At 39.9% G+C, this 136,325-nt stretch overlaps 5 protein-coding genes across 9 annotated transcripts in view; 3 read left to right on the top strand and 2 right to left on the bottom strand.

The window, feature by feature from the left end:
• The window catches only part of mamdc2a (MAM domain containing 2a), a 39,973-nt gene extending 33,530 nt beyond the window's left edge, over window positions 1-6,443 (top strand). Inside the window, exons 9-14 of the mRNA XM_073466901.1 lie at window positions 1,990-2,255; window positions 2,448-2,544; window positions 4,301-4,447; window positions 4,811-5,070; window positions 5,650-5,734; window positions 5,981-6,443. Of these exons, the coding sequence (XP_073323002.1) occupies window positions 1,990-2,255; window positions 2,448-2,544; window positions 4,301-4,447; window positions 4,811-5,070; window positions 5,650-5,734; window positions 5,981-6,042 (917 nt within the window). The 3' untranslated portion in view covers window positions 6,043-6,443. The remainder of the gene's footprint in view (window positions 1-1,989; window positions 2,256-2,447; window positions 2,545-4,300; window positions 4,448-4,810; window positions 5,071-5,649; window positions 5,735-5,980) is intronic.
• Window positions 6,444-14,642: 8,199 nt separating this feature from the next.
• ydjc (YdjC chitooligosaccharide deacetylase homolog) lies at window positions 14,643-54,958 on the bottom strand. Of its 2 annotated transcripts, none has more exons than XM_073466611.1 (6): window positions 54,874-54,958; window positions 51,678-51,853; window positions 42,807-42,966; window positions 37,533-37,632; window positions 31,032-31,209; window positions 14,643-18,682 (listed from the first exon to the last, which is right to left on the bottom strand). In XM_073466611.1, exons 2-6 carry the CDS (start codon window positions 51,839-51,841, stop codon window positions 18,352-18,354), a joined length of 933 nt encoding a protein of 310 aa, XP_073322712.1. In that variant the 5' UTR covers window positions 51,842-51,853; window positions 54,874-54,958; the 3' UTR covers window positions 14,643-18,351. The 2 variants fall into 2 exon arrangements, with proteins under 2 accessions (XP_073322712.1, XP_073322713.1); XM_073466612.1 differs by lacking the exon at window positions 54,874-54,958 and adding an exon at window positions 53,386-53,565.
• A 2,661-nt stretch (window positions 54,959-57,619) lies between these two features.
• ak6 (adenylate kinase 6) lies at window positions 57,620-65,876 on the bottom strand. Of its 3 annotated transcripts, none has more exons than XM_073467308.1 (6): window positions 65,802-65,876; window positions 64,441-64,516; window positions 62,249-62,341; window positions 61,809-61,867; window positions 58,485-58,630; window positions 57,620-57,900 (listed from the first exon to the last, which is right to left on the bottom strand). In XM_073467308.1, the coding sequence occupies exons 2-6, from the start codon at window positions 64,475-64,477 to the stop codon at window positions 57,711-57,713; spliced, it is 525 nt and encodes a 174-aa protein (XP_073323409.1). In that variant the 5' UTR covers window positions 64,478-64,516; window positions 65,802-65,876; the 3' UTR covers window positions 57,620-57,710. The 3 variants fall into 3 exon arrangements, with proteins under 3 accessions (XP_073323409.1, XP_073323408.1, XP_073323410.1); XM_073467307.1 differs by lacking the exon at window positions 65,802-65,876 and adding an exon at window positions 64,625-64,731; XM_073467309.1 differs by lacking the exon at window positions 65,802-65,876 and adding an exon at window positions 64,644-64,715.
• Window positions 65,877-65,969: 93 nt separating this feature from the next.
• On the top strand, window positions 65,970-115,446 carry rad17 (RAD17 checkpoint clamp loader component). 2 transcript variants are annotated; one of them, XM_073466888.1, is made up of 17 exons: window positions 65,970-66,121; window positions 66,400-66,478; window positions 68,047-68,277; window positions 69,113-69,187; window positions 69,506-69,644; window positions 103,240-103,376; window positions 105,047-105,099; window positions 106,850-106,975; window positions 108,338-108,407; window positions 108,495-108,606; window positions 108,733-108,927; window positions 110,355-110,458; window positions 110,558-110,704; window positions 111,132-111,260; window positions 113,163-113,283; window positions 113,784-113,841; window positions 114,640-115,446. In XM_073466888.1, the coding sequence occupies exons 2-17, from the start codon at window positions 66,437-66,439 to the stop codon at window positions 114,836-114,838; spliced, it is 1,938 nt and encodes a 645-aa protein (XP_073322989.1). In that variant the 5' UTR covers window positions 65,970-66,121; window positions 66,400-66,436; the 3' UTR covers window positions 114,839-115,446. The 2 variants fall into 2 exon arrangements, with proteins under 2 accessions (XP_073322989.1, XP_073322988.1); XM_073466887.1 differs by having other exon boundaries at window positions 66,032-66,121; window positions 108,492-108,606; window positions 114,640-114,936.
• A 622-nt stretch (window positions 115,447-116,068) lies between these two features.
• On the top strand, window positions 116,069-130,968 carry ccdc125 (coiled-coil domain containing 125). Its single transcript, XM_073465440.1, has 13 exons — window positions 116,069-116,098; window positions 117,449-117,698; window positions 120,229-120,378; window positions 121,000-121,061; window positions 121,156-121,242; window positions 121,346-121,423; window positions 126,004-126,089; window positions 126,174-126,256; window positions 126,484-126,596; window positions 127,970-128,074; window positions 128,648-128,798; window positions 129,918-130,036; window positions 130,247-130,968. Exons 2-13 carry the CDS (start codon window positions 117,449-117,451, stop codon window positions 130,595-130,597), a joined length of 1,635 nt encoding a protein of 544 aa, XP_073321541.1. The 5' UTR covers window positions 116,069-116,098; the 3' UTR covers window positions 130,598-130,968.
• Window positions 130,969-136,325: the final 5,357 nt, after the last annotated feature.

Genomic DNA, 136,325 nt, shown 5'->3' with positions numbered 1-136,325 from the left:
ACGCAGTATAAATACACAGTACACAGTATAAATACACAGGTCACAGTATAAATACACAGTACACAGAATAAATACACAGTACACAGTATAAATACACAGGTCGCAGTATAAATACACAGTACGCAGTATAAATACACAGTACACAGTATAAATACACAGGTCACAGTATAAATACACAGTACACAGAATAAATACACAGTACACAGTATAAATACACAGGTCGCAGTATAAATACACAGTACGCAGAATAAATACACAGTACACAGTATAAATACACAGGTCGCAGTATAAATACACAGTACGCAGAATAAATACACAGTACACAGTATAAATTCACAGGTCGCAGTATAAATACACAGTACACAGTATAAATACACATGTCGCAGTATAAATACACAGTACGCAGTATAAATACACAGTACACAGTATAAATACACAGGTCACAGTATAAATACACAGTACACAGAATAAATACACAGTACACAGTATAAATACACAGGTCGCAGTATAAATACACAGTACGCAGTATAAATACACAGTACACAGTATAAATACACAGCACGCAGTATAAATACACAGCACGCCGTATAAATACACAGTACGCAGTATAAATACACAGCACACAGTATAAATACACAGTACACAGTATAAATACACAATACGCAGTATAAATACACAGCACGCAGTATAAATACACAGTACACAGTATAAATTCACAGCACACAGTATAAATACACAGCAAGCAGTATAAATACACAGGTCGCAGTATAAATACACAGTACACAGTATAAATACATAATACGCAGTATAAATACACAGTACACAGTATAAATACACAGGTCGCAGTATAAATACACAGTATGCAGAATAAATACACAGTACACAGTATAAATACACAGGTCGCAGTATAAATACACAGTACACAGTATAAATACACAGTACACAGTATAAATACACAGTACGCAGTATAAATACACAGTACGCAGTATAAATACACAGGCCGCAGTATAAATACACAGTACACAGTATAAATACACAGTTCGCAGTATAAATACACAGTACGCAGTATAAATACACAGTACACAGTATAAATACACAGTTCGCAGTATAAATACACAGTTTGCAGTATAAATACACAGTACACAGTATAAATACACAGTTTTCAGTATAAATACATAAATACAGCTTACAAAGATTAACATTGTGATTAATATCAGATGTGTAGCTGCTGGGAGAAATAACACATCTCATTAATGAGGAAAACATGACATTACCTGCACCAGCAGCTGAGACAATCCATTAAGAGAGCTGGGCCCAATTATGCACCTCAGTGTAACTTAATTGATTATTTAAATCTCTCGACAATTATTACTTCTGTGCTATTATTAAAAAAAATATATAGATAATGTTTACATCTCTACATGCATTTTGGTAAGAGGCTTGTGCATTGGCTTTTAAAGTCAACTGTTAAAGCCGATTAGCAGCTGATCCTGCCATCATCAGAAACGGACGCAGCTTCACGTGACACTTCAGAGGAAAGGATGTCTCATTTCTTTTAAAACATATTTCCTTGTTTCCTCTCTCCTTCCACGGTTTTCTTGTGCCTCTCCATGAATTCTCCGTGGGAGGGACTAAGACGCAAGGAAAAGACGTGTGAGGGAAACGTGGATGCATTTCAGGGAATTGGGTTATTCCCCTGGTTGCTACGTTTTTATACAGTCAGACCACATGCTGTTATTAGCTGGTAGCTTCACAGCCACTGTTCAAAGGTTGACCCTCAGAAATGTCCTGAACACAGTAGTAACAGAGTTCAGGGTCTCTGCAGATACAGATACATGTAGTGGGTGATAAGTGATGATTGAGAAGGATTCATTTATACCCTGTTTTTTTTGTTTTGTTTGTGTTTAAGGAAAAGTCTGCATGTAATGTCTTGTTGAACTTACATTACCACTCTTGTTCTTAATTTGTTCTTTGTCGTATCATTCCTAGGTGGTTTCCTCCTGGCAAACACTCCTTTTACTTCAAAGCCTGGTTATATGGGTAGGCTTCATGGTCCTTTATTACCGGGGAACTACAAATACTGTGTGAGGTTCTACTACCTGCTTCATGGATTTAGGAAAGTAGACAACGCTCTGGTTCTTTACATCTATGACGAGAACAATGTGGCCCAGGAGAAGGTGTGGAGCCTGGCTGACACTTCCAGGGCTGTGTGGACTGAGGTGGAGATCACCTACATGAAGCCAATGCTTTCCAAGGTATAATGCACTACATGGATGACCCATGGGGAGGTTGATGTTTTTGAATGACCTGAATGGAAGAATGGAAAGACAGGCCAATGGATGGATGGATGGATGAGAGATGAGTAAAGGGAATGATGACTGGACTGTAATGATGACTGGAATAATAGTTGAGTAGCAGTATTCAGTCTTTTTTTCTCTGTTTCACAGTTAGTGTTTGTCAGCATATGTAGGAACTTCTGGGATTGTGGCCTAGTAGCTATCGATGACATCACTGTGAGGCTGGGCGACTGTCAAATCACAGCAGGTAAAACACTCACAAAGAAATGTGCCCACAATTATTGTGGATGTCACCTTGAACTTCTATATTACTAGATTGTTTTCTTAGATCAGGTCACTATAACACAAGAAAATCTACTACCAGAATGGACATATGAATAACTGAACCACAGGCCACCAAGGGCTCTGAATGATCTAAGAAACTAAGTAATTCTCTAAATGCAGTATCCCTGCCAGCCTGGAGCCTCACCAGTATGCTTTCAGGACCAACAGATCCACAGAGGGTGTCATATCTACTGCCCTTCACTCTTCACACACTAGGAGAATAAGAAGAGCTACATCAGGATGCTGTTTGTTTACTTCAGCTCAGCATTCAACACAATCTCACTATGAAGCTGATAGGAAGACTAAACTCTCTAGAGTACCACACTCTGCAACTGGATATTGGACTTTCTCACAAGCAGACCCCAGAGAGTTTGGATTGCTAGTCGCACCTCCTCCGCGTTAGTGCTCTGCACGATGCTCCCGAGGGGCGGTTCACACTGTACACCCGTGACTGCTTCCAGGCATCACGACAACTCTATTGTGAAGTATGCGGATGACACCACCATCATTGGCCACATTATAAACATGATGAGGGTTCATATTGGGAGCAGAGTGGTGCACAGAGATCAACCTACTACTCAAAGTCAGCAAAACCAAGCAGCTGATTGTTGATTTTAGAAAGAAGGGGACAAATACACACCTCTGTCTACATCAGTGAAGCTGAGGTGGAGCAGTTGAGCAGTTATAGGTTCCTTGGAATTACCGTCACTGAAAACCTTCCTCAGTCATCACACATCACCACCCTGGTAAAAAGAAAAAGATTTACAAGAAAAGGCTCTGCTTTCTATGGAAATTTAGGAATGCTACAGTCCTGAGCAAGAATCTGGTTTTACAGAGGAGCAATAGAAAGCATCCTGATTCAATCTCACAAACTGGCATGGTTCATCACAGCCCAGGACAGGAAGGCTCTACAGCGGGTGATTAAAACCACCCAGAACATCACTGGTACCATCTATAGAGCATCAGTGACATCAGTGAAGTGAGATGTCTTCACAGAGCCCAAAGGACACTGAAAGACAACACCCACCCAGCCACAGTCTGTTCACCCTGCTGCCATCTGACAACAGATACAGTATCTGCTGCTGTACCACCAGACTACAGAGCAGCTTCACTCCCCAGGCCGTGGGGCCGTTGATTCATCATAAACACTCCATTTTCTGAAGTAGATGGAGCACAAAGGACTCAAACATAGTTTTGTTTTTTAAACCCTTTTGATTTAAAAAAAAATACAATACATTTTTCTCGTAACCTTGTATAATCTGGCTACATTCTTTCAATTCATCCCATCCCAGTGTAGTGGCATCTCCACATCAACCTTCTGCACTCTGAGCTGCTGGACCAGCTGCTCTGTCCTCGTCACTCTCTCTGGACTTACCCATCTCTTTATCATTTCATATACATTTCTGTAATTCAACCTAACGACTGTAATATTATAACCAAATAATCAATAGACAGTTTATAAGGATGAGCTGTGGCCAAGTACATGTTTTAGATCAAGATCACTGTGTTATTGCCTCTTCTTTGAATATGGTGATCCCATAGAAATCCCACCCCTGACCTGTGCCGGCTAGGCTCTCCTCTCCAAGAAGGATGCTTCAGTTTGAATGAAATCTGCTCTAAATCTAATTCCCAGAGTGACCTTGTCCACCTTAAGCATCGACTGCGTGTTTTCACCACAGGCTCCCTCCCAGGCCAGTGCAACTTTGAAAGTGGAGTGTGTGGCTACATCCAGGACAGGAAAGAAGACAAAGCAGACTGGCTGCGAGTCCAGGGACACACTCCCACCTCCTATACAGGACCCAGAGGAGACCACACTACTGGGGTGGGTGAGTAATTTCTCATTCATTGCTTTATTCATTCATTCAGAGTTTCTACAGCCACACCATGGCTGACTGTGTGTGTGTGTGTGTGTGTGTGTGTGTGTGTGTTTAAATTGTGACCCACTTTGACAATCATTTATTTACATATGTTGATGAAGGTCATGGTAATTACATTTTTTTAAATTAATTTCTATTAATTAATGAATGTATTTATATAATGCTGTTGAGGATGCTCTGTTCACTTTGTTCTCCTTTACAAAGTGTTCTTTTTGTGTTGTCTTTTGTACAACTGCAGTAACAAGTCTCCACTGGGATCAATAGTTCTGCACTGTGTTCTTCATTGTTTTGTCGACTGTGTACCCAATCCAGGTTACTTCATGTACATTGAAGCGTCGCTCATGCGTCCGGGCCACAAAGCTCGGCTGCTGACCTCTGACCTGCGGGGCTCCTCGTCCCCTCAGTGTCTGATCTTCTACTACCACATGTATGGATCTGGCACCGGGATACTGAGCGTGCTCCTGCGTCACGGCAGCAGAGAGCGCAACACGATGCTGTGGAGACGGCGAGGTGAGCAGAGCATCAGCTGGATGAGAGCGATGGTGGACTACAAGTGTGATGTCCGACACCAGGTATGTCAGTGTGTAGATTATAGTCTACACATTATAGTGTTTTAAGTAAACACCATAAAACACTAAACAACTGCTGGTGGCTTCGCTTTTCTCCACTCATCATTACATTTACATTTACACGTGCATCATTAAAAGCGCACACCTACAGCAGTAAGAAGTAAGTGTTGCACCGGCTAGCCTTATGGGACTGAGGTATGTTTGTGATGGCTAATTTGCTTGTGTTTATATGACTAGAATTCAAAAGAGTTGTTTATTTATGTATTAGACTAAACAAAGCTTGTAAAACTAGCTGCTCATCCATTTCCCTGTTGGCCAGCGAGTCGCCGTCTGTGCAGTCAGGCATTGCACATTTGTATTTTGGAGGGAGGCCTGAAGGGAGAGCGTGGCATTGTTTTGGTTGGATTCTCGTCCATTTAGCTATAAAATCCCTAAAAGGGCACCCTTTGTTTCTTCCACATTAAAAAAAATCAAGAATATATGAATATGCAATTGTTTTTCATTTCACAAGTTTAACTGCTGGACAAAGTGTATATGCCACAGAGTTTTGCTTAACATGGTCTCATACGTTGTTTCCTGCAGATTATATTTGAGGCCATCCGAGGCCCATCACTACGAAGTGATATCGCTATTGATGACATCAGTTTTAAAAGGGGACCATGTGAAGGTTAGTATAATACACAATCTAATAAGCCTTCCCATTTTACTCCAAAATGCTGGTGTGTCTCTATTGTTACTCACTGTCACCTCTCCCTCAAACATACACATTATTACTGTTAACAAGCACAAAATCTTAATTATTTTTCTCTGTAATGATTTAGATATTTGTATAATGTCAGTGTTTAAGCAATTCTATATACATTGTTTTATGAGTGGAATTATAATCTCTGCGTTGTCTTGTCCTCCTCTTCAGATCCTGGTGACATCACTCCATACTCTGGTTTCTCAGAGTATTTCAATGAGATTGTGAACTGAGGCTGGCGGAGAATCTTTCTGTATAAATGCTTGGTAGTTTTTCAGAGTTGGGCTGGGTGGCTTTCAGAAGTATGAATGTGAATAATCGACCAAGACAATTTACAAAGTTGTATTGCAAAGCTAATGTTGCTGGCAGGACCTCCACCATACTGTACTGCTGTCTTTCTTCACTTCCCAGTCCAGCAATTTTAATGTTTGTGCTTTAATCCTTCTCTGATCATAGTGCAAAATAATGGAGTTGTATTACGGAAATTATGTATGGAAATTATTATCCAGTTACATCTCACAACAGTCACACCTCATTCTCATGACACTCAGTGACACTGTTTGTGTTAAGCCCTGTTGACACTATGCACAAAAAGTTGTACACATATTCACAAATATGACATTAATGTCAAGGAAAATAGCTTTTTCAGTCATTTTCATTCACAGCTCAGGTATGGTGAGCTACAGTAATATAGGAATGCACACAAATAGAAATGCCTCTCTGGGAAGATTGACTCCTGAAAGGAAACACCATCTATAAGATTATTCCTCTAAAGCCTGATAATCACTTACATCTTAAGAGTGTTAGTATAAGACAAGTTTATAAGTGCACATTCTAGGGAGAAAATAAAAAAAAGGATGTTCTCATAGTGACGGTCTCAAATAAAGGCCTGTTTCTCTTTGCGGTCCTGTTAAATAAAGGCACCAGCAACTGTACTACTACACAATACTAAATCTGCAGTGTTGTACAAAATTACAAAAAACAAGGGAATAATAGCTCAGGATCTGATGGCATCCAAGGACAGGCATTTGAATTAATGGGCAAATCCCATGAAAAGACCAAAGCCAACAGTGTGTTAGTCTGTCTCTCTATACCTTCTGATTTCTTTTAAAAACACTGTGGCTCATTGATGTATTTTTCATAGTTTTGGACAACAGTGGAGTTCTATGGCAGAGAGAAAGGATGTATCAGGTTTTGGATACACACACATTACTTGTTTTTAAGGAGATCTTTTGACATGAAGAGAAATATAGAACATTGCAGAGCTGGACCTATATGGCACACATGATTTTCAGTCAGAAACTCATGAATTGGATGTTTGATGAGTTGATTCCATCCCAAAGAGGGACACATAAAAGCAACTTAAAAGACAGATAGACAACTTCTTAGCTCAGGGAGGTCATGGCTCATCCTCATCGGGCTTTAAGAGTGACAACTGGAAAACTGTTATGGAATAAAAAAAAAAGGGAACAAATATTTGTGCACTTTGGTGCACAGTGGCACTGGGCCTTGACTAGTAGTTTGTTGGGAGGAAACAAAATACACAAAGCACACATGGACACAACACCATGAAAACATTAAGAATCTGCAATATGGGTGAGCGATCTCGCCAAAAGACTAATGTCCCTATCTATTTAATCATAATCACAATTAAACATTTAAACTGCAATCTTTTTTTCACAATTTTGAATTTCCCTATAGACTTCAGCCATCTGCACCATTCAAACACAATATTGTATTAAAAGGGTTTTTTTCCCCCGTGTTGCAATACGTCACTCAAGAAAGAGCCGCATGAAGTCATTTGTCCAACCAGCCATCTAGTCGGCTGAATCACTCACTATTATTATTAGATTATTCATATAGCACAGATGAGCTTGTCAATAAAATTATGTGAAGTTTGGAAACAGAAGTGTACATTAAATATCAAGATCTCTCAGAGTCGTCTGAAAAGTAGATTGTGAAAACTTTCAATGACACGACTGCAAAATAATCCTTTGGGGCAATTCCGTCTGTCATAGTCATGTTCGCTAAAAGTGCTTGTTTTTGCCACCGACAGGCTGAGGTTGTTATTGTAAATGTCTGAGAATGTGACGGAAATGGTTTGAAAGTCTCACCCTGTAATCTCAAAGTGAGTGATTACAGTTGTTGCCTCATTTAGATCAAAATCAGTTAAATAGTCAGCCATGTCCGTGGAAATGATTCCTGCTGGCAGTTGCTCTGGGTAAATTTCAAACTCCTCTCTCCAACTCTGACTCACATTTCCGCCGTCTCGGCTCACCGGTGCCAGCAACAATGATAGTGTGCCTGTACACACCACAAATATCCCACGAGTAGTACGACCAAACTCAAGCGGCAAACATAGTCGTTGTTATAGTCATCTTCCTGCAACATCTCACATGTCGTGAGACTTGTGTTTCTGGTTACAAACGGGAGCTTTATATTGAACTAAAAGGTCTCTGTAGGAATCGTTTCCTTAATGTTGACACTCTGAACAGAATCAGCCTGTCAGTGGCAAAAACATGCATTTTAGTGAATGGAGCTGCCCCTCACGATTACATTGCAGCCGCATCGTGGTCGCCAGCTTTGGCGATCTACTGGACTGATTACAAAACTTTTGGTCAGCATGTCAATATAGGGTTTAAAAATACCAGAATTTCCCTTTAAGAAATAAGCTCTTAAAGGTCTTGAAACCCTGTGTTTGTAATAATTCTGTAACTTAGGCTTTCACTGTTGCACTGTTTGTTCATTAGTTCTGTTCTGTATATATTTGTTTCTTGTATGAGATATTTGAATTAGAAATGCTTTAAGAGATGGCGATGCTTCACTATGGACAGGTTTCAAGTTTGAATGCCAATACATACGCTTCTGCTGATGTTTCTTACACATCTCATCTCAGAATATAACCAAGGTTGTTTTAGTTATTTTTGATCAGATCTCACTTAATAATTTCACCACCCCTGATCAAAGCTCATGTAGATTTTGGTCACTTTTTTTGAGGAATCCTGTGTCATTTGTAAATTGGTGTCTTTTCAAGGCTTGGATTCAGTAAGGTGCTGGAAACCTTCCCTCAAAGGTTGGATCCATGCAGACACATTAGCATCATATAGTTCTAGCAGTTTCTTTTAGCTACACATGTTAAAAATATGAGTGCTCAGCTGTGCATATACTTTAGATGTACACCATTGTTGAGCTTTCATTCTACCCTGGTCTTCCTGTTTAGCCTGATAACAAACTGAATTACCATTTTGATTCAATTCCTGAGAAAATCAGATATTAGGGCAAGGATTCAGAGGCAGCTTCTCTCCTGGCCTCTTGATTCAGATTTTCTTGTTTATGTCACTATTCTGTTAACTCTGGACACTATAGTGCATGAACCTGTTGTGACTGTTTCTGGAGCCTCCATGTTAGACAATAAACATAAATCACCGTTGCCATTTAAAGAATCATTTCCAGTTACTACAGCTTGTCATAAGTCATTATTTGTATGATAACCATGATCATGTTCACCTAAATGGGAACACAGTAACTTGGCCATAAACAGTTTTGGTAATAATATTAACATTCACCCTCATTTTCTCTTACATTTTGTTGTTGTTGTTATTGTTTTGTTTTTGTTTCATAGTAAGTAGGTCGTCATTAAATAGCTACAAATAGTGTACAGTTTTTTTTAATTACCCTCAAATGAACACAATAATTATTCCAAAATGTTTTGAAAATTACCCCAATATTATTACATAATAATATTCTGTACCTCAATTTACTGATCTGAAGAAGTTGGACAGAAACTACTTGGAAATTAAGCTGCAACAACTCACTTCAGTTTAGTGGCCCGCCGGGGGGAAGTTAGACAGAAACTAGTGAAAAATGACAATTGTATGATCAGCAGAAGGTAAGTAGAAACCAGTTGGAAGTTTCCTGGACATCTATTAGACAGAATATTATTATGAATTAAAGTTGGGGTAATTTTCAGTACATTTTGATGTAATTATTGTGCTATTTTTGGAGTAATTTCACAGAAATTTTAAAAGTACATTGCATGGTAATTACCACCTCACCATGAAATTTGCAGACCTGTAACATGTAGTGTGCAAGATGCAGCATATTAAGTGCTTTTCAAATCATTTAACAGCCCTCCCCACATAAGTCGAACATTTTCACTGTACTCGAGGCATATTAGAGAGTTTTAAAAAACAAACACATCTGGGATCATGGAAGGATTAGGGTTAGGACTTTGGCTTGACTAAATTCCTTAAAAGTCGTTGGCGGAAGTATACACGTATGAGGTGGAAGCATTACCGACTGTATCACTATAAATCTGTTAAAGGGGCCCTGTGGAACGTCTGTGTTGTGGTATACACAGGAGCTTGACAATAAAGGGCTCTGTATGTAAAAACAAGAACCTTAAAATGAATCCTAAGCTTAACAGGAAGCCAACGTAAAGAATATAAAATTGGTGTGATGTAAGTCATCCTGCTGGACCTGGTCAACAGCCTTGCCACAGCATGCTGGACTAATTGTAGACAATCAATGGACAATTTGCAGAGGCAGGTGAAAAGGGAATTACAATAGTCTAGCCGGGATGAAATAAAAGCATAAACTATCATTTCTAGGTCAGGCTGTGAAACAATAGACCTGAGTTTGGCGTGTTAATGATGTGATATGTTTATCAAAATACATGGCTTTATCAAATATAACACCACGGTTTCTAAGACTAGACTGTACAGTGAAGACAAGGAACCAATACACTGAGCCACCTTAGAGACTAGGCAGTCTGAACCAATGATAAGGACCTCAGTCTTATCTGAGTTTAGTTGTAGGAAGTTATTTGCCATCCAGTCCTTCAAAGCCATCAGACAATTATTCAAAATGATGAGTCTCATTAGGTTTGAAAGAGACATACAGTACTGTATATCCTCAGCATAGCAGTGGTAGGAAATGTCTTTAAATCTGCCAATAACATCACATAAGGGGATAATCAATAAATCATTAGTTACTCTGAGTAGAGCTGTTTCAAGATCCTTTGTTCAGTTGAGACATTGGTAAGCTGTTTGGCAACTACTTGTTCAAGAATCTTTGATAAAAATGGCAGGTTAGATATTGGCCTGTGGTTATTGAGAAGTGATGAATCAAAAGGATTCTTTAAAGGCGGATGAACAGCGGCCTGTTCAAAATGAGCAGGGACACAACCAGATTTCAGGGACATAATAATAATGGAAACCAGGCTTGGACCAATGGCCCAAAGTACTATCTACAAGGCTTGAGGAGGGCTTCATACTGCCCACCAGATTAATGAGGTCTTGCAATGAGACTAGGGTCTGATGGCTGAGATGGACAAGGTAACACCGGAAACAAGGTATGGTGTAATTTAACTAGGGGGATGAGTTGCTGGAGGAAACAAGTCTCATTTATTTAGGAGCTATTTTATAAAAAAATTGTGGAGCAATGTGTAATGAAGGAGTGGACCAAATGATCAACATCAGTTTATGATGAAAGCATGCTTGAGGCAAAATCTGCTGAAAACTTCTCAGCTGAGAGGTGATTAAGGATGTAAGAGGAATGTACACGTTTCCTCGGCAGAGAATCTAAATTAAAAGACAAGTTGAACAAAACCTATTCATGGTGGATGACATGGAGCTCTTCAGAGCTATTGGAGTCATTATTTAAACCCAGCGTAAAAACAAGGTCCAAAGTATGTCCCCTGTTGTGTGTGGGACCAGATACATGTTGAATAAAACTGAAAGACTGAAAAACAATCTGCAGCAAAAGGTGTAGGAATCATCATCAACATGAATATTAGAATCACCAATTATGATGGCTCTATCCAATTTTATAATTGAGTATACATGCACTAAAATCAGACCTAGTAGAACTATTAAAACCAGGGGGTTGATAAATTAATATACATTGAAATTGATTTAAACGACCAACTTTGGTTATTTGCAGTTCGAATGAGAAAGTCACTCTTTCACGTACACAACTGTATCGTGCAAAATGAAAGACTTATTCGCGATGGACCGAGCATTTAACAGCGCCATCCTAAGAGGCACGGACCCCCCACTAATAACAGCTGTGGTCCATGCCAAGGAGCGCCGGTAACGGGATCTTCTCCAGGATGGATGAGGCCATGGTGCCAGGGAAACAGTGTGTGACTGCATTGCAGAAACGCACATTCCTGATTATGGAATCACCAACAATCACTGTTGTGGGGAAGAAAAGCAGCCAAGGGGACGACACACTATCAGCTTCAGTGAGGTGGCAGCTTCCTTCCTAGCAGAGGGGTTCCCTGCTGTCTCTGGACAAATGGGACATCCAGAGCTTCTCCTCATCATGGCCTCCCTCAGCAACCTGTGCCGCGAGGAGGAGGAGGAGGACCTTGCCGCTTGAAGATGGGAGCGTCCCTCCAATGGAGGAAACTCTAGAGCAGGTGGAGATGGGCGCTTTGCACCCTTGCAGGCAACAGACCACTGCTCTGGTTGACATGGAGTTGAACTCACCAGAACCTTCCATCTGCCTCCGCTGATGAGGGACCATGTGACATGGAGAGGGTTGCTCCCATGGTGATCCACTACTCTTCAGGCTAAAACACTGTCAGGCTCTGCAACTCCTGAGATGGTGGAACCAGGCCACGGAAGAGTGGTGTCATTGTCCACGCCTGGAAATAGGCAGTCCAGGGAGTGAGATAAGCCGGTAGTACCCAGGTAGCCACAACCAGAGAAATGCAGGACTGTAGTGGGTTTTGCCTGGGTCGTGGCGGCAGTGGAAAACTCCAGGATGAGCTTGTCTTTCTCCCTGGGCTTGGCTTTTAAGCCAGCGATGCTTTCCTTCAGCTTTGAAACAATAAGGTGGCAAGATTCACACTGTAAACCACACACAGCCATCACAGTTGCTTTTAGTTCATAAAAGTAAAGCTTAAAATCAGTAAGTAAAAGCCTGCCTAAGACTTAAAATCAGTCCCGAAAGCCTCATCAGTTGGCCATATCAAGATGGTGGCCAACTTATAACATAAAAACTAAAGATCTACTAAAGAGGTCTGATTGCAAAAAACCTTTATCTGATTAAAACATATAGGTAAAACAACCAGGGTCTAAATGTGAGGCAAAAAATTATGGCTTAAAAACTGATAAAAATGTCAGTTCAAGACAGTTTAAGACAGAGCTTCTAGCAGACAGGCAAGATGCCAATGCATGCGCCAGTTAAGGGACAGACTGTCTGAAAGTGTGCGCTGTTATCCCCTTTTCTACAATTCATCATGTCTTTCTCCTCTCTATGATGGCTGGCTTTTCAACCTCCCTCTGAGTGTGGCTGTTTGAGACAGCTATAAACACTGTTGCCGGTTCATTTGAAGCTTAAACATAAGTATGTCATTTCTGTACCTAGTTGGTGTTTTGTGGGGATGGAGCCCTGCTCAGAGCCAGCTAGAGAGTCGGGGCAAGGCCTGAGGAGGAATAAACACATTGAATCACATCTGATTCTGTCCGGATCCAAAGCCGTTGAGATTAAGTTTTAACTTTTGGTATTAAAAGGAGTTTTCATCTTAACTCCTGTCTACCAACCACAAGCTACGATCTGTGGAGGAGACCTCCTTAGTTTGGTGTTTAATTTCTGTCATGTTGACTGCTGACTGAAGCCGGAGGGGTTACTTAACTTCATGAAGACACTTGAGTATTTGCATTTTCTGAAGAAACTGCGTGAGATTGCAGGTGATCTGCTCTGATCTGTTGCCATCGCTTGTGTTGAGAAATGCAGGCAATAACTGACATCCTGTAGATGAATGTGTCACAAAATTCTGCACTCAGACAGATTTGCTACCAAAGTCAACCAAATTTGATTTGTACTGTAGCATCATCTAGAGCTGAATGACATCATCTTTCACAGCAGTGTTGGTGATAGATGTCGGGGGGTACCACCTGAATTTGGTTCTAATTCAATCATGTGTAAAAAAAAAAAAAAAACCCACACGGTGGTGCTGTGTTATGCACATGCTCAGGGAGAACTTGTATACCAAGTTTCATCTTCTCAAAGGCAACAGAACTGCAGGAATATCATGTTATGTTGTTACTGTAGTGTTCCCTGAGGGTAGGATTATAAGGAATAGAACAGACTGATGCAGTGTGGCTCTGTGAGCAACATTCACCGATCTGCTCTTAATCAGATTAAGCATTGAAGAGTTACAGCCTGTCAAGTGCAACATGCTGTGCCTTCAACCATTTGATAACTCAATATGGACAAACGGTGATATTAAAAAACAGGTGCAAATTTTGTTTCAGCTTATGTATATATGATATGAACCAACTTAGGTGAAGATTGAATAAAATATGTGCCAAAAAAATTTAAATGCTGAGAAATTTCCCATGTCCAAATGGGTGTGGCCTATATCAATGGTTTATCCAGGGAACCTAATGTGCAATAATGTTTCTTTTACGTCAAATGGTTCATGACAAATCAGCCAAAACATAACATGCCTAATAACTGACCACCTGTCCACTGAGGACATCCTTTAATATGTTAAGCATATTTCCATAGAGTACCTGTGTACCAAGCACTGTTGGTTAACGTTACTTTTAAAAGTAACTCATTATGTTACAAGATTACTGCCATTAAAAAGTAACTTGTTACGTTACTGTTATCTACTGAGAAAAGTTATGCGTTAGAGTACTTTAGAGTTACCAAAAATGACAGTGTGAAAAATGTGTAGCCAACTGTACATGTACCTCTGAATGTATTGACTCAGCCAACATTATGTAGCCTTCTTTACGTAACACATAACTGTAGGTTTACCTTCTGCTGGCAGGCAGCCACCTGCTGAGCAGCAGGACAGAGACAGAGACAGAGACAATGCTTCAGGGAGTTTATTTTATTTTTGTGGCAACCAAAGGAAAGGACAAGACAGAAATTTTCTTCCAGTAACGGATTACTTTTATGAAAAACTAACTAAATAACGGATTACTTATATTGCAGAAAGAATCCATTACATTACTCATTACAACAAAAATGTAATCCAAGTACTCTATTACTAAAACTGATTCCAAGTATGATGACTTGAGCACATAGAGTATAGGTACTTTGAGATATTTATGACTTTACGCCACTCCCACAGAAATCCATCCAAAAAGTCCATATCTAAATGACTGTAACAAAGATTGCCATGTGAAGTTATGGCCACTATGAGACAAATTTTACTACATACTGTGAAATAAGTTGCCTGAAATATCATTAAACTAAAATGCATGGAGCCACACAGCTGAAAAATCTAAAAGTCAAAAGTCAAACTACATTAGCTCATACCTGAATTAGCTGGAAGGTAAGAGATGAACAAGCATTGCTAGAAAAGCTTGGAGGTAACTGTTAAACTGTTAAAACTGGAAGTTATTCAATATTGTAATGAAGAAAGAAGAACAAGTTAAGCTTCATATTCTAAAGAACATAAAAGGTAGAACAAGGTGTAGAAGCTAGGTGCCCTTAAGAGCATGTTTAATATTTGAATGTTTTCTTTAGAATAATTTCTATGTGGAGCAGGTTTATAGTTTTAACAGTACAAAACCATGAATGTTCTTAAAGAGCTGAACGTGAATGTGTTTCTAATCTCAAAATACAAAAAATAGACAGCAAGTTTAAATCTGTATCTAATGTGATTCAGAACTTTTGTGTTCCCTCAACGCGTTACTATGGATCAGACACATCGACTACAACCTCTCGGACTCACTCATCCTCTGGAGCTGCTTTTCACTGACCCGGTCTGCTATACCCGGGTTCAGCAGGTCAGGTAGAGCAAACTGGGGTGGCAGAGCAGTGGGAGGAGCCAAAGTGCCGGTGTGTTCTAGTCTGCCTCTGGACCTGAGGGACTCCACCTCTGTGGAGATTTCTAAACGACATCTAAAGACATATCTTTTTAGCCTGGCTTTTACTTTAGTTGTTTTTTTTTATGTAATTTATTTTATGTTACTCAGTTCTTATGTCCTGACTCTTAGCTTTATATATATTTATTTCTTACTCCATGCTTGTACTTACTTAATTTTTTATTTATCCACTAGCCTTTTTTATCACTTTTATAGTTAGTTATTTCTATGCATTTGTATTTATTTATCTGTCTGCTTTTTTCGACACACCCCATTGACTCATTGAATTATTGTTGTCTATCTGTTTTATTTTATTGTTTTTAATTTTGCTCTGTGAAGCACTTTGGGCTGCATTCATGTATGAAAGGTGCTATATAAATGAATAAAGGTGAAGTTGAAGTTGTTCACCGCCTGGGCAACGGCTCACGGCCCTGCATCAGCTCAGGCTGGTTTTTACAAACCAACCGCAGGAAAACCACAAGCGCAACCCACTAACACCAGACAAGGACGTAGCTGGAAATAGCACGCTTGTCTCTTTTATGGTGTGTTTGAACAGTAAATCCATCATGGCTCTCCTCTCTCTCCATCTGGTTGCACAGCGGGACTATGAGGTAACGCAAAAGTATTTCTAAAAAAATAATTCTCGCTGTGACCCATAAGGGGCTCAGATATATTGTTGCTCTCTGAGCCTCAGCCCTTCTCCTTTCACTCAGGCTGCTTCTCTGGGCTCGTGAAACTTCTGCTGTCATATATGAGAAGCCATCTAGGCTAAAAATACATACTTCACTTGCACATCCATATATACTGCTACTAAGCACTTGCACATACATGCATACTCTCAGTAGTGTATATGTGTAGGAGAATGCATATATGTGCGAGTTGAGTATTGATATATATTTGAGTGAGAATGTATGTATTTTCGAATTGATTAGGCTCCAAGTCCATCTCTTAATGCCAACAGAGACACTGTTATTCCGTTTGATGGTGTTCAGAACGGCAGACGCAGCCAGCACGTAGCTATCTTTTAAATCCACCAGCTGAGGCCGACCTAAAAGGATCTTTATGTTCCAAGTCATCGTGATGCCAATACAAGATGATGTGACTATAGAAGGAAGGAGAGGGGGTTTAACCTCAGCTAGTTGGACTGTGTGTGGCTTGAGTTATCCGATACAGAGAGGGAAAGTTTTTGCTCATCATAATCTTAATCACTGGATATAATATTTTTTACAAGAAACTTATTGAAAACTGACTCTCATATCAGACTGAGATGGAAATTGACAGGAAATATTTATCATTCATCCTCCCAATCCTACATAACTTTAGGACAGCTGTCTTTGTGTATACTTTATTTGTATACCCCTATTGTCAGCAACTTTATTATTATGCTTTATTATTGATCTTGTTATTATTTCCACAATATTTAATATTACTTTTACTTTCCACGACCATGAAATGCATGTCGGTTTTATGAGCTATGGGTTGTGGTTAGTAGGGAGGGGGGAGTGTTGTTGATGACATGTATGTTTGTATGTTCTAATGTGTGTTCCTGAATTAGAAAACAAAAAAATAACAAATTTGAAAATAACCTTGCTTTTATTCCTACAATTGTCACTCTACACACATAAGTTATAAATCAAAATGCAGTATAATTTGTGCTGGTCGCAGACATGCAACTACAGAAGGAAACAGACTCACACTTTAGGCTCCTTGAACTTCCAACCTCCAACTGCCACCATCCCGCCTTCCATTTAACTGAGAGGACACATTTCAGGAGGGAATGAACTCTAATCACTGTTTGTATTCAGGCTGATGATGTTTGTTTCGTCTGCATACTACACTATGGAGTTCTCTCCATGTCTGGGACTGCAGTCATGGGTATGGAAGCATTACATGGAGGGGGCTGCAGCCACAAAGAGAGCATTGTGTAGGCCTTGTAATGTAATATAAGGTCCTTAGAAAACAAATAGCACAATTATTGAGGTAAGTAAATGGAGGTCAATTGTGTATTGTAAAAGATATTCTGAAAATGTATTCAAAACATCAGTAATCACATCAAAACAATAAAAAAGTCAATTGCTCGAACACTATATCTGAGTCCTTAAGGGGAATTATAACTGGCTAATAATTTAATAATAAATGTTTATTATAATAATATTCATACTTAAATAGTCTTAGTAATGTTAATAAGCATCTTATGAGGACTCATCAGGGTCTTATTACCAATTAACTACGCTTATTACAAGGACCTTAAAATAAAGTCTTACTGAATGGGTTATGTTAGCTGAGCATGATTTAGTTTATTGTTGCTTTCCCATGAAATGAAATACAGCACAGTCCACCACAAAGTCATTGTTTTTGCTGATATTGAGCTTCTTGTGATTGTCGTTGCACCATGTGATGAAGCACTTCACTCAGTTCTATCAGATTAGTGTTCACAGAGACCATACATGTCAATATAGTGATAACTTCCATTTTGCCAAAAAGTACACTTCATACTTTGAATTACATTTCTTGAAAGTCTTTCCTACATTTATGACTCTGCACAGAAATGGATGTACGTAAACTGCTACTTGACTGGTTAGCATAGGTATCCTTGAGGTCGTAGCTTCACTTACGGAACAAAACGAGAAATTGGACTTCACTGTGGTTCCCTGCAGTATGGCGTACATACATACATGTTTGTCTTTTTTAGACGTCAGTAGTCAGTCAGAGGTCTTTGAAGGCACAGAGCTGCACACTTTTCTGGCTGTAGAGTGCCAGCAGGGATGGGTCTCTGAGCATGCTCAGCTCATGCTGTCTGTCAGCTGACTGGGAGAAGTCGTCTGGGCCCTCTCCACAGCCTCCCACCTGGGGATGACTGGGGTAACCTGGGTGGACCATGAGCTCTCCTGTAATCACAGGCTGATTACAGCTTGATGCACTGCTGGAGGTAGTGCCTGACGGCCATGAAGCCAAGGCATGACTGAGGGCTCTCTGCAAGTTGGGGACGGACATGTTCTGGCCCATGGTGGTAAGTCCCAGGTACACATCAGGCCACCTGTGGAAATGGTTAAGACCTTGATTAGTGTTTGTCAGCCATTCATTATAGCAGCTGACTGACAAGCAATAACATAGTAGATGAACATTTGATAAAACACATACTAAACCACTGACGCACTATCACACTAAATCACAGTCAGAATCCTGTTTCATTTATTTTTCATTTTTACAGCAAACACACTTCCTAAAACAGCACTACAAAAACACATAAACGTCCATAAATGTGAATATTACACATTATAAAACAACACAATACATAGAAGTCCACCACTATAAAAGAGGAGAATCAGTATAATAGACAATATAGGCAAGACAATCATTGGTAATTTTTGTTGCTATGGCATCAAAATAAGGGGGCACATGAAGATTATGCTACAATTTTGTTTTTTTAACTGTGATTTTTTTCAGCTTTGTTGCTGAAACACGTTCTGCCCATGGCAGAAATGCTGCCATCATCACTGGAGAAGAAAGCAGGTGTTTTGGACCAAGATCAGTGGACTTTGAGACCATCAAGTTGCTTTTGACCATCCAATCTGACAGACTGGACCACCCCAGAGGAAGAGAGTCAGAATAAGAGCCAGGCTAATCCATCTTGGTTTACGGCTGCTCCTGGCTAATGTCTGGTCACAGGAAAAGGAAATGGACATAATAGGACTTAGGCTGTAATCAGAGACTGTTGTGCCTGTAGAGACCTGTCTCCACCACAACAGCTCTGATCAAGCTGTTGCAGTCGACGGGCGGACCGTGTCCTGAGCCGAGAGAGCACAGGACTACAGCTGGACGAGGAGATGTGGACTTGTACACACCTTGAGGCACATTCAAAAGATGCACTATCTGTTTATGTATTGCTGTATTAATAACTGTATATATGTTCTGTAATTTGTGTAGCATGAAAGTGTTTACAAACTTTCACTTTGTTATACAACCCTGTGTTGTATGATGACGAATAATTTACTTGTAGCTTTTGTGTTGATTTCAGCAGTTAGTTTTAAAACTTGAGCCTGGTTTTAAATGCTACAGAAGTCCCAAGTCTCTGATGTTTGTAGGTATGGAGATCCAATTCCGCACCACTGTATTTGAAAAAGCAGATTGACCAGATGCTGTCCTTCTGAACTGCTTTACCCTGACAACCTAGTAGATGCTCTAGTCCTACTAACTCTGCTGCAGCTTATTTAAGTAGGATTCACACCAGGTCAAGGAATTGACGGATAAATTAAAGATTTTTTAAAAGTAAAAATGATGGTTCACAACAGTGGCAGCTGATCAATAGAAGATAATGGTGCACTGACAACCCTTTCTTCAAATGAAGAAGGATCACTTAGATCTTCATTGAATAAGACCTTAAAAAATTGGTATATGTGAATTAAAAAATGTTCTACGTTAACTAAAGTTAGTGATATACCACATCGTTCCGGCCCTCGGAGCATATACCTTTGCCCATTGACTCTTGTTGTAAGTTGTACTTGTACCAGACAATACAATACACTCTGTCTTTTTCAAACAGGTAGTTTAACAAGTCTTAGCTGCATGCATCAACTGCATGCAGTGATGCCACTGTTTTATTTTGCTTTCCCTGCCTCCTTTTTCAACATCCGGATCACTAAAGGTATGACTTAAAGCATTTTTCATAAAAAGTATCACACTAAAGGTTGTTTTCAGTCCTGGGCCAGTACTCAACTTACACAGCAATCCAAACACCAGAATACATGTTGGCTAATGTCTCTGCAAACCATGGATATGTTGAAACTTGACTACCACTTGGTTAGGGGTAGGAAACCATGATGTTTTGACTTAAAATACCTGTTTTTGGTCGAAACAAACATGGCTGAAGGTTTCCCAATGACTTGCTGAAAACACCTTGTTTTGTCGCCACAAACACGCAAGAGATGTTCCCAACCTCCCTTACAAAATAGACATTTGTCTTCGCAACCTCAGCTGGAATTATGGGTTTTAAGGGTCAAAACTAAACATATAAAAATATATGTAAACAGTGTTGTTACAAAAACAAAAAAAAAATCCATCAGATTACTTTTTTGTTGTAATGAGTAATGTAACACTTTAGTTCTGCAATTCAAGTAATCCGTTATTTAGTTAGTTTTTCATAAAAGTAATCCGTTACTGGAAGAAAATTTCTGTCTTGTCCTTTCCTTTGGTCACCACAAAAATAAAATAAACTCCCTGAAGCATTGTCTCTGTCTCTGTCTCTGTCCTGCTGCTCAGCAGGTGGCTGCCTGCCAGCAGAAGGTAAACCTACAGTTATGTCTGTGTGCATGTGTAGCTCGCGAATTCAATGTAGTGAGATGGAAGAGAGGACAGCTTTAACTTTGTAGATATATTCCCAAGAACAACATCATGGTTTCATCATTTGTATGTAGGTATGTGTTTTGAAAAGAAAATGCCCACGCACTTTCATCGCATTTGTGCTTTGATCGTTTCTATGTAAGCTCTCGCAGTTTACAGGTTCACTAGTTGCATTTTTAAACATCATATACTCGGCTATAAGAGCCTCTGTTGCATTGTTTTCATGTAAACAGATGTGCCTAACACTGAATGCCTCTGCTCAGTTCACAGTCAGATTGTTAGCAAAGTACAGAGCTGTAAATGTTATATTGTGTCTTTCATTCCTATTATTAGGTTACTGATTGTGGGCCGTAAAGAAGGCTACATAATGTTGGCTGAGTCAATACATTCAGAGGTACATGTACAGTTGGCTACACACAATCTGGACAATATATCCGACATACACAACGAGTCACAAAGGGGTTTAACTGTCATTTTTGGTAACTCTAAAGTACTCTAACGCATAACTTTTCGCAGTAGATATCACAGTAACGTAACAAGTTTATTTATTTATTTTTTCCTGGCAGCTGGGCTGTACACAGGTGTGATGAAGAAACCTGAAGAAGCTGAGAAGACTGACTGCTGGAAAAGATGTTATAACACAAGGGTTTACAAAAACCAAACTATGTTTGAGTTCTTTTGTGTTACACCTTATCTCAGAAAATGGAGTGTTGATGATGAACTGAGGAGTCTCAGCCTTGGGAGTGAAGCTGCTCTGTAGTCTGGTGGTATGGCAGCAGATATTCCGGTATCTTTTTCCAGATGGCAGCAGGGTGAACAGACTGTGGCTGGGTGGGTGTTGTCTTTCAGTGTCCTTTGGGCTCTGTGAAGACATCTCACTTTACTGATGTCACTGATGCTCTGTAGATGGTACCAGTGATGTTCTGGGCAGTTTTAATCACCTGCTGTAGAGCCTTCCTGTCGATGGCCATGATGAACCATGCCAGTTTGTGAGATTAACAGTCAGGATGCTTTCTATTGCTCCTCTGTAAAAGTTGTCCAGAATCTTGCTCAGGAATTTAGCTTCGATCCCGACCTGTGGCCTCTTGCTGCATGTCATCACCCTGCCTCCCGTCATCTCCCAAGCCACTCCAAGAGAATTGAAACATTCTCCCCTCACGGACTTGTTTTGCAGTTTCATCAGAGTTTCTTTTAGCCCCCGTTTTCATAGTACATAAACGAAGTGGCAGGGACTTCCGGTTCACAGGCTCTCTCTATTTCAGCTAAGTTGTACAAAAGATAATCAAACTCCCCCACAGCAATGGTGTCTGTGGGGGAGCCAGTAGTTCACAAGAACAAACAATCAGAATCAAACAAAATTCTCTGGTTGATTCAACAGCCCTGCAGCCACCAGATGAGTGTTGGGGCTGGGAGACCTGTTGGGGTGTCCACTGAATAAGAACAAAGAGATGCACTGTAATTCTATTGATGTTGATGAAGGTTCTCAGTCATCCAGGTCATGGTAAATCTAGGTGCTGTATCCTAGGCATTTTTTTTTTGGCAATTCACTTTTTTATTGCCTTTTGAATTTAACATTTACAACAACAACACAAACATCCACAAAGACACAAAAAAGAAAAAAAACAAACAAGCTAAGATAAGACAATACAAAACAAATAAAATAAAAGTAAACACAGGTAAGCATTTTTAATGTCCATCCATCTCAATCACTCATACAGTATTATGACAGTGTCTCCTTCATCCTAGTTAGCCACTCATCACTGTGTTCATGTAGGGCCCCCAAATTTTCCAAAACACATTTTGTTTGTTGTTCACTTTAAAAATCAACTGTTCATAATTGGCTATCTTGGTCATCTCTGTTAACCATTCATTAAATGGGATAATGTTTTTTGTTTTCCAGTGTCTTAGTACAATCCTGCAACCTGTGGAAAGGGCCAGTCTGCACCATAGAGTCTGTTGAGCTGATAGATCCACCCCCTCTGTTAATATACCTAATATGCAGAGTGCAGGGCTCTGTAGTAACTCTGTCCTGAGTACATTATTTAGAAATATTATTATATTTTCCCATAAATTCCATGTCATCTGGCATTCATATAGCATATGTATGAGTGTGCCTCTGCTCCTATCACATCTCCAGCATATATCTGAGTCCCGTATTTTCAATCGTGCCATCTTACAGGGAGTCCAATAGCTCCTATTAATAACCTTATATGTAATTAACCCTGTCTGGACTTCCCTTGATGTCTGAGACAAGGACCCAACAATTTCCTCCCATGTCTCCACAGCTATTCCGCCTCTCATATCCTCCTCCCAAGCTCTCCTGGCTACCTTGAAATAGTTCCTGTATGGCTGTTCGAGACACAAGTGGAAGTTTCCTCTTTGTAGACATTATACAGTTTCTTATTTTAAGATATTTCCAAAAGTCCTTTTGTGGAACTTTGTATTTGGCCAATATCTGTTCAAAAGACATAAAAACATCGCCCTCAAAAACATCCTCAATAAAGACAATTCCCACCTCCACACGTCTTCCAATAGATAATTTTTTTACTCACTTTCAATAGCTTATTATGCCAAAAAATAATGCTTCAGCCCTGCAACCTGGTGTGATACTCTCTCCAAGTTTCCCTCGCAAACTCAGACCTCCATCCTCCTTAGCAGCATATGCCTTTGTTCTGTTAAAAAGAGATCTTTTGCCTGCCCATAGAAAAGTATCTACAGCCTTATTGAACCTTTTTAGTAATAGGGAAGGGAAACTTAGAGGTAACATGTATGTAATATAGTTGATCTGTGGAATGGTTATCATTTTAAGGATGTTAATTTTACCCAACAGAGATAACCCTAATTTAGACCAGTTTTGTAACGTGCTCTCAAGTTTCTGTATAAGGGCGAGGAGGTTTTCTGTCATCATGTTTTTACGGCCTGGGGTAAGCTTGATGCCCAAATACACTAAACCTGAAGGAAGCCAATTAAACTGCCAGTTTTTTCTAATATCTGGTGGACACATCCTAGACAAGGGCATTGCCTCTGATTTTCCCTAATTTACTTCATACCCTGAGATAACAGAGAATGCGTCAATCAATGCCAGAATATGAGGTACAGCTCTTTCCGGATTTGTGGTCAGTATACCTCATCCGCATATAACAATAGTTTATGTTCTGTTTTTCCTGCTTGAATGCCCTTGATGTTTGCATTATTTCTAATAGCAGCTGCTAAAGGCTCCAGGGCCAATGCAAAAATTAGTGGACTCAGGGGACATCCCTGCTTTGTGCCCCTATAAAGAGAAAAACACGAGGATAACCTGCCATTTGTTAACACTGAGGCCCTGGGGTTACAATACAACAATTTGACCAAATTAATAAATGGGGAGCCTAATCCAAACCTGTGTAGCGTCCTGAACAAATACCCCCATTCTACTCTATCAAACACTTTCTCAGCGTCGCAAGAGAAAGCGATCGTGGGTTCAGTGCTATTTCTAGTCTGCCAGATCAAATGTAATAACCTACGTACATTATCTGCCGAGGACCTTCCTTTAATAAAACCCACTTGGTCCGGATGAATAAGACTGGGTAAATGTGCCTCCAGCCTTGTAGCCAAAACCTTGGCCAATATTTTGGCATCCACGTATATTAAAGACACCGGGTGATAACTTCCACAAGTAACAAGTGTTATTACAGCAGATTGCATGCTTTCTGGCATCCTACCCCTCTCCAGTGCATCCCAAAAGACTATAAGTAATCTTGGTGCTATTATATCAAAGAACTCTTTATAAAAATCTGTAGGGAAACCATCATCTCCTGGTGACTTCCCAGAGCTCAATCTTTTTATAGCTTGTTGGACCTCCTCTAATGTGATATCACCCCCAATCTCCTTTTGTTTTTCCTCGGACAGGGTGGGCAAATGTACCCAGGACAAAAAATTATCTGTCATCCTGGTCTGTAGTGAGGTATACAGTTTTTGATAAAATCCCCTAAATACATCATTAATCTCCACAGTGTCTGTTGCTAAACTCCCTTTCTCGTCCTCTACAGAGGTTATCAATGTACGATTGTATTGTTGTTTTACTCTTTGGGCCAAAAACCTTCCTGCTGCTTCCCCTTGCTCATAGTACCTCTGCCTACACAGGAATAGTGCAAATTCTGCTTTTTTCTGCCGTATTGAGTTCAACTCAAACCTGAGTTTGTTTAATTGTGAAAGAACCACAGGGTTTGGTTAGGATGCATGCATTTTCTCAAGGTCTTTAATTTCTGTCTCCAATTCAAGCAGACGTTTGATCGCTTGTTTTTTCAAATAAGAAGAATGTTGTATCAAGTGGCCCCGCAAACAGGCTTTAAATGCATCCCACTCCAGACCTGGATTAGAAATTGACCCTTCATTAAATTGCCAATATTCCAGGATTTCTTTCTTTATAAAATTACAAGATCTTTCATTGTGGAGCAGAGAGGTGTTAAGTCTCCAATGGTTTCTAGGTCTAGGAGCTTCTGATGATCCAAAACGTAACACTTTTTCCACTGGGGCATGATCCGACAGTGCAATATTACCAATTGATGCATTAACCCACTTATTGTTTAGATATTAAAAAATAGTCGATTCTAGAATATGAGGTATGTGGGTTTGAGTAAAAAGTGTACTCCCTGTCTTGGGGATGTAAGTGCCTCCAAATGTCAACTAATCCTAGTTCCTCCTCTAGAACATCAATTGCCAATTGTGATTTCCGTGTTGCTGTTCTTATATTTGTGGTGTTTGACTTGTCTACTTCTGGGTTTCTCACCTGATTAAAATCCCCTCCAATTATTACATACGAGTTCCCCATTTTTTTCACTGTGTTACAGATATCAATACAGAAGTCAGGAGAATCTGAATTTGGAGCATAAATATTAATAATAGAGCGCCTGATACCAAAAAGATCTGCGTCTACAGCCAACCATCTGCCCTCCCTGTCCGGGAGCTGATTGTGAATATTAATATTATGATTTTTACGAATTAGAATACCAATGCCCTGTTGATTAGATGAATAGGCACTGTAAAATATTTTACCAACCCAGTCTCTTTGTAATTTAGTTGATTCTTCTTTATCTAGGTGAGTCTCTTGCAGAAAGCAGAGATCTACTTTCTTTTGTTTCAAATATAGAAAAAGCTTCTTTCACTTAATAGCAAGATTTGCCCCCTTAATATTCCAAGATAGCACTTTAAGCATTTCAGTCATAGTGTTCAATTACTTACATCTGATCTTAAGTTGTTAAATGTATGAGTGAGTGTATAATGTGAGCTAGGCCCTGATGTAGCTGCTTCCCTGTGATACACGCATACATAGTAGGGATGTAACGGTTACCGGTGTCACGGTAAACCACGGTAAAATTCCCGACGGTGAAGGTTACCGTTTAAGTTTTAATTACCATGGTAACCGACGCGGTCGATAACCACGGTGTGGAAAGCTCGCGAGATACTTTATCCAAGTCTCCCTACGCAGGCGCAGCGTGCAACGTGCGCTTGTTATGTAGTGAAGAAGACATGGCGGAGGGAGGACGTGATAGTAGCGGCCCTCAAGGCATTTTTCCGCCTTCAAAGAGAACCAAATCTGAAGTCTGGGCGTATTTTGGTTATTATGAGAATGCTCAGGGACAGCTGGTCGAGGATGGCAGCCCTATCTGCAGGAGCTGCAAGAAGAAAGTTGTTGCGAGGGGCGGCAACACATCCAATTTACTTACTCATTTGCGCGACCATCACCCTCAACTGTTCAGCGAATGCAAGGTAAATTAACCTTAAGCTCAGGTGAATGATGTGTGTATGTCGAGTTTTCTCTGTCTAATTAGCTGTTGTCACTAATGCAAACTGACCAGATAGTGGTATAACTGAACGAAGTTGATCCGTGATTTGGCACGTTATCTGAACCGCTTATTACTTGTAGATTTTACTTTTTAAAGTCGACCTAATAATTCCCCAAATATTGATGCAGAGCTGCTGTGAGGAGGATTTGAGACAAACACGTACTGGGTGGACTGAGTTAGTGAATGCAAACTGACTGAGATGACTGACTTTCATCTCAGCTCCGTTCACCGGAGCAGCGTCTACCTGTGGCTCAGCAGCCATTAGACCAATCAGATTGACCGAGTCCACTGACGACAGACGAGCAAGCAGACAGAGACAGACAGCCAATATATATAAGTAATATCAGAAATATATAATACTTGTGGATTATTTGTAGAATAGACTATATATAAAGAATAATATAAAATGGTGAATATAACAAGTGTCTATAGAGATAAGAGCCAAAATAGAGTATTCATAATTAATTGAACAATAATCCTTTTTGTTTTGATCTAAAAGATTATCCAACCTGTTTCTCACAAAAGTGATATGATCTAGATTGTGAGTTTTGTGATCTGTTGGTTGCACCCTTAGTATTAAGTAACAATGACAGTAATAATTAATAATGACATTTTCTATTCATTTTTTTCACAGAGAGGGTCTGCTGGCCAATCGAGTGCTACTGCCAATACATCTCATTCTACCTCTGTAACGCAGACATTACAGGACACGTTTCAAAAACAGGCTGCTTATACCTTAACCCTTTTAATATATAATAAATCTATTTAAATATAAATCTTGGTGAAATTATTTCAATTTATCAGTGTATCAGTGTTTTTTCAACATTTTGAAGACATTTTAAAAATACCGCGGTATACCGATAACCGTGATAATTTTGGTCACTATTACCGTGGTGTGAAATTTTCATACCGTTACATCCCTAATACATAGACAAAACATTAACAAAAACGTACAAAAATGTAATAAGAATACAAACATATGGTGACCATTGAAGAACAAGACGGTCCACCTCAACCTTAATTCCTGAACCAAACAGCAGAATAATGCGTCCGTGAAACTCAAAGTCCCTAACTGGCTGAACACCCTAATGTAATTTGCTTTACTTACATCCTAACTCAAAGCAGATCCCTCAAATGGTCTGTCATATTATGTATCAGGCTCCTCATCTCCCGACACATTAATGGGGAAAAAAACATGAAATAAGATGGTCGGAGTCACACAGTGGGTCCAAAAATCGGAGCCTACAACGGCTCACCCCTGTCCGTCACTTGTCTATAACATCCTGCTTGTTTCAGTTTGTTGAAGACGTTTCACCTCTCATCCAAGAGGCTTCTTCAGTTCTAACTAACTGGAGGGGAGTTGCAGGCTTTTTAACTCTGTGTGGAAGTGTCCTTACAGAGTCGTTAAGGACACGTGTGAGCTCTGAGTTTCAGAGTCGTTAGGGCCACTTATTGGTCAAACCGCCCTCATTTGGGTTTCTAAGGCTGGGTGAGCCTAATGATGTGTTTGGCCTCTGTCAGTTAAGCAGAGGATGTTTGTGAACACACTTTTATAAACTGATTGCATCTCCTTTATCATCCACCACTGTGTGAGGAATTTCTGATAAAAATATCAGAAAAGTTATGTATTACTTCAATTATTATACAGACAATGACAATCTTTTCTGCTGAAAATGTGTCACCTGAGCGTAATAGTTCATGCGTCTTGTAACCACCCACACCCAGTGACATATTCAAACCAGATACTTAAAATACAAACATGATCACGGACAGAGCATATTTAAATATTATCTACCATATCATGAGGTCATCAATATTATGCTGCAGCTTTTTGTTTTTCAACATTACTGCATGGAAGTGAAAGTAATATGGCCGGGGAATTAATTATTTAACAACAGCGGGACAAACTATTATAGTATAAGAACCTTTTTCTTGTTTGTTATTGTAGTTATATAAACATAATTTCTCATGCTGTTAGATTACTGTTAGACCACGCTGTCAGGGGCGTGCGTAAATCCGAGAGCAAACACTGTTTTGCCACAGTGAAAATATTGTTTTTGTGATTAAACACATATTGAAGCAGAATATTTTGTTAGGTAAAAACATGTTGTAGAGTTTGGAAATGATTACATTGATATTTTTTCCAGTCTGCAGATATGTAGTAGCCTGCCTAAATCTGTCTGTGGAAAATATTATTCTTCAGCAGGTATTTTAGTTATAACAACCTCGAGCTAGCTAAGCATCTCTGTGTTTATATGTGCAGTATGTATTTAGTTTGGGAAATCCCACGATCTCTGGAGCATTCAAGGCGGACTCAACAGGGACTAGATATCATCATCACTTCACCAATAATTGCTCTCATGTGCCTTTCACATTTGCGGAAATCTCACGGCGTGGTCTAACAGTAATCTAACAGCATGAGAAATTACATTTATAAAACTACAATAACAAACAAGAAAACGGCTCTTAAACTATAATAGTTTGTCCCAGTACCACTGCAGGTGCAGTTTTTTCCTTCCTGTTAAATCACTAATTCCCCCTATTACTTTCACTTTCATGCAGTACTGTTGAAAAACAAAAAGCTGGAGCATAATATTGATGACCTCATCATATGGTAGCCTAATAATCATTACATATGCTCTGTGTGGGAATCAAACACTCTCACACACGTCAAATACTGTAGCCCATGATACAGTAAGAACAGCTGATTTTAACTTAAGTAATGCTTCAGCTTCCATCATCACTGCTCCTCCTGGTGGATAGATAAACCACTGCAACTGGTTTCCATACATGGCAGGGGCGTTACGATTTGGCCCTGCGTTCACTACGTCATCGCAGGGATCTCATTAAGGTCCCTCTCAAGTCTCTGCTTCTCTTTGCCTCCTTGATTGCCAAGGAGCGCATACATGCATCCTTGTCACCTGATCAAGAGGCAGCTTTTTGGCTCTGGACAGAGTCCTCACCTGGCATTCTGGCTGGGGAATGATCTTACTGTGATCGCCACGTCATCAACACATTTGCTGATACATGATGTCACTGAAGATGTATCTTCCTCAAGACTGATGTTGTTATCCTGAGCAGAGCATCTCTTAACATTTGCCAGTCTGTGCACTCAAAACAGTCCTGTAGGGCTGCTGTACCTACATCTTTCTACACTTTAACAGTTTAAACTGATGGTTTGACCCTCTTTATCAGATGGGAGTAAGTAGGCAGAAGAAGCAGAGAAATATGATCTGATAGGCCAAAGTGAGGACGTGGGAGGGTTTTGTAGCTGCCAGGAATATTTGTATGTACCTTCCTCCGGTGGGGATCTGAACATGCTGGTGAAATTCAGGTCAAACAGTTCTGAGGTGTGATTAAAATCACCAGCTACAATGAAAATTCCATCTGGTTGTTTGTTTGTCATCTGGTGAACACTGGCCATCCACTTTAACTGCGTTTGAGCACCAAGCATTATTGATGTAGACCCAAAGCCGTTCTTTTGGCCTCCTACTGGAGTTCTGTGTCCTGTTGGCTCTGAACAAGGCCCGCCCATCAAGTGCAATAGCTCGATCCAGGTTGTTGGGGGGTAAAGGAGCTATTTGTAATTTCCAGCCACCTGCCTCAAACAAAGAGGGTGCAGTATTGTGCAATGTTAGTGATTATCTTCTCCTCCATTGTTGTTCATGTTCAATGTCTGGACATCAGTGGCGCGAACCTCATGACTTCAGTGTGAACGTTCATGGCGATAGGTTTTGCGACACAGCTTCACATGAAAATTTCGCCTGTGTTCAATATTTTCAACTCCCGCGATGGCATGCTTGAAGCGATTTTCGCATCACCGCTTCAACTGCGTGGCATCATTCGGGCAGCCCAGAGCAATTGGACGTGAATTTGTTTAAATCTATATCACAATCGGCTCCAGTGGATATTTTACATTTGCTAAAGTTAGCTGTGGTTGCTCACAGATAGTTAACGTCAAACCTTGTTCCAGCAGACCATCTGACAGACCAGAGTAATACTTATAATGGCCACAATGTTAATAAAAAAACAATGATGAATCTAAACATTAACGAAGAGACCATCCTCTTAACTTTATTTCTGACAAGGGAAACCTATTGTGGAAAAATGTAAATGTAAAAAAAACATGTCATTATTTTACTGTTTATTATAAACACACACACACACACACACACACACACACACACACACACACACACACACACACACACACACACAGACCTGATTCCATAGCGTGTGAAGACAGGGATGGAGTCTGTAGCATCCTTCTCCACCTGTGTGTAGAACCTTTGAAGGTGTGCTGGCAGCCATGGGCAGCTGTGTAAACCTGCTTCCATTGGAACACGAGTATATGGAATCCTGAGATCTGACATGACTTGTGCAAACACCTCACGCACTTCTGCAACACACAGTAAAACAATGTCAATTCTCCCACCTCACCGCAAGTCATGATTTTGATGTTAAATATAGATGTAAAATGTGAAATCAGTCAACCAGTGGAAAATGATATTATACACAGTCACGGTCAAAAGTCTACATACACTTGTAAAGAACATGTTCATCATGTCAGTCTTCAGCTCCAATGATTTCTACAGCTCTATTCTACTCTACTACTTTGTCACAAAAACATTCATGAAGTTTGGTTCAATAATGAATTTATTATAGGTCTTCTGAAAATGAGACCAGATCTGCTGGGTCAAAAATATACATACAGTAATTCTAATATTTGGTTAAATGTCCCTTGGCCATTTTCACTTCAATTAGGTGCTTTTGATAGCCACCCACAAGCTTCTGGTAGTCCTCTGGCCGAACTTCCTGGTATGGATTATTTTCTTCAGCACCGTCCACATGTGGTCAATGTTGTTCAAGTCAGGACTATGGGAGGGCCATTTCAAAACCTCAATTGTAGCCTGATTTAGCCATTCCTTGGATGTCAGAAAACTTCCTGAGCCTGAATTCAGATAAAACTGAGATGCTGGTCATTGCCCCCGCTCGACAGAGACACCACTTTGATCAGGTGACGGTAACTCTTGACAACTGTGATATTTCTCAAAGTTCAACTGTCAAGATTCTTGGTGTTACATTTGATTCTACCCTCTCTTTTCATCAGCACATCAAAACAATTACCAAGATCGCTTTTTACCACCTGCGCAACATAGTTAAAATTAGGTCCTTCCTGTACACGGCTGACACAGAGATCCTGATTCATGCCTCTGTTTCGTCTAGGCTGGATTATTGCAATGCATTATTTATATATATTTATAATTTTTCCCCATGAGAGCACTGAAAGTCTTCAGATGGTTCAGAATGCTGCAGCTAGAGTCTTAACACGTACAAGAAAAGATTTTAAGATCAGACTTTAAGGTGCTGCTGATGACATACAAACTGTACACGGCCTCGCCCCGTCGTACATGTCAGATCTTATTATACCATATATTCCACCTTGTGCATTACGCTCTCAGACTTCAGGGCTCCTGACGGTTCCCAGAAGATATCAGAAAATCAGACAATCTGGCTCTACTGACGCCTTTAAATCTAAACTCAAAACTCACTTCTTTGACTTGACCTTTAATTAGTCCTCGACTTGGATTGCTAGCTTCTTCAGTGGGTCGGTCTCAGTCTCAATGAGTTACTTATAGTATTAGAATTGACATCATGTCCTGCCGATGAGAAACAATCTGTTTATTCTGATTAACATCACATTTCTATAACTTTTCTTTTTGTTTTCTTTCCCCACAAGCTGCAAGCTGTGTCGCTCTCTCACTCTCCATAACTTCCTCCTCCTCTTTCTCCTCCTCCTCCTCCTCTCTTTTCATTCAGGCTCCCTTCTGATGGACCACGGGCCCCTGGGACCATCTACCTCTCCTGGCTCCTGCTGCCTCACATATTGACAGATCTGGATAGTCACACCCTGGGCTCTGCTGGATCATTACTCTTCTTTGTTTTACTATCTCCTTATATCTGTATTTCTATAAAATGTGATGCCTCTTCACTCTGATCTTTTCTGTTTTACTGTTAATTATCTTGTGTGTCCTGCCCTCTTCCAGGTCATCATGGTGGAGAGGAGGTCATGTGGCTCGGGCACCACTTGGTGATGCCTCGTCCTGCATTGATTTGATATACATACAAGTGAATGTAAAGTTTTGACCGTGACTGTGTAAAAACTTAACCATATTATAGGATTAGCAGCCACATGCAAATTTGGATTTGACTGGGAAACCTCAGCCCTGTGTCTTCAGGACACTCAGGGAGAGTCTTAAAATGACTACAAGTACACCAGGACATCGTCATCAAAGAAGTTTATCTGATAAACTGTCACCAATTCCACCTCTTCAGACATGGCCCAGATTTTACAAAGAAGTGTGAACTGTTCTCTCAGGACCACAGGACCCTGGACCCAGGGTGCCTTGGCCTGTGGAGATGCTTAATGACATGCCTCTAATGCCTGTTAACTCACACTACAGCCTTTCTCATCCAAGAGAAGAAGGAACAATCACTGGTCAACAGTAGCCCTTTTCACACAGAGAGTCCGTATTATCTCCGCAGTGAAGGCTCACCACTTCTCTGCCTTTGTTTGTTCACACTGAACTGAGCAGCTCCGGCGTAAAGCCGCATCAGTGTGTCAGTTCATACAGCACGCCAGCGCTGCCGATCCAAAAGAGGCGTGACGGGACAGGTCATGATGTTGACAGGTGTGGGTTTTTTTCAACGTGTTTCCCCCGGTGTCCACCTGTTAATCTGAATATGTACCCGCTGACTGTTTATAATCATATGGATGCTGTTATAATGTGTTGTGATTGAGATCCTGACTCACCAAACATCCTGGAAAGTGACAAATGTATGTTTTTCGCTCTAAATTACATAATTGCCTTCAGTAAACAGGACACTGTCTGACTCTCTCACTCGCGGCGAGGGATGCTGTTTTCTGGGGGAAAGTTCACTGAAGTCTCGATCGGGAGGACTGACTGTCACAGTGATTTTTTTTTCCAATACAAGTTTCCAGATACAGTTACTACAACAACACAACAGTGGAAGGTGACAAAGACATGTGAGTTAAAGTTTTTTGCTCTGAATCACGTCACATAATCACAGCCATTCAACTGTGGGAGCCCTCCTGGCTCTGTTGCCGGGGACAGATGCTGTTTTTTGGGCAGAAATGTGACAAAGAGTCGATAGGACAGACAGGATGACAGACAGGATGACAGAGGCTTTTCCACATATAACTGTGGTATTTTTTCCCTCATAAGATGCCAAAGACACTACCAGTTACCACATTTGGTCCTGTAACGTTGCTTTGTGGGACATTTCTCTTTTATTTGATGAGTGAAGGATCTGTTTATCTGTCAGACTGTGAACACCAACTGATCGACAAGCCCCTGATCCACACCTCCGGCTTTTTAATTCACACAGACGCCAGCTCGCCTCTTCTGTGGCTCTGATACTACCTCTGGAGGTGCATCAGAGCCGCAGAGAAACTGTCCCCCCTCTCGGCGCATGATTCCCTCACTGAAAGGGCAGTGTGAATGGGGCTAGTGTGTTGATTTTATTTCCCAGTTCATTTCACTGTGCCCGTTTAAAGATGTCAATGTATCAATATACAGCGGGGAAAAAAAGTATTGAACGCGTCAACATTTTTCTCAGTAAATATATTTTTGATGTGGCTACTGACATGAAATTGTCACCAGATGTCAGTAACAACCCAAGTAATCCACACATACAAAGAAATCAAAACATATATGTGCATAATTTAAGTTATGTGTAATAAAGTGAAATGTCACAGGGGAAAAAGTATTGAACACATGAAGAAAACGAGGTACAAAAAGGCATGGAAAGCCAAGAAACCAGCTGAAAATCTGTATTTCACAGTACAGTACAATAAAGTCAGTATTTAGAAAGCCATCCTGCCCCCTATCAGGAAAATTAATATCAGCTGGTTTAGTCCTAACTGATGGCCTATAAAAAGGTTTCTCATTACCAAGGTGTCACACAATGGGCATCTCATGATGGGTAAAAGCAAAGAGCTTTCTCAAGCCCTTGCAACCTTATCGTTGCAAAACATACTGATGACATTGGTTACACGTATTTCTAAACTTCTGAATGTTCCAGTGAGCATTGTTGGGGCCATTATCCAGAAGTGGAAAGAACATAATTTCACCATAAACCGGCCACGACCAGGTGCTCCTTGCAAGATTTCTGACAGAGGAGTCAAAAGAATAATCAGAAGAGTCGTCCAAGAGCCAAGACCTGGAATTAGCAGGTACAGTTGTTTCAAAGAAAACAATAAGTAATGCACTCAACCGCCATGGCCTCTATGCACGCTCACTGTGCAAGACTCCATTGTTCAAGAAAAAGCATGTTGAAGCTCGTTTAAAGTTTGCTGCACAACATTTGGACAAGCCTATGAAATATTGGCAAAAACACTATACCAACAGTGAGGGTTTGGAGGTGGGAACATCATGGTGTGGGGCTGTTTTTCAGCATATGGTACTGGCAGACTTTATATAGTTGAAGGAAGGATGAATGGAAAAATGTACTGAGACATTCTTAATAAGAATCTGCTGCTATCTACCAGGATGCTGAAGATGAAACGAGGGTGGACATTTCAGCAAGACAATGATCCCAAACACACAGCCAGGGAAACTCTCAATTGGTTTCAGAGAAAGAAAATAAAGCTGCTAGAATGGCCCAGTCAATCACCCAATTGAATCCAATTGAAAATCTATGGATAGAACTGAAGATCAGAGTTCATAGAAGAGACCCCCGGAACCTTCAAGATTTGAAGACAGTTTGTGTGGAAGAATGGGCCAAAATCACACCTGAGCAATGCATGCAACTAGTTTCTCATTACCAACAAAGGCTTTTCTACTAAGTATTAAATACATTTCAGTAAACGTTCAATACTTTTTCCCTGTGTCATTCCACTTTATTACACATAACTTAATTTATGGACATATGTGTTTTGATTTCTTTGTATGTGTGGATAACTTGGGTTGTTACCGACATCTGGTGACAATTTCATGTCAATAGCCCCATCAGAAATATATTTACTGAAAAAAATGTTGATGCGTTTAATACTTATTAAGTATGTAATGCTTTTGAGATGATCGCCACCGGCACTGGCCCCCGCCCGGACCTCGGCTGAATGCTGACAACTGAAGAATGCTTGGAAAAAAGACCTTCTTAAGCCAGAGGCCTGCTACACATAAGTCAGGGCTGAAGAAACTGAAGATGGCCAGCGCACTTTCCCAAAAGGTGCATGACATGAGGAGAAAGAGAGATATGCAGGACCCTTCGCCAAACAAAGCCCTATTAGAAGATCGATGCAACGCCTTCCCCTGCAGCCTCGTCAGGTATAACAAACTTTCCATGGGTTGACTAATATGGTCCATGGTTTACAGGTTAAGTAAGAATAGGCTACGATAATAAAACATTATGTTCAAACTTAGATTTCCTGGTTTCTTTCCGATTACTCTAAACACCCTCAGCTTTGAACGATGCAAGCACAGTCTGTTTTAAGGTTCCTCCATTCAGAGTTCTATTGTGTTGCTGAATACAGCTCCATTTACACCTACCTGGTCAAAACTCCTGAACCCCTTTGTTCTCTGTTAAATGTCTCATCACCATAATTTAGTTTGTGTTTTGTTGTTGTCACTTCTTTGTAGATTAGTGAATAAATATTGAGTATGAAGTCCTTGTTAGTAGTTTCTGTACACTAGAAAGTTCAGTCACTGAACACAATTTTGCTAATGCTTTACTTTGAATTACAATGAATTATTTCCCCTAAATTAAATGCATGTTAATAGACCCAGTCTTGCCTAATCAGGAACATGCTTCACTGTGTTACTGTACTGACTATGAAGTCATATCGCTGGTCGAGAGAATAACAGTAGTCTGTATAATAACTTTTATTAACACCATATTATTAAGAGAAATAACTAATTACACATCAAAGGACTAAACACATTGTTAGATAACACAAAAGATGGAAAAATATATGTAAAATTCATAAAATAGATAATAACTTGGTATATTTAAGAGAAAAAACATGGGATCCCTAATCCCTGTTGAGATTTGAAATTATAATGGCATTCTGTAATGACGAGTATCATAGATCAATTAAAATGAAAAACACATTTAACCCTACATACATCATTCTTGGAAAGTCACCCCCAGGGCTAATGCGGGAAACAGACCAGTACCTTTATAAAATACTCAAAATTGCAGCCATGAGGCAAATAACAGTATTTGGCTGAAACCCACCAGTCCATCCATTCAAAGATGGAAAATAATGACACAGGAAATATTAGAAATGGAGAGAATAACCTTATAGAGTTAGAAAGGAGAAGACCGATCACAAAAAACGTTAAGCAGTTGAGATGAGGCCATGAACTAATTTATGATACTACTTATACTCAAACAGTTCTTAGTTTATCTGTACATAGACATGAATGCAAACATGTAACGTAACGTATGGTGTTGTAGAAGTCAGAATGCAGTCTAAGTATTATCAACTGGGCTTGATTTTTGACAGATCCCACACACATTACATGACAACAACATTTAAAAACCTTAAACATTTTAACTTTTCTAGCATTGTCTTTGTCATTGAAAAAAGTGTAGCTAGTTGGGTCATGTACGGGGCATCTGTGGTTGAGTACAATAGCACTTAAAGTTCACTTTTTGTTTGTTTGTTTGTTTGCTTTCATCATGGACTTTTCATACCTGGCAGTACATGGACATGTTGATGTCCGTCCATGTGGTGGGGCAGCTGACCTGTGAGTTCCCTGAACAGCCTGACCTGGGCTCTCAACTCAAACTCCACCTGGTAAGGAAAAACACACCTGGTGATTAGGCAGTAGAGAAAAGTCAGTTCCAAGTTGGGTGTGCATTTATGGACAATACTGCAAGGGACTTTTACTATTATGACTATGATTCTAATCAAGCTACAGATCAAATATACAATCAAGTGAACACGGCTAACATATGTAAAAGAGATCCAACCTCAAACACAGTGCTAATTTCATATGACTGAAGGCTGTTTGTCCACTCAATAATTGAGCAATTACCTGGTCTTTCAGTGGTGAAATACAAACCTGTGTTAGGTGGTTGGTAATGGGATGTGCCCATAGAGTTCCAGTTACATTTTTTGCATTTTTATCCAGCATTTTTTGACAGCACAGATGCACTGGGATCATTTTGTGGCAGCCCAGGCTCAAAGGAAAATACAATGTTTGTTTCTTTGCATTTCACATGTATTTATACGACCGAATAAAACGTTTCTAAATAAATCCAGCTATCACAATAAAAAAATAACAGGATATAACAGGATTCCAAAGAGGAAGCAAAACATTTCCAAATCTTCGGTCCAGCAGGTAAACTGGAACAAGTTGTTATTGGGAATTAATCTGGAACAAGACTGTCTGACTTTCTCAAGCAAAATACAGAACATTATCACACAATTTACCCACAAAATTAAACAAAGGGCTGAAAAGAATAGTCCATCTTGGTTAAATGATAACATCTTGAAATTGATGGAAAAAGCACAAGCTTGCTCTATAAACTGCCATGAAAACAAAACTACAACATGATAAGTATCACTATGCCATGTTAAGGAAAAGGTAGTGAAGGAGATTAGAAAAGCTAAGGCAAACTTTACATTAACATGTATTAACAAACTTGTCTTATAGTGTGTGAACCTGTGTCATTAACCTAACCGTGTACTTACTGGTCTGTTGAGAATGGGGCAAACAACACTTTGGGATCAAAGGTTTCAAGGTTTTCTATCTGTCTGATACCTGTTGAGCCTGTTTTTCATTGGGTTTGAAAATGTGCAAGTGACATCTTGTAATGTTTTGGTTTGTTGCGTACTAGATGATGTCATCTTGTTCTGTGCATCTGGATACATATTAATCTTAACTCCTTACATATACAATACCCACAATACACACATAGTATTTCACAATTTTAAACTCTGAGCTAATTTCTAAATTCAAGTTGCATTGAAACCAATAAAGCAGGTCAGGCATAATCCCACCTCAATCCCACCTGTGTGGGTTACTGCAAAATGGATTGCAATATAGCCAGAATTATTTAGAAAGGACAATCATAATTTATTTCATCATTAAGCAGTTTGATGTTATAGTGAGATCATGGAGCCCTGCTGAACTGGAAAATCCTAGAGGCAGAAGCCAACTGGAGAAGTTGATTTTTTTAAGTTTGGCTGAGTTGTTGATATCAGAAATTAGTTCAAAGAGTTTGAAATTGGTAAATAATATATGTGTATTGAGCTAAGGAACTAAGACAAAGATTTTGTCCAGACATACAGAACAGGATGACATCTGGTATGCAATGAACTGAGCCATTTCCAGCTGTAACGTGAAAATTTCCAGAACCCAATGAAAAACGGGCTCAACACCTATCAGAGACAGATAGAAAACCTTGAAGTCAATACAGTACAGATATCTACTGATGAAATAAAAACACTCGATGTAATATTACAGCCAGTGAAAAGTAAAAAAGAATAGCTCATTTAAAAAAAATAATGAAGGAGTAATATAACATCTTTGAATTTATATATATATGCAATGAACATCAACACTTTAACATACTAACATTAGGATATTAGAATAATCCTTCTTGGGAAAATCTACAATCAAAACTTGACTTCCTGTTATTAATTTGATTACTGTAACCATTCAGCAACAACTATTTAAATTAATGAATGTTGCCAAGTTTCCTCAGGGTCTCTTGGAAGTTCAGATTTCAACTCAATCCAGTGAAAAAAGAGCAATTGGTGAGGTTTACAATAATCATACTAGGAATCACTAAAATGCAGAAATTTAGCTCAGAGGGCCAAACTTCAAAAATTCACAACTTAAAAAGTATTTGGAGTACAGCTATAGACATAGAAGTTTCAAGTTTTTTAAGAAAATCCATGACATGAACTGGGAAAAGTTGTGGATTTTGAGTGAGTTGGCATTATAATGCCCACTCCAAAACACACAAATTAGTTACATTATTATAACTGTAAATAAAACTGCACCTTACTCTCTTGCACCTTATGTTCCACTTTACTCCTCGATACCTCAGCATTTTATTTTATTTACCTCAGAATTTTATTCTATTTATAACTACTTAAACATTTTATTGTATATAGTACTTCATTGTTTTTTTGTATATTGTATATAGAACTTGTGTTTTTATTTTTATTGTATTTGTACTTCAGTGTACCCGCTGCTATGATAACCTAATTTCCCCTCGGGGATTAATAAAGTTATCTATCTATCTATCTATCTATCTATGGAATGACCCATATTGTAGATTATACTAATTTCTGTTTTTTTGTTTATTGTAATATTTCTGTTGCATTTCTTTACAAATAAACATAAGCATAAACATTTTTTTTTCAGAATCTGGATGAATCAAGTGTAGCTCTATGGCCTCATTTAGTACATTCACACGACTAAGACTTTGGATTAGTGTAGGAACACATGTCCATTGCCTCTGCATTACATTGAGGCCCTGTTTGTTCTTGTTAACTCTTTTCATCTGGATGAAGACGATTCACAGGAAGAAGGCGCCTTCCAGTCTGCCACCTTATCTCCTGGCAGAGAGGACAGTGTTTTTCCTTGACCATAAAGTCTTCAGATGAGGACAGTTTTAATTAATTTACAACCTAAACTCCCATTTTGAACTTTCTTTCCCCTCCAAATAAATAAATTCTTTCCTCACAGGTCAGTCTGAGTGAGCATGGAGTCACCTACTCTCATCAGGAGGGACCGAAGCTATCTGGTCATCAGAGACTGTGTTAATACTAATGTCTTTACATTTGCAAATTAAGTAACACGTCTGATGTCTCTCTCTCTCTCACCCTCTCTGTCTCTCTGACTTCTGATTCACAAACAAACTCTCCAGAGTGGACACCAGACACCTTCTGACTTGTTGTTCTATGCTCTTACTCTGTCTTTTGTTATTTACGACACATCTGGTCTCACTATCTGTGGGACATTCCATTCAAATGGCCTCTGTATTCTTCCAGATTTCAGACCATTTCTAATTAACCATTAAGTCAGTATCTCACCCTCTTAATTCTAACAAATTAAGAAACAGTAAAAGAAGTTCATAAAACTGATCTTTTTCCCGTTTCTCTACAATTAAGATTGACTGAGATCAAGTTTTAATGTTTAATCTGTCCTGTGTTCGGTGGAACCACAGCACCTCCTGATGGTGAGTCCTGGTACAGTTGGACGAGCTGTTTAAGAAATGGTTATCACCAGTAAATGTCTCTGATGTTTTTGTTTTAACAAGTATTAAGCTAGAACTAGGAGAAATATGTATAATTGATCAGTTCTACCAGTTCTACCTCCTGTATATTCAAGTGTGTTTTCGTTTATGTTTTAATCAAGTTTCATTCCTTTGGAATGTTAAGTGATCTTAATCATGTCATAATCCTTTTCATGATAGACAAAGTACATCTATTGAGCCATGGTGAGATTCTGTGAAAAGGTGAAGTACGGTTTTGAAACGTTTAAAACTATAAGTTTAGTTTAGTGAGTTCCTGTGAATTCTCACACTTCCACTAGCTCCTTGGAGACAAAAGCTGGCAGTCCTGCCCCCAAGGCACGTCCGCCATTTGGAGACTACAAAACAGAGGGACATAACTCCTCTAGTTTCAGTTTTAGAGTTTTTTTGAGTTTTAGTTTTGAGTTTTGTTTTAGTTTTTGTTAGTGTAACTTAGTTTTTCACTCTTACTCTTGTAATTTACTTTTGAAACTCTCGTCTTCAATTTTTCCGCTCTTTGAGACACGCTCCAAGACAGCGACCTAAGCAGAAGTGCTCACGCGTTGATTTTTCTCACTTTTATATTTTTCGCAGTATTGATTAGCTTCTTTTATTAAGTTTGTACCAGAACGAAGTTCTGTTTTAATTCGTTTTATACAGTTAAGTATCGTAACCTGACTTAGAGAAAGTGAACTTAATTTAGATTATCTTGCATTAACTAACAACGGAAGCTCCGCCTGATCAACGTATCATCCTCAGTTATTTTATTCAAGAAGTTAGATTTAGTTTACAAAGTCAGAGCCTGAGAACCACTCGAAGCAACGAAGAAGAACATCTTCATCAAAATCATCATCACGATACTACAGCAACTTGCTGTGTCTGAGACCGTGCAAGTGGTTTCCAACGAAAGACAGACTCTTTGACAAGCCCCCAGCGCTCGCTAGCAGTACCACCCGCTGGGCATTGAGCCAAGATCTCACCGGATCGGTACGGGACCAGCTGCCCTCTTCCTAAGACATCGGACCGAGGTGTCCAACCGGCTGATACCGGACGAGCTGACCCCGGGCCATTGGACCGGGACGGCCAGCTAGAGCCGCAAATCACCGGAGGGAATCCGCCGCCGCGGATTCAACCATTCTGCTAAGAAAGTAGGCTCTCCATCACTCACAACAGCTGGATTCACACATGATACATGAGATGGTGTATATGGCTCTGATTCTGATCTTTTAGCTTAAGAGAAATTCGGTTAGGGTCTCGTTAATATTAAAATTACTCCCGTAATATTTAAATGCTTCAACCTAACTCGTGATCTCACCATCAGCCCATATTCCACTAGTAACCCATTACTTAGTTATTCCATATTTCCTGTTACCTGTTGTTATTCATTTAAATTGCCATTTCATTTATTTAATCTGAATTATTTAGTCAATAAACGTATTCAACCGTATGTCGTTGTCTGTGCAGGTTTGTTTTTAATGTGGAGAACCGATGGATCTGTGTAGAATTCACTACTTCATTTATGAGATTGAATAAATTGATCTGAAATAGATTAGAATTGATACAAGTTAACCTTGTCCAGTCGAATTTGATTAATTACCTCCGGATTATTCAAATAGACAAAACATCGGAGGTGGTGCCCCATTAACGAGTGTTTTATTAATCGCCAGTGATTAATAAATTACATTTATTATTAGTGTATCTCCTACATTAGCATACCTGTTTCATGCTGAGCTGACCCCTCTCCAGGGCCTGACGGAAGCCCATCTTCCCTTGGAAGACGCCTCGCTGGTTTATCAGTGTAGAAACTTGCTGGAGGCTTTGACATACTGGAACGCCCTCTGACAGGTTGGCATGGAGGCCAATGGGGATGTCGTGCCTGACAGGGGAAAAAAAGTTTCTGTAATATCATGTGATGGTGGCTGAAAATGTCTGTGTTTTTTTTTAGTGAAAAACCCTGGGAAGCCTTTGCAACCACCTCAAACTACTTTTCAACCAAATAATAATGCTTTAACAAACACCTAGAAAAAAATGTAGCAATTGCCAAGCACACATTTTCATTGTTTAATCACAGTCAGAAAATACTTAAATACACAACCAAGGACAGTAATTCCATTATCAGCAAAGTCATACTTGTTCAAGGTATTGCACGTCTTTAGTGACTTGCTACTTACTGTTCCATCATTTCAGTTATTCAAGATATTTTACCAGGTTTTTTTTAACTTTTATACTTCTGATTACTTTATTAAGCATTTCAGGATTTTTCCATAAAAAATATAGATTTCCATTAAGTATAATGCTGTTCTTTGTCACATTTAAGCTGGGGCCAACAGTAGAATTTAATACAAATCATCAAACCCTCCAAGCAGAGCATCCACAACCACTTTATATTCTTTATGTGTAATTCCAAAATTACATTTTATGTAAAGTAACTATCTGCAATCAAAAGCAGCTCAACTGGTGCAATTCCAAATAATGTTTAAGACCAAATTAAAGTTAAGACCAAGGGTTAGAAAATATGGGCCAATGTTAAATCTGTCCCGGGGTAACTTTAGACATCGGAACAGCTGATTTTACCAGAGGCTGACAACTGTGGCATTCAAGTCATATCTATTCTCCCCTTGCCAGACCTCTCTCATCTGACCCATTTTCAGTTTATCAGTCTCAAACTTATAACGCAACACCATCACCTTTTCCAAGATAGGAACAGGACACTGAAGGCAGCCAGGCAGGCAGGCAGGAACAGAAACCATTCTGTTGATGTTACGTTACTTAATACTGTACTTATCAACATGCCGTTCTCTCTTTCAAATAATCCGTCCACGCAACTATCCATCAATTCATGAAATAAAATCGCACACTTCAGGATCCTCCTTACCCCGGGGAAATGCATGAACGTTAATGAGTAAGAGTGGGACTTTTACTATTATGACTATGATTATAATGAAGCTACAGATCAAATATACAATCAAGTGAACACGACTAGCAGAGATCCAACCTCAAACACAGTGCTAATTTCATATGACTGAAGGCTGTTTGTCCACTCAATAACTGAGCAATTACCTGGTCTTTCAGTGGCGAAATACAAACCTGTGTTAGGTGGTTGGTAATGGGATGTGCCCATAGAGTTCCAGTTACATTTTTTGCATTTTTATCCGGCACAATAAAAAAAAAAAAAGGAATTGTTGATAACTCCAGGTTAATTTGGGACCCTATGGCAAAGCCAAAAGGCATATTGTCTGGACATTTAAACATACTGTATGTAGTATTAAGTAAAAAAACAACAAAAAAAACAAATTCAACATCTTCTGACTCTAATCTTAAATTTGTCTTAACTCCAATGTGAAACCTGGCTACATGAATGTTCACCCTCAGCAGCTTCATGGGTACCTGTCTGTCATACTCCATACCCTGCACAGTTTGCATGTTGTCTGCTTGCTTTTGTTCTCCGGGTTGCACACTAAGTTAATCCTCCAGTTAATGGGTGCACTTGGCCAAGGCACTGGGCGCGACTGCTCCAGATGGATTTAATGCAGATTACCAGTTTCACTATGTTATACATTGTATGATATGTGATCAAATAAAGATTCATCATAATAGTTCATTTTAAGGGCTGACAAGAGTAACTCATCAATAAATCATTCAATATGCTAACTGTACTGTTTAATCATAATCTGATCATAGTGGCCTGGGACCTCAATAGTAAGCGATTTAAACCCTTTGCTGCCTATGAATATAACAGGATTACAAAGAGGAAGCAAAACATTTCCAAAACCTCGGCCCAGCAGGTATACTGGAACAAGTTGTTATTGGGAATTAATCTGGAACAAGACTGTCTGACTTTCTCAAGCAAAATACAGAACATTATCACACAATTTACCCACAAAATTAAACAAAGGGCTGAAAAGAATAGTCCATCTTGGTTAAATGATAACATCTTGAAATTGATGGAAAAAGCACAAGCTTGCTCTATAAACTGCCATGAAAACAAAACTACAACATGATAAGTATCACTATGCCATGTTAAGGAAAAGGTAGTGAAGGAGATTAGAAAAGCTATTGCAAACTTTACATTAACATGTATTCATTTATGTATTTGCATTATTCTTTATTGGTAACAACTTGCACTTGGCTTGTATATAGACTTTTATATGTGTTGTTAGTCATTGGCAAGTTGTGATTTTTCCTTATATACTTTTGTACATTACAGTTACATTGTACATTACAGTTCTTTAATCTTTACCACTCTTTACCTTTATTTGTTTAGCTTTGAACCTTTAGCTCCTTGTTCATAGCTGTATGTCTATTCCTGTGTAAGTACACTGAGAGCAGTGAAAAACCAGAGTCAATTTCCCTGCATGTATAAAGATATTTGGTCAATGAAGCTGATTCTGAAGCAATCAGTTAAGTAATGTTGTTACTTTTAATTAGATAACTAACTGCAACAAATTACTATATTTCAGTAAGTAGGCACCACACTGGTCAGGGTTAGGGTGGTCTCCATGCCAACCTGTCAGAGGGCGTTCCAGTATGTCAAATTCCAAGCAGAGCATCCACAACCACTTTATATTCTTTATGTGTAATTCCAAAATCACATTTTATGTAAAGTAACTGTCTGCAATCAAAAGCAGCTCAACTGGTGCAATTCCAAATAATGTTTAAGACCAAATTAAAATTAAGACCAAGGGTTAGAAAATATGGGCCAATGTTAAATCTGTCCCAGGGTAACTTTAGACATTGGAACAGCTGATTTTACCAGAGGCTGACAACTGTGGCATTCAAGTCATATCTATTCTCCCCTTGCCAGACCTCTCTCATCTGACCCATTTTCAGTTTATCAGTCTCAAACTTATAACGCAACACCATCACCTTTTCCAAGATAGGAACAGGACACTGAAGGCAGCCAGGCAGGCAGGCAGGAACAGAAACCATTCTGTTGATGTTACGTTACTTAATACTGTACTTACCAACATGGCGTTCTCTCTTTCAAATAATCCGTCCACGCAACTATCCATCAATTCATGAAATAAAATCGCACACTTCAGGATCCTCCTTACCCCGGGGAAATGCATGAACGTTAATGAGTAAGAGTGGTATTTAACAATGTAACAGGACGTGCAACAGTAATCCTGGTCAGTTCAGCCACAGAACATATACATGTTTTAGGCAGTTGATAACTTATTTTAAGAAGTTGATCAAAATGAAAATAATGAAAAGTGTCTTAACTTAAATACATATCGATTTTGAATAAACACTTACCTTTTCTTAACAATAGAAAATGATTGAGTTAGTGCAACATTTCTATCTACTGAGAGGTACTAACTGTATCAGCACACAGAATTCGTTTTCACAAACTAAAATTGAAGTTGTACCTGTCCTAAGCTAATTCACCGAGTTCGAGAGTTTGCATACTTTTAGCTAGCTAGCGTCTTAAGAGCACCATGCTTCAGAGCAGTCTTTTGTGTCTTTTGTTTGCAGTGGTAGCTGAACAATGTTAATTGGCACTGAACTTCTGTAGCGGTAGTTGTGACACAACGGTAAGAGACGGTTTTGTTCTGTACTCATTTAAAGTTGGCACTACGTTGATGAAGATTTGGTCAGCAAGAGCTGCATGGGTGGGCCGCTTGACATTCACTACTTTACCTGTGACAAATGTTAAGTTACTGCAAATATTTTGTTTTAAAATCCATGGATGTTGATGTTTAAGCACTATGCTTACTTTTGAGTGAGATTTAAGTTGGTTAATTGAGCCACAGCGAAAGAAAATTCTGTCCAAGTGGAATTTGCAAACGTGGACTGTGGAACCAACACCACATATCCTTATATAGAAAAATACTTAGTTAAGTAATAATCTAGTTATTTTAATCACATTACATAACATAAGCACATAAAATATACTCATATTGCCATTGCTTGTGTGCCATTTCTATCTGCTGATACTTAAGTTTTCACAAAATGGGGAAAATGGGTCTGTAGTCACCACAACATTGATCATTATTGATCATAATATCACTGTACTTTGTGCTACTCTTGATTTTAAGTATGATAACTAAAACACTGACATTGATTCTGACCTACTTATGCCAGGATGGTGGGGATATTGTCAATGAAGTGATGAAGATTGTCATATCCAGAGGTGCCACCATGTCTGATCCAACCAGCGCGAGGATCTTGAGTGAGGGAACAGAAGTCCTGCAAGACCTGGACGTACCCAGAGCCTGTGCCTTGCTAATGGGGCTGATATACAGACTTAACCTCAGTTATCCAAAAGAACTGAAAAATACTTTCATTGTATTTCAAAAGATATTCCCTGAGCTGGATGGTCTGACAGCCAGTCCGAAGGCAATGTCTTTAAAATGTAAACTGCTGTGCTAAAAATGTGAAGAATTAGACTGTCCTCAAATTCAACAGGATATGTTGCACTGTTATGTTTGTCAAGTTTTTTTGTGCAACAAACAGCACCTGTACTGTTGACAGTTGGCAGTCGTCTTTAACATGCACAGAGAATGAAGCACTCAATTCAGCGGATTGGTCCTACAAAATTTACATGAATAATTTGCATGTTCCTTTTTTTAAGGGCAACTTCCTTGTAAAAGCCGGTGGCCGCAAAACAAGCTAAAACTTAGTTCTTGTGTGAAGGGTAAGAGAAACGCTTTCCATACTGTTGTCAGGACCTGAGCCTGTCAGAGGGAAAAAAGAGCACTCCTTGTGAACACACTTTGACGGTGCGCATTTGCGCCTAAGAACTATGTTTTAGCTCGTTTTGCGGCCGCTGGCTGATGCGCTCTCCCTCAATAATGGACCAATTAAAGATATTCTTCTCCCCATCAGTCGGGCACACACACGGGGAATTAGGGCCCAGGTTGAAAAATACTGCCGTTCCCATTTAAAACTGATTTGGGTGTGAATTTATTTATTAAGTTTTTGTCTAAGTAGGCATGTTTTTTTTTGTTTAGAAGTTATAAAATAGTAATATAATAATATAGTTAATAAGTTTACTTTGATTTTACCATAAAGGATTTGATCATAAAAAAAGAATTGCTATGTGTAATTCATTCTGGCTAAAGTGAATTAAGTTACTAATACAAAGTAAAAAATATACTGGCTCAACTTAAAAAAATTAAGGTAACAATTTGCATGGACATTTCTGAGTAGAATGGAAGTAAAATAAATAAGTTAAAATAGCTTAAATGAAGTAATTTGACAAGTTAATATTACCTAAACTTTTTCATGAAAATTAAGTAGGTTTACTTTAATTATCATGGGATTTACTCAATAATGGCTGAGTTGGAACTACTTAAAAACTTATCTACTTATCCTAATGGATACAAGTCCAATTTGCACAGAAAATTGGTTGCTAGAATGTATTCATGTCTCCAATCAGCTAGGAGTCACTCCACAGTGCGTGCCTGAATGGGAAAAGGAAGCCAATATAACTCTCGGAGTAGGACTGGCTTAACATTTGTAAGACACATGTGAATACTTCAAGTTCAGGTCAATGGAGAGAATTTGTGTGGAAGAATATAATAAGGTTTCATCATCACAAGGTAAAACCAGAATCAGAATAAGCTTTATTGGCCAAGCATGTGTACACAAACAGGAATTTGACTCTCTTAAGTTTGCTCTCAATGTAAAGGGAATAGTTTTTTAAATGTTAAATCTAAAAAATTAAAAGTAATTAAAAAATTGAGACAAATATGTACAAGATGGTGCAAATGTAAGGAGTGCAGACCTGACCAATTATTTTTCCTGCAGACCTGATTGTCCGTTGAGGTCTGTTCCTGTCCTGTTTGGTTGCAGATCTGAACCAGACCTTGTATGATGATCTAACCTCCATTACACAGGCTTAAGGTGGCATGTAAACATCGACCAGAACAAACAAGGAGAACTCCCTCTGAGAATGAGAAGGTTTACAGTTTATGGAAAGGATCTCTAAGTGAGGGCTACATGACAGTTACAGACTTGTAAAACAGAACATGGTAACTGCTGGAGGAGGTGTGGGAACTGCTTAGCTGATCACTTCCACATCGTTTTGGGACTGTGTTGCAATTCAGCCTTACTGACTGGGAGTAGTAGCAGTGATAAAAATCAATATCTGGCTTAGAGATGAATGACATCAGTGCAATATATTTAGGTCAGATTCAACTAATCTTAGGTCAGCAGAGGATTATTTTGAGGAAAACCTAAAATCAGTCACAAGATTGGGTCTTGGTGCAGTTGGTTGTTCCAACAGGACAATGATCCCAAACACACATCAAACATGGTGAAGGAATGGCTAGTGTAGCTGGCACAAAACCAATTCCAGCAGGTTGTAATGTTTCATTTCAGTAATTGTCAACACAAAAAGCCTTTCATGTTTTTCCATTTATTACAAATTTACAAAAATTACAGTGCAATAGTGAACACTAGAATGCCACTCCTTTTTTAAAGGAAGGAATTTGCCTTGATGTATAGTGCATAAAAACTGAAGGCCAATTACTGCAAGAGTCAAACCATAAATATATAATAGAAAAATTACAATTAAGATACAAGGAAATACTTTCACAAATACTATAGCAAGTATGAATGTTTTAGACTTACAAAGTTATACAGTTTTGTGCAAAGCCCTTCACCATGGGATGTGCAAAAGTTCACAGTGTAGAGAATATATGTCATGGGATGGTGGTCAAAGATGTCAGCTGATGTAATGTACAGAGACAGACATCCACTGGGGGGGCTTGTTGATGAGACCAGCTGCAGGTGAGAATAAAGGGCAGGGGGGTCATTCATCACTGGGGGTGGCTGGACTGGAATTCTGGTCCTAAAAAGAAAAAAGGTGTTACAAGGCAATTAGTTTGGCTCAGATACACTGTTGACTGTTTATTATACAGTGTGAACAGTGACATGATCAGGCTAAGATATATACAGTGTGAACTTTAGACTTTTCGGTCCAAGGCTTGATGCAGCAGGATCCAGCTCTGCAGGCCTTGGTTGTTTCTTCATGGGGTAGAAGTTGGAGCGGCTCCTTGTTCATACCTGCTGCAAGAATTTCATGATTTACTGACTGTACACAGTATCTAACAGTCATTGCTACAGTTAGACATGCGTAATAATCCTGGTAATATCAACTAATGACTGACAGCAGAGCCAAAATCCGCAAAAGTCGACCAAACTGCTGAACCTCCGACAGCCGGTCAAAATAAGACTGCTGTTTTATAATCTTTACGTGTGGTGTTTGTGCACAAGTTTGCATTATAGCTTACTTAGCTCAGTTTTAGCAACTCCACAATAACAAGAAATCAGTCATATTACGCTTACTGTTACAGTTTGTGTTGTCATTAGTTACACTCAAGATATGTTTTCAGTAAACAGCCAACATTAGATATTACTTACCAGTCTAAAGAAGGTTTTCACAGCTGTCTCCAGCAAAATGCCCTTATTTAGCTTCTTTTCTCTGTCGCAGACATGGTTTCTCTCTGGGAGCTGTTGTTTGACATGGTGATGAAAGTCGTTTTTCTGGAGCTTCTGCATGTCTGTGTTTACTGAATAACTACCTGAGGCAGTAGCCATTCCCTCCGGCCAGCGCGACATCCTCTCCTGTGTACACTACACAATCACCTCTCGCAGCAGGTGCTGGTATATTAAGAACGGACGGCCTGTCCTGGCTGCTTTGCAGTGGATATCTCTGCAATAAAATACATAAGCATCTTGGGCAGAACTATTACTTCTTCATAGTCTGTTGATAAGATTAGTTCATTTTTTGAATGTTTTAAATTAAAATTCTGTCCAGAGCTTTCAAAATACACCTTAACTGCTTTTTAGTTTCTCAGTATGTTGGCATATGATCACTCTAAGCCCTACAATTCAGTGGGCGTTTGTGCTGTGAAATGATCAATGAGTTGCACATCTCTGATGCTGTCCACAGAACTAAAATAGATTGGAGGCGATCGATCAGACAGACGGACAGACCATGTCAGTTAGTTTGGTTTCTTAGCCTGCTGCTTTTTTGTCATTGTTAGTAGATCTTTCTGACCTAATTCCATTTCCCCCCATTGTAGTAGTCCATGAACAGAGGGGAGACGAGGCGGTGAAGGGACAGTCAAGAAGAGAGAGAGGAAAAGAGGGGAGAGAGTACCTGCTAAGAGTAGCGTTAAACTGCTGTTATTACACACCTCTCCCTGCGGATTTTTAGTGATTATTGTGAATGCTCTGAACAATAAATGTATTGTGATGACAGTTTTATTTTTTTTATCTTGTTTTCTTTGCTAGCCCTCGAGCGTTGTCTGCTGTGCTCCCGGCACATTTGACTCTGGATTTCTGAAGTGTTCGGTGACTTTTTTGCTCCCCCTGACCTGCTGGAGTAGCACCCTTGCTGTGCTCTGGGACCTCCTGATTTACAAATTAAGCACTGGCTGGAGGTGTCTAAATGTCACATCAAATGAGACATCGTGCTACAGCTGTTTGGCTAGTTATGTTAGGGAGTAAGAAAAATACCAAACAACCAATGCACACAGATTCAGGTATATCACTACTACCTTTTTTAAGGAGATCTGAAGTGTGTCAGGATTTTACATCTGAAGTACAACAGCATTTTATAAGAACCTGCACTACCTTTTAGCCAGATCTGCTGCCTCTTTTGCAGCAGATGCGTTAACCAGGAGTGACACATTGGAAATGCCTCCAGCCTGGAAGCACTCCACAATCCCCTGATTCCTTCTGGGACAGTAGCCGAAATCATCTCCCGTCACCACCAGCATCATTCTGGGCTGTGGCATTCTTGCTGTTCTCTGTGGAGGACACACAGGAGATGGAACACTAATCATAAGGGCAGCTATGGCTCAGCAGGTTGAGTGGGTTATCCATTAATCAATAAATGAATATGTGGTATGATCCCCAGCTCCTCCTGTCCACATGTCGAAGTGTCCTTGCTCAAGTAGCTTGCTGCTATCAGTGTGTTTGTGTGAATGAGAGGCATACTGTAAGGGGCTTTGGATAAAAGCACAGTATAAATCAATTACATTTCATTCATTACTACAGAAAACAAAACACCAACCGACATATGGGGCATACACACATCCAACAACATATTAAAATTTTGGCCACAGCTAATCAACAAAATCAGTACAATTGTATTAAAATCAGCCAAAAACGTGATGAAATAAAGCTGCTGCCTCAGCTCTCATATTGCCTGGTAACACATGCACCATACATTTGAATCACTCCACACTGCACACTGGATTGTTACAAGAATGATACAGAACTATGACAGAAATATGTCATACTGTAGCTGTTTTTCCACTATGTGAATTATGTAAATAATATTATTTTGATACAAGCCATCTTAAATTTGCACCAAAGATTGTCACTTTTCTTCAATGTTTTTTTACCTTGTTTTAAATTATATTCGATATCTGCCTAGACTTTTATTTCTACCTAACATTTCACTGTGGCCTATAGATAGAAGGCGAAACAGTTAATTGTCAAAATAATTCTTAATTAATACACACATTATTTACAAACATCATAACATTATAACAGCAGCAATTTAACTGTGATAATAATCAACAGATTCTCGGTGCCAAGAACAAAGTGGCTGATATGCAGTAGCTTAGTTCATTCTCCATCAATAATAACTAGGGCTGTCAATCCATTAAAACATGTAATCACATTTAATCCCATCATGGTCCATAGTTAACTTGTAATTAATCACAAATTAATGGCACATTTTTTATCTGTTCTAGATGTACCTTAAAGGGATATTTTTAAGTTTGTAATACTCCTAAACATGGGAGTAAACAAATATGCTTTATGCAAATGTATGTTTATTATTGCAACAATCCAAAACACTGACAGATACTGTCCAGAATATTCTCCAGAATAAACTCAGAGGTACTGCATGCTCCAAAAATATGCTGAAAGTATAACATGACAAACTCAAGTCCAACAAGCAACAACAGATGGACATATTGACCTGAACGTAACATTCCTCAGTAATACTAACACAATGTAGTGTGCAACTGTACACTGGTAAAGGTTCACTGAACAATGTTAATCAACCTGCAAGCTGCAGCCACACATTTAGCTATCACTGTTAACAGTTTGTCTCATGCAGAGTTGTTCAGGCGTCTCTGTTGCAAACTTTTAGCGTGGTTGCCACTTGCATTTCATCCTTCCAAAGACTTGCTCAACTAGCACCCTCCCATCAAGGAGTTCTGCAGCTAGTCTGCTTCTGTGAGAACCCCACTGTCACATTTGGGAGTGATGACAAATGAAAAGGCCTGCTCAATGTAGGCACTGTCCCCCAGCATGCTGTACTTGCCTATTTTCTCTTTCCAAGTGGTGTAAAAGATGGAGGCTCACAACATGAACCCTGCCTGGTGGTCCAGCAGAAATGTCGATAAATCCCTCTCACCGACAATCCCCTGAAGAAGGGTGGAGTAGAATGACTTTCTGTTCAGTAGTCTACTTCTCTTATGTGCAGCCTCTGCACCCTGATGTGACACCCATCAACTGCAACGATGACGCCACTGAGGCCACAGAGCCGGTGGAAAGCAGCAGCAGAAGCTGCTTTCTCACAGTGATTAGGCCAGGGGGTGAAGTACGGGTAACTACTGGGGGGACTGTGATCAAAACGAGGCAGGTCTGACCAGATATCGCTGCTGAGGCTGCAGTTACTGCCAACAGGAGCCTTAAACAAACCAAATCAACAACAAACAACATGTCGATACTAAAAAAAAAAGAAGTTGTTAACCTAGAGAACCTGAAGAAGTCTGTTCTTTCATTTTCTGGAGGCATTTCTTCATCAGAAGTCATATGACGTGTATAAGTTTGGTGTCAGTGTGACTGACCCAGCTGTCACCACAGTCAGTCACAAAGCAACTTCCTCTGGTACATTGAACGCACCATCACCGCCTTGATGTGATGAACACAGTAATGAGACATGGTTAGTTGGTTGTTTAGTATTGGGTTACACCCCGCCTTTCCGAAAATAGACCATTCTTCGTAATGGCGTGGTTTCCCATGTTTCTAAAGACCCCGCTATTCCGAAAAGGCTATTGGGGAACCCCTGACCCTGACCCTAACCCTAACCCTATTGGGAAGTAATTGGAACTTGAAAGTCGGATTCGGAACAGCGGTGTTTCGGAGTGGAAGGCCGTCCCCTTACTGTTGGACTGTTTCTATTGTAAAGTTTAAAGACATGGAGGAATGAGTGCGACAGACAGCGAAGTAATAATAATGGAACCACAGCACCAAAGCCGGTAACCACAGTCACCACACTGCCTCCAGGAGGTCCGGTACCGCACTGCCTACCAGAGGTCCGGTACCGCACTGCCTACCAGAGGTCCGGTACCGCACTGCCTCCAGGAGGTCCGGTACCACACTGCCTCCAGGAGGTCCGGTATATGTAAAACACTGGCGAATATTCACGTCCCGTTCACTTCCACATTATGTGAGCGAGGGCGCAAACAGAACCGCCTCTCGGCTGTTTGGAGTTAAACTTGTTGAACCGGTGAAGTCTCAGTCACGACCTTCAGCACCGCACAGCACCGAACACACGCACTACAGACCAGCACACTGACTTCCGTGTCGCTCATCCTGCTCTAACACACTCAGCACTGATGGTCATCCGCTCACGTTCCGGTATGTGACCGAGCCGTTAATCAGAAACTTCTCTGAATCAGGCCGACAGACCGGTTCAGTTCAGCTCGCCTCCTGTTGTTCCGTGCCTGAGTCGGCCGACCCACAGTAACACATCAGACAGCGTCACAGACCCGCACATATCTTTTCAAATAGAATTCAAGCTTACCCATTATATCACACGCGTCCGGCCATGTACGTCAAAAACCTCTTACAAGTAATCCTCCTCCTCCTCCTCCTCCTCCTCTTCCTCCTCCTCGTCTTCTTCTTCTTCTTCGCTTACTGGCAGATCGTAAAACAACTTTAAAAGTGCTTATGCTGCCGCCACCTACTGTCTTGGGTAAATACTGTCTTGTCAGTACATGCTGTCAGTACTGATCGGTCCATAGCAACTTTCAGACCCATCTGCTTTGCAGTCTTTCCTGTGTTCCGTCCAGAACCTCTCAATAACGTTAGTATTCTCACTTAAAGCTTCCTCTCCACATCACTTTGGCAGAGCCAGTGATGGTCCTGATTGTTTCTGGTGTCTGTGATGTAATGACAGCTCATTTACTTCTTCTAGCACAGCATTTATTAGGTCCCGAGCACCAATGGTGCCAGGGCCAACGGTACCGTTTATGTAGAAATGATACTGTTGATGTTGTTGTAGATGAACCTGATCAGGTTGGGTCAGTGCTCTGTGATAGAGCCCGACCGATAAAGGATTTTTAAGGCCGATACCGATACAAATATTTGGTGATTTAAAAATCCGATATATCGGCCGATATATATATATAAAATAAATCCAGTAACTCGTAACAAAACATAAACAGATTTCCGTAATATTAGTTATTTGTAGTTATTTATGAGTCCTCACTGAAATAATATGACAATGCAGTTTAAAAATACACTTGTTTGTTTTATTGTCACAACAGAACAGAGGAACATCAAAATTACTAGCTAAGTCAGTTTCACTCTCGGCTTACACGTAACAGCAGCAAAACTGGACATGGACTGAGAACTGATGGGGATGTTCTTTTAATTGTTAATCAAGCAATGTATTTCTTGTGACAGTTGCCAACTCTCCATGAACATACTTCAACAATGATCTCAGTCGTGGATAACTGGTTCGTTCTGCCCGACCCTGGCTGGATCAGCTGGTTGTAGGGTTTGAGGCGTTCTAAACACTGTTGCCAACAGGGACGTTGTAGAGTGTCCTCTGGTGGACAAACTATGCAACGCCAACACTCATAACATGGTTGAAGGGTGTTTCGTCCGTTTTTATTTAATTTTTAAAATATTCATTTACCGGCCATTATAAATGCAGATACCGATAGTTTGGAAGATGCCTAATATCGGCCGATAATATCGGCCAGCCGATATATCGGTCGGGCACTACTCTGTGAACACCTGAACATTGGAAAGGTTTTTAAACCTTCGAGGCTTTAACATTAAACATTAAACTGCTGGTCAAAATAAGACTGCTGTTTTATAATCTTTACGTGTGGTGTTTGTGCACAAGTTTGCATTATAGCTTACTTAGCTCAGTTTTAGCAACTCCACAATAACAAGAAATCAGTCATATTACGCTTACTGTTACAGTTTGTGTTGTCATTAGTTACACTCAAGATATGTTTTCAGTAAACAGCCAACATTAGATATTACTTACCAGTCTAAAGAAGGTTTTCACAGCTGTCTCCAGCAAAATGTCCTTATTTAGCTTCTTTTTATGTTGCTTCTTTTCTCTGTCGCAGACATGGTTTCTCTCTGGGAGCTGTTGTTTGACATGGTGATAAAAGTTGCTTTTCTGGAGCTTCTGCATCTCTGTGTTTACTAAATAACTACCTGAGGTGGTAGCCTCAGGTAGCTCGACATCCTCTCCTGTGGTACGCTAGAGTTTGTTGTTAAGATTGATAAGTCTGTTGATAAGATTAGTTCATTTTTTGAATGTTTTAAATTTAAATTCTGTCCAGAGCTTTCAAAATACACCTTAACTGCTTTTTAGTTTCTCAATATGTTGGCATATGATCACTCTAAGCCCTACCATTCAGTGGGCGTTTGTGCTGTGAAATGATCAATGAGTTGCACATCTCTGATGCTGTCCACAGAACTAAAATAGATTGGAGGCGATCGATCAGACAGACAGACAGACCATGTCAGTTAGTTTGGTTTCTTAGCCTGCTGCTTTTTTGTCGTTGTTAGTAGATCTTTCTGACCTAATTCCATTTCCCCCCATTGTAGTAGTTCACGAACAGAGGGGAGACGAGTTCACATGGCGGTGAAGGGACAGTCAAGAAGAGAGAGAGGAAAAGAGGGGAGAATGCCTGCTAAGAGTAGCGTTAAACAGCTGTTATTACACACCTCTCCCTGCGGATCATTACTCCACCTGCTTTGGGACTGGTCCAGCAGTTAAAACACTCTGATTAGCAGTAATATCCCTAATGTAATGAACTTTATTTATTGTTAATTTCTCAGTTTGTCCCATTGCAGGCCTGCTGGGTCAAAACCAGATGCTGTGGCCACTGTTGTGGCTGTGGACTTTGGGTTGCTTATCAACTAAAAGATTCATTAAACCAGTAAACCAGCCTGCTTCTCTCGAGACTCTTGGCTTGAGGAATAGTTCGATCTGTTGAACATGGAATGGTCAGCCTGCCTGTTGAAAGACTTTGATAAGAGGTGGTGGTGGCACTGCTCCACCATGTATTATCAGACCTGGATACTGTACCCACAGTCAAACTGTTATGTAATTAACACTAAGACATGGTAGTCATTTATTTATAAAATATAGTACTGCACATGCTTTGACATGACCCAAATGTTGTATTAGTTTACAACAATTTGATGTAAAACTAGAGGCAGGTAAAACAGCTCCATGAAGAAAGTGATTATACTTCAAACATCTTAAAAGAAAAAAAATCTATGAAAATAAATGCAGATTTCAAAAAATAACCACAATTCATTTTTATTTGTACAAAAACCTTTAGTTGACAGTCTTGCCAGTGGAACCCTGCCGGCAGGGTTCAGGTTCTAGTTATGGTCCTTCATCCACTGCTCAGTCCACTGTGCTATCTGCTCCAGGTTTTTCTCAAGGTCCTCAGGAGTGTTGCTGGGCAGCTGGTGGACAATATCCTCACTGTACGCCTCCATGGCCTCCTCATAGATGGTCTGGAAGATTTCACACTGCACGTTGTCCTGCAGCTTCTTCCCTGTGTAACCTCTGTCAGTCACACAGGACAGGAGGGAGACAGACAAACAACAAAACAGCTTAACCATGTAGCCTTCTTAACCACAGTAGAAGCACAACAATCAAGGAAAAATGACAAAATACACACAATCTGAGCAAGTCAACAATAGCAGGTAGGCATGATGCTCTGCTCCTGAAAAGCTCCTGCTTAGGGGTATGAAGCCACGTGGAAGACAGAACAAAACACTTCAGTAACAGAGACTTGCCCAGTGGAATCACGAGGTTAAACATTTACCATGTAAAACCAGCTTAAAATGTAATACTGGAAGATAACCACTTGTTGGGGCAGCACTTCCTGATGAACACTGATAGAGAGGTGAAGTCTTGTGTGCCCCATGGGAAAAAATGGGTACAGCAGTCACTGACGAGACACAATTATTTTTATCCCCTTTGAATTGTGCCATGAATTACAGAACTGACATCAATTGACCATTTAAAAGATACATAAACCAAAATCTGAAATTCACTAGCGCAATGGTCCACAGGCTTAAAGTCAAGTAGCCATAGTCATACATTAATTGAGGTTCAGCATACATGAGAAATGTAGTGTTAATTACCTGCTCTCTAACCGTGTGTACAGCTGGGTGTTGTCTGTGCGGAGGACGAAGACGATGTGAAACCAGCGTTTAGGGAACAGATCACAGCCATGATAGTCAACAATTGCACCACCTTCTGTCATCTTTTCTTCCAGCTCATCCACCACCTGCACAATCACATCAAGTCACAATATTGACATTAAACCAACCTAATACAATCTCTAGTGATGGTTTACTTCATATTGGTTCAACAGTTTCAAATTATAATACTCCTCAGTTTACAGAATGACTAAGATTCCCCTACAATCTGTTCAATGTGGTGATAATTTTCAGCCTATAATTTGTCTTCATATAGTATTATAAAGAGATTTCCTCTGTGCAGTAAGTAAACACATGGCTGGTTGTAGTTTAACCCAATAGGTAGAGGGATTACACTGTCTTTACCAACATTGAAAAGCTTCAACTATATAACTGAAAACTATAATAAACTGGAGTTTATTATGTTTATGTTCATTTAAGGATTTAAGGAGTTTATTTAAAGACTTCCTGGGGTCCCAAACATAAAAATACAATACAGACATGCAATAACAAAGTACAAACTACAGTATTTAAAATTAGAAAACACCCAGCAAACTATGCAGACACACTACCAGAGGAACTAAGCATTAGGGACAGACGGATCATCAGCCCGGCTTCAGTTTTTTCAGATTATTGGTATCTGATTTTCTGTCAGATTGTTGATAAAATAAACAAACTTAAAAATGTGCTACTTTGGCTCTGATGCAACATCCTCTCACACAATGTCCCGCCCACAACACTATCAAATTACAATTAATAGCCTATAAACAATAAAATAATATGTGTCTGCCAAGTAACTAGTTACTGAATTTATCAAATAAATGTAGTGGAAAGTTTGAAGTAAAGTTCCTCAAAATTGTACTTAAGAACAGTACTGAGTAGACTGTACTGTACTGTACTTCATTCTGCACTTTTTTGTTCTAAATTTTGACACCAAGATTTTAATTTTCTTTTTATTACTGGGAATGAATATCGTTACAAATATCAGATATTTGTCTTCTTGATTTCTAATAACCAGTATCGGCCTTTCAAAAGCCATATTGTTCGACCCCTAGCAATACAAGCAATGCAATTATTTATAGGATCAGAAAAAACAAAACTAACAGAAATATAACAGGGTATAATGCAGGAAGTTAAATTTAATACTTTTTGAGACCTTTAAGACCCTTTCATACATTTTAAAAGCTCATTGCCACTTCGAGGTCTAACTGGTTACATCAGCGATACACTTTAACTTACATTTACTATATATATTGATTGTAAGATAGCACAACTAAACAGTCATAGTTTGTGGTAACTCCTCATCATTACAACATCATTTAAATAGACTGCATGGGAACAAAGCACAAGAGAATGAACTGAGTGACTAACCCAATTAGGGCTGGGCGATTAATTGAATTTTGATTTCGATTTTGGCTTCCCTCGATCATGAAAACAAGATAATCGTAATAAAACGATCATTCTGCCGCACGCCGTGTCTTGTGTGGTAAATGCAGCGAACCCTTCCATCTCCACCTGTGCACTCCGCTCCGCCCCGACCCCGCCTGAACAGTTTCGCTTTCAGCCACGCCGGTGTGTGTTGCCAGTGGGTTTTTGGAAAAAACGCGTAGAAGAAGACGGTAGACGATGGCAGAAAGGAGCCTTTGGTCGGGAAGAAAGATAAAGCGAATTCTATGGTGTGGAAACACTTCGGTTTCGAGGAGTCTTACTCGGAACAAACGAAGATATTGTGCAAGATATGTCACGCGACCGTGTCTGCACCTCAAGGGAACACGACCAATTTATTTAACCATTTAAAGTCCACACACAGAGTAATACATGACCAAGCAGTGAAGGAACAAAACAAATGAAAAGCTCCTCGACTCCTGCCACCGCCACACCGTTCTCAATTAAGGACACACTTTACAATGCCACCGCATATCCACCCAGCTCCCGCAGGCATGAAGAAATAACGGATGCCGTCACATACATGATTGCCAAAGACATGTGCCCTATCAACACCGTTAGCGAGCCGGGGTTCAATAAACTGATTAACACATTGGACAAGCGGTAGTAAGTGTTACCATCACGTCACCATTTCAGCAGAATTGCGCTGCCTGCCCTTTATGACGAATGTCGCAGAAAAGTTGCAAGAGAAGTGTCAACAGCATTATATTTTGCCACCACAACGGACCTATGGATTTTTTTTTTTACATATTATTTAATTCATTTTATTAATATATTTTTCTTATTTATTTGCATTTTTCTTGTTTTTCAGTTCAAACTTATCGTGTTCAAAGAAATACCAGAGTTAAAAGTTCAATAAATGCTTGTTCTCAAATCAATGAATAATCGTCTTTAATAATCGTGATTACAATATCAATCAAAATAATCGTGATTATGATTTTTGCCATAATCGAGCAGCCCTAAACCCAATGCAAGGTTTATTAGAAAGAAACCATTAGAAACCAGTATTTGACCAATAAACAAAACAATTGACAAAACTAAAAATTAAATAGAGTATACTTTGGTGAGCTTCAGGAGGGTCAGGCCATGTAGGAACTCCCTCACAAATACCCAGTGCTGGAAGAAGTATTAAAATCCTTTACTCAAGTCAAAGTAGCAATACAACAATGTAAAAATACTCAAAATCCTGCATACTACTTAAATAAAAGTACAGTATTATGAGCTAAAGGAATCAAAAGTAAAACTCGTTCTGTAGAAAACTGGCCCTGTAACTGATATGTTATTAGATAATTTATAATATAAACAAAATTTAGATTATATTGTAATTACTTTATACACTATTAGGTAGTTTCATCCAGTGGTTCCCAACCTAGGGGACAGGCCCCTCCAAAGGTTCACAAGATAAATCTCAGGGGTGCTGAGATAGGGTATAGATAATAGGGTAGAAAATATCATTTACTTGAATGAGGAAAAATGGAAATATTTATAAAAAATAAATATTTTGGTAGTATGAATGATAGGAATGAGAAATGTAGTTGCACAACATTCCAGACTGAGCTGAGTATTTTAAAGTAGTAAACTGCAAAAAAAAGTAGGCTGAAGAATAATAAGAAAGAACATGTCAATTAAAGTTGAGGATATCTTGACCTCTGCTGCTTCCATTTTCAAACTGTGCCCTGATCTGACACAGGGATTCAAAGTGTAACACAGACGAACAATAAGGAAGCAGAGTTTTGCAGTGGTTCCAAATCAGTTGTTTTGTGCAGTATAGACCGGCAGGTCATAACCAGGTTCAAAGCTTGCATGTGGAATTTAGCTTACCCTGTCCTCATCCAAGATGGGGCACTGATACTCCTCATCGTAGCCATCATAAAGTTGTCCTGAGGAAAGAGCATCAGGATAATTAGAACAGCCTCAGGATGACTCTGCCATCATATTGCATTTACTTTTTTATATGTTGTATGTCCACTTCCGTGTTTAAGTACAGCTGCTTTCACACCTGATACGAACTGTACTCAAGACCACCTTTTCAAGCAGACCCGGGCAAGGGTACAGTACACTTGTAATCAAATGACCTGGCCTTTGAGGTCAAGTGTACTTGGATCCGGGCCCGGGTCCCTTATGTCAAACTCTAAGGTAGCACAATGACAATGCAACAAAAGGAGGAAGGATGCTCCATGCTCTAAGAATTTCGTTCAGTGTCAGGTGTTTGTTTCAGTCTTTGGTATCCATTTGTTGTGAAAGTTGGTTAAGGTTCTTACCTTCCTGGGCCAGGTCTCCAATGTTAACATAGGTCAGCCCTGTCCGCTGGGCCAGTTCCTTTCCTAAAGTGGTCTTTCCAACACCAGGGGTTCCTGTCAGAGAGACGATTAACATTTGAGATTTCATTGATCAAACTTGGTGCTGACGCGATTGCCAGCCTCTCCCGTAGCTCGATCTGTGTACTGTGTATTTTTGCTCTTTTTTCCAACTTTGTTACACTTGTTAACTTGTTCTACAGCAGGTATTGTGTTAATCTATCTCCTATGGATATGGCTTTTTTCTTTTCTGCGAGAAGGAGGGTGTTGGGACCTTCACCACATGGTAACGTGTTCTCTCTCTGTCTCTCTCTCTATCAGGTGATGTAACTGAAGGAGACTATATGCAGATGTGACAGTGAGCTGCTAGTGGTGAGTCTCTGATAATATTACATGCCCTGGGAGTTCTCCCACGCCGTTGTTGTTTGTGTGTACATTCCTCCATGTGTGCATGCAGAGACAGCGTCATGAGGCTACAAACACAACACCCTGAAGCCTTCATCATTATTCCTGGAGACTTTAATCAAGTCACAATATGCCCAACCAGGAAGAACAGGACAATAGACCTCCTGTATACTAATATAAGGGATGCATACAGTGACACAGAGACACAGACCCCATTTGCTACCGGTGCATGTTGAGGTGGTCAGCACCTAGTACCTGGGGCTGCAGGTGGAAGACAAACTGGACTGGTCAGCAAACACTGACATTATTCACAGAAGAGGGCAGAGCCAGCTCCATTTCCTGAGGAGGCTGGGCTCATTTAACATCTGTAAGAAACTGCTGCTGATTTTCTACCAGTCGGTTGTTGCCAGCGTTCTCTTCTATGCTGTGGTGTGCTGGGGAAGCAGCATTAAGAAGAGGGCTGCTAAGCAGCTGGACAGGCTGGTGAGGAGAGCTGGCGCTGTGGTTGGGATGGAGCTGGACTCACTTATGTCAGTGGCAGAGAGACGGCTCTCGACAAACTGTTGGTCAATCATGGAGAATGCCCGCCACCCTCTGCACAGCACACTCACCAAACAGAGGAGTATGTTCAGCGGCAGACTGCTGAACATACAGACTGAGGAAGTTGTTTGTCCCCTGGGCCATACAGCTGTTCCACCCTTCCAGGCTATGGCGGGGTGAGACTGGCTGCTAGTGAAGGCTCAACTGCACTCTGTCATTAGACTGCTGGACTGCCAGTTACTGGCTATATTAGCCATGCAAACTGTTCAGTTTGATAATTGCTTTTTTTGTTCCTCTTGATATTTATTGTTCCTGTTATTTCTATAAGCAGCACATGCACAATTGCTTTTTTTCTATTAATATTTATATCCTGATTTGTGTGTTGTTTATTTTTTTGGCACTATTTTTTGTTTTAAACTTTAATCACACTAAATTGGCAATACATGCACTGTTGGACCCCATACAGTTAACTACCTCAGTTTGCACATACTGTAACATACCAGTTAATGGTTCTGGTGAATAGACTATCACTTCACTGCTGTATGTGTTTTCTTCATTATTCTGTTCATTTACTTAAATTCTTGTTTATATTTTCTTTTTAATACTCATATTACATGTTTGTTTTTGTGTTTTGTACCTGTCCTATAAGCTACTGGATGTCTAAATTTCCCTCAGGATCAATACAGTATGTGTGCATCTATCTATCTATCTATCTATCTGAACATGTTAACATTCACTGTTGTGCAGTTTTAAAGGTGAGGTCATTCATACTACATTATCTGGTGAGATGTGATCAGGTTGTTAAAGTGGACCAATGACTTTATTAACTCGTCAATCAATCGACTAATGATTTCACCGAATGTAATAAGTTACTTTAAATACATTGGGCTGGTGGTTACAGTAACGCAGACATACCGTAGAGTATACGTGAAGTTTTAAAGTAAATGGATGTAATGTGCATGTACTGTATATCTAACGATGACATGTAGAGAGGGAGACACATGTACATCCATTGATACATGTTGAATATACCCTCACTGAATAAACTCTCCTGTACAAACTGCTATAGTACACTTCTGTAGTTTAAACATGACAGTCCACAAAAGTCCCAATGACCGAGCGCAACTCTAACATGGTTTTAAGTTTCATTTAATAGACGCATGTTATCTAAACTGAACGTGTCTAGCTAACAGAAACGTTTTATCACCGACCTGTTAACAGAATATTTGGTTGCTTCCTCATCTTCATCGCTTGCTAGAAGCCAACACGTGTTTTGATGACGGTAACCTGAAAGACAGAACAGTCCTGTTATCTCTTCATGCGGAGAGAAATAATTCTCTTCGTGCAATTCTGGACACATGAGTTCATCTCTACGCTAAGTGTCAAGAAAGACACCTGAAAAGACGAGGCAGACCGAGTGGAAGTCGTCGTTAGCTAGCTTGTTGGATCTTTCCTCGCCTGGCAGCCTGGCTGCTTCTTTTTCTTCTTCGGTGTTTGTTGTTGTTCTCCTTCTTCTCTAATTTAATGGCTGATCGCAAACCAATGTGTAAAGGTGCACACCGCCACCTACTGTACCGGAGTGTGTAGCCTCAGGGCTTCATGTATTTCAGGTTACATTCTACAAGTATGCACATGCACATACACATATACATATACATGTTATTATATCTGATGTAGCTGATGTACATATTTCCTACACGAAATCAGGACATGCTCCACTGTTTTTGCTTCCTTACATGGCTCACTATGTCCAGTTGGGTGCTTTCCTATAATAAAAATAGGAATTCTTAAATCATTTCGCTCATAATAAATTGTTCTCGTCAGTTGGCTCCACTGTATCTTGTTGACCCTACTTTGTTCTGTATTTGGTGTAAATGTCTGCCCTTAGTTGCACTATCCCAGTATTGTTGTCATTGTTTAATTACTCCTTGTTTTATTGTGTACTTGTTTTGAAGAAGCAGGCTTTTATCCTCTGATTTTGAAAGTTTAACTCTGATGTCTATATTTTCCTTCTTGATTGCTTCCTTTGCCGGTTGCTCTTGTTCCTGAGTGCGCTGGTATCCACATGAACTTTATGTTTTCCCCTTACTGATAATCCATGGATTGATGAACGATAACTCATACTGTATATCTAGATGGTTATCGCTTGATCCCGTTTTAATTCTGGTTAATGCAGAAACTGAGTCACTGCTGGTTAGTATAGTTTGCTATTATATGTTCTGCCCACTTCAGTGCTAATGCAATAAACTCAGTTGCATATACACTGAGATAGGCTGAGATTCTCAGTGTATATACCACTACGGCCCCTGTCTTCAAAAGACATATGTGGATATGGAAATACTAACAGGCTAGTATTTCCATATCCACATATGTCTTTTGAAGAGTCCAGACTGGTTTCATGGTCCACAACACAGTGGGTCCAAAGTTTATTTTGTCAACTTTGTTCTGCTATGTTCTCTCCTCCCCATCCGAAGCTTTATTTCTGTGCTTTCTTTCCCAACTTTCTTCCAAGACCCTCTTAGCTGGTTGACTTTCTTTATGACCCTTTGTTTAGATGAAGCCAGTAATTTACCATCAGGTGTTTCCTGCGGATCCACAGTGCTGCCTCTCAAAGCTCGGCTCTATCAACAGCCTCAACACACTTCCGTAAACAAACACTGCAGAGAACTGAGGCCTCACGTCAGTTTTACGTCATTGGACAATCAGTTTACGGCACTCCGTACACTCGTTTTGAATCTTGTCTCCATGCGCAGCTCCTTCGCCTTTAACTCCGTCGTAACACAAACGTTAACCCTCTGCGACTCTGAAAGTAGTTCACATCATCTCTGAACAACAGCCTGAGGTGACGGAAGCACCGAAGTCTGCTCAGGACACATGAAATGGTCAAACAAGGTAAGTGTAAGTGCGCAGAGTTATCATATTAGCTTAACATAAACTTACGGCAGTTTACGTTAACCCAAACTTCAAAATGTTGGGGGAACGTTAGCAGGATTCAAGCTAAATAAAATGCAGTGTTAAATGTCCACTGACCCTTTGTTTCTGCAGGATACGATGTTTGTTTTATATACTTGGAGAACTGTGCTCTTGTGTTAGTTACATCCATCACCAGTAACTTTGTGTTAGTTACATCCATCACCAGTAACTTTTCCAACTGCTTTCCGGGTTGCCAGTTCTTCCTTGAATCCATGTGAAGCACCGCGGTGAGGGATGAGCAGGCTCTCTGTGGGAGATAAAGCTGCTTCAAGCAGGGTGAGTTCTTCAAGAGGTCTACATGACAAGTGCATTAGCAGTATGGTTTGTGTGTGTGTGTGTGTGTGTGTGTGTGTCTTTGTGCTTAGATTTGTAGAGGCAATATGTCATCAACTATCTGATGTTTGAAGTGTTTATGAATGCATACAAAGTATATTTGCTAAAATTGGATTGTATTTATGTACAATCTATTCGTACTTACCTCTCAAAGCACATTCATACACTGAGGGCAGAGGCAACCATGCAAGGCACCACCTGCGCCACTTTGAGCAAGGAGGCCACATCCCAGTGTCCAGATGTACAGTAAATGTGCCGTGGTCCCTGTCAGTCCACAAGGATTTAGGGCTGTCTAACTTCCTCCCCTGGAGGAAAGTTTTGCACATTTTAAAGTTAAATGCATCAATCTTGTGCACGTTGAGAGAAAAATTAAGAGGCTGTCTCATAAATAACATGACAATAAATGAGAAATTGTGAACATGTAGAAAATAATCCAATGCAACACTAAGGTATGGCTGTGCTGCCAGATGATTAGTCCAGCCCTCCCATGTTTCCCCCATTTCCATCTGTAAATCTAAAAATGTATCCGCCGGCTGTTTATAATCATATGGATGCTGTTCTGATGTTTGTGATCCTGACCTACCATGTCAGACTATGGACGCCATCAGAACATCATACTCCTGTCCAGCGCTGCCGGCCTACCCTTACACACAGACGTTGTCTCGCCTCTGTTGCGGCTCTGTTACTTCCTCCGCTGGCGGATCAGAGGCGTAACAAAACTGTCCCCCCATTCCATTTCTGACTTTGAATCAGATGGCGAGGCGGAATATTGGTGCGATATTCCCGCCTTGAAAAGGAGGCATTGTGCTTTGGGCTTGTGTTTTAGGGTAAGCCTGCAGGGCAGGACAGGGGTGTGATGTTCTGATGTTGTTCACAGTCTGACAACTAAACACATCCTTCACCCATCAAAGAAAAGAGAAATTTCCCACACTTGAACCCACAAAGCAACGTTACAGGGCCAAACAACAGTAATATGGTAGCAGGTAATGTCTTTGGCAACTTATACGAGGAAAAAAAATTTAGAATTTATATATGGATAAGTCTTTGTCATGCTGTCCTACCAACTATTTGTCACACTTCCGCCTGGAAAACAGCAAATGTCCCTGGCAGGCAGCCAGGCAGCTCCCTCTGTTGACTGGCGATGATTATGTGATGTGATTTCAGGATTCAGATTAGAAGAAGTGCTTGGATTTGTCTCTTTTTTGAGTTTTTTATGCTGGTGTCAACACAGAGTGTTTTATTATGACAATTAACTAACTATTATTGATGCGCCATGCTCCGGAGTAGATACACAATGCAGTGGGACCAGTAGAAGTACACACATTAACTAGAGTGAAACCTAACACCGAACATGGTTCTGGTGGTATTTAGGGGCAACTATTTATAGTTCTGGTTCTGTCTAGTAATTGTTTTTTGGCTGTAATTTATAAACATTGACTTATCGTAGTTAACCTTTTTCAGTTATTCCTTATGAATCTATAATCATTTTTGCTTGACTGTATTTCTAATAGCTGAACCGCTGGGTGGACCCCTCCTTCACTGATTTTCCTGGGGAAAACTTTTCTCTCTCTGGAATGGGTAAGGGCAGCCAGGTTTTGTGCTCCAAGGCTGAGCCCAAGAGGCCTGGTAAGAGAAAAGTAAAGGTTGGCAGTTCAGACCCTCTCACACCCTACCTGCTAAATAAGTCAGCCCAGAGGGACCAGGATGAACCCTGGGTGGACAAATACTTCCCACGTTCACAGGTGAGCTTCATCTTCATCGGTATCTATTAATAGATTTGCATTCAGCCAATGACTGGTCTGACTTGCAGAGTTTGTCTGTCATAAGTTCAAAAGTACTGTGATGTGTCTGCAGTGTTCTCTCATCACATTAAGGCAGTGAGGGCCTAATGTTTAATGCAAAACATTGCATGCATTAACCTAATACATCTAGAAATATTAATGCATTGCTATCTTGGTATAAATGGTATGACAAAATCTCTGATTGTTAATGCATTCCTGTTGTCTTAGCGCATATATATCGTCAATCACCCAACGACATTTCAAATAAATCTAGTTCATTTGTATATTTCACTTTTGTCGTCTGTGTACAATAGTTTGCCACATTTTATTATTACTGGCCGTGAAGTGATACCTTTTTGTAGCACAACTCCAATGTAAGAGATGTGGTCAAAATCCACATCGCTAATTCTAATCTCTAAATTCTGCTGAAGCCAAAGTGGGCCAGCAATCACTTTGTCAAATGAAATGGGTATCCTTCAATGTTTATAGCCTTTTAGTTTGTAGTTTCCTTATTAGAATTGCACTGAGGGACTTACTTCACTGCCAGTGTAGCAAGGAATATTGATAGCCACTGCCACTATCTCAGTGTACATATTAGGCATGCAAGTATTTTTTGAGACGGACTAGGAAAAAATCTGAACCTGTTCTTCAGGGTACCGCATGCATTTATGCGGTGGCCACAGAAATGGGAAGTAATCCCCCACCCACCTCCAGTGACCAGGGGTGTAAGTGTATTTGATTTGAGAACTGAACCTTCTGTTCTCTTGTTTAATGGTTACTGTGTGTGTTTGTGTAGGCTGAGCTAGCTGTCCACAAGAAGAAGATAGAAGAAGTGGAGAACTGGATACGAGTTCACACAAACACACCACAGGTACGTGAACTTTCATTTTTGATTCTGATCATTCATGACTTCAATGACTAAACCTTGGCACCAATCTTTGTACCCTAATATTGTCTATGAGTGACTGTTGCCTCTGTTATGACATTTTCTTTAGTGATGTAACAGGACATCCAATGAGCTTTGCTGTCAGGAGTGGCAGTCATACAAGACGTACTGTTTTGAGACAAAGATATGTGAAGAAGAACTGATCCTGTAGCGTGTTATGATCTTAAACTATTATAATGTTGTCTGTGGAGGTTTTAAGTGAAGCTGGCGGTTCAGGTTTAGCCATTCTTTTGTCATCTTCAGAGTGGCATCTTGCTGCTGACGGGACCATCCGGCTGTGGAAAGACTGCCACAGTCCAGGTTTTGTCTAAGGAGTTGGGCCTCAGGGTCCACGAGTGGACCAACCCCACCAACCATGAGCCATACAGTAGCAGCCAGCATGGTGAGGATAAATCCTTAATGCCCTACCTGCTATCAGTGCTTCTGTCAAACTGAGAATAAGCATAACGTTATTATTAATACAAATGAAAATGACCTTGTTCATGTTCACATGCTTTTGTTTAGACTAGGGATTCACAATATTGGAACACTAAATTATCAGCCTGATACTGGAAAATGTATATTATCGGCTATTTATTGTATCAATGAAATTCTAGCTGACAAAGTCGTGGTCAACATGTTCATCATGTCAGCCTTCAGCTCCAATGATTCTACGGCTCTCATGTTTGTGTGATGAATGAGTGGAACACAAACTACTTTGTCACAAAAACATTCATTCAATGAATTTATTATAGGTCTTTTGAACATGTGACCAAATATGCTGGATCTTTATTTCAAGGTATTCTGTCAACAGTTTGACAGAAGACTCTGTAATGGTGGTCTATGGGAAAATTATTTTTGGGCTGCAGGGAATTGTTTTACTGCAGTACCACAAGAGGCCACAAGGCAGCATTGGAGGCAGTGCTGATTGGCACCACCAGATCCATACCTTTTTTTATTATAGAATGGAATAACATGCATGATAAAATGTAGTAAATGGCACTGGCAAATAGGCTGAGGCGGACAATAAGGACAATCTGGCCTGTGTGGTTGAACTCATGGATATTACAGCAACAGGCTCAAGGGGCTTTCCCTTTATTTTTAGGGCCCGAGCAGTGAAACTGCGAGGACCCTATTGTTTTTGTAATGATTATTATTATTATTATTATTATTTTTCTTTGTCCGTAATGATCGCATTTTTCACTGCCTGAACATACCCCAAAAGTCACCAAACTTGGAATATAGATCAGACCTGGCGAAAAATTTTATAATCTGTTGTCGTTGTGGACTTTCACCACTAGGTGGCGCTATAATCAAGAAAAGTGTGTTTTGGCTAATAACTCCCACATACTTTGTCGCACATTCAAAAACCTTACATCCACGCGTTCAGTGAATTGTGCTGAATCTCCTGATATAGGCCACGCCCATTTCTGCCCACCATTTTTTTTCGCTAGCTCGCCAAATGTCGTAAACCTACTTTTTCGAACTCCTCCCAGGCAATTTCACCAATTAGCACCAAACTTTGCACACAGCATCTGTGGACTCTTCTGACAAAAAGTTATTAAAAGAATTTAGAAATGCCAAAGAATACTCAAGTTATTAAATAACAACTTCCTGCAGATTTCGTTCCAAACAGGAAGTGTTGCATATCTCCACATTGGTTTGTCCAAATGACGTGAAACTCAAGATACTACTTCCCCATGAGCCCCTAAGGCTCTGTGCTAAATCTTGGCCCATCACCACTAGGTGGCGCTATTTAAAATGAAGTATTTTATATCTCCACATCGGTTGGCGGGATTAACACAAAACTTGGTACACTCATTGCCACTGCCCTTCTGACGATAGCTGACAAAGGGGTTACCGATCTGACACTAGGTGGCGCTCTGGTGGCAGTTTCATTTTATATTTGGCACTGTGCCCACACCATAACACTTATGGATATGAAATTCATAGGGGTGGTATAGACTGGCCCCTGTAACTCACACACCAAAAATGACCAGCAGGTGGCGCTATTATCAAGAAAAAACGTTTTTTGCTAATTACTCCCACATAATATGGTGCACATCGTTAAACATTATATCTATATGTTCCCTGAATACAGCCGAACCGTGTGATGTAGGCCACGCCCATGTTCGCACTGAATTTCCATTCGCAAATTCGCCAAATGTCGCAAACCTACTTTTTCGAACTCCTCCCAGGCAATTTCACCGATTTGCACCAAACTTTGCATACAGCATCTGTGGACTCTCCTGACAAAAAGTTATTAAAAGAATTGTGATAGCCTAAAGAACGACCAAAATATAAAACAACAATTTCCTGCACGTTGTGGTAAACCACACAGTCTTGCATATCTTGATGAAATACAGTCCGATTAACACAAAACTTTTTTGATTTGTCTTCCATGCCCACATGAAGGTTTGTGCCAAATTCGGTGCATATCCACCAATAGGTGGCGCTTTTATTGCTAAATGACGAAATGACAGCTTGACTGCCTTCACTTTCATTTCCTCAATGGCAGTTGTTGCAAGTAGAAGCCCCGACAGCAGCATGCCCCGACAGCAGCGCGCCCCGACAGCAGCACGCCCCGACGCGCGTGGACTGCGAGGGCCCGTTCATCGCTGCTTGCAGCTTTAATTTCTATTTCTCTTCTTGTGCACTGATTCACTGAGCTGAACTGCCAATCATAGTAATTTCTTTCACGGAAAGGGGTTGGTGTGCTCACTTGGCCAAAAAGCCGCCGACAAGGCCTGACTAGTGTCAATACACCGCTACAGATGGGCCACAGATGCTCACTGATGGCCAGTTCATTGGCCGAAACCTACCGTCGGCCTACTGTGTCAGGGCCCTTGCAGTTGCAATGTGATAAATTAAAGCTGCAAGCAGCGATGAACGGGCCCTCGCAGTCCACGCGCGTCGGGGCGTGCTGCTGTCGGGGCGCGCTGCTGTCGGGGCATGCTGCTGTCGGGGCTTCTACTTGCAACAACTGCCATTGAGGAAATGAAAGTGAAGGCAGTCAAGCTGTCATTTCGTCATTTAGCAATAAAAGCGCCACCTATTGGTGGATATGCACCGAATTTGGCACAAACCTTCATGTGGGCATGGAAGACAAATCAAAAAAGTTTTGTGTTAATCGGACTGTATTTCATCAAGATATGCAAGACTGTGTGGTTTACCACAACGTGCAGGAAATTGTTGTTTTATATTTTGGTCGTTCTTTAGGCTATCACAATTCTTTTAATAACTTTTTGTCAGGAGAGTCCACAGATGCTGTATGCAAAGTTTGGTGCAAATCGGTGAAATTGCCTGGGAGGAGTTCGAAAAAGTAGGTTTGCGACATTTGGCGAATTTGCGAATGGAAATTCAGTGCGAACATGGGCGTGGCCTACATCACACGGTTCGGCTGTATTCAGGGAACATATAGATATAATGTTTAACGATGTGCACCATATTATGTGGGAGTAATTAGCAAAAAACGTTTTTTCTTGATAATAGCGCCACCTGCTGGTCATTTTTGGTGTGTGAGTTACAGGGGCCAGTCTATACCACCCCTATGAATTTCATATCCATAAGTGTTATGGTGTGGGCACAGTGCCAAATATAAAATGAAACTGCCACCAGAGCGCCACCTAGTGTCAGATCGGTAACCCCTTTGTCAGCTATCGTCAGAAGGGCAGTGGCAATGAGTGTACCAAGTTTTGTGTTAATCCCGCCAACCGATGTGGAGATATAAAATACTTCATTTTAAATAGCGCCACCTAGTGGTGATGGGCCAAGATTTAGCACAGAGCCTTAGGGGCTCATGGGGAAGTAGTATCTTGAGTTTCACGTCATTTGGACAAACCAATGTGGAGATATGCAACACTTCCTGTTTGGAACGAAATCTGCAGGAAGTTGTTATTTAATAACTTGAGTATTCTTTGGCATTTCTAAATTCTTTTAATAACTTTTTGTCAGAAGAGTCCACAGATGCTGTGTGCAAAGTTTGGTGCTAATTGGTGAAATTGCCTGGGAGGAGTTCGAAAAAGTAGGTTTACGACATTTGGCGAGCTAGCGAAAAAAAATGGTGGGCAGAAATGGGCGTGGCCTATATCAGGAGATTCAGCACAATTCACTGAACGCGTGGATGTAAGGTTTTTGAATGTGCGACAAAGTATGTGGGAGTTATTAGCCAAAACACACTTTTCTTGATTATAGCGCCACCTAGTGGTGAAAGTCCACAACGACAACAGATTATAAAATTTTTCGCCAGGTCTGATCTATATTCCAAGTTTGGTGACTTTTGGGGTATGTTCAGGCAGTGAAAAATGCGATCATTACGGACAAAGAAAAATAATAATAATAATTAAAGCTGCAAGCAGCGATGAACGGGCCCTCGCAGTCCACGCGGGTCGGGGCGTGCTGCTCTCGGGCGTGCTGCTGTCGGGGCGTGCTGCTGTCGGGGCATGCTGCTGTCGTGACATGCTGCTGTCGGGGCTTCTACTTGCAACAACTTCCATTGAGGAAATGAAAGTGAAGGCAGTCAAGCTGTCATTTCGTCATTTAGCAATAAAAGCGCCACCTATTGGTGGATATGCACCGAATTTGGCACAAATCCTCATGTGGGCATGGAAGACAAATCAAAAAAGTTTTGTGTTAATCGGACTGTATTTCATCAAGATATGCAGGACTGTGTGGTTTACCACAACGTGCAGGAAATTGTTGTTTTATATTTTGTTCGTTCTTTATACTATCACAATTCTTTTAATAACTTTTTGTCAGGAGAGTCCACAGATGCTGTGTGCAAAGTTTGGTGCAAATTGGAAAAATTGCCTGGGAGGAGTTCGAAAAAGCAGGTTTGCGACATTTGGCGAATTTGCGAATGGAAATTCAGTGCGAACGTGGGCATGGCCTACATCACACGGTTCGGCTGTATTCAGGGAATATATAGATATAATGTTTAACGATGTGCACCATATTATGTGGGAGTAATTAGCAAAAAAAGTTTTTTCTTGATAATAGCGCCACCTGCTGGTGATTTTTGGTGTGTGAGTTACAGGGGCCAGTCTATACCACCCCTATGTATTTCATGTCCATAAGTGTTATGGTGTGGGCACAGTGCCAAATATAAAATGAAACTGCCACCAGAGCGCCACCTAGTGTCAGATCGGTAACACCTTCGTCAGTTGTCCTCAGGAGGCCATTTGCAATCACTGTACCAAGTTTTGTGTTAATCCGACCAACCAATGTGGAGATATAAAATACTTCAATTTAAATAGCGCCACCTAGTGGTCATGGGCCAAGATTTTGCACAGAGCCTTAGGGGCTCATGTGGAAGTAGTATACTGAGTTTCATGTCATTTGGACACACCAATGTGGAGCTGTGCAACACTTCCTGTTTTGACCCAAATCTACAGGAAGTTGTTATTTAATAACTTGAGTATTGTTTGGAATAGCAAAATTCTTTTAATAACTTTTTGTCAGGAGGGTCCACAGATGCTGTGTGCAAAGTTTGGTGCAAATCGGTGAAATTGCCCGGGAGGAGTTCGAAAAAGTAGGTTTGCAACATTTCGCGAGCTAGCGAAAAAAAACGGTAGGCGGAAATGGGCGTGGCCTATATCAGGAGATTCAGCACAATTCACTGAACGCGTGGATGTAAGGTTTTTGAATGTGCGACAAAGTATGTGGGAGTTATTAGCCAAAACGCACTTTCCTTGATTGTAGCGCCACCTAGTGGTGAAAATTCACAACGACAACAGATTATAAAATTTTTCGCCAGGTATGACATATATTCCAAGTTTGATGAGTTTTGGGGTATGTTCAGGCAGTGAAAAATGCGATCATTTCGTCAGAAGAAAAATAACAAATAACAAATAATAATCATTACAATTACAATAGGGTCCTTGCAGTTTCACTGCTCGGGCCCTAATTAAAGCTGCAAGCAGCGATGAACGGGCCCTCGCAGGCCACGCGGGTCGGGGCGTGCTGCCGTCGGGGCGTGCTCCTTATCCGGACCCATTGCCCCGTTATTGTGCGCGCATGTCTTAACTGATAGCCAAAAACGGTATTGTGTTGATAATAGCGCCACCTGCTGGTGATTTTTGGTGTGTGAGTTACAGATGCCAGTCTATACCACCCCAATCAGTTTCATATCCATAAGTGTTATGGTGTGGGCACAGTGCCAATTATAAAATGAAATTGCCACCAGAGCGCCACCTATTGTCAGATCGGTAACACCTTCGTCAGCTGTCCTCAGGAGGCCATTGGCAATCAGTGTACCAAGTTTCGTGTTAATCCGACCAACCAATGTCGAGATATAAAATACTTCAATTTAAATAGCGCCACCTAGTGGTCATGGGCCAAGATTTTGCACAGAGTCTTAGGGGCTCATGGGGAAGTACTGTCCTGAGTTTCACGTCATTTGGACACACCAATGTGGATATATGCAACACTTCCTCTTTTGACTGTAATCTACAGGAAGTTGTTATTTAATAACTTGAGTATTCTTTGGAATATCAAAATTCTTTTAATAACTTTTTGTCAGGAGGGTCCACAGGTGCTGTGTGCAAAGTTTGGTGCAAATTGGTGAAATTGTCTGGGAGGAGTTCGAAAATGTAGGTTTGTGACATTTTGCGCATTTGCGAATGGAAATGTTGCGCAAAAGTGGACGTGGCCTACATCATACAATTCAGGTGAATTCAGGGAACACGTAGATATAAGGTTTAACAATGTCCGACAAATTATGTGGGAGTTATTAGTCAAAAACTGTTTTGTGTTGATAATAGCGACACCTGTTGGTCATTTTTGGTATGTGAGATACAGGGGCCAGTCTATACCACCCCTATGAATTTCATATCCATAAGTCTTATGGTGTGGGCACAGTGCCAAATATAAAATGAAACTGCCACCAGAGCGCCACCTAGTGTCACATCACTAACCCCTTTGTCAGCTGTCATCAGGAGGGCAGAGGCAATGAGTGTACCAAGTTTTCTGTTCATCCGACCAACCGATGTCGAGATATAAAATTCTTCAATTTAAATAGCGCCACCTACTTGTCATCACCCAAAATTTCGCACAGAGCCTTTGGGCCTCATGAGCAAGTAGTATCCTGAGTTTCACGTCATTTGGACAAACCAATGTGAAGATATGCAACACTTCCTGTTTGGAACGAAATCTGCAGGAACTTGTTATTTAATAACTTGAGTATTTCTTGGAATATCACAATTCTTTTAATAACTTTTTGTCAGGAGGGTCAACAGATGCTGTGTGTAAAGTTTGGTGCAAATTGGTGACATTGCCTGGGAGGAGTTCGAAAAAGTAGGTTTGCGACATTTCGCGAGCTACTGAAAAAAACGCAAAGCAGAAATGGGCGTGGCCTATATCAGGAGATTCAGCACAATTCACTGAACGCGTGGATATAAGGTTTTTGAAGGTGCGACAAAGTATGTGGGAGTTATTAGCCAAAACGTACTTACATTGATAATAGCGCCACCTAGTGGTGCACGTTCACAACAACAACAGATTATAAAATTTTTCGCCAAGCCCACTGACTTTGCCAAATAAAATCGACTTTTCATTCACATTCAGGCAGTGAAAAATGCCATCATTTTGGACGAAGGAATAAAATAATAATAATAATTAAAGCTGCAAGCAGCGATGAACGGGCCCTCGCAGTCCACGCGGGTCGGGGCGTGCTGCCGTCGGGGCGTGCTGCTGTCGGGGCATGCTGCTGTCGTGACATGCTGCTGTCCGGGCATGCTGCTGTCGAGGCTTGTTCATGCAACAACTTCTGTAGAGGAAACAAAACTGAAGGCAGTGAAGCTGCTGTTTCGTCATTTAGCAATAAAAGCGCCACCTATTGGTCGATTTTCACGAAATTTAGTAGAAATGCTCATCGTGCCATGGAACACAATTGCCAAAAGTTTTGTGTTCATCCGACTGTATTTCATCAAGATACACAAGAATGTCTGTTTGACCACAATGCGCAGGAAATTGTTGTTGTATATTTTGGCCGTTCTGTGGACTAGCACATTTCTTTTAATAACTTTTTGTCAGGAGGGTCCAGAGATGCTGCGTGCAAAGTTTGGTGCAAATTGGATAAATTGCCTGGGAGGAGTTCGAAAAAGTAGGTTTGCAACATTTGGCGAATTTGCGAATGGAAATTCAGTGCGAACGTGGGCGTGGCCTACATCACACGGTTCGGCTGTATTCAGGGAAGATATAGATATAATGTTTAACAATGTCCACCATATTATGTGGGAGTAATTAGCAAAAAACGTTTTTTCTTGATAATAGCGCCACCTGCTGGTGATTTTTGGTGTGTGAGTTACAGATGCCAGTCTATACCACCCCAATCAGTTTCATATCCATAAGTGTTATGGTGTGGGCACAGTGCCAATTATAAAATGAAACTGCCACCAGAGCGCCACCTAGTGTCAGATCGGTAAGACCTTTGTCATTTGTCCTCAGGAGGCCATTGGCAATGAGTGTACCAAGTTTTGTGTTAATCCGACCAACCAATGTCGAGATATAAAATACTTCAATTTAAAGAGCGCCACCTAGGGGCCATCAGCCGAAATTTTGCACAGAGCCTAAGGGGCTCATGTGGAATTAGTATCCTGAGTTTCATGTCATTTGGACACACCAATGTGGAGATATGCAACACTTCCTGTTTTAACTGTAATCTACAGGAAGTTGTTATTTAATAACTTGAGTATTCTTTGGAATATCAAAATTCTTTTAATAACTTTTTGTCAGAAGGGTTCACAGATGCTGTGTGCAAAGTTTTGTGCAAATTGGTGAAATTGCCTGGGAGGAGTTCGAAAAAGTAGGTTTTCGACATTTCGCGAGCTAGCGAAAAAAAACGGTAGGCGGAAATGGGCGTGGCCTATATCAGGAGATTCAGCAAGATTCACCTAACGCAGGGATATAAGGTTTTTGAATGTGCGACAAAGTATGTGGGAGTTATTAGCCAAAACGCACTTTCCTTGATTGTAGCGCCACCAAGTGGTGAAAAATCACAACGACAACAGATTATAAAATTTTTCGCCAAGCCTAATGTGTTTGCCAAATAAAATTGACTTTTCATTCACATTCAGGCAGTGAAAAATGCGATCATTTTGGACAAAGAAAAAAAACTAAAAATAAAAATAATTAAAGCTGCAAGCAGCAATGAACGGGCCCTCGCAGGCGACACGGGTCGGCGTGTGCTGCTCATGTGGCATGGTGCGGTTGGGGCATGCTGGTGTTGGGGCATGTTACTGTCAAGGCATGTTGCTGTTGTGACATGTTGGTGTTGGGGTGTGCATGTTTTTCCTGGAGAAAATTTAAGACAAATATCATTTAAGTTGTCAACACAGGTTTAGCAAAATGTTTGAGCGGAGCTTAAACGGTCTTTAAAGTAGTATTGTCAAAGTTGTTCACAGTTATTGAACTGTTGGCCTGTTGTCTATACACAGCATGACCTGAACCTGGACGTGTGAAACAGTGAGTTGTTTGCCTTTCAGCAGAAAGGGAGTGTTGCAGAGAGGAGAGAGCAGTGAGAGGTCATTGCAAGTAATTATGAGAACAAATGGCGTGTCTTTCTACCTATAAGCATTTGGGTTGTTTCAGGTGTTTAGTGATTGATTCCAATGAGATACATTAACTGTAGTGTTTGATTTTTTGAGTTTATTGTATTTACTCTAGAGTGACGTGCTGGCTTTAGGCTCATGCATGTCAATCAAGGTAGTAAAGATTTATCAGATGACAGTGTTTCATACTGTCAGCACATTTACCTGCTGTACATTGCTAATACATTTAAAGCTTCTGTGAAAAGGCTTTGACATTTGTTGTTCTGCATGGAAGATGTTATAATGGGTCTGGAGAGAAAATTGAGAGGACTCCAATGTTGTTATTGTTAATGTTAGTTGGGATTTTTTTTAGTGTTTTCATGATTGTGATTGTAAAATGTATTGGTTTAGAAAAATACATTTATTGTGTTATCATAGAATTGTTAAGATTTGTAGTGAATTTTTGTTTTATATAGTGTCTAAGTTAAGATGACACATGATTTGGTTTTTACAGACGTTTACAAATGATCTTGTTTGTAATGAGAAGAAACTGTAAGTAAGTTGTGGTTTTGTTTATTATGAAGTTGTTATTTGTGTCATATGCCTGTTAATAGTGGTGTTTGTTGTTGCATGTTAACATATCTTTTTGCAGTTATATGTAATTTGTATGGAATGTGTTATATAATGAAGTGTGAGTGATGGACAAGAGGCAGGCTTTTTATTTCAAGTGGGTGATGCTATGGAATGGTGTTTAGCTAAATATGATACATGTAACACAGCTGACAACAGTAACATTTGTATTAGAAATGTGATGAGGTACTTACATCAGGCCTGTGATATGTGTGGCAGAAAGTGTGTGTGTGTGTGTGTATTTGTGTTGTGTTTGGGTTTTTGTGTGTGTTGGTTTTGACGCATTGTTTTGAGTGTTAGAAAAACAAGTAGTTGTCAACACTTCATATTACAGTAATGACACTATAGTTCAGTCTAACCCTTTTTAAATTGGGACTCAGTTGAGTTTGCTAATTGTTTGTTATAGTTTGTGTAACACGGCCTCCATCTCCAGCGTAAAAGACAAACCACAGTGTAATACTCACAGGTGTACGGCGTTTTTGTTTTAATAGAGGCGTCACGGCACACGTCATAGCGATGACGTGTATGTTCTTTTAAGGTGATTATTTGGTATTTTCCTGATAATGTGAAGATATAGTTGTGGACTGTTTATTATTATGTAGATGGTGTTATAATGTGTTGTGTTTGACTTCGTCATTCATCAAACGTCATGGAAAGTGAGAAAGGGACGATTTAGGGGTTAAATTACACAATCACATAGTCGTTTTGAGTAAACGTGATGTTGTTTGATTCATTCTTTCGCGGGTAGGGGGCTGTGTTTTTGGGCAAACTTCAGTGAAATGCAGTTAGGGAATGAGGCGCGGACCCGCGATAACGATTTGGTGAGTTAGAGTTATTTGCTAGGGATTAACGTTTGTTTTTCCGCCAGAAGTGTTATTAGGAGTCTGTCGAATTGACATAGCTGAATGACATTTTCGACGTATAAGTGTTATTTGTTTACTGACATAAGTTGCTACAGACAGTACGATTTGCTACGTTATTTTGTTTTGGCTCGGCTCGTTGTTTTGTGTGACATTTGTCTGTATTTTGTCGAGTGAACGACATGTATAATTATGACAATGTTACATTTGCTACGTGTGTCTTCCTGTTGTTGTTACGTGAAGTGCGACGTGATTGTCAGTCAACGATGGCTCCATGGACTTAGAGATTATGATAGGTTGTTTGGAGAATGTCTCCTCCCATACATTAGCGGGCTATAAAGTCCACGGTAACTCTTCTTTCCGGTTGTTTTGTCTGCGGAAGGAAAGGTGAGTATCTCATATGTGGTTGACTTGTTCGACAATAGTTAATATGACGATATTACACGTTAACAACACAACATAAGTGTGAGCACCACAGATGGTTGTGTCGCTATGTCGTTATACCGTTCGGACAGTGTATTGAAAGTGTTTAGTGATGTTTAAAGTTAAGCTGGTAAGCTAGCATTGTGGCTAACGGCAACAATGATGTGCAATGTTAGCGTTGTGTCAACACGCACACTCAAATGTGTGTTTTACAAGTAATATTAATGTTGGTGTTGTTAGTGTGTGATGAAGTGATATGTAATAAGTGTCAACGGGATGTGTGTTTTCATAGAAAATGAGTCTCCCGACTTCACCCATGAAGTTTGCCGAAGTGCAGGACTTCGAGCTTGTCCAGCTGAGGCAGGACTTTCAGCTCCTTTGTGTAAGTAGTTCATGAGCATTTGGTGAGAGTGGTGTCATGTAATGTGTTTGAGTTTTTGTAGTTGTGAGTATTGTGAGGTAACTGGTGTATGTTGTGTATGTGTCAGTATACGTCCATGGATCCAGATGTGACACCTCAGGAGAGATACTCTCAGTGTGTGAGGATGGGACATCAAACAATTTCGTTATGTACGAAATTTTTGAAGAGGAGCAGTGCGGCTGGGCAGCAGGTGGCCTTGCTGCGACGGGTTGTGGAGGAGCAAGAGCAGACCATTTCGCAGTTGAAGGCACAACTTCAGGTTTCAGCGCCAGAGCCTGTGCCTCTTTCAGATGGTAAGTATAGCTGTTGTGTCAGTAATTACTACAAGTATATGGAAATTATGTGTGGCAATAATTGGAAGAGTTTGTGTAACAGAGTGGTAATTGTGGTTATTTGCAGAACTAAGTGATGCAGAACTGGTAGCGGCTGGTGTGAATGGTAAGTTTTAAATGTGGTAGTTGGTGATATTTTGTCTGTGCGTTTATGTGGGAGTGTAATGTAAGTGTAATAACTTAGTTGCCTGTGTGTTTATGTTGTTTGTTGTAGTAGCAGACCCTGAAGAGGCTGAGCCTGACATTGGAGCAAGTACTCCTGGCGCCAGTTAAAAAGTTATTATCATGTGTATTTATTGTTTTGTTTCTGTGTAAATATTTAATAAAGTTTGTGTTTAGTGTGTAACTGTGTGTGTTGTGTTCTTTGTGTAAAATTGTATGGTGTTTAGTGTGTTTGAACTTGACATAAGTTATGAAACAGCAAACAATCATTATCTTACAGTGTTTGAAGTGTTCCACGTGTGTTAGTGTCTGTTAGTAGTTCTCTTTGTGTGTAAAAGGTGAACCAGAATTTTTGTGATGTTTTAGTGCAGCATGTGAGAGGTGGTTTGTTTTGTAATCAAAAAGTAAAAATAATTGAATGGGGAAGTAAGCATTGTTTGAAGTATAAAGTGAAGTTGATATTAGTTCAAGAAAGTGTTTTATGTTGAGATATTTGGTGCAATGTTTTTTAGCACCAGTTAAGTTTAGATTTTTGACTTTTGGTCATGTCATATTAGGGAAATGTACTTGTTACAGTAGCAGGTAGACATACAAAAAGTATAAGACCAAGTTGACAGACGGTCAATACGTACAGGGGTCAACAAACAAGTTTAGTTTAAAGTTAATGAGAAATGTTTTAATGAAGGTACGGGAAATATAAATATAAGGAGAATTAGAAATGGTATTATTGCACATAGTGGTGGAGGTAGGAATGTTAACTAGTGCAATAATGAAAGGTGGTAATGATGCTCTATGACTTTTCTAGTAGTATTTTAATGTAGTCATTGTGGTAATATAATTAATTTAAAGTCAAACATAAAAGTATAATGTCAGTAGGAAAATGTGTGATTTATTATTGTCAACACATTGTGGTTTTCCAGTAATAACAACACGGGGTTGGCATGTTAATTTGCGTGCATTTAGTGGGGATATGTGTCAATGTTAAATTATGTGAAATATGTCATCTGTTATTTGTTCGTCTTTTTTGGCGTGTTTTCAATCGCCAGTGTGTAGCAGCGATACATTGTGTTAACGTAAGTACTGTGATGTTGGCACTGTGTCAAATGTTTAATATTTCAGACTGAAGAATTAGGTGGTAGTTATGGTGATCTATATCCTTGTGACGGTATTATGCTGACATGATAGCCATAGTGTTCCAACAATGTATAATATGTTTAGATTATGGAAAGCGCTGCGGAAAAACAGCGGAGTTGGATTTGAATCATGTTTTGAAATGGTTTGAGCGCATCAACCAATCACGTGTTGAGAGAAATTACTTTACTGCACAATGTCTGAAACACAGTGTACTAGACAGATTGTCGTCCTTTTCATTTAGAGACAGCATTATCGTCGCAGCAGTGTTTGGTTAGTTATTCGCTATTGTTTGTACGCGTTCAGTTAAGCATCTCCGGTGTTAAAAAGCGACCTAGTCGGCGCTTCTGCTGCAAAACAGGCGTTATGGTTCATATCATGATAAAGATGTGTGTGTTTCTTTGGCGTCCTACTCTTAATTTGAACATTTATTTATTGACTTTTTGTCATTCTATGGACGTTGTTATAATGTCATGTGAATAATATCTTTATTGACGTTGGCTTTTGGAATGTGGCAATTGTTAGACAGATATTTAATATTTCTAAATGAAGAATTAAGTGGCATTTAAGGGAATGTGTCTTTTTCGCGGTAATATGTCCAGCTGGCAGCCATAGTCTCCTAACAATGTGTTATATCAGTTGTTTATGGAAAACGACGGGAAAAGTAGCTGAGGTGGTTTTGTTAAACTTTTGAAATGGATTTGGTTGCATTAACCAATTACGTAGTGGGAAAAACGTGACGTCAGAGATGCAACGTTTTAACGTCTTTGTCAGTTATTTTAACATGAATGGATTACTTAAGACACAAATGCGCAAAAGTTTGCACTAAGTAAACGTGAGCACTTTATTATATTTTGTTTGTTATCTTTCATGGTCTCTGTTATTGTAGCGTTTCTCTTTCTGTCCCACTATGTTTCTCTGTGTCTCTCTGTTGCCTTTGTTCACTTACGTCCTCATTCCTCCAGAGTGTTCCTCCTCCCACTTGTTGTCGCTCATTAAGCTCCACCCACAACAATGTATAAAAAAGGGCAGACGTCCTGAGCTGCCCCACCAGGTTCATGACCTCTTGACTCGACTCGTCTGTTATCTTCATCTCGTCCTGTGCAGATTCATCTACTCCGGCTCTAAAGATTTTTCAACACCTACACTAAGAGTTACAGGACCTTTTGGATTAAGACAGCAGCATTGTTCAAGGCATCTCAACTTGGTTAACACGGTGAGTTGATTTAGATTAAGGCCGCTGTTTGTCATCGCGGCACAGAGAAGACTTCTTTGTGCCGCGATACGAGCTAACGTGTATGCTAGTTGCTTCATCGACCTGTAATTTTGAATGTGTATTTCTGAAGTATCTACAGTACTAGTAACTTCAGTAAGGTAAATTACGTGTATGTGGTTTGGAAATGAGTATAATAGTGCTGTTATTCACACTTTTGGCTGGTTTGTTGTAACGAGATAGCTAGTTAACAACGTTGATTAGCATTGCTCGGCAGCGAAAACATTTGGATGTTTTATTCTAAATAACATAAATGTTACCGAGCTTTGTCTTGTGTAGTTACTGGAAACAGCTGTCCTGTAGTTATAGGAGAGGTGGTTGGTTGTAAGCACAGATTATAACCACATGTTTTGTAGCATATGAGTGCTTTGGTTTGTTTGCTTATTTAGCTACGTGCTATTAGCAATGTCGGTCTTTAGACAATGTTCAATTATTTTAATATCAAAGGTTTTTCAAGTGTTACATCTACGCACTTGTGAACAACTCCTTTATTGCGTTGCGATTTGTGCGACTATATTTCAAATTTCGCTGGCGTTGTCGCGCGGTGGTTGTCGGGAGTAAATTTCTACTTCGAGGCGTTTTGTGCCATGATTGGCTGGAGTATAGTTTTGAACTTCGCGGCAGCAACTTACTGATCGGCACTCTAGTCTTCTCCTATTAGCAATATAATCAAAGTGTAGAACGACAGTACAGTAGGTGTAAAAAGCGTCTTAGTAATTATTGTTTACATGAATCTACCTATGTATTTGGGAGAATGATGTTGTAAAATGGGTACATGGACATACATTCTGTGTTTTCCTGGTCAAAAATGAGTATTACAGGGAATGAATAAGTATTAGATTATTTCAGTGTCCTCACTCAGTCATTCAGTCAACTCACTCAGTTACTCACTTAGTGAAGTCATTTAACTGACTCACACACACAAAGATTATTTTTCATATTCATTTTCTGATGTTCTGTGAATGTAATCTCTGTTTTGATGTTTTTTTTCGATTTTCAGTGTTATGTTTCGATGTTCCTTGCAGCTATTAATATTCATTGTTAACTGGATACATTATTTACACCATTAAAAGGTGTTAAATAGAAGTTGGTGCTGATTATGTTTGAATGATGTTTTTTGTAATGTTAATGTAAGAGCAGTTAGACCAGAATAGTCCAATTTTACCAGGAACAACAAACAAAGAGGTAGGGGGAGCAATCAAACATAATACAAGAGTTAAATTAAACTATCAATTTTTTAGTGTAGTTTTTTTCTGTGTGTATGAATATTTAAAGTAACAGTTATAGTTCTTCTTATTCCAGCATTGCTTGCTTGTTACATGTGTGTTGAGATGTATATGTTTACTTATTGTAGGCTAAAGATGAGTTGTAATGCCAATATTAATCAATTGTTTTCATGTTATTAGATGCCACGGGGCAAGTCTTTTCGTCGTTCGGAGGCAGCCAAAAGACGCATGGCAGAACGGCGAACGGTTGACGTGGAACCGCAGCAGTCTGCCAATGTTTCTGACGCTGGTATGTACAATTTGTTGTTGTATGTGAATGGTGTATATATTTGCCTAGTGGCAAGGTCTGTTGCATTTACATGATTTGTGATGATGATTTGTAAGCTTTCATTAACTGTATCTTGGTGTCTTTTTTTTCTCTGTGTATTATTAGAGCACGGCACTGGTTACCGCAATCCTGTGCGAGCATGGCCAACGTCGTCACTGACTGGACGACAGCACAAGTTGGTCATTCCGTGCCAACTCCCTGACGAGAAGGTATAATAATAATAATAATAATAATAATAATAATAATAATAACAAGAATTATTATAATAATAAGAAGAAAAGAGGACTTGTAATGATTAGTGAATTTCAATCAATAACAATCCGATCTTTTTTCCAGTTTGTTCTTCTTGTAGGAGATTCCCATCTGCGTGCTATCGCAGATGGCTTTGTCCCGATGCCACAGGGCTCCCTCTCCTTTGGCATCATGTCCACGCCTGGGGGCTGTGCGAGAGAGCTGAGGACTGAGTTGCTGCATGCTGCTATTCCTCGGTCTCCTGACGCAGTCCTGGTCTTGGCACCCAGCAACAACCTGACATCCAGCAGGACCATCGATGAGGCAGGGGCAGACTTCGCTAAGCTCCTGCACGCTGCCTGCGAGCGATGGTGTAACGTACGTTGTTGTCTATTGTATTTATTGATATATTACCATAGTTAATGTAGTTGTATGAAGGTACAGAATAATGTATGTTTATATTATTAGTTATGGCATTTTCAGTAAAATGTAATAGTTATTAACAACCAGTTTGGTCTACAGGTGTGTGTCGTGGATTTCCCACCTCGTTTGGCCGCTGAAGTCCTTCACCAGGACTTCATGCGTCAAGAGTTCCGCCGTGTGTCAGCACGTATGGGTAAGCTTTAAAACAGTAGTTTGACAACAGTTCCATGTACAATGCATCATTTGTTATTAGGCAGACTGTTTGAATGAATATTATAATTTCCATAATTGTTCCTTTAAATTTAATAGACATTACAATAATGTATTTTGTTTATCTTTATTAGGTGTCAGGTACTTCCCTACTGCTGAGCATTTCCCCATGAAGTGCCGTGAGCTGTGGAGCAGAGATGGTGTAAGTACAACATCTAGTGTCATCTAAAGTTTCTCCGTAGTTGAATGACATATTTATTGTAGATCCATATCATTTAATCTTTTCCTTTTTGTTCTTTTCACAGGTTCATCTCAGCGATAGTGACGGCATGCCCATTCTAGCCGGGCTGCTGTGGACGGCTGCGTTTGAACAACTGCAGCCTCCAACACTGAAGGTACAGGTTGCTCCCAGAACGTCGCCGCCTCGTAGGCAAGTCGTCCCCAAGGTGGTTGTCACGGGACAGGTCACCATACCTCGTCCATCAAACCCCTCAGGGTGGACAACTGTTGGCAAGGGTGGGAAGGTAATTGTTTACACATTATAGTGCTGTGTTTGATGTAATATTTATCAGCTGACCTCTGTAATGGTTGACAGGGTGTTTAATACAAAATATCTTATTTTGTCATTACAGAGGAGAGCACCTGAGGAACTTGAGCAGTCCTTTGGTGCAGAGAGGATGGTTCAGCAGCAGGTATGTTATGATAAATGTGACATAGGCTGTTTTAGACACGATTGTTGTTTAGATGATGGCGTTTTGACAAAGCATTCATTCTGTATATGTATTTTACAGGTTGATGCAAGTGCACTACGTCAGTGCTACATTGAGCCAAACCCTGTTTGGTTCAGCAGTTCTGTGTTGGTTGCGATGGATGCTGCTGTTCCGTCCCATTTTCCTACCCCTGATTCAACTGCTGTTCCACGAAGCTCAAAGGTATATTGCTACAAGTTGTATATGTTGGTTTGTTGAAGTCTTTTTAGTATCTCCTTTTTCCTGATACACTCACAACAACATGCAAAATTGCACAATATGGTCCACAATGGGTTTTGCTCAAATATGGCTTAATAAAGTGTATATTGTTTTTCTTCCATTAGCGTCCAAAAGTGGAACATCGTCGAACTTCTGCGAGCCAGAAGGTTTGTCTTGATTTTGTTAAATATTTGAGTTATTAAGATTGTTTTTTGTGCATGTCTGCAGTATTATGGCAATAATTGGATAATCATTGGAAAAAATGTTCTCTAGGTCCCGGCGAGAGCTTTGCCCGTGGTGAAACCCGTGCCACCGCCTGCAACTGCTCATGTGAAAGTGGACGCCAGGGGGGAGGTTAGTACAGTTTGTGCAAAATGTGTGTCTACTACCTTTTTATAATAGTAGTATAGTTTATTTATCCAGATCATTTCATGGTGTTTTTGTTTTCTTTTAGGTTGCCACCGCTGCTGTTGCCAATGTTGTCGCTGCGCAGGGAGGGGACCTACAGCCTGTCGTCGATCTTGGTGTCTCGCCCACACCAAGATCCAACAAAGGTAATGGTGACGTTAACCCTATTTCTTGCAGGTGTGCAGAGACCTTGCAGTCTGTTGTTCCTGGTAGTAATGTCAGAAGTGCACCTGTCACTTATGACATAAATACGTCCATGGCATGTGGTGTTGCAGCAGTTATGCAACATGTCATTTCTCCAGTGTGTACGTGGAAAGGGACAGATATTGATAGCATAAGTGTAGAAGGTGGCAAACTGGCCAGTTACATTGAAGCTAGGCAAAAGAGCGGCACTGAACAGGAGTTGTGCAAGTTGATTCAACAGCACAATGTGTTTGGCAGGCAGTGGCAGGTAGCGATTCCTCCCCCAGCATGTAGTGATTTTAATTGGCTGGAGGAAGACACTTTGATGTACGAGAAGCTGCAAGAGCATTTGTTAAACCACGGCACGTGTCTGTTGAACCTTGAAGGTGCGGTTAGTGCCATTGTTCTTCATAACGAGTACTTTGTGGTTGTTGATTGTGGCACACGTGATGCATCTGGGATGGCATCAAGTATTGGCACGTCTGTGGTTGTCTTTAACACGTGCCTTAATGACTTGATGCTTCATATCAGTTGTTTGAAGGACTCTTTAGGTGCAAAGTGGTATGCCGTCTATGGCATTTCTGTCATGTTGTGTCCAGTACATGGCGACAGGGAGAGTGTTCCATTGTTTCCAGGCGAGACTGTTGACGTCAGTGTTGCAGCAGAGCTTGAGGACATCATTTCGGTCAAGCCAGAGACTGACGTAAGATCAATCAGGGGAAGTTTTCACCAAGGGGACGCTCGGTTCCAACACGGAGGGCTCCAGTGTATGGCTGTCAGTTTGGTAGCTTTAGCCAAACACAGCATCGATACTGTGTTTTTGTGGCAGTCTGGCGATCTGGATAAGGTTGTAGAGTTAGGGGACGAACTCTACACGTCGTTGCGTGAAAGTAATTCCATCAGCGGGAGTTCTGAATTGCTGTGTGTTCCAGATTTGCCCAAAGAGTCCATTATTGATGGAGAGAAATTTCAGTTTGAGTATGGTGAGTATGTTTCTGGTGACGTTGATGTTGTTCAGGGACAGCTTGTTGATGCAGGTGTGTACACCACTCTCAGGAATGGTTTGGGAAAGATGTTTAGCCAATATGACACATGCTTTCTGACTGTGAGTGGCACCACGTGTGGTATCATTGGTCGAGATGGGCAGTATGCCGTTGTTGATTCTCATGCACGCGATGCAGATGGCATGGTAGATGTTAACGGGTTTAGTGTTGTTGTTTATTTTAGTTGCCTTGATCGTGTGTTTGATCACATATGTAAATTTACCAGTGCAATGAATGCTCCAAAGCTGTTTGAGATTGCTGGTGTTTGTGTCACTCACAAAAGTCAAAGTGCAAATGAGGAAAGAAGAGAGGTTGAGTTTGTTTGTAGGTTACCTGTTCAGCCAGGACTTAGTGTGTCAACTGAACAGGTAGCACTTGACAACAACAGTAAGAGAAGTGTGAAACGCAAGATTTCAGTAGGTAATCATGGATCGAAAAAGTTGAAAAGCAGGGACGTGAATGTGGTTAATTCAGACGTTGTATTTGTCAGTGATGTGATAAGTAAAAGTTTTGAGTTCAATCCGCTGCGTAGTCACGTTGCTCAAGCTTTGTGCAAACAGTTGAACGTAGAGTCGGAGAAACTTGATCTGGCATCAACAGAGGTTGGTGCATTAGGGGCTCCTTGTAAGAACGAGAAAATAGTTGGTGATGGTAATTGTTTCTTTAGAGCGGTTAGTCAAGCTGTGTGTGGCACAGAGAACAATCATAGAAAAATTAGATTAGCTGTGTTTAAGCAATTACGTGCCAGTCCTCTAGCATATACTTTGCGTCCTGAGTATTCCTCAATGTCAGATTATCTGAGTAGATCAAGAATGCACTGTCTTGGTAGTTGGGCCACTGAAGTAGAGATTCAAGCAGCAGCAGATTGTTTAGGAGTGAATATTTTCACATATTGTGGGGATCGCTGGCTTGAATACAGTTGCAAGAATAGGCACTTGTCCAATCAGGCAGTGTATTTAGAGAACTGTAACGGTAACCATTATGAGACTGTTGTTTGTGTCATGCGGCCTCAGATGCAGAGTTGTTATAGGTATTGCAAAGTGAGGATGTCTCGTTTCGGAGGGTACAATTTGAGATTGCAAAGTAGAGAGAGTAGTGTTTGTGCTAAGAGTTTAAGTCCAGTTGTAGCTTTAGGTTGTGTAGCTGAAGAAGTTATCGATATTGAAGATATTGGTATAGAACAGCAGGACATTACTGTGTCTACGCAACAGCAGACTTTGTTCACATTTAAGCCAACTAATGTGAATTCTTCTCAGTATTTGAAAGGTCAAAAGAACTTAAAACGAAAAATAAAGTACCAGGAAAATGATCTGCATAGGGAGAAAGTCAAGGAAATTGTTAAAGGAAAATATAAAACAAATGTGTTTCATAGGCTGAAAGTCATTGAAACTAAGAAAAGGAAATATATGGACAACAAAGTTTATAAGCACAAATTTATTGAAATGATCAAAAGGAAATATAGAGAAAATGTAATATATAAGCATAAACTTAAGGAGATGAGTAAAAGGAAATATAAGGAAAGTGAAGTGCATAAGCATAAACTTAAGGAGATGAGTAAAAAAAAATATAAGGAAAGTGAAGTTCATAAGCATAAACTTAAGGAGATGAGTAAAAGGAAATATAAGGAAAGTGAAGCACATAAGCACAAACTTAAGGAGATGAGTAAAAGGAAATATAAGGAAAGTGAAGCACATAAGCACAAACTTAAGGAGATGAGTAAAAGAAAATATAAGGAAAGTGAAGCTCATAAGCATAAACTTAAGGAGATGAGTAAAAGAAAATATAAGGAAAGTGAAGTTCATAAGCACAAACTTAAGGAGATGAGTAAAAGGAAATATAAGGAAAGTGAAGTTCATAAACATAAAGTGAAGGAGATGAGTAAAAGGAAATATAAGGAAAATGAAGTGCATAAGCATAAAGTTAAGGAGATGAGTAAAAGGAAATATAGTGAAAGTGAAGTGCACAAGCATAAAGTTAAGGAGATGAGTAAAAGGAAATATAGTGAAAGTGAAATGCAAAGACAGCATGTAAAAGCTATGAGTAAAAGGAAATATCATGGAAGTCCTGAGCATAAGAAGCGTGTTATAGCAGGAAACAAATTGAAGAGGGAAAAAATTAAAGAAAAGGCAGAGGAGTTTGATTATGTTAGAGAACAGTTTTGGGACAAAGTTAAAGATGGGCCAGATTATGTGTGCTGTGTATGCCACAGAGGGTTGTTTAAGAATCAGGTTTTGAAATGTAAAACAGATAATTATAGTAAAACGAAAGAAATAAGTTTAATTGCAGATAAATGTATTAGTGAAGAGTATTTACATAAATGTAATGAAGACTGCGTATTGCCGTGTAAATGGTTGGATACAGGTAAAGGAGAGCTGTGGATCTGTTACACGTGTCATTCTAAGATTAGTAAAGGTGTAGTGCCACCTGAATGTGCATTGAATAATTTGGCACTTTGTCCCATTCCACCAGAATTGGCGTGTTTGAATAGTTTAGAGCAACATTTGATCGCGTTGCATATTCCATTTATGAAGATGTTGGCATTGCCTAAAGGTGGGCAAAATGGAGTACATGGACCTGTCACGTGTGTTCCTGCAAATATTGTGCAGACGAGCAATTTGCTGCCACGTACAGAAATGGAAGGATCTTTGTTGCCAGTAAAGTTGAAGCGCAAGCTAACTTATAAAGGACATTATGAGTATCAATTTGTTGATACTGCGCGCGTAAGGCAGGCCTTGCAATATTTAAAACACACAAATGTCCATTATAAAGATGTAGAGTTTAATGAAGCGTGGATAAACCACTTTTGTAGGGAACCTGATAGTGATTGTAATGGTGGTGGTGAAGCATCTGCAGATGTTGGGGAAGATGAGCTTTTGCATGATAGACAACAACATTGCATGTTCCAAGACACTTGTCTTATGCCTGTAGATATTGGTCAGGAAACACTGGATCAATATTTTGATGATATATTGAATTTGGCTCCAGCAGAAGGGAACTCTCCTGTCAGGTTGTTGTCTGATCATACAAATGAAGCAAAATGCTTCCCGGTGTTATTTCCTGGTGGACTTGGTACATATTGTGATAGTAGACAGCATCGTTTAACTTTGTCGCGTTATTTTAATAACAGGATTTTACATGCTGATGGTAGATTTGCACAAAATGTTGAGTACATCTTTTTTGCTCAGTACTTATCTGAGGTAGAACAGGTCGTGTCAAATGTATCAATAGCACTGCGGAAGGGCAGAGGAGGTGCTAGATCTCAAAAAATTAGCAGAAATGTGTTGAATGACGAAGAATCTTTGAAGAAGTTGTTGCAGTTTGATGATGGGTTTCGTTTTCTTAAACCTATTCGAGGTACCCCATCTTTTTGGCAGGCGGCTCAGCGTGATTTGTTGGCCTGTGTTCGTCAGCTGGGTGTCCCCACCTGGTTTTGTTCGTTTTCTTCAGCTGACATGCGGTGGAAAAATCTCCTCAATAGTATTTTGAAACAGGCAGGTAGAATAGAAACAGCTGAACAGTTAGAATGGGCAGATAGGTGTAAACTATTGCGCGGCAATCCAGTCACTGCAGCCACAATGTTTGATTTTCGCTGGCATTGTTTTTTAAGAGAGGTGCTCATGTCTCCGTCTAATCCTATTGGCAAAATAAAGGACTATTTTTATAGGGTGGAATTCCAGCAGCGTGGATCACCACATGTTCACTGCCTGTTTTGGATAGAAAATGCTCCAATAATCGATAAAAACACAGATGAAGAGGTTGTTAAATTTATTGATCACTATGTGACATGTGAATTACCAGCACAGGATGAAACATTATTGGACATTGTGACATCTGTGCAACAACATTCAAAACGACATTCAAAATCTTGTAAAAAGAATAAAACTGTTTGTCGTTTCAATTTTCCTAAGCCGCCGTCCGCAAAAACTTTTATTTCACGTCAAGTTGGTGAACAGGGCAACACAAAATCTTGTAAATGTAAGGTAGATGAAGCACAGAAATTGGACAGCTGCGCATGCACAAATGAGAAGCAGAACGAACCAGAGACCATGAAAAAAGAGATTGCACTCGCCATTATGACAAAAATTAAAACAGCTCTTTCAGATGACAATGCCAATTTTGATAGTGTGGAACAGTTGTTTAGACATTTAGGATTAAATCAAAGTGTTTTTGAAGCTGCGTACAATCGTGTTGGCAGGAAGACGCATGTTGTTTTGAAGAGGCAGGCAAATGAGGTTTGGATAAATCAGTATAGCAAACCACTTTTAAAATGCTGGAATGCTAATATTGACATCCAATATGTTGTTGATGCCTATGCTTGTGTAGTGTACATTATATCGTACATCTCCAAGGCAGAAAAGGAGATGGGGTTGTTGTTAGGAAATGCTCAGAGGGAAGCAGCTAAAGAGGGTAATAGTAATGCTAAAGATGCATTGAAAAATTTAGGAAGTGTGTATTTACACAACAGGGATGTTTGTGCTCAAGAGGCAGTGTACAGATTGACAAACATGCATCTTAAGGAGTGCTCTAGAAAAGTTGTGTTTGTGCCAGTAGGGGAGAACGTAGTTAGAATGAGTTTGCCTTTAAGTGTGTTAAAACAGAAAGCATCATCACATGATCTTAACGATGAAGATATGTGGATGAGGAACACTGTTGACAGGTACAAGAATAGGCCAAAGGACAATACATTTAATGACATGTGTTTGGCAACATTTGCATCAGAGTATCGTGTTCTGAGTAAAAATGAAAGGTGTGTCAATAGGGTTAAATTGAACAATAATTGTGGTTTTGTTGTGAAAAGAACACGTTCGCAGCCTGCTGTTATTCGTTACGTGCGCTTTTCAGAGACTAAAAATCCGGAATTGTTCCATCAAAGCATTTTGCAGTTGTTCCTGCCGTATTGTAAGGACAGCCAGCTCAAACCAGCAGGGTTTGAGACGTTTGAGCAGTTTTATAGTCATGGTCATGTGAGATTAGGTGATAAACTGCTACATTTGGTTAAAGTGATTGTTGATCAGAATAGACGCATTTATGAAAGAGATGCAGACGAGTTGGATGATATTCAAATTTCAATCAATAGTGATGGTGTTGTGGAAGATGCCTGGTGCGAGCTGTGCCCAGAGCAGGAATTGGAGCGCTTAGAGTGTATAGAGGAACGTAGAGAGACTGAGCAGATAGTGGACGAACACGTAGATAGCATTCCAGATTTAGCAGTAAACAATAAAGATGTTGTACATTTAGAAAAGAGGAACAATGTCCTCTGCAGACATGATGGTCTGGCTTTAGTTAGGTCTTTGAATGAGACACAAATGTGTATTTTTTATCAGATTAGGCAGTGGTGCTTAGAGATGGTAAATGGAGCAAAGCCAAATCCAATACATGTGTTTATTACAGGTGGTGCGGGGACAGGTAAGAGCCATTTGATCAGAGCTATACAATACGAAGCAATGAGGTTGTTGTCGAGAGCGTGTCACAATCCAGACGACATTTGCCTTCTACTAACAGCTCCAACGGGGATAGCGGCGCATAATATAAATGCAACTACTGTTCACAGTGCACTTAGCATTGGTAAAGATGTACGCTTACCTTACACTCCATTGGGTGAGGAGAAGCTGAATTCTTTACGTGCTAAATACAGTAGCTTGCAAATTGTGATAATAGATGAAATCTCCATGGTCGATCACAAACTATTAGCCTATGTCCATGGGAGATTAAGACAAATTAAACAATCTGGTGACTATTCCCCGTTTGGAAATGTGAGTGTAATTGCAGTTGGAGATTTTTATCAGCTTCCTCCAGTGAAAGGGAGAGCTCTGTACTTAGACAGCGAAGGCGTTAATTTGTGGTCTCAGTTGTTTAAGGTTGCAGAATTAAAAACTGTTGTTCGTCAAAAAGATCAGGTATTTGCAGACCTGTTGAACAGAGTTAGAATTCGTTCAAAAGGTACCCCGATGTTGGAGAGTGACATAGAAATGTTAAAACGTTGTGAAAGTGGTGAACTCAACTCAAATTTGCACATATTTTCAACAAATAAACAAGTAAATGAGCATAATGTCAAGCAGTTGTTTGAAAGTTGTCCAGATTATGTTAGGATAGAGGCTCTGGATTATGTTAATAGTAAGAAAACAGGCAAGCTGGAGTTGATAAGTGGACATCATACCAGAGCATACGACACATGTCTGGATGAGACACTGCTTTTAGGGAAAGATGCCCGTGTAATGCTGTTTAAAAACTTGGATGTAGCGGACGGTCTAGTTAATGGGGTATGTGGCACTGTGACACACATAGTTTATCCAGAGAATGACGAAAGGCGGTTTCCACAAACGGTGTATGTGAAATTTGATGACAATAGGGTAGGCATACAGAAGAGGAAGCGCTGTGCATTTGCCTCTGCAGTAGATATGGGTTCCACAGGCATTGAACCAGAAGAAGATAGAGTAACTACAAAAGGTGGAATGCGAAGACAATTTCCACTGAAGCTTGCCTGGGCTTGTACTGTTCATAAAGTACAAGGCCTTACAGTAGATCAAGCGGTAGTGTCGCTTGACAAGATTTTTGCAGCTGGACAGGCGTATGTAGCTTTAAGTCGAGTTAGAAATTTGTCAGGGTTAGTGATTAGGGATTTTAAGGAGAAAGCCATCTATTGTCAGGATAAAATTAAAGAAGCAATTGAAAAAATGCCTCCCTTCATGGTCACCAATATTACAAGGCACATATTCAATAAGCAGACGTTTACTGTGTTTTTGATGAATGTGCAGAATTTGACGCAACATGTATCTGATTTAACATTGTGTACACAGCATTTGCAGCTTAACTGCATTGCTGTTACAGAAACATGGCTGCCTGCAATTGCGTCATTTGAAACTGTAAAGATGGACGGTTATATCTTTCATAATCAGTCAAGGAACTTGTCCTACAGTAGCAGCAACCCAATATTGTCAGAAATTCAAGGCCAACAACATGGTGGAGTTGGCCTTTATAGTGCAAACAATTTGGCATGTAATGTTCTTCAGGTACCAAATGTAAATTTAGAATGTTTGGTTTACCACTGCACTACATACAGCATATTGATGGCAGTAATTTACAGACCACAATCTTATCCCATGACTTTGTTTAAACAAAATGTAGGCAAACTAGTTGATTGGCTGAATCCACAAAGTGACACAATTGCTGTCATAGGAGATTTCAATGACAACATTTTGAAATCATCGTCAGTTGCCAAATTTATGACAAACAAAGGGTTTGTTCAATTTGTGAAACAACCAACTACAGAAAACGGCACACTAATTGATCATGTGTATGTGAAAACAACACATTATATTGTTGAATCATCAGTGGTGCCAACTTATTTCAGTGACCATGAGGGGATCATGTGTTGTTTCACATCTAGGACCTAGAAGAATAGTTGGGGACAAGAGCAGAAATAGCACTAGTAATATAAAAAGACCAAAAAATAATTGTTGATAAAGTTTATATTGTAGTTATTTATATATGCATGTTTCATTTTATGAATTGTATGTTGTGTGTTTTAATATGTATAAAAATAAAAACCTTCTTCAGAATGTTTAGTTATTTATCTTTCCTTATGAGTTTTGAGTAAGTCCATATTGTGTGTTCAAGAAAAATACAAAAAACAAAAAAAAAAAATCTTCATAATGTTTAGTTATTTATATATGCATGTTTCCTTAGGAGTTCGCTGAAGTTCTATATTGTGTGTTCAATATAAAATATTGCAAAAAAAAAAATAACCCAAAAACAAATGTTAGGTATAAAATGGGTTTTGTTTCCTGCATTACAACAGCATTTTAAAGTAGAACATTTTATAACAAATAGTAATAATAATTCTAATCACTAATGTCAATGATACACATTTGGAGTTTTATAGGTCAAACATTTTATTGAAAACATTAAAGCAGATATATAGCACTGACTATACTGCAGTAATTGCATAATATCAATTGTTGCTAGTCATATACTTTTGCTAATGCAGGTTTTGCTTTACCTTTCATGTAGCCTCAAAAAGCAAAAGGCACTGGTAATGGTACTCCTGGTTTACTGGGATGGGGTTCAATTCCCTGCGGTGTCGTGCTGATTGTTTTGGCATTTACATGAACGGCCGTACTTTACTGAATAAAATGTATAACCAGTGTGACTAAAGTCCATAACAGAAAATCAACATGAAATTGCCCCTTACATAACTACAAAGAAAAATCATTCAAACACAATTATAATAATAATAAACATCTTTGGACAAGCTATGGTTGCAGTGTCTGTGTTGTGTTCTTGTGCTTGTCTGTTGTGTTTGCTTGCAGAGCTGCACTAGAAGGCAGGGCAGAGTTTACAGTCTCAGGTAGCATCACACTCACGCACTTGCAGCTGCATGATAATCACTGCTTGCTTAAAAGCCCTATTCCTCACTGTAGCTGCTGCCACAGGATTTTGTGAACTACACATGGTATAGGGCTGTGTAAATAGTGTTTTCTAGGCTTACTCTAGTTTACCTGTGTTTTCCAGTACAACGACAAACTGTGACTTGCTTTATGTACAGTCTCCATCTGAGCACTGAACAATGTGTGACTATGCTCCAGCGCATTGATTCCTCAGCACCTCTGCAACACTCAACCTTTCTTGTAGTCGTCTGAGTAGTTAGACACCACACAGCTCTCCAGCACCATTGACCTCAAACCATCAGCTGTGAATTCAGTTTTGTTCAAATAAAGAACCTTTCTGTACTGCTCCACACTTGTGTCCACTTCTCGCTTCAACCAGGTTGTATCAAGTTTGTTCCGTCTAGAATCAACAGAGCTATGTAGGCTTGGATGTCTACCATGTCAAATGCTCCACATGCTAAATGTAAAAGCGAAAATGAAGCTATTCTTACATCATTTAGCAATAAGAGCGCCACCTATTGGCTGATTTCCACAAAATGTTGATGAAACCATCATCAAGCCATGATAGACAATCAGCAAAACTTTTGTAAGAATGGGAGTACATTTGGTAAAGATATGCAAGACTGTATGTTTGACCATAAAGTGCAGGAAATTGTTGTTCTATATTTTGCGCATTCTTTACACTATCACAGTTCTTTCAATAACTTTCTGTCAGGAGGGTCCAGAGGTGCTGCGTGCAAAGTTTGGTGCAAATCAATGAAATAGCCTGAGAGGACTTAGAAAAAGTAGGTCTTCAACATTTCGCGAACTACCGAAAAAAAACAGTAGGCAGAAATGGCCGTGACCTACATCACAAAGTTCGGCTGTATTCAGGGAACATATAGATATAATGTTTAACAATGTGCACCATATCAAGTGGGAGTAATTAGCAAAAAACGTTTTTTCTTGATAATAGCGCCGCCTGCTGATCTTTTTTGGTTTGTGAGTTACAGGGGCCAGTCTATACCACCCCTATGAACTTCATATCCATAAGTGTTAAGGTGAGGGCACAGTGCCAAATATAAAATGAAATTGCCACCAGAGCGCCACCTATTGTCAGATCGGTAACACCTTCGTCAGCTGTCCTCAGGAGGCCATTGGCAATCAGTGTACCAAGTTTTGTGTTAATCCAACCAACCAATGTCGAGATATAAAATACTTCAATTTAAATAGCGCCACCTAGTGGTCATGGGCTAAGATTTTGCACAGAGCCTTAGGGGCTCATGGGGAAGTACTATCCTGAGTTTCACGTCATTTGAACACACCAATGTCGAGATATGCAACACTTCCTGTTTTGAACCGAATCCACAGGAAGTTGTTATTTAATAACTTGAGTATTCTTTGGCATATCAAAATTCTTTTAATAACTTTTTGTCAGAAGGGTCCACAGATGCTGTGTGCAAAGTTTTGTGCAAATTGGTGAAATTGCCTTGGAGGAGTTCAAAAAAGTAGGTTTGCGACATTTGGCGAATTTGCCAATTGAGTTCTGGCAAGAAAGTGGGCGTGGCCTACATCACACAGACCACCTGAATTCAGGGAACACGTAGATATAAGGTTTAACAATGTGCACCATATTATGTGGGAGTTATTAGGCAAAAACGGTTTGTGTTGATGATAGCGCCCCCTGCTGGTCATTTTTGGTGTGTGAGTTACAGGGGCCGGTCTATACCACCCCTGTCAATTTCATATCCATAACTGTTATGGTGTGGGCACAGTGCCAAATATAAAAAGAAACTGCCACCAAAGCGCCACCTAGTGTCAGATCAGTCACCCCTGTGTCAGCTATCCTCAGGAGGCCATTGGCAATGACTGTACCAAGTTTTGTGTTAATCCGACCAACCGATGTCAAGATATAAAATAGTTCAATTTAAAGAGCGCCACCTAGTGGTCATCAACCAAAATTTAGCACAGAGCCTTAGGGCCTCATGAGGAAGTAGGATCCTGAGGTTGACGTCATTTGGACAAACCAATGTAGAGATATGCAACACTTCCTGTTTGGAACAAAATCTGCAAGAACTTGTTATTTAATAACTTGAGTATTTCTTGGAATATCAAAATTCTTTTAATAACTTTTTGTCAGGAGGGTCCACAGATGCTGTGTGCAAAGTTTGGTGCAATTTGGTGAAATTGCCTGGGAGGAGTTCGAAAAAGTAGGTTTGCGACATTTCGCGAGCTAGTGAAAAAAACGCCAACCAGAAATGGGCGTGGCCTATATCCGGAGATTCAGCACAATTCACTGAACGCGTGGATATAAGGTTTTTGAAGGTGCGACAAAGTATGTGGGAGTTATTAGCCAAAACGTACTTTCCTTGATAATAGCGCCACCTACTGGTGCACGTTCACAACAACAACAGATTATAAAATTTTTCGCCAAGCCTAATGACTTTGCCAAATAAAATCGACTTTTCATTCACATTCAGGCAGTGAAAAATGCGATCATTTTGGACGAAGGAATAAAATAATAATAATAATAATAATAATAATAATAATAATCATTCGAAAAACAATAGGGACCTCGCAGGTTCCCTGCTCGGGCCCTAATTAAAGCTGCAAGCAGCGATGAACGGGCCCTCGCAGTCCACGCGGGTCGGGGCGTGCTGCTGTCGGGACGTGCTGCCGTCGGGGCATGCTGCTGTCGTTACATGGTGCTGTCGGGGCATGCTGCTGTCGAGGCTTGTTCATGCAACAACTTCCATAGAGGAATCAAAACTGAAGGCAGTGAAGCTGTCATTTCGTCATTTAGCAATAAAAGCGCCACCTATTGGTCGATTTGCACGAAATTTAGTAGAAATGCTCATCGTGCCATGGAACACAAGTGCCAAAAGTTTTGTGTTCATCGGACTGTATTTCATCAAGATACACAAGAATGTCTGTTTGACCACAATGCGCAGGAAATTGTTGTTTTATATTTTGGCTTTTCTGTGGACTAGCACATTTCTTTTAATAACTTTTTGTCAGGAAGGACCAGGGATGCTGCGTGCAAAGTTTGGTGCAAATTGGAGAAAGTGCCTGGGAGGAGTTCGAAAAAGTAGGTTTGCGACATTTGGCGAATTTGCGAATGGAAATTCAGTACGAACGTGGGCGTGGCCTACATCACACGGTTCGGCTGTATTCAGGGAACATATAGATATAATGTTGAACAATGTCCACCATATTATGTGGGAGTAATTAGCAAAAAACGTTTTTTCTTGATAATAGCGCCACCTGCTGGTCATTTTTGGTGTGTGAGTTACAGGGGCCAGTCTATATCACCCCTATGAATTTCATATCCATAAGTGTTATGGTGTGGGCACAGTGCCAAATATAAAATGAAACTGCCACCAGAGCGCCACCTAGTGTCAGATCGGTAACCCCTTTGTCAGCTGTCCTCAGGAGGCCATTGGCAATGAGTGTACCAAGTTTTGTGTTAATCCAACCAACCAATGTCGAGATATAAAATACTTCAATATAAATAGCGCCACCTAGTGGTCATGGGCCAAGATTTTGCACAGAGCCTTAGGGGCTCATGTGGAAGGAGTATCCTGAGGTTCACATCATTTGGACACACCAATGTTGAGATATGCAACACTTCCTGTTGTGACCCGAATCCACAGGAAGTTGTTATTTAATAACTTGAGTATTCTTTGGCGTATTAAAATTCTTTTAATAACTTTTTGTCAGGAGGGACCACAGATGCGGTGTGCAAAGTTTCGTGCAAATCGGTGAAATTGCCTGGGAGGAGTTCGAAAAAGTAGGTTTTCGACATTTTGCGAGCTAGCGAAAAAAAACGGTAGGCGGAAATGGGCGTGGCCTACATCAGGAGATTCAGCAAGATTCAATGAACGCGTGGATATAAGGTTTTTGAATGTGCGATAAAGTATGTGGGAGTTATTAGCCAAAACACACTTTCCTTGATTATAGCGCCGCCTAGTGGTGAAAGTTCACAACGACAACAGATTATAAAATTTTTCGCCAGGTCTGATCTATATTCCAAGTTTGGTGAGTTTTGGGGTATGTTCAGGCAGTGAAAAATGCGATCATTTTGGCAGGAAAAAAAAAAAAAAAACAAATAATAATAATCACTACAAAAACAATAGGGTCCTCGCAGTTTCACTGCTCGGGCCCTAATAATAATTAAAGCTGCAAGCAGCGATGAACGGGCCCTCGCAGTCCACGCGCGTCGGGGCGTGCTGCTGTCGGGGCGCGCTGCTGTCGGGGCATGCTGCTGTCGGGGCTTCTACTTGCAACAACTGCCATTGAGGAAATGAAAGTGAAGGCAGTCAAGCTGTCATTTCGTCATTTAGCAATAAAAGCGCCACCTATTGGTGGATATGCACCGAATTTGGCACAAACCTTCATGTGGGCATGGAAGACAAATCAAAAAAGTTTTGTGTTAATCGGACTGTATTTCATCAAGATATGCAAGACTGTGTGGTTTACCACAACGTGCAGGAAATTGTTGTTTTATATTTTGGTCGTTCTTTAGGCTATCACAATTCTTTTAATAACTTTTTGTCAGGAGAGTCCACAGATGCTGTATGCAAAGTTTGGTGCAAATCGGTGAAATTGCCTGGGAGGAGTTCGAAAAAGTAGGTTTGCGACATTTGGCGAATTTGCGAATGGAAATTCAGTGCGAACATGGGCGTGGCCTACATCACACGGTTCGGCTGTATTCAGGGAACATATAGATATAATGTTTAACGATGTGCACCATATTATGTGGGAGTAATTAGCAAAAAACGTTTTTTCTTGATAATAGCGCCACCTGCTGGTCATTTTTGGTGTGTGAGTTACAGGGGCCAGTCTATACCACCCCTATGAATTTCATATCCATAAGTGTTATGGTGTGGGCACAGTGCCAAATATAAAATGAAACTGCCACCAGAGCGCCACCTAGTGTCAGATCGGTAACCCCTTTGTCAGCTATCGTCAGAAGGGCAGTGGCAATGAGTGTACCAAGTTTTGTGTTAATCCCGCCAACCGATGTGGAGATATAAAATACTTCATTTTAAATAGCGCCACCTAGTGGTGATGGGCCAAGATTTAGCACAGAGCCTTAGGGGCTCATGGGGAAGTAGTATCTTGAGTTTCACGTCATTTGGACAAACCAATGTGGAGATATGCAACACTTCCTGTTTGGAACGAAATCTGCAGGAAGTTGTTATTTAATAACTTGAGTATTCTTTGGCATTTCTAAATTCTTTTAATAACTTTTTGTCAGAAGAGTCCACAGATGCTGTGTGCAAAGTTTGGTGCTAATTGGTGAAATTGCCTGGGAGGAGTTCGAAAAAGTAGGTTTACGACATTTGGCGAGCTAGCGAAAAAAAATGGTGGGCAGAAATGGGCGTGGCCTATATCAGGAGATTCAGCACAATTCACTGAACGCGTGGATGTAAGGTTTTTGAATGTGCGACAAAGTATGTGGGAGTTATTAGCCAAAACACACTTTTCTTGATTATAGCGCCACCTAGTGGTGAAAGTCCACAACGACAACAGATTATAAAATTTTTCGCCAGGTCTGATCTATATTCCAAGTTTGGTGACTTTTGGGGTATGTTCAGGCAGTGAAAAATGCGATCATTACGGACAAAGAAAAATAATAATAATAATAATAATAATCATTACAAAAACAATAGGGTCCTCGCAGTTTCACTGCTCGGGCCCTAATAATCATTACAAAAACAATAGGGTCCTCGCAGTTTCACTGCTCGGGCCCTAATAATCACTGATACCTACACTACTTTCATGTGTCAGTACACAGGCTTCTCAATGCTGTTTCTGTCATTGCATGTGTTATTCTCTGTCTTTTGTTAGAGTGGAGGATAAACGGCTTGTCCTGCAGCTCCCAGTTAGCCCAGTTTCAGGACTTCCTGCTTAGAGCCAATAAGTACAACTGTCTGAAAATGGTGGGTGATGGAGGAGCAACAGAGAGGAAGCTCATACTGGTGGAGGTATGTACTACACCTTCAGCTGAAACCGTAGTCCCAGTTATGACTCCATTATATGACTAATAATTTCAGTAGCCCAGTACAATGGTAAAGAAGATTGTCATGATATAAACTGCGCAGCTGTGTTGTTCTTTTTTGTACTGTTTGGCTTATGAATAGGCAATAACAACTCTGTAATTATTTAATGAATCCATATTTAATTTGATCTCAGTAACATATAGTAACATTTATTCAACAGATTGGTGTAGTGCCCGTGACTGTACGATTGCTTGGCCTCTGGTATTGCTTTCTTGAGAACTGCTTATCCAAAATACTTCACACTCCATGCTTAATATAGGATTATCAAAACAAACCTAAACCACCTAACAATAATTTTTTTCTATCAGTTAGTCTCGTTATTTTTTTTCCGACTAGTTGATTAATCTATCAGCTAAGTTATCGATTATTGTAAAGATAATTTTTTAATTGCTGACCTTTAGTTTACCCACAATAAATATCACAAACGTTCCTCATTAATATTTCAATATTTTATTTAATCACCTGTTCATCATCTCCTAATTTCCACATCACTGCTGTGTTATGATATTAATAATAACCATAGACTCTCTGTGCCAGATGCCCAATCAGAAAAATACTGGACATCATATTAAAAAGATTGCACATACACATAAATTAATTGAATCACTGAATGTCATAGAAACCCTTTCCCTGAACTAGAGAACTATTTTTTTTGCTTAAGTACTTGACTTAAGCTTGAAATGGTTATGACATGAATCTATTTCAACACAGGAGATTAGATGGAGCAAGGTGTGACATTAACCTTGCATTACCAACAGCAGCGATGCAGAAATTAATTTAACATGAGGGTAGTGGCAGTGGTTTCGGGTTTAACAATTGGGACACAAAAATGTTGCAAATGTTAAATGACATCCCGTCATGAGGAAACGGCATGCCCCAGCATTGTTTGGGCTGTTTTGAGTAGTTATTATAGTAGCCAGCAGGTGCAGGAAGGTTTTGTTGTTTTGCAACACAAGAAAAATATAATCACAAAAGAAACCAAAATATTCTGTGATCAATTATCTGTTCCAATGATTAACATGATTGCATGTTACCTCTCCAGAGCCAGAGCTCTGAACAGTAATCGGTAGACCTCTGGTTTTACACTGTTGTAACCTGGCTCAGAGCTGCAAACTCGGTTTCACTTTCAGCTGTTTTGGGGACTTCTTCTGCCATCTGTTCTCTATGGCTAAAGTGTGGTCACCACATGGTTGATTGATTACACCTTTAGCAGTGTCTGATTGGTTTTAACATGTGTTAAGCTATTAGAACTTATCTTCTTTATAACTGCTAATGCTTATATTTTGCAGGGTGAGTGGTAGTTGCGTCTTTAGAGTACAGGTTGTGACACTTACTAAACTTGTGGCTGTGTGGTTCGAAAATATAACCCATCAACTTTGTTTGGACGGCAAGTTCTCCAGTTCCAATCCTCATGATCAACCGTGAAATGCATTAAGGCATTCAGGCAATTCATTTCACCATGATTGATTTCACCTGTGTGATTATAAACACGTTTTCATTAGTAACAATGATTTAATCCCTGCTGTGCTGCTTTGTTTAGATACATTTGGATACAAACTTAAGTTAACGCTTGATCATCACTTGTCCCTTCTCAGGATTTCCCAAACCAATTCTACAGGCAGCCTGGCAGCCTGCATGATATTCTGAGGTGAGATTACATTGGCCTTCACACTACATTTCCTATCATACTTTCACTTAGGAAAACAGGATAAGTTGCTATCATGACAAATGGCTCTGAAACCACCATGTAAAACTGACCAGTACAGCACTGCTGGTTTCATTTTGTAACTTTCAGTCTCTCTTTTTTAAGCCCAGCATCAGTAATTGATGATAGTCATTCTACAATTTATTGATGAGATTCATTACTATATGTAAAGTGGCTATAAAAAGTATTCACCCCCTTGGATGTTTTCCCATTTTATTGCTTTTATAAATGGAATCATGGTCAATATAATTTGGCTTTTTTGAGAACAAATTTACAAAAGAAAACTCTTTAATGTCAAAGTGAAAATAGATTTCTACAAAGTAATGTCGATTAATTAAAAATACATAATGTAAAAAAAAGTGATATTCACCCCCTTTAAAGTGACTGACCTAATTCAACAGAGGTCCAGCCAACTGGTGCTAGTAGCCTTACAGTTAGTGAAATTGAGATCACCTGAGTTCAGTGAATGTGTCTCAAGTGATTGTAGTGTAAAGACACCTGTGTCTGAAGGTCCAGTCACTGGTTGATCAGTACTCCTAGAGACAATTACACCATGAAGACAAAAAAAACACTCTGTCAAAAGGTTATTGAAAAGTATAAGTCAGGGGATGGATAAAAAAACATTTCCAAGTCACTGAACATCCCCTGGAGTTCATTTAAATCCATCATTAAGAAATGGAAGGAATATGGCACATCTGTAAATCTGCCGGCAGGCCGTCCTCACAAACTGAGTGACCGTGGGAGAAGGAGACCAGTGAGGGAGGCCACCAAGATACCTATGACTACTCTGAAGGAGTTAAATGCTTCAGCAGCTGAGAGTGGCAAAGAGAAAAAAGAGACTGTTGAAGACAGCTCATTAAATCTGGACTAGAGTTCACCCAAAGGCATGTGGGAGACTCCAGGGTCAACTGGAAGAAGGTTCTTTGGTCTGATGAGGCCAAAATGGAGCTTTTTGGCCATCAGACAAACACTGTACATCACTACAAAACACACTATCCCCACTATGAAGCATGGTGGTGACAGCATCATGCTGCGGGGATGCTTCTCAGCAGCAGGCCCTGGAAGGCTTGTAAAAGTAGAGGGTAAAATGAATGCAGCAATATATAGGGAAATTCTGGAGGACAACCTGATTCAGTCTGCAAGAGAACTACAACTTGGGAGAAGATTTATTTTCCAGCAAGACAATGGCACTAAGCATACAGCGAAAGCTACACACAAATGTTAAAAGACAACAAGATGAATGTTCTGGATTGGCCCAGTCAAAGCCCAGACCCCAATCCAATAGAGAATTTGTGTCTGGACTTGAAAAGGGCTGTTCACGTCTGATCCCTGTGCAACCTGACAGAGCTGGAGCAGTTTTACAAAGAAGAATGGAGTAAAATTGCAGTGTCCAGATGTGCAGGCCTGATTGAGATCTATCCACACAGACTCAGTGATTGCAGCCAAAGGTGCATCTACTAAATATTGACTTGAAGAGGGTGAATACTTATGCAGTCACTTATTTTACATTGCAATTTTTTTATTAATTGACATTACTTTGTAAAAAAAATCAGATTTCACTTTGATATTAAAGAGGGTTTTTTTTGTACATTTTAAGGGGGGGTGAATACCTTTTTATAGGCACTGCATCTAATCTGTACCACCTGTGTATTTTCCTCCTCCGTGAGATTGTGTCCTGCTGTGTTTCTTCCAGGCGCTTTGTGAAAACCAGTCGATGTCCTCTGGTGTTCATAGTGTCAGACAGTCTGCGTGGAGACAGCGGCTCGGGTTTTCTTTTCCCCAAAGACATCCAGGATGAGCTGGACATCAACAGCATCAGGTTACAAGAGATGCACACTCCTGACTATGACAGGGATGTTAGACCTTCATGATAACCCCAATCAGACCCCACAGACCTATGTTCAATACAGTTCAGTCCCCACTGTGGACTGATGAGAGAAAATCGTTCCCAGACATTCCTGGCCATATTTACTTTGGTTGGACAGTAATATGGTATTTAGAAATGGCAACCGTGTCCCTTTTCATTACCGTTATTAAAAAATTCACACAATGTGTGAGTGTATATAATGCACGTAAAGAGTGTGCTTCCAGCAGCACCACTGTCTGTTTGAAGATGCTATAAAAGTGATGAAAGAACTTTTTGCTAATAATGTAATTTGTTAAATAAGGCAGCCTAAGCACATGCCCTCATTCAAATGAATGGGAAGACCTGTGTTTTCACCGCAACACCAGATTTGGTCTGAATGCAGCCTAACACATTTTATGCTCGATTTTATCTCCTCAACAAAGAATAAGCTGTAAAGTCTACTCCTCTTCCAGAGGACCAGCCACTGTCAGTATCTACAGTGGATGTAAGAGAAATCCTGATAAGAGTCATTTGAAAAGGCTGCCGGTCCAGATAATAGACTTGGCTGTGGACTACAAAACATGTGCCAATCAGATAGCTGAGTCATCACTGACATTTTTAACAACTCACTCTCACAGGAGACTATTTACACCTGTTTCAAGACAGCCATCATCATCCTTGTACCTAAAAATTCTCAAGTGTCTTAATGACTACCCTGTGGCACTCAACCCCGTGTTTGGAGAACCAGTTCCCATCACATCAAAGACCTGAATACATCAAGACATAGTTGTGCACAGAGAATGATCTCCTACTAAATATCAGGAAAACCAAGGAGCTTATTGTTGCTTTTAGAAAAAAGGAGGGAAAAATACATACTCACCTGTCTGCATCAAAAGATACAGAAGTATCCATTGCAATACCACCAGACTATGGAGCAGCTTCTTTGCTCAGGCTGAGACTCCTGAACTCTCTGTCTGCACTGCACTCTATAAAATAGTTTGATCTGTTTAGTTTTCTCTTATGTAGCATAAATGACTTAAACTCAGTTTTGTTTTACAACCCTGGTGTTGCAAAATGACAAATAAATCAACCTTTAATGGTTTACCATGCATGCCTTTTATAGTACTGGTAATTTCATCACCACTTAATGCCTCGGCCTGAATTTGTTCATGCTGATATGATTAGTGTCTAAGAGGATAGATGATTTGAAAACCGGCCTTTATTTGGCAATTCTAGGTAATCAAATGCAGATTAACAGGATATTAAATAAAATTGTTCATCTACTACGTCAAAGGGTGCCTCTCTGAACATTGTTTTGTTTTTTGTCTGCTCCAGTTTTAATCCAGTGGCTCCAACCACAATGATGAAGGTCCTGAGTCGAATTTCAGCTCTGGAGGCAGGAAAGGTGAAAGGAAGCCTTGCAATTGTCAACACATTTTGGTATGAATATTTCCGTGTTTTTGATGATATATTTTTCCATAATTCTAAGCAGAGCTGTGGGATGATGCGCATGTCAGACCAGGCATTGTTGGAAACACTGTGTTCAGGAAGCTCAGGAGATATTCGCAGTGCCGTCAACAGCCTCCAGTTTTCCACACTCCCAGGTCAGGAGTAAATCCACACTACACTGCACCACACCAGACCACAGGGGTAGTCCACAGTGTGCACATGCACACAATGAAAATTGCCATAAATCCCTTTTGATTTTTAATGACCCCATGGCCCTCCAGACATATCATTGGAAAAGGGGCTGTGGAGGATGAAGACGGACAAACCTGTGACTTCACTGGGTAGAGCTGTTTCCAGAAGAAAACAGAGGAAGAAGTCCAAAGAGACAAAGGAGCAGGAAGAGGAGCAGGCTATTGGAGGGAAAGATGCTTCTCTGTTCCTGTTCCGAGCACTGGGGAAGATCCTGCATTGCAAACGTGAGTCGTATCTCCAAGGTTACATATAAGCCTTTCCTCTTTTTTTGTTCCTTGTAGGATTTCTGCAATGGAAAGACCCAAGTATGGTCTGTGTATCTAAAGCCTGATATGTTATTGTTATATATGTTATGTTATTGTTATTTTTGGCGATATTCCAAAATCCAATGCAAAAATCCTGTAGGCTTTTTGTCAAGGGAACCAGGGCGATGCTAACTTCAGGGTTAGCCTACAAAAATATGTCATCCCTTCACCACACTATGTCAAAGACAGAGAAATAAGCCACATTAAAACCACATTAATCCGTGCACATGATCGCTGTAACATGAACTATACTGGTTATTTAACGTCACTAACAATTTATAGATAATAGATACTGTTCGGTTCTGATGCGGACCGAAGTCAACACTTTGATAAGCCCTGCAATAAAGGATGTCTGAATCTCTGATTCGCTGAATGACCTTTGTGCCAGTTGCTTGTTTGTCTTCCTGCACACATGATAAGCGTCTGGGAGTGTAGCTGCAGGCTACCAATCAGCTCGCTGTGTCCACTGTGTTTTCTAAGTGTTTTTCTTTTCCTTTGGATGCGCGCAGAGTGCATTTGATTTCTATTGTCAAAATGAAAGGCTCAAGTTGAGCGATTTCGATTCATGACACCCCTAGTGACCACAATAATAAGAAACAACATTGACTAGTGTCACAACCTGAAGATAAGGAATATGAAATGCCAAAGACTGGAAACCAGAGACTGTATTTAAAGAGCTATGCAATCCAGATTAATAAAGGAAGATGTACATAAATGGAAAATGGTTATCACAAACCATATTTTAAAAAAAAATGTCATTATGTACATAAGTTCTCATTGTATATGTCCTCTATTGTGGAAGAATAACAATAGAATAAGTCTATGCTTAAACCTGTCCAAAATGCCGTACATAAAGAAATAGTGCTTAAACTACCCAGGTAATGGAATAATTTAGTGCAGTTTTTTGCCTTTTAAAGATGTTCTTAAACTCCTCCTAGAAGGTTAATCCACCTCAAACTTAGTCAGCATAGATAAAAGACCCTAATGATGAAAATTTTCTACCTTTTAGTTTTCATTGAATGTCAGTGCAGTGAGTTTTAATATTTCAGAGTGAAACAGGAAGTTGCTTCACCTCTTCTGCATATTGTTAAATTTGCCCCAAACTTCATATGTTTGAGAAGAGTCCCAACCTGAAGACATCTACATGCAAATATTCAGTTTTGGTTAGTGCCACCTACTGGCAACAGGAAGTGTTTGATACTTTTGTTTATTCCTCATAGCTGATTAGGTCCAACTCAGTTCAGAGCTGCACTGTGGCTTTGGTTGATCAAACATGACAGTTCTTCAGTCATTTCAAGCGACACAGATGCAAATACTTTGCATGCTTAGTTTTTTGTCATCAACAGGAAGGAGTGATGAAGGTGATCATGCAGCTGAGTGTGGTTCTGGAGCTGGTCTACCATCTCACCTGTCTCATCATCACAGAGCAGAATTACGATTAAACCCAGAGGTACAAACGTGCTTTTTGTAGCTCTAACGTGTAACAACATGCCTGAATGTCCTTTTAGTCTTTGTGAACAATTAGAACTCATCTGTCTGTTTCTTTTAGTTGGTTGTTGAGCGTTCGCACATATCTGGAGAGTTCTTCAACCTGTACCTCCAGCAAAATTACCTGGACTTCTTCTCTGAGGTGGACGATGTGGACCGAGCCAGCGAGTATCTGTCTGATGCTGACCTCCTCACTGCTGATTGGACGGTCAGTCTTTCCCTAGACATGAATAACAAATAGGAATAGTTTGATGATTGAATCTGGACCAAAGTGCTCCTGTTGTTTGCATACATATTATTGCATACATATTTAAGGAGCCGTTTTCACATGATTGTAGCATACCACCAGTTTCATGCCCCTACCTACCAAAGCTTATCAGACACCACAGCACAGGTCTGTGATACAGTGAGACAGGATTTTACACCTCTGAAAACAACTTACACCTCTTCCTGTGTAGTAGGTAGTACTACGATGGAGAATTACAAGTAGTAATAGGTAGTGGAGAGTGAGAACTTGAATGTAGTAGTTTATTATTGATATGTTGCCCATATGTTTCCAATACAGCCCATGTTGTATTGACTTTTAACAGTAATCTGTCGTGTCTGTTTAATGGGCTGTGCTGTGCTGTTCTCAGAGTCGCAGCACCATGGGGGATTATGGATCTTCACTCGCCACCAGGGGGCTCCTTCACTCCAACTTGCGACAAGTGTCTGTTGGCTTCAGACCGCTGCACAAACCCAACTGGCTGCTGGTCAACAAGAATGTAAGACACTTTGGGGCTGCTGCTCTGTTATTAGCTCAGCCGTGGTTGAAGGTTTAACACTGTTTAAACATGTTGTCTTGAACAACAGCACTTTTTTAACAGTTTAAAAAAAAAAAATTTTTAAACAAATTTACAGTTCTGTTCAGGAAACATGTAAGCAACCTATAAATTACAACAAACACAAACAAACAAACAATCGAACGAAGCTGTCAAACATTCTCTGTATACATTAAAACTTATCTATAGGCCCCCCAGGCCGTATGTTTGACACCCCTACCCCAGATCTTCCTGGCCTCACCTAAAATTGGCACTCCATGTAGGGCTGATAACTTCACTGCACAGCAGCTGCTTGTACAGACACTAAGGCCCAGGGACGTGCACATGATTATAGAGGGGCAGGGGCTCAAAGTCAGAAAAGGGCAGTATGTGCGCGCGTGCATAGCGCGCACCAAATTTTTTTTCAGGCCTTAGTAACACAATATGTAGATTAATGTAAAATTAATAAACAAAGTAGCTACTTATAGAAAGCTAACTACTTAGCTGTGTATCCTGTGTAGCTGTGAGTGATATGCAATTGTAATTTATTTTAGTAGCCTACAGTAGTAGTAGCAGTAGTAGTTGTAGTTGCATGAATGCAAATGTATTCATGCAACTACAACTACTACTAGTATTAGCCTACTACTAGTACTACTACTACAGTAAGCCAGCATATAAAATGGTACAGTATCATTGCTGCTTGGTCTCACACACACACACACACACACACACACACACACACACACACACACACACACACACACTCACATAGCTAACGTAGCCTGAGACCTATATTAGCTAGACTTCCGAACTGCTAGGCTAAAACTAATATGATATTTTTTCCATGGTTGCACACTAGCACAGCTTGCATAACAAAAAGAAAATCATGGGAGGGCAAGTGCAAACTAGAAATACAGGCTATACATCTAAAAATGTGACAAAACCAAGAAATTACTACTGTGACTGCTACTGTGAATGTTAGTAGGAACAGCAATGTTTACAACAGCAAAGTCACAATAAAGTCAATATCTGGAAGAAGTTTAAGATTTGTGGCAAGATAAACAGCCTACACAGACAGCTGTCATATTAGATTATTCTTAACTCTCATTAACAAGCACGAATGGGTGCTTTTTTGAAATATGACTCGTATTTAAGCACGTTGAATAAGTGGAAGGCGACTTGTTAGCCCCCACAAGGAAGTTATGTTAATGGATTTATAACTCACAAAGGTTCAGGTCGCTCCACTGTCACGTCTCATCTATGTGCGTGGTGGACTTCTCTCTCTCTCTCTCTCTCTCTCTCTCTCACTCTCTCTTGCTCGCTCTCTCGCCCTCGCCCCTCTGTGAGAGACAGAGCTGAGCCGCAGCGGACAGAGAAGTGGCTTTAGGCTCAACACACACACAACACCGTATTACAAGGAAATGCGTATGGTAGATAAACGTGGCGTTTTTATACCGCCGTTTCTTTTTTACATCCCTTTGTAACAAAAAGGGCACTTTTTAATATGAGGCAAAAAGGGCAGGGGCTCAAGCACCCCTTGGGCCCTATGTGTGCACGTGCCTGCTAAGGTCTGGAACACTTTCAGAAACTTGATATGTAAATATTTTTCAGCTATTCATTTGAAATATATATATATGTATATGTGTGTATATATATATATATATATATATATATATATATATATATATATATATATATATATATACATATACATATATATATATATATATATATATATATATATATATATATATATATATATATATATATACATATATATATACTAATGTGTATGTGGCCTGTAGGAGTAGACTGTATATGGTGAAGTTAATCAGACTGTAATGAGACTGATGTTGTCTCCGTCAGCACCGGGAGAACTGCCTGGCTGCCCAGTCTCTATTCAGAAGCTTCTGTCTGACACCAGTCAGCCTGCAGACTGAACTGCTGCCTTACCTGGCAAAGCTCAACAACCCTATGAGGAACCAAGGTACAACACACATACACACACACCACCCACTACACACACACACACACACACACACACACACACACACAAACATTTTTATGTGTTTATTTTCCAGTTGAAGTACAAATGTTTTTTTCAGCTGCTATGATGAACTGCCACATTCTCAGCATGCCTTATTACAGCATGCCAATAATGTTCACCACTGGACATCTAAACAATATAGCAAAGCCTATATTGTCTAACTTTAAATGCTTCCAGATAATTGCTGTATGGTATTTTTAGGTGACACTTGTTGTCATGTTGCTCTGTGGTTGCCAGTTCACACAATGTGTTGATAAAGAATATATTTTGACTGTCAGCAAAGTAAAGTAATGTGCTACAATGACCCTTAAATCCTATTTGCTTTGATAATTTGGCGTCTTACCATAATCAACAGCACTTTCAGACTCATTTGAATATGAATGTCTGTTGATAGAGTTTCTGATGTTTCATTAATAGAAGTGTGCTCCACTGTCTCCCAGCTCAGATAGCTTTTATCCAGGACGTGGGTCAGATGTCACTGAGGAGGTTCCCTGGCAGGTACAGATTCTGTCTTCCATTAATGTTGTTAGATTCAAATGTATCTGTGAGTCACGGTGACTCCTGATGAAGCCGGAGGGGTGACTTGCAATCCAAAGATGCAACCAGCCTTTACAGCAGCAGTCCATACTGGGGCGGCACCATTCTCCTAATCCATGATTCAATGTGTTTTTTAGTTATTAGGTCACAATTTGATTCAGTTTTCCGTTTTGTTTTGTTTTTTTGTCTCAGTATGGATGGCTATGCTATTGTTAGGGTCACATCTGTATTTGTTAAGATTAACAGATCATTGGTATTAAGCACTGACAACTGTTACATTTTCGAATTCTTCTTCAGAACGAATAGGAATATTTTACAACAACAGTAAAAAGCAAATTAATAAAAAAAATCTCTGAGAAAGGTTTCAATCATGAAACTGAATCGAACTGAGCTGAACTGGTAACATTCCCAAAGAAGTCCATACTGTCCTCTTGACAGAAGAGAATGGTAGAAAATCTGAAATGATACGAGGACCACAGCTGGAATGAAACCAGGAATGTCACCAGTACACAGTGTTTCCTTCACATGTGATCATTTGATTCCAACAGCTAAAATAGTACTGAATGTTACTTGTCAAAATAATCTCACAAAAATAATTGTAATAACAATAACTAACACTACACTACTGATGAATTACATAATCATAATAGTAGTTCATAGAAAACAAACACTATAATTACCACAGAATTCAGTGTACATTTGTCTTTATTGTTCTGGACTTTATGTTGTGTGTGTGTGTGTGTGTGTGTGTGTGTACAGATCCAAACTGGAGGCTCTGACAGACAAAGAGCCGGGCCAGCTGAACACAGACACTGAAGAGGAGGAGGAGGAGGAGGAGAAAGACGAAGGTAAGGGTGGGACTGAGGAGCATCTGCCAGCCAGTCAGCCCCAACCGACCACAAACCAAGTCCTTTCTGATGAGGAGGAGCTTCTCATAGAGGAATACACCAGTGACTAAAACACTCTGCTCTGCTGCACTGTTTCACTTTTTCATCATCACGTTGTTTTGTTGTGTATGTGTGTGTACATAATTAACAAAATGAGTTCTGGGATCAGTTTTTGACATGAGTAAAAGTGCACATGTTACTGTTACAAAGTTGGTACACTTTTTTCATTAGTGTGACTTGCAGCCCTTCTTCATGTCGTGATGACTGTGATAATAATTCTGATGTTACGAGTTCTTTTTGCTCATTAAAGTGTCATTTGTTTTTGTTTTTATGATCATTTTTCAACCCTGTTGTCCCTGTATCTTATTACAAGCTCATAATACAATGCAGTCATCAGGATTAATTGTAATAATCTCCAAAAATGTCCCATAACAGTTCAGTTCTACCATCTGAAATGTCTGGTGTGATGTGTACATGTATGTTCAGCACTTGTTTTGTTCTGCTGAGTGACGTCTGAGCCTGTAACCTGTAACGGAGAACTGTCCAAGAATCAGCCTGATCTTTAACTGACATACTTTCTTATAGACAGAATACAAGAAATATTACATTAATGCTTATTGAGAGATATGTTGTTCAAACCCAAAAAAGCTTGCTAATAAAAAAAAAAACAATGTGTGAATGGCTGATCATGGGGCTCTTTACTTGAACATTATCCTGTTCCTACACTCTCCCCTCACACACCCATTCATCCAATATTGACTCAACAGTTTCTCATGAAGCTCTTTTAAATATCCCCTGGTGCTGGTGACTGACTGACTGACTGCCTTACTGGAACTCACTCTGAAAATCAAGAAATTCTGTCATGTATTTTTAACAAGTATATTTTGAAAATGGTATTTTATTCATAATGCAGACACGTTTTAAATGACACTGTTTCTGTCATACATTACATGTGGTATTTAATTTGATGTATCTGTACAAGAAAACGTTACAGAGAGTCATTTCTTAATCGAGTAAGGAAGCTGGTTATTACTTGGTCTTTGTCCGAACAATATTGAGATCGTTTTGGAGATATTGACCGGAAGGAGTCGGTGGTATAGCTGTGAGCCTGAGGCTGCTGCAGGTGAGCAGTGCACGCGGCAGGTGGAGGAGGGCAGGCAGGTGGACGGTGTGTTCGTCACGCGGCTCTGAGTGGATCAATATGTGGAACCTGTTCCTGCTCCCACTTCGTCGGTAAAACTTGGATAACATTCACTGAACTTTGTTTTTATCCAGGTGTCGGTGGAGGCGCTAAAGATTCAAGGAATATAAAGTTTGCGTCCAAGTTTCAGGTAAGAGGAAGTAATTCATATAAAGCGAACAGGCCTGATCACTGACATTAACATCTGCGGGCTGTAGTGACGTCATCTGGAGACGATATGATCCATACTGACACACAGATACCACTGTATTGATTAGAATTAGTTCTATAAATGATCAAACTACCAGCAGGCAGTTTTACATCACGTGACGAGCGTTTTTCTGTTGTCTCGTTCACAACTTTCAACAGAGAGTTTTTCACCATACTGACCGTATATTACTGACTGTATACTACTGACTGTATATTACTGACTGTATACTACTGACTGTATATTACTGACTGTATACTGACCGTATATTACTGACTGTATACTACTGACTGTATATTACTGACCGTATATTACTGACTGTATACTGACCGTATATTACTGACTGTATACTACTGACTGTATATTACTGACCGTATATTACTGACTGTATACTGACTATATTACTGACTGTATACTGACTGTATATTACTGACTGTATACTACTAACTGTATATTACTGACTGTATACTGACTATATATTACTGACTGTATATTAGTGACTGTATATTAGTGACTGTATATTACTGACTATATATTATTGACTGTACATTACTGACTGTATATTACTGACTGTATATTACTGACCATATATTACTGAATTCTATATATTACTCTCAATGCGCCTCTTCGTGTTCTGCTCTTGATGTGCCCTCTCTTACCACTACACTTGCTTTGGTCTCCTCATACTGACTACTAGGAACAGATGTTCAACATGTCCTTTCTGGGTCCTTAGTGCTTTGAATTAAGTGGCTTTGTATTTAGTAATTACAATAAGCTTTAGTGTGTGTTTTCCACAGGCCCTAGCACAAACAGCTGTTGCATATGTTTTGAGACGTCAGCAGGAACTAAATTCCAATAGATGGGGATTAAGGTTGAAAATTGGCAAAGTTACCCTTTAAAGGAGCAATGTTGCTTTTATAAACCCTCTTGGAGGATGATGTATGACTCCCAGATTCTACTATTGTCATATGTCATATTCCATATTAGCAACAGCTTAAATTTAATGACTTTGAGCATCAAATTAAGTTAGTTGTCTAATATTTGGTGAACAGTGTGGCTCAACCCCCATTTGCTCGGAAAGGACTCACTGGAGGGGGGCTTTAAGGGATAGTTACCTGGGTGTAAATGGTTGAAATATCTATAATCTCTGATAGTTGATTATTTATATCATCTCATGGCATGCAATATACTGTATATGATTGTTTCTTTTGGGTTAACACATTTGAGCAAATCGATATGTACATAATTCATTCACAGTATGGTGAATGTAATGCAACGTTTAACCTGGTGCAGATGCAGGTCAGTGAGGCCTGCCGCCTGGATGATGACATGGCGGATGGGGACCTGGGTGACGGAATGGGCTTCAGATCAGCACCCAACTCCACAAAGAAGAAGAGCCAAAGCTTTGCTGGTATCACAGAGATCCAGATGCCAGCAGCAGAGAGGCGCAGGTGCGGGAGCCAGACAGGAGAGGTAGCTTGGATCCCTGGACTGATGACTGCAGAGACACAGCAGAGATCCTTTAGGAAGCTGTCACACTTTGGTAAGGACATCTGTCTGGGTGTCTATCGTATATATATGTGTAAAGGTATGTATGTACTGTATATATATATATTGTGTACAAATGTACGTACACTAAAAAGATATTTTGATTTATAAAACCTTGTGTCCGCCTGGAAGTGTAAAATGTTCTTTTATAAATCCCAACTTGGAAATGTGCGCACATGGATCAGCCTCAAATCCGGCCCTCTCCACACCCACATGAAACCATAAATGATCAATGCAAAGGGCCTTATGAATGTTAATGCATGGGAATTAGGCTGCAGATCTATGGTTCTTTACAGTGAATCATGGGCACAACCGAAACAAAGACAGAAAAGGAGTAATTTCTTGGTTAGGTGGAGGTTAAATAACACATACATTCTTTCATTCTCTTCCTCTAGCAGTGTGAAGACAGTGAAAGTCCTTGCATCCATCAGCAATAGGCAGAGATGGCACCGAAATAATGATATGTTTACAGTGATCAGACTGACTGCTTCACTTGACAAAATGATTGCGACAATCAGTGTCCACCCTGAGATACCACTTGAAAAAGGAAGTTTAGTAGAATGGAATAAAGTATTTTTGATTAGGACTCACATACTTTCAACACATTTTGAACCCTCTCAGGTTATTAAATTGACTCGTCCAACTCTCTCTTATCACTTATACCTATTGTGAAACTATCTGGATATGTCGGAGGGACAGTTTTCCCTCTCTTTATGGTATCATCTGAATTAACTATCTCTTTACAGGTATGTGTCTCAGTAGTGAAAATGGACATTGTACCATGTGTCAGTCCATTTCCTCAGTGCTGCCCCTATCACCATCCGCCAAACATTGGGGAAACGTTCACCCCTGGTTTGTAAATCCATATGGGGAGGGAAGCAAACATGTGTCAAATTAGTCACATTACATCCTGATAAATCATTGTATCAGGGGTTTTAAACATTATTTGTCATTTGTACTAAGACCTCTCTTAACCTGGTTCAACCTTGATACTACTGTTTGTTGGAAATATATAGACCAAGCTTCCCCTGCATGATCAGCAGACTTAGTTTAGTCTGCCTTACCACTTGAGCATGTCAAACTTCGTCTTGGTCCTATTATAACTTTTCGTCCATGAGTATGCAGAAAGCAAAAAGAGGCACAACTCAAAAGTAGAACCCTAACCCTAACACAGCCCAATTACTCATAATCAGTCCCTTCTCTCAGGTGCTGACCCACTTTTATCTCTGATATGAAGATGAAGGTGTTCATGTTCTAGGAGACATCTGTAATAGTACTGGTCTACGTTCTAATGGCTTGTGTATTACATTTAATATACCTGCTGCATCATTTCCCTGTATCTCCTCCATGAAGGCCAATGGGTTCCCTCAACTCACCACATACTTATCTTGCACCTTATGAAACTTAATTCTTCTCCAAACTGTGATCACTGCCCAGACAACTAGATTTATTCATTTATGCACATGTTTTGGACTGTGGAGAGGTTGCTCAGAAATGATGGATGGGGGTGGACAGGTATATACAGTCATATATTGTATATTTTGTGATGGAATGAGTTGAACACAAACTACTTTGTCACAAAAAACATTCATGAAGTTTGGTTCAGTAATGAATTTTAATATAGGTTTTATGAAATTGTGAACAAATCGGCTGGGTCAAAAATATACAAACAACAAATTGAATGATCAATTTTAGTGATTATAGAAATGTTGTGTGAATCAAATGTTCTTTGTAGCATGGCCTCTTAACTTCTTCTGAGTGATTCTGATTGATAACAGCTGGTGACTTTTCTGGGCCCATTTTAATAGGACATGTTTGATACAGCCATTAGACCCAGCCACAAACACTACAATGGGAAAGTCTAAGGAGCTCAGCATTGATCTGAAAGAGCTCATTATTGAACAAGTCAGGAAAGTCACATTTCAAAGCAGTTACAGGTCCCAAGATCAACTGTACAAACAACTGTTTGTAAGTATAAAGTGCACTTCAGTATTGATCTATAATGTAGAAAATAATAAAAATAAAGAAAAACCATGATTGAGAAGGTGTGTCCAAACTTTTGACTGGTACTGTACTGACCGTGGAATGTCCGATAAAATCAAATGGAAAAGTAAATGGAATGTAATGTATGATGAAATGGTCCATGTATCATTTGTTCATTTAATATTCAGATGAGAATCCAAAGTCAGAAAATGAACAATGATTCATTATTTCATTACACTTTGTTTTTTGTACTTCTGATTTAATGCATAGATCAAAAATAGGGAATTAAAATAAAAAAAATTCAAATTCAAATTTGATTTTGATATTCAATTTATCTGATTTGTAGGCCCTGCCCCAGTTATTTATTATGACTTTATTGACTCATACAGTACTTACTGGCTCATAAACTGCTCTGTTTACGGCGGTTTACAAGCTGTGGCTTTGCGGGTTAACACACTGATCTTTAAGGCCCTTCACTCGGTCTTCTGCTCCTCCTCTTGGGGTCACCTATCATCTGGTGCAGCTCTTCGCTGCAACTGTAGTATCTCTGGGATCGTTGGGTAGAGCGGACAGGCCGGATGGTGGTGCAGCAGCAGGGCAGCCCACCTCCAACATCCGGCCTGTCCGCTGTAGTGGCGGGGCAACTGGCTCAAAATCCGCTTCATCAGCTCTTGAAAACCAGAGGGAGGAAGGTCAGTGGGCCACAATGAATTAACTGTTTAATCACATCACAAAAGCGACAAGAATTACCTATCTAGCATGCTATTTAATATAGCACGCTAGATAGGAAATTGTATATTCAGCGGCTATCTGGGGTTAATGCTTGTGTTTTGCTTGCCGGTTAACACACTGACCATATAGGCTGTCACAGCTGCAGTGTCTCTGGGCTTATCAGGGAGGATGTGTTTACTTAATGACTGTGGGAGTCAATAAAGCCATGATAAATAACTTCTGGGTCACACAAATGGGAGAAATTAAATATCAAAATCAAATTTTTAATTCCCTTCCCGAGTATAAAATCAAAAGTATGAAAAACAAAGTGTTATTTGTTTTTTGTATCACATTCATTAAATAATGAATAAAGTCATATTTTTTAAAATTTTTTTAATTTTGAATTCTGAATTGAATATCAAATGAACAAATAATACACTGACCTGAAATCATATTAACCACTCATTGATGATGTAAATGTAAAAATATGCTGTCTGACCACAGAAAATGTTTAAATTTGATAGCAAAAACAAGAAAACACACACACAGATACATTTACTGTATATGACAACTAAATCACGAGTACACTTTCTGTGAATCAGCAGACCCCCTGGTTGAGCTGTCCAAAGATGAGCTGAAAGACAGACTGCAGGAAGCAACTGAGGTAGGTAAAGTGAAGATAAACTATAGTTGATATGACTTTGTCCACTTGACTCCATTGTGACAAACAGTAACTGATGGATCTGCTGTGCTGACAGGTGATTGACGTCTTGGGTTGTGAGCTGGAGGTGGCACATCGTTACTTTGAAGGCAAATATGAAGCTCTGAGGATCTTACAAGGGAAGGTACAGCAACACACACACTGACTACTGCATCACACAAGGGTGGCTAAATAAATAAATAAGTAAATATGTAAAACAAAACTAAAAACTGCTCTTTTTAACACAGGCCATTCTTGACAAAGCCACGGGTCACACGCAAAGTCTTTTGCAGAAAAGTGAGGAGAAGGCCAAAGCTCTGGAGAAGGTGAGTGTCAGTTCAGGCTGCTCAAATAAAAGCTTAGTTAGTTAGTTGGTTAGATAGATAGATAGATAGATAGATAGATAGATAGATAGATAGATAGATAGATAGATAGAAAGGCAGGCAGGCAGGCAGTTAACTGCTTTCCTTCTTATCAAAGACAAAAAGCAGCACAGCTGCATGCCACAAGAAATGGTGATAAAAAGAGACATTTCTCTGTTTACAGTTGCATTCTGACTGAATGCATTCCGCTTACTATGTAAATGCTATAACTCTAATTTTTTAAGTCTATCAGTCTTTTAGCTTTCATTTTTTAAATGAAGGAAGTCGTTGCTATAATTTTACCTCAAAGGACAGCCTTTGCAGTGTCCCACAATATCACCGGATCCACCTGTCCATTATTGTTGTTCTCCAGGTAAGTCTGTAGTTCGATTTTTAATCTTTTCTTTGAATCCTCGATTATTCAGCATACTTGTGTTAAGTCTCCATACTGTGTTTTGGGGTTCGCTATCCATGTGTAGTTTTAAGTACAAGCCAGAATGATCTGAAAGGTCTCTTGCGCCAGTCTTGCATTCTTTTAATCTATGTTTTTCACAGTTGTATGTAAGGAAATAGTCAATCCTTGAGTGGACCTTATGACAGGCGGAATAGAAGGTGAATTCCCTGTCCTTTCTATGAAAATTGCCATATATCTATCAACCCTAAGTCCTGCAATATCTTCTTTACCCAAATATCTAAGTGAGTTATTTTCCTTTTTTGACCAGTTGTATCCAATTCCGGGTTAATAATCATATTTAGATCCTCTTCACAAATGAGAACACCAAAGTTTCGCATTTAATACGAATGCAGTCGCCTCTTTATGGTCCAGTTTTCCTTTGAAAATTATGAATCTACCATTCTTTTCCTTAATCTCTGATATAAATTGGAAAATAATTGACTTTGAGATCAAAATTGCAACCCCGTGTTTGTGGGCACTTTTGTAAGAGGAGTAACATGTTTCTGAATCCCATTTTCTTTAGTTTTTCATGCTCAGAAGGAAGAAAGGTGTGTTTCTTGCCAAAATATAATATGTGATTTCTCTTTTTTTGCCTTAGCTATCATCTTTGCCCTTTTGATGAGGCTGGGAAGCCCATTTACATTGAGCCTGACAACTTGAAATTCCTTGCTACACATTGCTTACATTTATAAGACATTTCAACCCCTGTGCTTCTCCATTCTCAGACCTCAAAGTACAGCAAGAACAAGACTATGGATCTTGGTGTTGCATTATCTAGGGGCTAGCCCAAGCCCTTTGTGCCTGCTCAATGCCCAGTTCCACATTGGGTCTGATTTCCTCACTCAACTCAGTCCTAATGAGGTTCTCCACAAAGTCAATTATGGAGTGTCCTTCTAGATCCATTACTTTAGCTCGTAGAGTGTGTTGCATCTTTAGAAGCGAGGTCACCATGTCTCCATATCTGTGTGGAGTTGTTCAGCTTTGTCCAGCCTTTCGGTTGTGAGCTCGATTTTCCCTGCCGTCTCCTCGATCCTCTGGTTAATGTCAACCCTCAACTTGTTCACTTGTTTCTCAATGTCCGCCCGGATGTTGTTTTGAAAGTCGGATAGCTGTTTTGTGATATCGCTCTCAGTACTGCAGTCTCTCTAGCTAGCTTATTAGCCTGTGCTTCCTCGCTGCCATCTTCGTCTGTGTTAGTATTCTCTGTGGGTCTTCCCTATCCAAATCATCCCTTTCGCCTCGCCCTTGTGACTTATGACGACCGTTATCCTTTCCCCCTTTCATCTTCCACGTTGTTTAGGTGAATACTTATTGTAATAACTTACTGAATTAGGGGGATGTAACTGACCAGTAGACAGCCAACTTTTCATGCGTCCATCAGTGAATCGGCGCCAACAGAAGACCACTCTTTTGCGTCTTGATAGAAAAAAATATCTAATTTTATCTACCTGGGCGCATCTCAATTAACCTGGGCAGGCTGTCTTAGTAATGCTACTATATGAGAAACACTGTTCAGGTTTATTCTCCTTCTATGTTCATTAACTTAAAAACATCTCTCCAGTTACTCTTAAAAAACTAAATAACCATTTCCAGTCCACCCAACTTTCTGTAACTTCATTATCATTTCTTGTCTTTCTTTGTTTAATTTTCTGCGTGATTTGAGAATTTGCTCTACTGTCTCAGCCTGTTGGCAATGGTCACAAAGTCCAGTTGGATGTCCAGAAGGATAAAAAGTATGCTGTAAAGGTTGTTGTGCCCGATTCAAAATCTGCTTGTTGTTACTTGTTTTCATTAGGTTCCGCTACGTATCACCATGCCTACTCTGTTTTGGATTGAAAATAAATGTCTCCCCTTTGTTGAGTTATCCCAATGCTGTTTCCACTGTTGATTGATCTTTTTCCACACAATGCTTTTCTCCTCTGATTTTGCTAGCTTAATACTGACATCAACAATTCCTTTCTTGTGTGCTTCTTTTGCCAACTTGTCAGCGCTTTCATTTCCCAACACACCAGAGTGTACCGGGACCCACATGAATGACACATTCTTTCCTTGTCTGACTATTCTTGTGTTAGTGAACAAGATTTCATATAGCAGAAATTTCTGGCTGTAAAAGACATAATACTTGTAAGGGCTGGCACAGAACTTCTACTGCCATCAACATGGCATACAATTCAACAATGTGCACACTTGTAAACACAATCTGTTGATCTTCTGTCAAATCCCACATGGTAACTGCAGATCCTGTATTTGTTTGTGGGTCCTTTGATCCATCTGTGAAAATCTCAATACTTTCCTTATATTTCCTGTCCTTATAACGATAGTTACCAAAATTCTTATTACTCTCTTTTATTCTAAGCAATTGCAGGTCTACAATTGGTTGTATTGTTTGTAATGCCCAGACTGGTCAAACAGGTGTATTAAACTCCCTCTCATATATAATTTCACCTCCTGTCCAACCAAATCCCTTTTCATAGGATGATTGTCCCCATGCCCTCTTAGGTTGACCCAGTAATTGGCTACCAGTTCCTTCCTTCGTACCCACAATGGTATTTTACCTGCTTTGACTTGTAGTGCACAAACTGGAGAGGAGAAGCTGTGTCCCAATTCAGGGGCTGCATCCTTCGAAGGCCGCGTCAACCGTTGTTAAATGGGACGGTCTAGCCTTCAGAGTATTTCCTGGTTGCGTCACCAGATGTTCCCGCCCTTACCCTTACATCACGATTTCTGCCACCCAGGCCCGCGAAAGTGAAAATACGAATAAAAACAAAAAGAGGGAAAAGAAGGCCGCATTTGTGGTCTGCATTTGAAGGAGCCTTCGAATTGGGACAGACTTCGCACGGCGTTGTGATGTAATTGGCCTTCAAATGCGCCCTTCGAAGGATGCAGCCCCTAAATTGGGACACAGCTCTAGACAAACTCTCTCAGAACTCTATGTTATCCACATTTCTCCCTGTTTTCCACAGAGCCCCATCATCTGCAAACAGTGACCTCCCTTTATCAACTGCTATATTTAAAAATACATAATTTATCATGATAGATTAAAAAGTCCATTATTAAATTAAACATTTTCCCTCCCATTAGTGCAGTTTAATTAGGAGCGCCTCTTTCCATAACATATCATAAGCTTTTCCAACATCAAAGAATACTACAACCACTGTTTATTGTGCTTTCCTTATTTTATCTTCTAAGGACATCACTGGGTCCTTCCTTTCCTGAATCCACTTTGATATGTAGCCATCGTTCCTTTACTTTCCAATAAATACGTTAACCCCTCATCATTAATTTACAAATGTGTCATGTCAAGGCAATCAGTCTGTAGTTTCCAGGCCTACTGGCAACTTTCCCAGGTTTCCAAATTTGAATAACTATTGCTTCTTTCCAGCTCCCTGGCATTCTCTCCTCATCCCGCATTTTGTTATACAGCATCAATAATTTCCCCAGCCTACCTACATTTAGATGTTTTAACATGCTATAACATATTTCATCTCTACCAGGTGCCTGTTTTTGCCTTCCTCTGTCTCGTCAGTTATCTTCATTTCAACCACACTCCACACCTGTTGCCTGTTTGCTGATTACAGCTTGGGGTTTGTCAGTGTGTCCTTTAGGGGCAGTCAGAAAAACACTGTGGCATGCAAAAAGATTATTAAGAAAAAGTCAAGGTAAAAACAGTCAGTAATCTTAAACATGCAGCAAAATGATTTGTACAAATCATGCAACAAAAACTAAATTAAAACATGCATAAAACCCCATAACACTGGCCTTGTCACAGAAGAATAGATAAATAGATTTTTGTCAGGATCAGCATCAAATTGTACTCACTCTAAAGCTTAGGATCCATGCTTTATTCCCTGAGAAATAAACAATAATGTCACATGTTAAAAAAAAAGTGAGAAAAAAATCCTGGATCCGTCCCTTTATTCTGATTTACACCAGAAGTTAATGGCCATGACGGCCACGAAAACATGTTGTCAAGGAAAAGTCATGGGAGTTTACACCTTATATAAAACTAGATGCATGTGAACATGATTTATAAACCTGTAAAACAAATAAAAATATGCTAATTATGATGTGTTGCCTACGTCTCTCACAGGAGGTGAACAGCTTGCAGTGGGAACTCAGCTTCAGCCAGGTCCAGATGAAGAGGTCTCAGCAGTCCTGGGAGCAGAAATACAACAGGTTGGATTTACTTCACATACATTCATATGTCTGTTGTATTTCCATTGGTTTGTATTGTAACATTATTGTTGTTGTTGTAATCAGAATTTTGAATGAGAACAAGACTCTGACTGATAACCTGGAAGGAAAAGAGAGTGAGATCCAGCAGCTTCGAGCAGAAAATTCTGGTAAATAATGTAGAATCATTTTGAGGTGACCTAAACATGTCTGCACATATTATCTCCATCTGTGAAGTGAAGTGGAATAGTCTTGAAGGCAGTGACTCACAAAACCTTACTGTGTGACCCAATGTCAACCACAGTCAACAGACTTGACTAAATATTCTTAACCCAAGGTCCATTTACAACCTTTTCCAGAGCTTTCAACCACAGTGTCATGATGCGTGTGTTTTCAGCTTTAAGTCGGCAGTGCATGGAGCTTCTCTCCATGTTGGATGTGAAGGAGCAGAGAGCTTACCAAGGAACCAAACCTCAGTTCAGCCCGGAGAGGGATGCAAGTGTGCTGGAGGTGAGAGAGCACCAATCAATATCACAGAGAGATAGAGAGAGAGAGAGACAGAAGGATATTTAAAATCATGAGAATTAAGTCAAGAATTGAGACAAAGGCTTTACTTTTCAATTCAGTTACCTCACACACATTTAGCTGAATACATTTCCATAACACAGAATATAACTCTGGGAACCAAAGTAACCTGCCAGGTGGCCACAATGCAAAAATAAGCTGTACCCCACTGAGCCCTCCATTTCTTCCAGGGTTTTGAGTATTTTGACCACCCAAAAATGTTGGAATTTGCATGATGTAAGCACAATATTAACTGAAATAATGATATATTTAAAACTAGATTTTACACCCTTTACAAGTCAGGGCCTTTATACCAGGTAATAACACAGGAGTCATTGACACCCACTATTATATCAGGTTTTGTGACACTCATTGCTTTTAATTGGATGTAATCATTCCTTATTCATAATTTCATGATAACAGGTTATCTCAAAATGTTCTCAGTATATTTTAATAATCTGTAATGAAGTTAGGCCATTGGCTGAGGAAGAGCAGCTTTTAAACACAGAGTCCACTTCCCTTTGTCCCATTGTAGTCCTGTGCTCTGTCAGCATGGAACACAGTCCGCCCTTCAAGTGGAACAGCTTGATCCAGGATGTTGTCCTAGAGACAGTCTCTACAGGCATGTGGGCACAACAGTTTCTGATTCCCCATTGCTTGGCCTGCTGAGTCCATTCGTCCATTTCCTTTTCCTGCGACTGGACGTCAGCCAGGAGCAGCCTTAAATCCAAGCTGGATTAGCATGGCTCTTATGCTAACTCTCTTCCTCCTTGGTGCGGTCCAGTTGGTCAGGTTGGATGGTCGAAAGATGCCTTGGGCAGTGCTGGTTTCAAAGTCTGCTGCTCTTAATCCAAACCTGCGCTTTTTTCTCCAATGCTGATGAATGTATTTCTTTAATAGGCAATCAGCAATAAAGCTGAAGGAATTATGTGAAATTTGAAAGAGTTACCAGCCACTGCGTTTTCAGGGATTCAAGATGTTCTTTTCCTTATGTGTACCTGTATTTTTCCTTACACATTTCTTATGAACTTTTTGTAACACATTTTTTCCTCATGATTCCTCTGACAAATGTCATCTAAATTTTGCCATTTATATCTGATATGCCATGTTTTTCTGAACCAGGCCTCATATGCTGATTGTCAATCAGTTGGCAACACTGAAAGTAAAATTATGCTGAAGTAGCAGAACATCAGTGTTTCAGCTGTATATCTCAGATTGAAAACTGGCATGAGGTGATGTACATAAAGTATGCTTTAGTATCACTTGAATAATTTAGAACACATACATAGAAGTAAATTGATCTTCTCTCTGTTTTCCAGCTGGCAGTGTTGGGGGCCTGTCGGTGCCTTGGTACTGCTGAGGCTTGTCCATGCAGTCGGACTGCCGCTGCCAGCAGAAAGCAGCTCATCCAGCTACAACAGGAGGTAAACTACATCTACTATGTCTGTGCCAAAAATCTTTTTTTCTTTGCTCTAAAACCATTATTGATGTTCATGAGATGTTAACACCAATCCTTGTTGTTTTTATATCTGCTAGTCTTTATCTTGCTTCGTCAGGTATAACAAAAACAATTTTGTCCTTACTTAAGTGTTCAAACCGTGCAACTAAAGCTTGATCTATGCTTCTGCATTGAATCAATGCCGTACCTAAGGCAAAGCCTCTGTGTAGGTGCGTGACATGCACCTCCCCAGAAATGTAACTGCACGTTGCAGCGACACAGACATTAACGGCTGTGATTGGTCTGTTTGAAAGCATTGCAATTTCTGCCCTCTCCACAAGGAACTTAAAAAAGAAGGAAGTGTCATTATGTTACTGAATCTTGCTTTGGGGCCAGACTCTGGTGACAGCTGTATTGGAGTCAATGGGAGATGAATGAACAATAGATATATATCTATATGTATATTATTTATATAAATATACATTTGTAGGCTTTTGCATGGCTTTGTTAATTGATATATGTTAAAACAGGCGTGTGTGTGTGGTTTTGTGTTTTCCAGCTAGATGCTCAGTGTTCAAGGAGGGAGGAGGCGTTGATGGTAGCAGATGCTTTTCGCATTGCCTTTGAACAGCAGCTGAGGAAACGAAGCGAGCACTTCCTACTGCTGGCTGAGGCCAACACCATGAAATTCCATCATTACAAGGGTGAAGGCAAGTCTGCTATCAGCACGAGGTCTTGCCCTTAATCTATGAATTTTTAAACCTGATGCATGTACCTATAGTCGTACTGTCCTTAATTAGAGGTGTAGACCAGTTTAGTAATCATATGGTGCTTGCTGTAGTGAATTTGGAATTCCTCAACAATTAGAAAGTTTGTCAACTAAGTTCTAGGTTGAAAAAAAAAACTTTCATCTTAATTTAAACATGGATTTACTACCATATGACACACAGTTGGAACTCAAGTTGTTAAGATTAAATTGAATTTGAATCTGCAGACAGCACAGAAATTATCTGGCTCCCAAATGTGAATGGATCATGTAAAAAATATACACACAGGAAGAGGGATTTAGATGATCTTAAATGAAAAATATGTAACTTATGCCACTAGGGGGCTCTCTATCTATCTATCTATGGAGGGCCGGGCAGAGCGGGGGGAAGAGGTGACCTCCATTGTTGGGTGTTTACGCACAGTAGTGACTAACGACAAGAGCTGGAAGGGACATATACTTTACTTCATGAACAAACGTAACAAACGGCTAATGTAGGCCACAGTAAAGTAAGCTGGCTGTTGGAGGTGGATAATAAATTACCTGGAATAAACGGAGATGATTGCTTCACTTGTGGTGAATACACCACTAAAGGACCACCACTGCTGGTGAAAATCTATCTGACAATGTGACTCAGGCCCAAATGTTTCAGATTAGGTTATGTTTCAAAGTTTATTCATGTTGAGTTTAGTCTTATTTACCAATTTCCCCCAATCCCCAAAGTCATGACGGGTGACCGAATGAAACACACCACTACCTTGAGTAAACTCATGTATTTCTCTAGGTTTGAACATTATTGTAAACATTTGGATAATGTAAGTCAACATTATATAAAACAAAGGTCTAGTCATTTTAATGCAGAATCCTTACATATCATATCTTTATTAATGGATTTAGGTGCTTCTCAAACAGAAATCCAGAGTCCCCCGGTCAAAGCCTGGAATGTATTGTTGTTTTGTTCAACAGCGTCACTGATTTCCCCATAATAATAATCATTAATTTGAGATACTCATAATTCCCATTTATTGGAACCCTAAAAAAAAGAAAAGTTTTTTCCTTCCAGGTGTTAGCAGGAGTCCTCTAGTCAGTGTAAGCCAAAAGCTGAGAGGATTGCTGCCGTCCAGTTTGGATGTGAAGATGCCCGATGATCTTCTGGAGACTCTCTACAGACTGTTGGACTTGGTTAGTATATGGTCACAATAGAGACTGTATGACATTTATTTTGGATGTCCTTATTGGCAAAGTTACCCTTTAAGCATCATTGCTGTTGGTGGAACTAAATCTCTAAGAAGGTTATCAAGTACAACATGAAGTTATTGTTAATAGAATTTGTTTGTCGCCAGAGAGAATGTTTTTTCTCCTTAGTAACTGATGGTATATTTCCTGCTGTAGCTGAATGACAAGGAGGAGGCCTTGGCGCACCAGAGGAAGGTGAGCATCATGTTAGCGCACAGTGCTGAGAAGCTGCAGAGAAAGTTGCATCTGGATTCACATTGCCAGCCATCAGACCCATCATGGTCCAGGACCCCATCAAAGCAACCACAAGACCCATCAGAGAACCAGAGCCAGTCTCAGCGACCATCTGATACATCAGAGTCACTAGAGCTACCGGATTCCCAACTTCAGCCAGGAACACCACACTGCCCAGGAAAGAACAGGATTAATAGTGAGCCACAGGAGCTGTCTGAACCATCACAGACTACCATCCAGTCAATGTCTAACCAGGGCCATAAATCTTCCTGATGCTCACAGCTGACCCAGCAGCTACCGGAAACAAAACAGCCAAATGTGGTCTTCAGCGAGAAAGGGAAGTAGAGCTGAGGCGGAACAATAAAGTGGCGCCACTTACAAACTGGACATCCAGCCCCACAAACATTTTTACTGCATCTAACAAACACAGCTTTTACTACTAGGTTCAAATCTGCAAGATACACTGCCTGGACAAAAAAAGAGTCATCACTTGGATTTAACTAAGCAAATAGGTAAGAGCCTTCCATTGGATAATTACTGCTGTGATTAATGTGTTTCAGCTGGCAACAAATTGTTTAACCCTAACTGATGCAGTAAGTAGCTTCTCATTTCTTAAACAACCATGTCAGAAGACATATCCTGTGGTCCTGGAAAAGATGTTACTCTGTTTCAGAAGGGTCAAATTATTGGCCTGTAGCAAAGAAAAGATTACTGAGACTATTAAAATTGGGTTAAGAACTGTCCAACGTTCAACATTATTAAAACCTGGAAGGATAGAGGTGAACCATCATCTTTTAGGAAGATATGTGGATGGAAAAAAATCGGAGATCACATAAACGTTGTATAATAGTGAAAGTAAGAGCACAATGTGAAGAGAACTCAAGGGATTGGGACTAAACAGCTGTGTAGCCTTAAGAAAACCACTTATCAATGAGACTAATCTGAAAAAAAGGCTTCAGTTTGTTAGGGAGCATAAAGATTGGACTCTGGAAAAAGGTCATGTGGTCTGATGAGTCCAGATTTACCCTGTTCCAGAGTGATGGGTGCATCAGGGTAAGAAGAGAGGCGGATGAAGTGATGCACCCATCACCCAACATATGAAGATACGAGTGTCAAATATCAGTTTCCCTAAAGAACTTCTTAAACTAGGTGTCACTGACCTAGAATGAGGCATCGCTCTGCATAAGTTTTTCTTTAAAATGAGAAAAAAACATTTTAGTGGAATAGTTTTCAACATTTTTCAACAGTCCCAATGTTTCTTTCTTTCTTTCTTTGAAAATTGAAAAACCTAAGACCAGTATAATAAACTTATATATTAATGCCTACATAATGAAATTCATTTTTGCTGTTTGATTCAAGAGGAAAACTCGCATTGTTCTCATTTTCCATGATTAATCTACAAGGCAATCTGTCTGATAGTTTACTCTGATTTTTAAGTGGCAGCAGGCAACATGAACGTTGTCAACAGTGTATGTGAAGTGTGACATGCAGACAGTAATGTTTTTGTTTTTGTGTGATCTGTCATAAAACCTGTGGCAGACTTATGACTTGTTGTCTCTTTTTGTGATGTGAAGTTTTCTGTGGTTGTGGGGAAAACAAAATGGACCATTTACCAAATGGACTGAACACACTGGGACAACGCTTTCTCACACCAATATGGCATTTAGTTGTGGTTTATTTGTTTATACAGTGCTGGTTTTTGGACACGTGTATTTCATTGCTACTTGCTTTTTGTTTAATTGTTTTGTATGGTGTGAAGGAGCTATTTTATGTCTATTTCATAACATTTTTTAATGTGTTCATTTTCATATGACAACGTACTGTTATGCTGTGGAAAAGAAAAATATTGCAATTCATTGCGTCATTTTTTTCCAATATCATGCAGCTCAAGTGTGCAAACACTAACAAGAACAACCAAACAGAATAATTGGCGTGTGGGTAAATAATGATATATTGTACATTGTATATTGTATGGGAAGTTCTTCAGTTTTTTTTCTACAACTTGTTTGCTGAGACAGGACGGTAATCAATAACATATTCAGATAATGAAACAGTGAAAGTTTGTTCTAAAAGTGTAATGATATTAAAAAAGGCATCTACCTTATTGTATTTGTGAGTCATTGAAGTCAAAGTTGTATTTACAGATCAAACATATTTGCGAGGAAAGTGTACTGATCACATTTCTTTTTTTGAATTAGCTTTTTAAATGACTTTATGATGAAAATATAGATGGTCACAATGAAATGAAAAGCAACTTAGCACATAGACTTAGATGCTACATTTGGCAAGACACCATCTTGCAAGGGTGTAGGTTTGCATATGGATGGTAGGGACACATCTCTACCAATATTTTGGGTATGATCCCGATCAATATTTGAGCAAACTTGAAGCATTAGCTTTGGAGTTTGGAGGTCATATTTGATAATTCTGATGTACCTTCCCAGAGGTTTCCAAGACTTGCTGCTGCTATTGTTCCTGAACCGTGACAGCACAGAGAGGAGAGAGAGATGCAAACAGCTGTGTCACCGTGCCTCTTACTACTGTTGAGCACCTCGCCAGCACTTTTCTGCCAGAGAAAAATGCTCTATGGACACACACCCTTATAATAATAATAATAATAATAATAATAATAATAATAATAATAATAATAATAATAATAATAACATAGCACCTTTCTAAACACAGTTATGATAATTTACAATACATTTAAAACACATACAGAACAAAACAAAATAAAGGCCCTAAAACTAAACAGTAAAATGTAAATGAATTCACTATAAAGCAATTTGTGGGATTTTAAAAGTGATTTAAAAGACAAAACAGAGTTTGGAGGCCTGATCTCCTGAGGCAGGTCATTCCAAAGTCTAGTAGCCCTGATTTCAAAAGCTTCCTGTAAAGGCTGAATGACAGCATGCTTCACACAGAGCTGACCAGTGGAGGGCAGTGTTTGTTCACACATGTCAGAGTCAGAAACATGTGGTTTAATTCATCACAGTGCTCATGACTCTGATCTATTCATGTCGCTTTGTATTTTTCAGCTTCCAGCATCAATAAAGTAATAATATTAATGAATATTATTATATCATTAATATTAATAATATGTGTGTATATATATACATGTGTATATAATTTATATATATATATATATAAATTATAAAAAATTATAAATTATAAATAAATCTTTGAATCTTTGAATAACTTTTGGAACAAACCATGATGGCTGGATGGTTTAAGTGCAGGACTCTTGCTCATCAGACTGGTTTGTATCCAATTTGTAACATATTATACTGTTCACTTCTGTACATGCTGCAGCCAAAAGGTCCTTTACTCTTCCCTATGTTTTGGTATGTTTTGCTTCTTTTTCCCCCTTGTAGCCTACTGAAGCATACATGGCCTACAATAGAGAAACACTTATCAACATCAGAAAAAGAAGGTTCTTTTTCTATTCTACTCTCTCCTGAGCAGCCAGCCAGACCAGCAGGACAAAACATCGCAGAGAGCCAAGCAACAGCCCACGGAAGAGAAAAAAGACAGTTGGGATCTGAGAGCTGCTCCTCTACAAGCCCTCTGCTGGTTCTCGTTCAGTAGCAGACCAATAAAGTTGCTGAGGTTTGACTCAGGGTCACTCAGCAGGGAAATCAGAAACTGCTGTACCCACATCGTTGCAGAGACGCGGTTAACCCTTAACATCCTAGATCAAGTTATTGTACTGGATGGGAGGACCTTGCTCAGAGCTGATGGGACGCAGGACTCCGGTAAGTGGAGAGGAGGAGAGCTCTGTGTCTACAAAAATACTTCTTAGTGCTCAAACACTGTCAGAGTGGATGGACAGTGTTCACAAGAGTGTGTTTTATTGTTGCTGTGTACATTCGTCCAGATGCAAACTCAAAAAGTGCACCACTGTATGATGTCATCAGCAGCAACATGACTAAAAGACTGCATGGATTTTGTTATAATCGCTGGTGATTTTAATCAAACAATCCTCAGAACGGTTTTACATAAATTTCACCAGCATGTTCAGATCCCCACCAGAGGAAGGTATATTCAAATATTCCTGGCAGCTACAAAGCCCTCCTATGTCCTCACTTTGGCCTATCAGATCATACTTCTCTGCTTCTTCTGCCTACTTACTCCCATCTGATAAAGAGGGTCAAACCATCAGTTAAAACTGTTAAAGTGTGTGACAGATGAAACTACAGCAGTCCTACAGGACTTTGAGTGTACAGACTGGCAAATGTTTGTGTTGATGACGTGGTGATCACAAAGACATTCCCCAACCAGAAGACCTGGATGAATGGAGAGGTGAGGGCTCTATCTACAGCCAAAAAGCTTCCTTTCAGTCAGGTGACAAGGAAGCATACATCACCACAGAGGATGCCATATCTACTGCCCACCACCAGAGCAAGACTGAAAACTGTCATCAAGGAGGCAAAGAGGAGACATCAACAGAGACTGGAGAGACCTCAACACCAACAGCACTAGGATATGTGGCAGGCCATTCAAAATGGAGTGCCAGACGTGCTGAACACATTTCATACTTGCTTTGATTTCCTCCACAAAGACTCAGCTGTGAAGTCTACTCTGCCTCCAGAGGACTGGACACAGTCAGTAACCACAGCGGTGAAGAAGAATCCTGCTGAGAGTGAATATAAATAAGGCTGCTGGTCCAGATAATATACCTGGCTGTGTACTAAAAACATGTGCTGATCAGCTAGCTGATGTTATCACTGATCATTTTTAACATCTCACTGTCACAGGAGACCCACCTGTTCCCACCTGCCTCAAGACAGCCATCATCTTCTCAGTGCCTAAAAAGTCTACTGTGTCTAGTCATAATGACGACTGCCCTGTGCCACCCTGACAGTACGGCAGTTTTCCTGCTATGATGAAATCCAAGGCTGCTCTGTTTTGCATTCATGCATTTCAGCATTCAAATCTGGAATTTGTGAGTGGTAAGATCAGTAAGAGCTAGAAGTTTTTCATGAATGCAGTTTCCTTAGCAATTGACCTATTCTGTTCCTCAAAAGATAATATTCCTGTGATAAATGTGTCAGACTCTGGTCCTACATGTGTCTCTGTTCAGTCATCTGCATCACATTTACTTCTCTGTTGTTTCCTCTAATGAAAAAAAAATCCATACTGGGGTCTTGAGTCAGAATATAAGGTGGTTTCATTCATTTTACTATTACAACTACTACTACTACTACTACAAATAATAATAATAATAAAATGTATCTGTGCAGCACTTTTCATAGATGGTTACAAAAAGTTTTTACAGGTGAGAAAAATTAAACAGCATACACACCATAAATAAAAACAATAAAATTGATTAAATAATAAAACCACATGAAAAATAACAGTAAGACGAGAGGGATAGAAGCCAGACCAACAACAGATATAATCTACAAAAAGTCTTCTATGTTTTTAGGTGAGATGTAAAGTAAGTAGCTGACTTGCCACCCTAAGTTCTCCAGGAATGGAGTTCCTAAATTGTGGAAGTCTAACAGAAAACACCCTGTTTCCTTTTGTGGCGAGGCTGAGGGGAAGAGTCAAGAGGGTCTTGCCTGAGGATTGAAGTCAGTGACTCGGCTCATAGGGCACAAGTAAATCTATAATGTTGGCAGGAGCAAGGCCATGTAGAGCTTTAAAAGTGACTAGTAAAAGTTTAAAATCAATTCTGTATTGAATGGGTCAATGAAGCATTGCAAGGATGGTGTAATATGGTCATATCTCTTAGAATCTGTTAAATGTCTGGCAGCAGAGTTTTGAGTGAGCTGGCCTTGTGGCTGAGCCCTGAATACAAGGAGCTGCAGTTCTCCAGACGTGATGAAATTAACTCATGTATGACTTTTACAATGTAAAAGGTAAAGGTACAATTTTTAATTTTAGCAATGTCCCTGAGTTGGAGAAAACATAATTGCACTACCTTGATGAATGTAAATGTCAAAAAGCTCAAAGTCAGAGATCACACCCAAACAGAGGAGGAACTGAACCAAGCACA

Source organism: Pagrus major, chromosome 5, assembly GCF_040436345.1.
Source record: "Pagrus major chromosome 5, Pma_NU_1.0".
In the NCBI taxonomy this organism is placed as follows: domain Eukaryota; kingdom Metazoa; phylum Chordata; class Actinopteri; order Spariformes; family Sparidae; genus Pagrus; species Pagrus major.
The sequence above is the reverse complement of the archived record's forward strand: the minus strand, read 5'-3'. Positions and strand labels throughout refer to the sequence as shown.

What these genes read in the sequence shown, in the direction of transcription:
- ydjc (XM_073466611.1), bottom strand. Translation starts at nt 51,841, where the DNA reads ATGCCACAGCCCAGAATGATGCTGGTGGTGACGGGAGATGATTTCGGC. An exon ending in GCAGCAGATCTGGCTAAAAG is followed by an intron (nt 42,967 to 51,677) that starts GTAGTGCAGGTT and finishes TTCCCCTGTCAG; the next exon opens with GCACGACATCCCCATTGGCC. An exon ending in GTCAGCTCAGCATGAAACAG is followed by an intron (nt 37,633 to 42,806) that starts GTATGCTAATGT and finishes TTTCCTTACCAG; the next exon opens with GTGGAGTTTGAGTTGAGAGC.
- ak6 (XM_073467308.1), bottom strand. Translation starts at nt 64,477, where the DNA reads ATGAAGATGAGGAAGCAACCAAATATTCTGTTAACAG. An exon ending in ACCAAATATTCTGTTAACAG is followed by an intron (nt 62,342 to 64,440) that starts GTCGGTGATAAA and finishes TCTCTCTGACAG; the next exon opens with GAACCCCTGGTGTTGGAAAG. An exon ending in CCATCTTGGATGAGGACAGG is followed by an intron (nt 58,631 to 61,808) that starts GTAAGCTAAATT and finishes GTGATTGTGCAG; the next exon opens with GTGGTGGATGAGCTGGAAGA.
- rad17 (XM_073466887.1), top strand. Translation starts at nt 66,437, where the DNA reads ATGAGCAGGCTCTCTGTGGGAGATAAAGCTGCTTCAAGCAGG. An exon ending in ATAAAGCTGCTTCAAGCAGG is followed by an intron (nt 66,479 to 68,046) that starts GTGAGTTCTTCA and finishes TATTTCTAATAG; the next exon opens with CTGAACCGCTGGGTGGACCC. An exon ending in AATTACGATTAAACCCAGAG is followed by an intron (nt 110,459 to 110,557) that starts GTACAAACGTGC and finishes TGTTTCTTTTAG; the next exon opens with TTGGTTGTTGAGCGTTCGCA.
- ccdc125 (XM_073465440.1), top strand. Translation starts at nt 117,449, where the DNA reads ATGCAGGTCAGTGAGGCCTGCCGCCTGGATGATGACATGGCGGATGGG. An exon ending in TGAAAACCAGAGGGAGGAAG is followed by an intron (nt 120,379 to 120,999) that starts GTCAGTGGGCCA and finishes TCTGTGAATCAG; the next exon opens with CAGACCCCCTGGTTGAGCTG. An exon ending in GCTTCGAGCAGAAAATTCTG is followed by an intron (nt 126,257 to 126,483) that starts GTAAATAATGTA and finishes GTGTGTTTTCAG; the next exon opens with CTTTAAGTCGGCAGTGCATG.